The sequence below is a fragment of the Pan troglodytes genome, chromosome 15 (assembly GCF_028858775.2).
Source record: "Pan troglodytes isolate AG18354 chromosome 15, NHGRI_mPanTro3-v2.0_pri, whole genome shotgun sequence".
NCBI classification, from domain to species: Eukaryota; Metazoa; Chordata; class Mammalia; order Primates; family Hominidae; genus Pan; species Pan troglodytes.
Window position 1 is genome coordinate 20,895,795 of NC_072413.2, and position 143,490 is coordinate 21,039,284.

The 143,490-nt window shown below is 44.5% G+C and overlaps 4 protein-coding genes and 1 gene segment (V, D, J or C); 3 read left to right on the forward strand and 2 right to left on the reverse strand.

The window, feature by feature from the left end:
* Window positions 1-7,744: 7,744 nt before the first annotated feature.
* On the forward strand, window positions 7,745-43,837 carry LOC452781 (T cell receptor alpha chain constant-like). The segment is given in 5 exon segments: window positions 7,745-8,368; window positions 39,196-39,468; window positions 41,325-41,369; window positions 42,243-42,350; window positions 43,290-43,837. Coding segments are annotated over 4 exon segments (438 nt in total).
* A 100-nt stretch (window positions 43,838-43,937) lies between these two features.
* Window positions 43,938-51,838, forward strand: LOC134808277 (keratin-associated protein 5-4-like). Its single transcript, XM_063792788.1, has 2 exons — window positions 43,938-50,968; window positions 51,512-51,838. Exon 1 carries the CDS (start codon window positions 45,682-45,684, stop codon window positions 46,657-46,659), a length of 978 nt encoding a protein of 325 aa, XP_063648858.1. The 5' UTR covers window positions 43,938-45,681; the 3' UTR covers window positions 46,660-50,968; window positions 51,512-51,838.
* A 5,112-nt stretch (window positions 51,839-56,950) lies between these two features.
* On the reverse strand, window positions 56,951-88,686 carry DAD1 (defender against cell death 1). The gene is made up of 3 exons (XM_509838.8): window positions 81,058-88,686; window positions 67,178-67,352; window positions 56,951-57,181 (listed from the first exon to the last, which is right to left on the reverse strand). The coding sequence occupies exons 1-2, from the start codon at window positions 81,266-81,268 to the stop codon at window positions 67,222-67,224; spliced, it is 342 nt and encodes a 113-aa protein (XP_509838.2). The 5' UTR covers window positions 81,269-88,686; the 3' UTR covers window positions 56,951-57,181; window positions 67,178-67,221.
* Window positions 88,687-90,176: 1,490 nt separating this feature from the next.
* On the forward strand, window positions 90,177-104,452 carry ABHD4 (abhydrolase domain containing 4, N-acyl phospholipase B). 2 transcript variants are annotated; one of them, XM_016925857.3, is made up of 7 exons: window positions 90,177-90,426; window positions 93,748-93,836; window positions 95,462-95,834; window positions 95,997-96,151; window positions 98,496-98,607; window positions 101,802-101,988; window positions 102,952-104,452. In XM_016925857.3, the coding sequence occupies exons 1-7, from the start codon at window positions 90,404-90,406 to the stop codon at window positions 103,039-103,041; spliced, it is 1,029 nt and encodes a 342-aa protein (XP_016781346.1). In that variant the 5' UTR covers window positions 90,177-90,403; the 3' UTR covers window positions 103,042-104,452. The 2 variants fall into 2 exon arrangements, with proteins under 2 accessions (XP_016781346.1, XP_016781345.1); XM_016925856.3 differs by lacking the exon at window positions 90,177-90,426 and adding an exon at window positions 90,451-90,539.
* An 18,710-nt stretch (window positions 104,453-123,162) lies between these two features.
* OR6J1 (olfactory receptor family 6 subfamily J member 1) lies at window positions 123,163-132,417 on the reverse strand. The gene is made up of 2 exons (XM_001149048.6): window positions 132,162-132,417; window positions 123,163-127,081 (listed from the first exon to the last, which is right to left on the reverse strand). Exon 2 carries the CDS (start codon window positions 127,052-127,054, stop codon window positions 126,011-126,013), a length of 1,044 nt encoding a protein of 347 aa, XP_001149048.5. The 5' UTR covers window positions 127,055-127,081; window positions 132,162-132,417; the 3' UTR covers window positions 123,163-126,010.
* Window positions 132,418-143,490: the final 11,073 nt, after the last annotated feature.

Here is a 143,490-nt window from a genome sequence, read left to right on the forward strand (position 1 = left end):
GTAGAAACAGTGTTTCACCATGTTGGCCAGGCTGGTCTTGAACTCCTGACCTCAAGTGATCTGCCCGCCTCGGCCTGCCAAAGATTACAGGCTACTGCGCCCAGCCTTAAAAGGCGTTTTCTATAAACATGAATGTTCTCACAGCACTGCAGGCCACCCTTACCAACTCTGAGCTCTGTAGGGGCCTTTAGCACCTATAGCTGCAGAACCTTCTATAAACCAATTAATCTATATGTGAACAATTTAACCTATATGTGAACACCATGGTGCTGACTAAAATCTTATCAGCAGTGAAAAGAAGGCACTAGAGCATCAGATGCATTATGACTCTAAACAAATGATCTGCTTCCCTCTTTTGCATTTTTATTTAAAATATCAGGGAAGGTGAAGCAAGTTCAACTTCTCCAATTTGAAAACTGTTTCTGAATTATGCTTCCCTTGTATGCAGAGAGACCTAGATTGACTTTGGATGTTTAGTCATTCGATTTAATCAAATGTAATTAAATGAGCAAATAATCTCCAATAGCCAATATTCCTATGTTGTTTCATTGTTTTATGTGCTTTGCTCTAGACTTTTTATCTGGGCTTTATCTCTAATAGGATCCCCGGAAGGACAGTGAAGGTTTTTGTTAAGGTTTTTGTGTCTGTGTGGATAGCAACTATCAGTTAATCTGGGGCGCTGGGACCAAGCTAATTATAAAGCCAGGTAAGTCTCAGAGATGTGACTGTAAGGGAGAGGAGATACTAGTTGAATAATGCACAAAGTGTAGCATGCAGATTATATTTTTAAGAACAAGTCAGCCTGCTGGAGACAATGCACTCAACCCAAATGGGGTCTCCACTCCCAGTGAGAAGCATGTCAGCCACTAACTCTTTTGTTTGGTCTAGTAGCTTCCGGAATGAGTAATGCTTAAGTAGCCCTCTAAGAGAGCAGAGCCAGGTTGTTAGGGAATATCTAATTCCCTCTGATATGGTTAAAACTCTTTCCCAAGGGCAGAACCAGCCTCATTCCATTGGAAGAGCAAATTCAGAGAAAAAGGAAAGGGTCACAGCCAAAGATGGTAAAATGTTCAAAGGTGAAAAATAGCAAGTCTGCAGCTCTCCTGACATCCTTGCCTCAGGCTGCTGTCCCACGTGGAGAGCAGATGCCTGCAAAGCTCTCGGTCACTTGCTGGAGTCACTCAGGGTTCTGGGCCTTGGGATGTAACTTAAATGACAGTGTCAGGGCACGTCAGGGGAATATGAAGGCTGCAGCGATGCCTGCAAGTCAGCTTTTGCTGCACTGGGACTGAGGTGTTCTAAGCCTGGAAAGACACAAAGCTGTCCTCACCCCAACCTGCCGTGCCCCTCCTTGAGGGTTAGTGTAAGGCTCTGAAGGACTGTGTGAATTATGGCGGTGCTGCAAACAAGCTCATCTTTGGAACTGGCACTCTGCTTGCTGTCCAGCCAAGTACGTAAGTAGTGGCATGTGTCAGGTGGATTCTGTGTCCATGGCAAGTAGGAAGCGACAGCCACCCTTAGGTGGAAAGGATGGCTGAAGGTTGACTTTGTTCACTGCTGTCATCTCTTATCTGCCATGATATAGCAGGCTGTCAAAATTCCCATTCTCCTGGATGGCACACCACAGTCAGGGGAGGGGAAACATGCTAATTTTATGATAAACCCCAGGGGAGAAAAAGACTACTGTGGGAAAATTTAGTTGAGAAAATCAAATTGTTCTCAACTAAATGCTGCAGGCTTTATGCTTCTGTGAACCCAATTTCCCAGTTATTCATTGACCCTGAGCATACCTTTACCTGTGCAAATACAATCTCTCCTAACCTATTTATACAATTCTGTGTCTGCTGGTCCAAATGCCTTCTTCTATAGGCCATGTTTTTATTTCTCTTCCAAAAGAGACTCCAGAGCCATCTTGGGAAGAGTGCTGAGAAGTCAGGCAGGCCTAACTCCCAGGGGTCAGGGAGGGGAAAGAGAAGGCTAAGAGTAGCTTAGCTCAGTACTAGAACTGTGATCCACGTATCTGTCACTCTATTTCCTACGTTTGCTTCCCTTTTGTTTTCTCTAGAATAAGTTCTTTTTGTTTGCTCTGGACACCCACTGCTCCCAGGATGAAAGGAGAGAAATGAGATCAGTTTTGAACACTTCCTCTTGAAATATAAAGAATCCACAAGTTACAGTCATGTTGGGGACTTCTTCTCTCTCCAAGCTTAAATTTCTATTACGTAAGCCTTACTTTTAACCAAGAAAGTTAGTGACATGGTATCACTGTCTGGGATGCTCACCCCTCTCTCTTTTCTCCAGATACTCCGTGTATACTAAAGCTCAGCCAATGCTCAGCTTTGTGATAAAGGAGCTGTTGTGTGTCTTTATCTCTGCCTTTAGGATACAGTCTTTTTTATAACAGAAAATGTTCACTTCTCCCATTTATTTCATGGCTAGACTCCCTACCCCTTCCTGGCTGAAACAGCATATGGGTCCATGGTGGAACTTCTTTGGGAAAAAAAAAAAAATAGAACTGTTTGACTTTTGCCACTCTTCCCTCATGAAATGTTTTTTAGGCTATCAAATAAGCATTATTATACATTGAGAAGGCTTTGAAAAAACTTGATCACTGAGTCTGGAGGTGAGCTGGGATGGCTCTGTAGCTGGAAAATATCCCTGTGGGTGTAGGAATGTACCGTCCCTTCAAACTTGTGTGTTTAGGGCTGAGCTCACACATACGACAGCAAGAGTTGTTAACAAATTAGATTCAGCTTTGGCAGTTTTATGCCTAGAAATGCAAAAGAATTTTAAAAGCTCATAAGTTTGGCATTTTTAAAGGAGACATTGTTTGCTTTATGTTGCAGAGCCAATTTTTCTTCCTATCATAAAAGGCCAGAAACACAGAGAAAGCAAAAAAAAAAAAAAGGAAAAAAAAAAAAAAAACAAGGAGAGTCTAACTGCCCCCTCACCACAGTGCTATGTGTTTGGTAGGGTTTTACTATGGGTTTCAGTAAAGGCAGGAAGTGCTGTGGGAATAACAATGCCAGACTCATGTTTGGAGATGGAACTCAGCTGGTGGTGAAGCCCAGTAAGTGGCCATGTTTTATTGATATTTGACCAAACAAATAAATCCCGTGAAGTTAGTGGAGATTTAATTTAATGTGTAAACAAATGTACTTCTTGAAAAATGACTTTTGTGAATACATGAAACATTCGTGATTATTGAGACTAGAGCAATAATGATAAATAAAGGCAAAATGAGACCACCCCAAATCACCTTTAACATTGTGGCTTAGCCCTCTTTCTTCTAGAGAGATATGGGGCCATGAGCTATTTACAGCCGCAGTATCTCTTAAACTATGTTCTGCAATGATTTGTGTGTTTACTCTGATTTTAGCCACAGAATTTGTTTTCCATTCTATTAAAAATGAGAATCTATCTCATTTTAAATGCTACTAATATTTATAAGGTACCTTCTTTGTCTCTTGTGCCTGCATATATATTCATTTCAAAAAGATCTAATAAGAAACCCAAACATTGTCACATTTTGACAAATGTCCACATCTAGTCCCGTAATGTCAAATTTCACTAAAAACACAGCCTGACTATGCAAATGCAGTGGAAGGAAAAAACAATTCAGAAATGGATTGACACTCCCAGGTGGCTTTATAAACACCTAAAAGGAAATTCAGAGTGAAATAAAATGGCAGGTATGATAACACGATTTTTTTTTAATGATCAATTCCTCCATGGGGAATAAAACTTTTTAAACTTACCTCCTTGAAAAGGAGGGAAATAGGCATTCAGGAGCCTGGCATTCCCGGGTGTGCTCCTGGGGTGCCTGTTTCTCCACATTGCCATTTTGGAGACAATAGGACCCATCCAAATGTCCAACCAAAAAACTAATATTAAGAGGCTGGAGTCACCACATTGACTGTCTGTTATTAAACCCTACAACAGGTTATAATTAAGATTATGGAATGACTAACCCAAGGAGCTTTAAAATAGGATAGCCTAGTTTTAAACGGTTCAGCCTTGGGAAATGCTGGAAGACAAGGAAATGAGATAGATGACTCCATAGGTTTGTTTTACGTCTAGTGAACATATCCATCCCATGTTAATTTTTTTTAACGACTATGATAAAGAGCTTCTTTGGGGTCAGGTAGACCCCAAAGGAGGAAGAGAAAATGGGACTTGGTTCTTTAAGTGTCGAACAAGGATCCAGCCAGGGTTGAGGGCAATGGCATAAGGCTTCCCTCTCTTGGCGGTGAGAGACCACATCCATGGACTGTGGAAGGAGAACATTTTCTAAAAGACGGGGATCCCTCTGGGCTAAAATGAATGATGCTCATGACCCCCAGCTAGGGCAGGGCTATAATGAGTACAGCAAACATAAGGCAAGGTATCCTCAGAATTTGGTGACAGGGCAAATTCTAGAACTTAAGGCTTAGAGCCAGGGTGAAGGGAAGACTGTGTAATGCAGTTCCTTCTCAGGTGGAAATCCAGATATGCGCCCTAAGTGACCCATTCCTGCCCCATTTTTGTTTGGGCTCTGAAAAGTGGATTCCTAGCTCAGTGGCTGTCTGCCAGGTATCTTTTGCCTTCAGTAACAGAATTATGTTTGATATTGGAAAGGAGTTTGTTGTATTGTTGGTTTTATAATTCACTCTCGGTATCAAATGAGGTCATTCAATTTCCTCCCGCACATTTGCAATAAGCAGCATGAAATTCAAGCAGAACAACTAGAAGACACAGAGAAAGATGGCTGAGCCGATAATGAGGCCTGTTTATTACAGGAGAAGAGACAATATAGGAATCTGTTAAGTCCCATGAGGGTGAAATATCCATCAAAAAATATGCAGCTTTCCCCCCAAAAAAAAATCACTAGGAGTTTTTGTTATGGTCCCAATCACAGTGTGAACAGAGGTGACAAAATCATCTTTGGAAAAGGGACACGACTTCATATTCTCCCCAGTAAGTGCTGTTTATGTGATTTTCTGACATTGACTCCCACTGAGTTCAAACTGCTGTGAGTGTTGAGTAGGAAAGTTTCTAAGACGTGTGGGTGGCCTGTGGGTCCTGGGCTCTTCTCTTGCAGAGGCCCAGTCCTCAGCCTTTCCACAGCTGAGCCAAATAACCAAATTCTCCCCTCCAGGGCTGGAAAAGTTGCTACCAGTCCTCTGCTACCCAAATATAAATTATTTTTTTATTGTTTATTAAGAAGAGTAAAAGAATCGTGACACTTTGTCCAGAACCTATTTTCCAGTCTTTCCCCCAGGCTTGTCCCCGGTAACCTCTGTTTGGACTCATTGTTAAGCCCAGCGGGATTTTTGGCTCCAACTAAATTGATTTTGGAAATGACTCCAGCATACCTATGACCCCTCTCCTTCCACCCTCCATAAAAGATTTATTTTTCTTTATTTGGCCTCTGCTGAGATTCCTGGCTTTGATGCCCCAGGATCTCTCATTTCCCTTGTTCCAGGGATAAGTGAGAGATGACTTTTTAAAGAGCTACTTTCATGTTAGAGACAACAAAGAGAGTATGCCAGCAAGAGCAACATCTTGTATTGAGCCTTCTCACTCTATGCCATTTTCCAAATCTTTTTCTTTATTTAGGATAAGTGGCCACTCCTTTTTATTTCTAGTACAGCAAAGAGTACATCATGATGTCAGAAACAGGGATTTCCTTTGGAATGTTTTTCACAGGCTAACAATAAGCTAGAAGTCTGCAAGCAATTCAGAAATGCATCCCTGAGCTACAACTCCGTGTATGGAAGCTCATCAGCAGGGTAGACAGGCAAAGCAGAAACGTTTTAATTATACCATACTTTGTAGAGATTGGGGGAGAAGTGGGCAAATGCGTGCTAAGGAAAAACAAAACCTATGCTTAAGTGGGGAGATTTCTAGATGGTTCTAACAGGCAGGAAGACCAACAAGAGGAAACTTCCAGGAAAACCACCAAGGCCAGGCATTCAGGGTTTTTGTTATGGAAGAAATCACTGTGGGAATTCAGGAAACACACCTCTTGTCTTTGGAAAGGGCACAAGACTTTCTGTGATTGCAAGTAAGTGTTTCTAGCCATCCTTGATTTTGATCAGCAATGGCTTCTTCCCTTGAATTATTTTTCAGTGTACCTAGAATGCTTTTGCCCCCAAGAAAGGTTTGGAAGGAGCTGGGTCATTAGCATTGCGCAGGAAAATTACAGGTTATTCTAATTCGAAAGCCAACTGGACAGTCATGAATGCACACAGAACTGGGCCCTGCATTGCACCCTGGCCTAGTTGCCTCCAGCTTGTTCTGACTGTAATCCTGGCCCAGTTTCCTCCTCTGATCCCAGGAGACAAAAGCCCTGGGCAGAGAACCAGACTACTTAGCCTGGGGGAAGCACAAAAAGGCTTCTCTGAGATCCATAAGCCTTTTTTTTTTTTCTTTTTCTTTTTTTTTTTTTTTTGAGACAGAGTCTCGCTCTGTCGCCCAGGCTGGAGTGCAGTGGTGCGATCTCGGCTCACTGCAAGCTCTGCCTCCGGGGTTCACGCCATTCTCCTGCCTCAGCCTCCCTAGTAGCTGGGACTACAGGTGCTCACCACCACGTCCGGCTAATTTTTTGTATTTTTTTTAAGCAGAGACAGGGTTTCACCGTGTTGGCCAGGATGGTCTCGATCTCCCGACCTCGTGATCCACCCGCCTCAGCCTCCCAAAGTGCTGGGATTACAGGCGTGAGCCACCGTGCCCAGCCCCAAAAGCCATTTTTAAATACATTGCAGGTTTCTATTTAATGTTGTTATTCATTTTGATTTGCCCAAGTAACACATTAAAATTTCTCATTGTAAACCATTCAAATTACAGATAAAGTCCAGGCGCGATGGCTCACACCTGTAATCCCAGCACTTTAGAAGGCTGAGGTGGGCAAATCACCTGAGGTCAGGAGTTTGAGACCAGCCTGGCCAACATGATGAAATCCCATCTCTACTAAAAATACGAAAAGTAGTCAGTCGTGGTGGCAGGCACCTATAATCCCAGCTACTCAGGAGGCTGAGGCAGGAGAATCACTTGAACCCGGGAGGTTGAGGTTGCCATGAGCCGAGATCGTGCCACTGCACTCCAGCCTGGGCGACAGAGTGAGACTCCATCTCAAAAAAAAAAAAAAATTTACAGATAAAGCCAGCATTCACCTTGGCCACTTCCTTCAGTATCAGTTTCCTCCTCCCCAAAAGTGACCACTGAGACCAGCTTGGTGTGTTGTGATGAGTTTCTCTGTGGAATACATTTATGTGAAATCCCATCTTCAACCAGGGAAGCTTGAGAGGGAAAGGGCTCAGACTGCAGTTTGCAGGATTTCAATTAGATATAAGGAACAGTTGATTAGATGTAAGGGCTGTTAGCAAAGGAAAGCCTTATAAAAACTAGGAGCTCTTAATAACTAGACAGGTCTTTGGTCAGACAACACACTGACTGAGGACAGGAGGATGGATTCGATGACCTCTGAAAGTCCAGCCAGGACTCTGGAGGACTCTGAGGAATGGTCTGTTCCATAGCCCGCCTCTGTAATGCCCTTCTTTCTTGCCTATTGTCTGGTTGTTGTTACAGTCTGAGCTTTTGTCAGAGCTGCTCTTATGCTGTGAGTGGTCTGATTTTCTCAGCATCTCTGGGGTTTTTGCAAAGAAAGGAAACTCTGTGCATACTCTGGGGCTGGGAGTTACCAACTCACTTTCGGGAAGGGGACCAAACTCTCGGTCATACCAAGTAAGTTCTTCTTTCTGGCTAATTATTCTTCCCAAGAAGCCTGTCTTCCATCATGCAGAAGCTGTCAAAACACAGGTGGTGTTTTCTTTGCTTGGTTTGTGTTGGGTGGTTAGTAATATCAGTTGGAAAACAAGGTTATTAATGCACATATTCCCTGGGGCATTGTATTTGGACATTTAATATCCATGTAGTCTCTCCCTGTGAAAATATGTGAACCTCCACGAAAAGAAAGGTCCAAGGAAAGTAGCAGGGAAAAGGCAGGAATTGGATGAAAATAGCCAAAGAGCCTGCAGGAATAGAAACAAGGCAGGATCCCAGGAGACAGAGCAGTAGCCACTTTGAGTGAATTTCCCAGGAGGTGCTCCTGCCAAGGCCCATACCTTCAAGGAAAATTAAGGCAAATAGAATTGGGCTGGGGAGTTGCTACTTATTAGTATTCCTCCCACGTTCTAACCTAATTATAAGGAGGTTGTTTTGGCCATGGGCAGTCATCTCAGGTTTTGTTTTCCTGCTTTCCTCCCCAACCTCCACCTGTCTTCCTAGAGGCCTGAGTCAGGGTTATTGCAATAGCACTAAAGACTGTGTAACACCAATGCAGGCAAATCAACCTTTGGGGATGGGACTACGCTCATGGTGAAGCCAAGTAAGTTGTGTTCTTCTTTGCCTAGGCCTTCAGGGGCAATCAATCAAATCATTAGTTTGAAAAGACTTTAATCCTATGCATCTGGTTGGGCTCTTTATTAATGTTCTTTCCCCAGGCCAAAGAGAGTTGGTTCTCTTCCCTGCTTTAAAATGAGATATGAGTGCATGTATGCACACACGCATGCCCACATGCAGACTCTTGCTCTAGCTCATGGTAAGGGCTTCTCAGGAGCATATACAACATTTTGAAAGAAATAGAGAAACAAACAATAATGAGCCAATGGAGCTGTCAGGAAGGTTCTCCACCACCCCTGACCAGGCTTCCCAGCAGGATCTCTGGCCATATAGGATGTGCTTGCACTATATCGGATGGTCTAGGATGGGAAATATCTCTCTGTAATTAATTCCAAAATTTGGCAACCCTTATTGCCAGAAAGTACTTCTCATATCTAAGTTTGATCTCCCTGCTGCGATTCAAATATCTACTTGAAAAGAACCACTAGAACTCTGTACATCTGGATTGAGAATCAAGTAACTGCCATAGAATATGAGGCTCAGCACTAAGCCCACCTCTGCAGCACCTCTGACGTGTCGTGGGTCCCCTCTGGACATTTTGAGCTCAAGTAATAATGGATTAAGCAGGATAGCACGAGCTTTGGAAACAGAAAAACCTGAATTCAAGTCCTTGCTCCACTACTTACCTACCTGTGTGACCTTGAACAAGTTACTTAATCTCTCTGAGCCTCAGTTTCCCCATCCACAAAATGAAGATAAAAATATTCCTACCTCGTTGAGTCATCGTAAAGATGAAATAATACAGCTAAAGTAGTTAGCATAGTGCTCAGAACATAGAAAAAGCTCATTAAACCCTCGCTATTAATAATAATGATAAACATCATCTCTAACCCACTGCAGAGCCTTTGTTTGGCCCCTGGGGCTCTTCTGTCAAGGTTCTGTTGTGCATCGGCAGCATAGCTGGAATTGGGGGGAGGGTGGAGAATGTCAGTCTGTTCTATGAAATTCTTCACCTGGGATTTGAAAGTGGAAATAGAAAGAATCCTGACTAATTTAAATACAAAATCATCCAAGTGTCAGAGGCAGGGGAGAGGTTTCTGCAGAGAGCTGCATAGCTGGGATCCTCAAGGCTACACACACACGCTTGGAGCAGGGATGCGGTTCACAGGATGGCAGGGCAAGGGTTGCAGAACTGAAACCTTGTACTTCCCCATCACCAAAATGACCCCAGCATGATTTCCTTTAAGGTGTCCCGAGCCCCTTCCCAAAAGACAGGCTCCCCATGTGGAGGGGCAATGACAGAGGGAAGATGGAAACTTTATGGGAACGGCGATCTATCCCAAGGTTGTCCTTCTCCTCTTCAGGGTAGTGAAGCTCATGAGAAATATGGCTCCTGAAAATAGCCACTAAATGAAACTCTCCAACCTGGAGGTAGAGGATCAGTAAAGTCTGCAGAGGCAAAATGAGGCAGTTTATTTCAAAGAAAAGAGGTTGAGGGCAAGGTGGGAGTTAAGTCACACATCTAAATCTGGGAAAGGAAGCATTAAACAGAAGACGGAGGGGCTCGGCTCTCCACCTCCACCAGGATTCAGACCACAGGACATGGCTAATACTGCAAGAAGGGAGTTAGGTTAGTGGTAAAACCTTTCTAATAGGTTTTTGAACAGTGAAAATGAGCTGTCAGGAGTAGTTGCCAGGGCACTTTCTCTAGAGGGTTTTTGAAAGGAGGTAGACACCCTGCTATCAGAGGTGATTGGAGTGCAGCCCTGCCTCGAGGCAGGAGGAGAAATGAGAGAACCTCTTTAAGACTCTTTCCAGCCCCCAGAGCCTGTCTCCATGAAAAAGACTCAGGCTCATTAATGCAGAGCTGCATCCTCCAGGACACAGGGGGTTGCTGGGTTGTTAAGTTTGGAACCTTTGCCGGCTTAGTGGTTACCAAACTCCTTTTGTTCTCAAGACTTGACTTGACAAGTGGGCTGGCTTTATCACTTTAAAGCCAAAAACACAGGTTCTGAGTGCTGTGTTGTTTGTGGTGTTGAGATGCCCAGGCTGGAGGGAGGAAGCTCTAGGGGGTTTTTGCTGAGCCCAGAAACACTGTGGGGATAACTATGGTCAGAATTTTGTCTTTGGTCCCGGAACCAGATTGTCCGTGCTGCCCTGTAAGTACAGTTAAGTCGAGATAGAAAATGAGTCCGGTGCTTGATGTGGGGAGAAGCTGCAGGGGCTTGAGGCCAGGAGTCCACTGTGACCTCAGGAGTGGTGATGGAGAAGAAGGTTAAAAAAGGAGTGAGAAACAGAACCATAAGGACAATACAGAGGAAGCGTTCATTTTCGGGAAGGAAAATCACAAGGCCGTGTGATTAACGCTGGAGGAAATGCACTCCTTTGGAGGGTCCCTTCTCAGGAGGGCTTTGTGTCGGGGAAAGCTGAGCTGTTAGGTTTTTGATGCTGAGATAATCACTGTGCAGAAGGACAAGGCTTCTCCTTTATCTTTGGGAAGGGGACAAGGCTGCTTGTCAAGCCAAGTAAGTGACATATAATTTATATGTGCTGAATATGATTATCTCCAAGAGGAAAACTTGCCCTGTTTTCCACGGGTGCCTCCTTGGGTCAGAAGGACATTAAAGGTGTTGAGCAGACCAAGGCCCAGTACCTCGTCACCTTCTTCATCCTTGAAGGAGCTTTCAGAGGTGTGGAGGGGAAGAAGCCCACCAGGACCCCACCAATAAGCCCAGCCTTGAGACCCCTCTACTCTGTCAGCCTTGAATAAGAACCATCTGATAACAAGGTCTTCCTCAGAAGGGGACTCCAGCATAGTCATCCCCATTTGATAGATTTTGAAACTCAGGGCCGGGCAGAGTGGCTCATGCCTGTAATCCCAGCACTTTGGGAGGCTGAGGCAGGTGGATCACCTGAAGGTCAGGAGTTTGAGACCTGCCTGGCCAACATGGTGAAAGCCCGTCTCTACTAAAAATAAAAAAAATTAGCTGGGTGTGGTGGCAAGCACCTGTAATCCCAGCTACTCAGAAGGCTGAGGCAGGAGAATCGCTTGAACCCGGGAGGCGGAGGTTGCAGTGAGCCAAGATCATGCCATTGCACTCCAGCCTGGGCAACAAAAGCGAAACTTCATCTCAAACAAACAAACAAGCTCAGGCAAGTAGAGGCCAGTGAATAACACTCTTCCAATAGGAACAGATCCCAAGCAACCTGAAGTAGTTTTTCCAGTAGGCTCGTGAACTCAAAACATCAAGTTATTTAAATGACAGGGCAACCGTTGTGATCAGCTGTCATTTGAGTAGTGCTGAGGACTGGGTCTGACCTTGGGTAAACTCCTAGGCTGGTGGGTTTCTATCCCTGCAGCATCTAAAGCGGACGCCCAGGCTTCACTGACCCCAGCAGTCTGGCTTTGTGCCCTTGCCGCCCAGGAGGTGCAGCTCTTGGCACACACCATCCTTAGTGTCTTGAAAGAAGAGAAATTAAAAGAGAAAGGGGGAAAAGCTTATATCTCATATCATGCAGTTGCCTCATTTTGTAGCAAGATTGTTTCCCCATGAGCAGTTTGTCTTCATTTAGCAGCTGTCTTCTCTGGGGAAGCCATTTTGTAGAGGTGTTTGTCACAGTGTGACAACTGACGGCTGGGGGAAATTGCAGTTTGGAGCAGGGACCCAGGTTGTGGTCACCCCAGGTAAGCCCCATTCCCTGGAGCCTCACCTGCCCTTAGTATTTGGCATGCCCTGCATGCCAAATATTTCTAGCCGAGACTATGAGGAACACGTCTGAAAGGAAGCCATTTCCCTGAACAGCAGTACCCAAAGCCATTAAGCAAAAATGAGAGATCAGACTGGTGTTAAATAGAAACGTTTTTGGATAAATAGTAATTCTCATTATTCTCTATCAGTCTCCTGTGTGAATACCCTTATTTCCCTTATAAGGAAAAAAGTTACAATAAGCAGGATAGCCATGATTCATGCTGTGGTGTGGGAGCAATCTGCTGTGGATTTGGGGGTGGAGGATTAGAAATGTGTTCAGGCAGATTGGATGTGTTTTTGACAGGATATGTAACACAGTGTGAATTATAACCAGGGAGGAAAGCTTATCTTCGGACAGGGAACCGAGTTATCTGTGAAACCCAGTAAGTATAAAATTGTATCCCTGGATTAAGCAATGTCTGTGGATTAAGGGCTGATTTAGACCCAATTATACACTATATGAAGAATGTTTAGAGAGGGGGATGAGCATCAGATAGGAAGCCAATCGTCGTCCTGGCTGGGATCTAGCATCTCAGTGCAAAATGGGCTATGTAAGTGTGCCTCTGGGAATTGCTCCTGAATACATGGGTTGGGACTAAATGTATGACTGGCTACTTGGTGTATTGGCTGGGATCATATCCCTGGATTTGTGCAGTAATTGGTGACAAGATTTCTAATTCCTTAACAAACCTTCTAAGGCACTATTCTATTTGGCTAAGATTATGTCAATTTATAGAAGGAAAGAACCTTGTAAATAATGATCATTAACCAAAAGTAATGTGATTAGTCTCTCTCAAAGTCTGAAAAACCACTTTTTTTAAAAAAGTTTACTCATGACTACTGAGGGACACTTCCTGTTTCTGAGACTTTCAGCCTAAAATTCATACAGCGTAGCCTCACGGAGCAGAGAGAACCTTGACAACATTCCTTTTTGACTTTCTCCATGGATGAGAAAACTGAGGCTCAGGGAAGAGACAGATCCCGGCCCCACAGCCAGTCTATGGCTGAGCTAGAACTAGATTTTAGGTCTCTAATTTGCCAAACCTGTCAGTTGGCTCAAACTTGAAGTTTGAGGAGTCCGCAAGATTCATCTGACAAATATTTTCGTTTACTTGCCCTCTGCCAGGCTTGTTGCTGAAACCAGGGATCCAACAGGAAGCAAACTCAGTGTGATATTGCCCTCATGCAACTTACATTCTGGAGGTGGATTCCATGTTTCTTCCCAGATATGACAATGCTTACCCTGATTTCTCTTGGGCATGACTCTCTTATACTATCATCACTTCCTTAGGAAATACTAAAACTAATTTTTGCTGCAGTTTAAAGTCCTTGAGCAGATAACTAGCACACATACCACTTTAGTCAGGAGAAGGGAAATGCCCAAAAGTGAAGTAGAAAACTAGGAATTTGTCTGATAATTGATTATTATAAAGTTATTTTATCGATGTGAAATGAGTGGCCAAATTAACTGGACAATGCCAGCTCTGTACCTACCTCACTTTGATTCTATAGACTCAGTCTCAGGAGGATTCAAGAATTCAGACAGTTCTCTGATGACATAATCCAGTGATGCCCACAACAGAGGAGGCGTATTCTCTATTCTGGACTTTGTGAGTCTCCTTGGATGAAAAGATTCAAGTGCTGTTTTGACACCTAAAATCAGAGAGTATTTGCTCTATACATATATCAAAAATACACAGTTGATGTTTAGAACTTTGTAGTGGAAAGTGGAAAGCAAAGGTCCCCTAAAAGAAAATGGGATTGTAAAGACAAAGGAGGGTTAGTTTAGGATTTGTAGACAGTCAGTTTGGCTACTCCAGACCAAACCTAGATTAACAGTGATGCAGGGCTAATTCATAAAGGAACCACTGCCAGCTCTTTATTCAGTGCTTTGCCAACCTGGCCTGTTTGATCTGGTTTTTGTTGTTGAGCAAATCATAGTGTTTCTTCTGGTTCTGCAAGGCAACTGACCTTTGGATCTGGGACACAATTGACTGTTTTACCTGGTAGGCTGCCTCAATTAAATACTATTTGCACTGATTTACTAATCTACAGATGTATTCTGTACATGTAACTTAATGGGCCTGAGGTTGAAGATGGGGAGAGACAGCAACAATGCATACTAGAAAGGGTAATGCGAGCAGAGAATTATTTATCAGAGACCAAGAAGAGAAAGAGAAGCCTTTTTGCTAAGGCTTTTAGTAATAGGAGTTGAAGAAAATGAATAGAAAAAAAATTCATTTTAACTTAGAAGAATTGCTGAATAATGGGAACAGATTCCATAAGGGGAACCTCTGTTTCTGAAAATATTTGCACTAGGAGCAGCCTACGTGCTACAAAAACTGTCTCACACCGAGTCTAGTTGGTCACTTACATTTTTAGCCTATTCTAGTAGCTATTTCTAAATAAGTCTTTAGACATAGAGGTGCCTATATTTAAGATATTTAAATGAGGCTCTATTTCTATAGCTCTCTGGTGCCCTTCCAGCAAAGCATTGCTGTAACACATTGCTTATCATTTCTACAAGTGAGAACAAGTAAGCCCCTTGCCCTCCAAAACTGCATGAGTATTATAATTACTTGGCTTAGATTGAAGTCACTTCTGTGTTACTTCTCATAACTGTGTTCATTTGTTGAGATCCGTTTAACTCCAAACTGTGTGGGCGTCTAACTGTTGGCACTAAGGTTTCTTTTCTCTTGAAATTGCCAGCAAAATATTTTACCCATAAATAATGTTTCATCTAGACTTGCAAATGACAACCAACACTGCAGCCTCTTTTTTTTCTCTTGCTTTGTTTCTTTTTTTCTGAAGGGAATATGCAAGCAGGAAGCAAAAAAAAAAAAAAAAAAAAAAAGCCAAAATGTACAGTTTGACTGTGGGGTCTGGGAGGAGAGTGTCAATGTGGATGCTAAAATATACATGGTTGTATAATGTAGGTACTGTGACAGAGAGGCTATAGTGATCTTATCAGGTCATACATACAGAGCACCACTGGTCAGCTGGCGTTGCTCAGGGTGTCCTTAAGAAAAGCTCAGGTCTAGTTGTCAAGTGCAACCCAGATTCAGATACAGAGTCTCAGAGAGAAGCTTCCAGATCACCCTGGAGCTAAATGCAGAATATGAATTTTCCCCTTAGTTAAGTCTACCTGAGGGGAATTTTCATTTATAATTAGGAAAAGAGAAAGGTAAAGAACATTTACTTGCAGTGTCGTGTTTCAAATATTGTGTGCATTGAGCACAGAGGACACAAGAATGAACCCAAGCAGAAAACTAAAGAAAAGAAAGCCAGTTACCCTTATCTTGCCTGTCTCTGATAATGAATGTGCCTTCCCTGCTCATTCCTCACTTTGGTTCTCAAATTTTCCAGGGAATTAGCAAATAACTGGTAGGGTTGGGTTAGTCTTGGTCTAATTTGGTTAGTCATCTCTGGATAACAAGTCTCCCTTTTAGGAAGTGCCAGGGGATTTTTTGTAATGCCAATAAACATGGTGTACAACTTCAACAAATTTTACTTTGGATCTGGGACCAAACTCAATGTAAAACCAAGTAAGTTATAGTTGCCTAGAAGAAAAAGTTACCAACACATTATGCTAAATTCTTCTTTTCAGTCTGTATTTCAGTTCTTTTATTTTGCATTTTGGGTCCCCACCCATGATATTTTATTAGTCCTTATTCATATGTCACTTGAACAGATATGTAGTAAACAAATCTCATGATCGAGTAGACATGCTGAAACTGCCAATGTTCTCAAGGTGCTATTCTTTATAAGGAAAATGCCCAAATTTTAACTGTTGCTACTGAACAAAACAGCATTTGGATATAATTTAAAGCACCCCTGAATGTCCAGGATTTCAGAGAGGAGACATGACAAATTAAAATCATATGTATTATTTAAAGATGAAAAGAATTAGATCCTCTTGAAAATACTCTAATAACTAACATTTCTTCAACATTCGCAATATGCAAAGCACCTTTCCTACCTTGACTCATCTGACCCTCCTAACAACCCTCTGGGATAGATATTACCTATCTCCGCTTCCACAGATGAGGAAACAGTGTGAAAGTTAAAACTAAAGCAAAGAGGTTGAAATAGTTACCCAAGGGCTCACCGCAGATGAGGGGCAGAGCTAGATTAAGAGCCAGGCCTGCCTGTCCCCTAGCCCACTCTCTTAACCATGGTCTTGGTGAGGTTTGTGTAGGGCGACCTCGCACTGTGGTTCTAATGACTACAAGCTCAGCTTTGGAGCCGGAACCACAGTAACTGTAAGAGCAAGTAAGTAAGAAAGAAAAGTCCAGAATAATTTTAAGCAAAATGGTGGGTAGGTTTTTCAGCAATTTCACCTAGGAAGTTCAATGTCAAGAACTAAATTCTAAGAGCTTTCCCAGTTTGTGTTAGAACCATAATTTTTCTGCCTCACACGTCTCCCTCGCCTTCTCTGTCACCTCAGAACAGCTCCTCCTAAGGCATGCCTTCACAATGGTACATTTGTTGGTGGCGCAGTCTTTGTGGTCAGATAAAAACTGAGCTAATTATCTGAAATTATCTCAGGTCTCTAAGTGAGAGAGTTAACTCCTTTCAAATATTTGAAGAACTACGATGTAGACCAGGTAAGGGGTGAGTGTGGAGGCCAAATCAAAACGAGCACGTGCAAGATGTGCCCCAACCTCCTCTCAAACATTGTTGAACAAGTGGAACTGCCCTGCAGTGGAAAGGCTGCTTTGTGAAGTATGGAACTTTTCTTCCTTAGATATCTTCATGCCAGACCCCTAAGGTTAACCATGAGATGTTGCAGAAGGCACTTCTATGCCATTTTAGCTATTAGACTGAATCACCTCTGGGCTCCCTTTCAACTCTAAATGCTAAGATCCCATGACTCAAGCCTGGAGGATTAATAGGTGAGCTCAGACTTGTTTCTTCTATTTTTACTATTTTGATAGCCAAAGAAATAATTCATCAAATTATTCATAAGCTAAAGCCTACTTGGGATTTTTACACCTAGAAGATGGTGGGGTATGATTTCCCAGTGCAGTAAATGAGAAAACAATAGGAGATATCAAGGAGGAAAAAAAGAAGGAAGAGATAAAGGGAATGTCTTAAGGGAGGCTCCGAGGTTGAATGAAGGAAATGAGGTGATTTTGCAGAGGACAGATGTGGCTATCAAAGATTTTACAATTTCACCTTTGGAAAGGGATCCAAACATAATGTCACTCCAAGTAAGTGAGCAGCCTTTTGTACTCAAAAATAGGGCCAGGGGAGCAAAGTTTCTTCCCATTTAAACACACTCAAAAGGATGTGTAATTGCTTTCTGATGGGAGGGAACTCTGAAGGTAGAAAGACTATTGTTAACCACAGATCACTTGTCCCTGGAGATATAGCATCTGAGGACTGACTGTCTAGCTTAGACTGCTGTCTGCACAAGAAGAAGACTTACAGATGCTTAAGGAGGATGGAGGCAAATTTTCAACGCTGTACTCCAAAGCTGAGGGGAGAGGGGATGGGAAACATTAGGGCTGGGTTCATGTAAAGGGGACCAGCATTGTGCCGACAGAGGCTCAACCCTGGGGAGGCTATACTTTGGAAGAGGAACTCAGTTGACTGTCTGGCCTGGTGAGTGAGTCGCTTTCTATTCCAGGAAAATATTACTGTGGAGAAATTAAAAGGGGAGATGAATTAACTCCTTTAGTCTTGAAACTAAAGAGATATGTGTACTTCCCCTCCTGGAGGACCCCAGTCCCTAGGTAGATTAGGACGAGGAAGCAGAGGGAGGCGAAGGCGATGGAAAGTCCCTTTTAGGAACCCAGGAATCGGAGACAACTTGATGGTCCCCACCAAAGGCAAAGAAGGGAGGTCCCACTAAAACATGTGAGCATCCCAAAACACCTGCTGTGGTCCACCCACAATATTTGGCGAAGGACATGGCCCTCCACCCAGAATGGGCAAGCAAACTAGACCAGCTTTCTAAGGTGTGTTTTTCTTGGGTCCTGTGACTCTTGGCCGTCTCCCTGTCAGAGGATCCATCTGTCGCTGCACTCTTTCTTATTGAGAATGGCCTCTCCGTGGTTCTCTGTAAACTTTCCCCCAAGAAGCCTGTTTCCCTGCTTCCTCAGCACTTAGCCTCACCGATGGATGGGCTCTAGAGTAGCTGGAGGGAGTCTGGGTCTGAAACTTTCACTGAGAAAGTAAAGTTGGTCTGCAGTATCCAGTGGATATGGCAGCTGGGAGGACCTAGGACTGAAGTACTCGTCCTCTCTTTGGGGCCTTTCCTGGGCACTCGATTGAATACAGAAACCCTGTTAGCAAGTGCATGCATGTATATGAGTGTGTTCATTCAGCATTTCCATTCTGAATGTATGAATAGCCTTACCCTGAAGACTCCCTGGAGCTTACAGGGCTTTCTGTTTTCAGAGAAAATTGCCTTTGTGAGACAAAAATGGCCAAGTGGGCCCCTGAATGAGGTTATGGTTGAGAGCTATTAATATTATCCTTATTCACAGAGCAAGATCCGAATTCCCAAAGCAGAGTAGACAATAACTATGTGAAGGGCTTAGACCCAAATATGTGCCCACTTGCAAGCATTCCAGCTCTATGAAGAGGATACAGTGCTAGGAGATAGGATTACCCCGCACATTGCAAACCCTCCACTTTTCCAAGACCATAGAAAATGTCCTTTGTTGAGCACCAACTGAGTGTTATTTTCTTGGTCCCTGTGGTTTTTGCTGGGCCTCGAATCATTGTGTGATCAATGCTGCAGGCAACAAGCTAACTTTTGGAGGAGGAACCAGGGTGCTAGTTAAACCAAGTGAGTACTGGGGCTTGACCCATAATTGAGCCTTGTCATCAATTTGCAATTCAATGTGCCGTATTGGCCCAAATTAATGTCTCAAACTTGTCTTTAAAATGTTTCATGTTGCTCTTATGCATAAACATGCACTTATGTACAAATTCAGCATGGATAAAGGATATTGTCATCTTGACATTTTCTAGAATCTATTTTCTTAAGAGAAGGCACATAGTAAAAGGTACTTTTCTTATTTCTTCACATTTCTTAACTGATTTTCCCAAGAGGCAGAGGAAGTTGGACGTGGCGTTTCTGTCTATTCAGAGTAGTTGATTTGAATATGGTCACAATAGCAGAGCAAGGACTTACAATTTCTAAGGTTCAAAATATTGCTGTCTGTACCAGCCTGCAGCCTCTATAACCATTATTCTGATTTATTTCCTCTGGCCCTCATTTTTCCCAATTAATGTAACTGAAATATTGGTAACCATTATCTTCTGGTTCGCAGAAAGTGTGTGAGGATTAAAAAGTCGCTGCTCTGAAAAGGAATTGAGCTGGAGGGTTTTCTTTTGGGGGGGGGTATTGTTTTGTTGATGGTATTGTATCTTTCACTGAGGGAGAGAATAAGAAAGGAGGCATAGTTGAAAGGCAAGGTAATATGATCAATACATGAACGTGTGCAAAATAAATCATTAAGGCATTCAACTAGAAGCCAAAAAACAGTATGGACCCCGGCTCAGCCACTCACTCGCTAGGCAGCCATGAGAAGATCACCAAGCTCTCCCAGCCTCAGTTAATCTAAAATGTGGAGATTATTATTCCAGCCTTGACTACTTCAAAGGATTCCATGAAATTCAGATGAGATAATATATGTGAAATCTCTTTGAAAAGGATGGGTGGTCAAATGATTCATGATTTTTAATAGTTAGATTTTATGCAAAATTTCATTTGAGGGTAAACTTAAAGGTGAACAAGTTTAATGGACTTTGGCCATGGCAGAGAAATGGTTAGGTTTGGATATAAGGTGGATCTCTCTAATTATAAGAAAAAAAGGAACATGAGAATTGGTGAACAAGACCTTCCCTGGAGATCTTCAGAAACCTGAGGTCACTCAGGAGAGAAATGTGTGAGGTTGAGAGCTTACAGTAAATGGTGTCTGAAGTTTCCCACCATTCCAAAGAATGCGTGAGCTTAAAATTTTTCGTGAGTTTAGCTAAATATGTGCTTAGTGTGAGATTAGGTTTCAACCAAGCAAAAGAACCCTGGGAGAAGTACTGTGCTTGGAAATGAAGCATCCTTTGGTTTTTGTGGTACAATAGATCACTGTGGGTTTTCAGATGGCCAGAAGCTGCTATTTGCAAGGGGGACCATGTTAAAGGTGGATCTTAGTAAGTATTATTACTAATGAATTCTTAATTGATTAGTTATTGAGACAATAATAAGCTTTTTTGGAAATCTAAGTAGACTGCCAAATGTTCTCGATTTATCCATATTTCGTGAGGAGCAGAGCATTCTTCATGCCTTCTCCATCCTCACTTCTGCCAGGTAGCAGTTTGCATTGTTAACAGGGAAGCAGAATGGAAGCTTAACAGATAAGCAGTATGGAAGACGTCTCCTTAGCCCAGTGGTCAGTTGCATCAGAGAAGTCTGCTCTGAAATGCAAACACTTTCTCTTGCAGCTGGCAGCCCCTTGCAACCTTAGCGCCCTCCATGGCCAGGGCCAAAGCTTCCAGGTGCCCGGATAACATCCCAAAGTCACTCTGAGAGAAAATCGGTCTTACTTTACCTTTTCTAACCAGGAATTTACATGGTTAGATTTACATCTAACACTTCAGCAGGGAGAAGACATGATCTAAGTGTCCATGTGGACACTCTGTGTGACTTGGATCCAGGATCTGCTGTTTCAGCCCCTCCATTTATCGCAAAAGGGATGATGATTAACTCCTCCATGCCTAGACTTCACTTTAGACATCACCTCAGAGAGGCCTTTCTTACCCAGCCAATCTAACAAGCCATCAAACACAGCCACTGCCTGGCTGCTCTCTACCCTCTTATTTAGCCTGATTTTAATTCACATACTTTCATCACTTAACATTATACTATCTGTGTATTTATTGTTTGCCTTCTTCTAGACCGTAGACACCATGAGGACAGGGACAGTGTCTAAGTGGCTCTCACTGTATCCCTAGTGCCGGCACAATGTCTTTACACATCGGAGGTGTTCAGTGAACAGTTACTGAGTGAATAAAGGACTTAGCACCAACTGCCCCTCTTTTTCATGAAATTACAGAGCTTTGCTATTTCATACTCAAATACTAAAACCCACTGAGATTTTTGCAAATTTCCATCATTTATAGTTATATCCAAGGTGGATTTGAGTGAGCAGGTACATGAGGTATTTGCAGGGCCTCATTTCACTGTGCCAACCAGGCAGGAACTGCACTGATCTTTGGGAAGGGAACCACCTTATCAGTGAGTTCCAGTAAGTACCTGATAATTATTGATCATAGTGCTTGTACTTATCCTGTAGTCATATATTGCACAGGTGACCAAAGGCCTCCTATTTCTTTGAGTTAAGGAATATTGACATTTGATGAGGAAAGCCATTTAAACGCATGGGAAAATTGGATGTTGTCTCTCACCCCTAATACTCCAACCATAGCCCCTGTCCTATTCCATGCTCTTAAAAAAATTTTAATTGATAGAAGAAAGAAAGATTATCTACAAGGATATGAGCAGTTTGCTAAACAGTGGCAAAATGAGATTATGTACAGGTGTTGATTCTCAGGTAAAAATGGGGGTCAGAGCTGCTATCCTTTGGCTAGTAAAACAAGATTACTTAGTGAAATTATGTAAATCTCCTTGAAAGAAATAAGTTTCAGAGTTGTCTAGAGAATATCACTTGGACTCTTCTCAGGCTTTCCACCACATCTATTGTACCACTATGGTGCCCTGAAAAGAGGCTTTCTCAGGCTTAATTCCATGGCTTAGTCTTTATTCCAGTATCAAAAAGGGGGAATCCCAGCCAGGGCTCCCATGAGGGAGGATAGCTGCATGCTAATCACATTAATCTATTATCAAGGTAACTCGGTCGTTTTTGTCAGGCAGCACAGTGCTGTGATTTATAGCACATTCGTCTTTGGGAGTGGGACAAGATTATCAGTAAAACCTGGTAAGTAGGCAATATGTCACTAAAGTAGGAGGCTTAATGTGGCTACTGAGACCCACTAAACTTACTGCAGTATTTGGAAGGCCCAAGTGTCAAGAAATTAATGGTTTATGCAGACTTAATTGGATTCCAATGAAGGAAGAAATGTTAAAGTAATGGCACAGAGGATAGAAGAGCTAGCTGTGAAAAAAAATAGCCATGTGGATGAACCAAACGCAACAGACTGAAAGAGCCTAGAGAGTTGATCCTAAAGAAAAAGGCAGAAAGTCTGGCTGAGCACTTCCAGTTCTTCTGACCTGGCTTGATTAGTGAATCTGGGCCACAGCATCTTTATCTATAAAATGAAAACATTTAATATCACCTCAGTTTTTTTGTTTTAATTTTGTGGGTACATAATAGGTGTATATATTTATTTTAAAGATAAGCTAATATATGTGAAAGTATTTTGTAAATTCTTAAATGCTATCCACATGTAAAATATTATTTGTTTATAGAATAAAAAAAACTATGTCAGATTGTAGAATTCTTTTAACATGAGAATTTGTAGGTTCTTGGTGAAATAGCCATTTACATGTAATCTGTAGCCCTAGGCATTGGTAAAAAGCACTTTCTCTTCTACTGAAATATAGTGGCTCAAATGCTACCCAAATGAAAAGGGCAGGGGAAGGGAAGTCATTATGTAAAGGCAGGCATTACAGTGTGAATTCTGGGGGTTACCAGAAAGTTACCTTTGGAACTGGAACAAAGCTCCAAGTCATCCCAAGTGAGTCCAATTTCCTATGCTTTCCTCTTCCTTGTGTTGTCTTCTCTCAGACCGTAACATTTGGAGCACATAAAGAGATCTTATGGGCCTGCTCTTTTCTGGCTGTTTCAGGAGACTGAAAAGGATTGTATAAGAACATCCCTTAGCATGTTCTTAGTATTGTTTTGTCCAGTTTGTGTTTCTTCTTAATATCAAAAAAAACTAAGACATTGCCTGTGAAGCCAATGGAAAACAGTAGATTTGCAAAGAAAAGAACTAAAGAGAAGACAAGTGGTACTTTTTACCAAGCTTAAAGCAGAGTGGGTGTCCTTTAATCAGAGGGATGCTTGGTTCTGGGGGCTGCATAGGACTCAGGTAAGTAACAAGGCTACCACTGAGTCACTGAGCTTCTAAAATGAGTTGACTCGGGGGAGCAGGAAGCTGCCACTCATGATGATCTGAATGCTATTCCGTGAAGTTTCAGATTGATTGAAGTTAAAATTAGGGGTGACACTATGTCAGGAATCTAAAAATTGATAACTGTAATGGAAATGAAAGAAGGGCTAGCTACATCTGTTGGCTAAATGGAGTTCAAAATCATGAATTTGATGGCGACAGACCCAGAGAGTTGGGCAGGTAGAAACTTCATTTCAAGTGATATGCAGTAAATACCCCAAATTTGAGTCAAATGGCCTGTGTAAAAAGGAAGTGAAAATGTAACCCGTATCTCCTTGTAGGTGAAAAGGCCATATCTCTAGGTCTTAGGTATGAAAAGGATGTGTGGGCTTCTGGGTGTTTTTGACTGACTAAGAAACACTGTGGGATGGATAGCAGCTATAAATTGATCTTTGGGAGTGGGACCAGACTGCTGGTCAGGCCTGGTAAGTAAGGTGTCAGAGAGGCAACAGAAAGATTGAGGGTAAAATGTCTTCATGTCTCAGGAAATGATTGTATAATGCAAAATGAGCTGGAGTTTTTTAGGAGCACTGTTACTAGAGTTCTGATGTCTGGTTCTAGCAAAAGAATCCTAATATAGCTGTAATCCCTCTCTAGAAGGAACAAGGAAGAGGATTCTTCTCTGAAAGCTCCTCCTAAGATTTATCCATCCTCTGCCAAAGTGTCTTGTGGATCCAGGATACTTACATCTTTGTTAGCAGTGCTGGCCCAACCTGCTCAGCCTCAGATCACCTATCCCTCATTTGTAAAATGAGGATAATATTTAAGCTCATGGCACAGTTGAAGCCCAAATGAGGTAGTGGAATATATGCAGATTATTAATCCAATTGGCTCATAAATGAAGGTTTTCTTTCCTTTTCCCTAAGTAGATCATGGGTTGAAATACCTAACACTGCAAATCATTTTTGTATGGGGATTTGCTATAGTGTGAATTCAGGATACAGCACACTCACCTTTGGGAAGGGGACTATGCTTCTAGTCTCTCCAGGTACATGTTGACCCCATCCCACCCATGTTTTCCCCTTATCTGGTTTAAGGCTTCCATATGTATTGCGTATTATCCTCATGGATTTCATCATCCTTGTTTTATTACCAATGTTCTGCGAATTTAAGATTGAGCCTCCATTGACTCTTCATTTAAAAATGAAAATAGCTAATAGAAGAGTTGGAAATAACAGTAGAACTAATTCACTAGGTCAGGATGGAGAAGGGAGTAATACCCTAGACAATTAGGACAAACGTGGTTTTTCCAGAAACAGACTCACTTCCTGTTTAAAGCCTAGACTGTGGTCTCTCCCCGGGCACCCTTCACATTCCTCTAACCCTCCATATCCCAAATTTAGCTGTGGAATCTTAGACAATCTGTGACCTATGCAGCTACAGAAATCTTTTCTTACTGAGAATATCCGCCTATTTGAACCAAAAGATCCTTGAGAATAGACAGTCTCTAATATTCCATGAAGTGTCTGATATGGTCCTTTTACAAAAGTAAATACTTGATAAATTCTTGCTTAATTGAAGTTAAACACCCAAAGAAATCAGGTTTCCAGGCCAAAGGGAAGAAGAAAATTAAGCAAATGACAGAGTACATTTGAGCGTGTAGTGGGGAGGAAGAAATGCTAGATTGGGTTTCAAATAGAGCCATGTTTTGGTCTCTGCTGCCAACTAGCAATGTAACTTAGACCAGATCTCTTGCCTCTAAGCCTCAGTTTCTTTATCTGTAAATGGGGAAGTGGGTCCAATGGCCTCTCTGGCCTCTTAGTACAAAAAGTCTATGAATGTATCCCATTTGGGGCACTTTTTTCTCCTAGGAGTAACTCAATAGCTATTTTAAAGCTTGAGTGTTTTCTAACTCATTAGAGCACATCAAGAAAAGGGGTGAAGTGGCAAAAGGGAGTTTATTGTGAGGCATCAAACACTGTGATACTCACGGGAGGAGGAAACAAACTCACCTTTGGGACAGGCACTCAGCTAAAAGTGGAACTCAGTAAGTATGAGATTCTATGGTAATTACAAAATGTATTCTGGTGACAATAAGTGGAAGAAAAGGTGATGTTATTTTTGTCATTGTGTCTTATTTTTAATCTATTACTGAAGCATTAAGAATTGTGACATCCAGATAAATTAGTGAAAGTATTCAAAGGCTATATAAGCATGCTTTCTTTAGGGTGGAATTTAGCTAACCACTAAGACTTTTTCCAAGATACGAGATTTTCAGCTCTCTTCAAAGTGAGAGTTTTTAATACGAGTATTAAGCTAAACGATGCTCAATGGAAGAAAAGAGCTAGAAGAGCAGAAAATTGCACTGTCATGATCAAATAGATCCTTTCTACTTCCACTGCCATGGACTCAGTTGTGCATTTAGAAGAGGGTATTTAAGGTCATTTTACCTATGCCCCAAAAAAAACACTCCCAATTCATTCCAGAGATTGTGCCCCTTTATGCTAAACATCATCCAAGAAGAGTCGGTGAAGTACAGAGAAAGGAACCCAGGTCTTCTTGTTTCGGTCCAGAGTTCTAGGTTTGATTTGGTCCCAACTGGATGTGTGATATTGGAACGAGTCATTGCCCCTCTCTGCACCTCAGACTCCTCCAGTGGATGAGGGGGTCAAAGCCCTCAAAATCTGTTGTTCTGGGATTTCGCTATTATACCACCCGAGAGTTTATAGGACTCGAGAGTATGGAATCTTGTGAGTATTTCATAAACAAATTCTATGACCCTCAGGAAATAGCCCTGTTAATCAACAACCTAACTTAACATAGAAATAATAACCACCATCTCAGTCCCTACCAGGTTTAGATACGATGCTAGATGCATGACATGTAGAACTGTTCATCTGAAATAACTCTGTCAGGTAAGGGGAAGTATCCTATTTTACAAAAGAAGAAACTGAGGATCAGAGAAGGAAGTGCCCATGATCCCAAAGCTAGTAAGTAAAGGGCCTAAATTTAAACTTGGGTCTGCCTGCCTGACTAAAAAGCCCTGCTCTTTCTTTCTTTTTTTTTATTTTATTTATTTATTTATTTATTTCTGAGACAGAGTCTTGCTCTGTCACCCAGGCTGGAGTGCAGTGCAGTCTCAGCTCACTGCAGCCTCTGCCTCCCAGGTTCAAGCGATTCGATTCTCCTGCCTCAGCCTCCCAAGTAGCTGGGGTTACAGGCATGCGCCACCACACCTGAAAGCCCTGCTCTTTCTACTGCATGATGTCGTAGAGCTTGTGCTCTAGTTTACTTAGAAATGAGAGGTGATGCCAATCACAGTGACTGGTGAAATGCTTGGAATTTATCTTTTCTACTTTAGATATTGCTGTGAGTTAGACAGGGTGCTTCGGGAAATCTTGACATGGATGCCCCAAGTGTCTAAAGAGTTCTCTTCCCCTTTCAATGACAAAACAGAAAGTACAGAGTTGCTGGGAGCATTTACCCCAATAGGGAGAAGAGAGAGGGGAGCTGGCTGCAGCCACTCCCTTGTTCTGACTGTCCCTTTCCTTCGCTGTTTCTTGTATTTTCCCCAGGCAGACCAGCCACCAATACAACTGATCTACAAGAGCCTGACTCCTTTGTGAGTTATAGAGAAATGCAGGGTGAAGGCCCTTTGCACATAGAAGTTTAGCTCTGAGAGACAGCCTCAAAATATCTAGTTCACCCCTCTTTATTTTCCCAATAAGGAAATTAAGACCCAGAGAGGTTGGCTGAATTGTGTAATGTCAGTGCAAACTAGGGCTGGGACTAGAACCTGGAGATCCTGGTCCTGGGGCCATATTCTGTGACTGCTGTTTGGTGAACTAAACTTCTGATAGGTAGGAAGTGTGAGTTATGCTCATAAACAGGAAAAACAAATAGGTTTTACAAGGGGAGTACAAAAATGTCCTCCTTATTACTAGCACCTTAGTATAGGCTCCCTAGACCTGCTCCCCAGCTGTAGTGTAAAAATGGAAGGAGAAGGAAATGGCCCATTTTGTCGCAGTGCAAATCACTGTGGGAAATACTGGAGGCTTCAAAACTATCTTTGGAGCAGGAACAAGACTATTTGTTAAAGCAAGTAAGTTCCATGAAATAACCTGATTTATATTACAGTTGAAGAACATCTGTTTTCATTGATTTTTTTCTTTTTGGGGGGAAGGGGACATAGTTTTGTCTGCTAGTTAAATTAGAAGACACATTGGCAATAATAATGTTGCACTGTACAGTATCCATGGGCATCACTCTTGCAAGAAACACATATAATAACAAACAGTTAAGTGTGGATGGATAAAACTTCCCTAGGTCCTATCTAGAACTGAAACTCTGTAATTATATTAATAACTTTTTTAACTTGAATATTAGTGACATTTTTATATAACCCACGGTATACAAAGCAGAATCTTCAGTTGGGTTCTATCTGATTTGTTGTCATCTTCCAATGGTCTTAGGAAAATTAAGGTTAAATAGTAAGATTAGATGCCTCCTACCACTTTGGTACACGCATGCAGACGTAGAAACACCCTTAGTAACTAACTTGCATGTGACTTGGCAATCCTAGGCTATGGCCCGGTGACAGGGTCCCATTTTGTACAGAGTTATGTCAGAGTGTGAACACAGGCTTTCAGAAACTCGTATTCGGAACTGGCACCCGACTTCTGGTCAGTCCAAGTAAGTCAAATCTGCAGAAATGTGTAGCCCTATCCTCAATATTGGGCATATATGGATATAATTATTCTGGTCTATAATAGATTATTATTACTACTATTTTGTTCTTATTAATCATAACAATGCTGCTAATTTCAAATATACATTTTCTGCCATATTATTATTTTTACCTTTAAGGAGAATTATTGTCAAGATATCAGGAGAGAAATCTTTGAATTTCCTTTGAGTCAAGTTTCTTATTTGTTCGTCAGTTCCCACCTCTCTGCTGAGGGTCATATGCACCTCACGATGTTTTGGTTTTTATACCGCCTTCTTATTATCTCTCTTAGAAATGCTTCCTTGGTTTTTCCTTGCCTAAGCACTTAGATTTTGCAGCTCACATTTACCCAGAGTATACTTAGCTTTTAACCTCTCCCAAAACTGGCCTCCCTGTCCCAATAATTATGCACAGTAAAAGTCAGTTCAATTCAGTAAATGATTATTGAGTATCATCAACAAATCAGGGAATCATCATTGGTTTTAAAAGAAAGAAACAAAGAAAAGAATTTTTAAAACCCTAAGCTATCTTAGGCTTCTGACCTCAAGAACTTCCAGTCTTATCAGAGAAACTAAGCACTCATAATAAAAAGTCTAACAACAATTTATATGTGTATGTGCCAAGATAGGGGGGTGGGTTTCCTGATGGCTGGAGACAGGACAGGTATGACCATGCACAGCCGCATTCTTTGGCAGAGAACACACATGATTCTCCCAAATATGTTTCTGGAAACGGAATTGAGTCTGTTCTGTGCTGAGATCTTTGACTTTCTTGAGGACAAAAGCCCCCTTGGCAGTTAGCATCCTTGAGCGGGGTGAGGACAGAAACAGGAATGAGTCAGGCGTGAGTCACCCAAGACTCTCACTCAGCCCCGAGAGGATGCAGTGACTCTGAGTCATGCCGAGGCATGTCTTTAGCATGTGCCTCAGCACAGTGTGCATTTATGGCAAGGTGAAAAATACATTTTTGCACATGTCCCTAGGAAAATGGTACCTTCTTCTCAGGCATGGCAGATGAAGTAGGAAAATGCCCGCCTGCTCTCTGGTATCTTTAGAAATATTCACACCCACCCAGCCTATGTAGGATACAATGTTTTTCATGAAGTTTTATGAAGATTCTGTTTTTCCCAAAGGAGAAATAGCCAAAGCTGTGTTTATTGATAGCTGTGATGAGGAAAATGAAGGCCAACAGGTAGCAGTGGGGTCTGGTGCTGTTTATACCCTTTAGGGAGGTTCCTTCAAGTCTTCAAACCACCCATTACAAGGAAAACTTTAGCATCCGCCTTTCAGGGTTTCCAGATCTTAGAGCTACTGTGAAGGGGATGTGTCTTCAGAGAAGGGGTGGGCAAAACCAGGACGTTTTTGTAATACACTTACACAGTGTGACTATGGGAACAACAGACTCGCTTTTGGGAAGGGAACTCAAGTGGTGGTCATACCAAGTAAGTGAGCTGGGATCCTCCTGCACACATGGCCACAGCCACCCCCATCCCTACCCTGTGCTGGAGAGCCTCTTATCATATTTCCATGGGAGCAGGGGAAGGACATGCCATTCATCAGTGCTATATCGAAGAATCTTAGGCAGCCACTGTCCCAAATCTTTGCCTGTCTCTGGTTTCTTTCACTCTCCCCTTCTCTGCATCTCCACTGACCACACTCCCATTCTCATATAAGCTGCCCCTGATCTTCCCTGAGGCTGGATTTCAGATTGAACAAAGGACCACAGAAGTGAGAGCTGGAGGGGACCATGGGGACATCTTGCTCATGTTGCAGAGGGGCCTGATGCCAGGGTCTAGCATCTGTCCAAGACCGTGCTGATGGTCAGTGCACAGCAGTGGAGGGGCCCCAGCCCTTTACTCCCACCCTGAGTTTGGTGGAGCCACACAGCTCTTTGCTAAGTGACCCTCAAACCCAGTGTGAGATAAGCTGAGTGTTGACAGTGCCCACCTGCTAGGGAACCAAGTACTGAGTTCCTGCCCCAGCTCAGGACTGTGGCGCAGGCCATGACCTCCCTGAGCCTCAGTTTTCATATCTCTGAAGTAGACAGCATGGTCTCTGTTTCCTCCCATCTTTCAAAAATTCTATGGAAATTATTGTGACTTTTTTCTCTGTAATTGTAGGGTTTCACAGAGGCAGGGCCTTGTCTGAGTCAAGGTCATTAGAAATAAAGGAATCCAAGGGCTTTGGATGCCTTGGCCTAATTCCAGGTGGTAAAGAGGGAAGGATGAAAGCACAAATCACAGGAAGTGCCTAAATCCTGCTTGGATTTAGTGTTGCCTCAAACAGGGATATGCAGAAATCCAACCCCAGGGTCTCCCATAGGAAGAAGAGTAGGAGTGGGAAGTGCCAAAGAGCTCTGGAAAGGAAAAGAGAACAAGGAGCACTCTGAGAAAAGGAGGGCAGAACAGCTTCAGGAAAAACGTCACATAAAATTTCCTTTGCTCTCTGTCCTCGCAGCACTTTCAGAAACTCCTTGCATCTGACTAAAGAGTAGCAGAGCCAGACCCTCAGAATGTCTGCCCCAAGCAAGCAGAGTGTGGTGTTTGTATTGGGGTGCTGGGAGCAGACATGGGGAGTTGCTGCCCTGCTTCTCTGCTGATGGGAAGGTGGTATTTTCCCCGGGGTACACGGGGGCCAAAGAGCTCTCCAGTCCCCAGCCCCTGGCTCCCGCCCCTAGGCTCCAGCACTCGGGGGCTCTAAGGACAGCAGTAGGAGACTTTCTACAACTCAGAGAGTATTCAGGAGGGTTTCCCAGGATGTTGCCCAATACCATGGGGCAATTGGTAGAGGGAGGTCACATGAAATGGGTTTTATCAAAGGCTGTCCTCACTGTGTGCATCAGGAGGAAGCTACATACCTACATTTGGAAGAGGAACCAGCCTTATTGTTCAACCGTGTAAGTATTATAGAAATGATCAAGGGAAATTTTGCAGACAGATTATATTACGGAAGGATACTGTAGTAGTGAGAGTTTGTGTTGTGATCTGTTCCATCATTAAAGGAGTCCTTTGTTGCCTGGGAGTAACTATCAGTGTCAGGTCTGATGAGATGATTGAGGCTGTGCCGGACAAGGGTTTTGCACAATGATTTCAGAGGACAAATCCCCAAGTTGTGAAAAAAGACTTCACTCTTGGTTAAGTTTCTAAAACAGAATTTTCTTCTTGGCAACCAAGGGGTCTACTCTGCCCCCTCACTCCTATGTCTCTTATGCCTGAGACTCTGTCACCACCTCCCCTAGAATCCGTGAGATACCTTCCCCTAAATTAGAGCATACCAGCCAGGGTGCTGAGGCACTCTGTGGTACTGGAATGGATGGTACAGGGATGCATTTCTGGGCTTCTGGCTGCAAGAAGCCTCATCCTTTCCCCCAGTGTAAAGCATTGCTGGGAATCATCCCATTATGAGCTACTATTTACTGAATGCCTGACATGTGCCAGTGGCCATTCTCTTGTCTTTTATGTAATTCTCATTCAGTGATTACACACATCCTAATAATAGGTAGCCGATATTTTGCCCATTTTACAGGTGAGGAAACAGAGGCTTGGGATAAGTAACTTATCCAAGATTATATAGCCACGAATGACAGAGCTAGAGTTTAACTCAAATCTGTTTGACTCTAGGGCCTTGTTATTAACCATGCCACCACCATGCCTCCTGCATTCTGTGAAGGAAGACTTCACACCTCAAAGGCCATCTGTTTGGCCTTTGGTTTGCCCATCCTGAGCCTTCTTACCATAGTGACCATGGCATGGTGACTCAGCACTTCTGAAGAGATCAGCAGAGTCATTGGGTTGGGTGGCAGAATACAGGTATGGCAGGGAGGGAAGGAGAAACTTAGGGGGACTGTTTATTGGGCATAAAGTTAGAGAGAAAGAAAAATTTATCATCAAACCATAGAATAGGCTGCTTAAAAGTTTTTCTCCCAAGAAACTGTGAGTGTATGAGGGTCATGGGCAGCTGCCCCCAGCTGGCAGAGGGCAGGATTTTGTACTGTGATGTACCAGGGTGTGGACACGGGCAGGAGAGCACTTACTTTTGGGAGTGGAACAAGACTCCAAGTGCAACCAAGTAAGTACCCAAACTTAGGCTCTGGCCAAAGACACAGAAAGCCCCTACTCTGCTTTCTTAGATGATGAATCTGTACTTCCTGAACTAATTTTTCATGTTTCTTTATGAGGCTTGAATATCTTGAAATTTTAATTCCTAGCCACTAGCTTAATAGCCTGTTTTCTAACGGTAGTATTTGCCAACGGGAATTGGCCATTTCATCATTGCAGAGACAGATTCCTTTGAGACAAAAGATCTTTATCAGAAAAGAAACTGTGACTGATTATGCCAAAAGATTTATTTTTGTTCCATTTAGTTTTCATGAAAGGTGATGAATTATGCTTCCCAAAGACTCTGGGCATTGGACACACTTTCTCAAAACTGCACATCCAATTGAGAGATACAGGAAGAACTTAGAGCCTAAATAATGCCATAAAAATAACAAAAAGTTTGTAAAAATGAACCATATAGAAATTAAAGAAGAAATGAAATAGTCTTAATAAAAGAAGATAACAGAACTGCATTAGAAACGAATGGAAATATTTAGAGGGTTTATGTATTCAACAAATATTTATTGGACAATTATTTTATTCCAAGCACTATGTTAAGTGTGAGGAAGGGAATGGGAGGGAAGGGAAGGGAAGGAAAGGAAAGAAAGGAGAGGAAGTAGAGGAAGGACTGGGAGGGAGGGAAGAAGGAAGAAAAGGAGGAAAGGAGGGAAGGAGGGAGGGTCTCTGCCATCCAGGGAAGGAGGGAGGGTCTCTGCCATCCGGGAGCTCAGAGTGCAAACAGACAACTATAGCCCATTGTCACCATGTCATAGTGGAGGTACATGCAAGTTGCAATGGAAGCACAACAGAAGACATGACTAGCCTCCAATTCTCATTGCCTGGTACATACACACATCCTCCACTATACCTTAAGCTCCATGAGGGCAGGACCCTTTTTCATCCTCACAGCTCTACAGCTCAGCACAATGCCTGGCACATAGGTGTCACCAAACAAATGATTGTGGGGAAAAAAATGCCTTCTGGCTAGATGAGTTATGATTTATACATTAACAAATATTCTCTAACAGAGAGAGTTGTTAGACCTCAAAACCAGGAGATTGCAGAATCCATCCAGATGTCTGTGGTGGGAGAAGGCCCATCTCTCAGGGAAGAGCACCTCTGTATTTATCTGTTCATATGTGTGCTTCATCAAAGCCTCTTCTCAGCCATGGTTCAGGCTGAATTTATAAAGCTTGAAACCTATCATATTTCTCAAGAACCAGAGATCAGAGGTGGAAGGTTTACAGTATCTCGATAAGTAAGCAGTACAAATGAGTTCTAGCAGCAAAAAAGAAAGAGGTCTAATGATACATATATGAAGTCTGTCTCCACTTGAGAGACCTCCTAGAAAAGATTTGTTCTAAGGAAACTTTTCTCCATTAGGAGCAGAATCATCTTGGAAATATACAGCTCCAAGTTGTGTTAGAAAGGTGTGTACAAAGAAGACCAAAAATTCACATTTGGAATAAGGCGTTAAAGTTGCCATTGTTTCTAGTAGGGAAACCCTGCAAAGTGTTGGGGCATCGTAGATCCTGCATGTTGACGCCTGCAACTTATCTGCCCCGGAGCTGTTCCGACAGTGGCTGGAGCATTTGCTGCACAGTTGCATAGGTGTTCAACAATTGCCGAAATAAAATGAAGCTATTTCGTGAGGATTAGAAAGAAATAATCAGCATCAATGAGGCCTCTGATGCATCTTCAGGAGTGAATAGGAGGAATGAAGACCTGGTAGGTGAGACTTTTCTCCCTTGTCAGAGAAAGTTTGACTTGGGGGAGCCTGGAAAACAGGGGCAGGAGATGGAGTGCCCCAGCCAGGCTTGCCCTGCCCAGGTCAGAGTTCTTGTAAAGCACCATCTGATTGTGTGTTTTCTGGTGGCTACAATAAGCTGATTTTTGGAGCAGGGACCAGGCTGGCTGTACACCCATGTGAGTATGACCAGTGCAAAAAGAACTGACCACTTGTCTATGAGAAAACAGGTGATGATTTATAGCAAACTTGGGGATATATTGAGAAGCACTCATTTTCCATTCCTACAAGCTCTCTTGGTGACTTAAAATGTTCCCATTTCTCATATGAAACACAGAAGTGCCAAGAGCCAATTGCGTAAATGAAAATCTGAGCAGAATAATTTATAGAAACATAAAAAGAGTTCCAAATAATGAGTGCTTTCAAGCGAAGCTGATAATATCGGCACCAGATAATCTGAACATTCAGGAAATTAGCTAAGTGCCCTTGGGGGAAAGAGATGAGTTAATGGCAAACACAAATTCTCTTTTATTGCAGCATGTAGCTAAATTCCCTGGATTGGCTAATAAACATGGTATGGGGATCCCTACTCATAGAATCTTCCTCTCTGGAGTTAGGAGAGTTTTCAGCTTCCTCCTAAGGGTAAAAGTGGCCCAGACCCCTAACTGAACGGCAAGTATACCACATGCAATTACAAGGTATAGAGGCAGCAATGCAGAGGGAGGCCCACAGACCTGGGGAAAATCTGGGCTCTACTCTCACTGGCTGTTTTCAATAAAGCCTCCACTTTCTCAACAGCAAAATGACTATAACTACATCATAATAATATGAGATAATGGCCAGAATGTAAAAAGTGATCAATAAGTAGTAGCTTTTCTAAAATATTATTATAATTATTATTATTGAGGCTTTGCTTATACTAAGGTTTACACTATCGTAAAGGGAAAGGAGAATCGCTTCTTGGGAAATAAAAAATGTAAGCAACAAAGACCCAAGGAGCCTGTTAGAATCTTGCTCTGGGACCCCAGTGGCTTTCAGCAGATTAGCATCAAGAAGGTTATCTCAAAGACCTTACCCACAGTGGGGGTACAGCAGTGCTTCCAAGATAATCTTTGGATCAGGGACCAGACTGAGCATCCGGCCAGGTAAGTAGAATGAAGCAGGAGAGCAAGGGAGGATGGACAACTATTTCTTCTTTGTCCAAAATGCCAACTTGAACCCAGGTATTTTCCTCTGTGGGCTCCAAAATGGTTTCTTCCACCCATCCCCAGAAAATCCTCCCATCCAGCACTCAGTGCTCTGCAGACATCATCCTTAGGCTGGGACCTTAGGAACCATGAGGCAGGCAATGAGCGAGTACTCCTGAACCTTCCACAAACGTATCCAAGATACTGCTGCCTGGAATTGAGGTTTTTGTTCTACTGAATTATTGGTTTATTGAAATCATATGAAGTCACAACCTCAGCCCAGGGAACCACAGCAGAATGGAACAGGAGGAGAACTTTCGTATCAGAAGCAAAATTTCAGTGCAAAAGAGCAGAAGGTTTAGGCCTGGCGTGGTGGCTCACGTCTGTAATCCTAGCACTTTGGGAGGCCGAGGCGGGGGGATCACAAGGTCAGGAGATCAAGACCATCCTGGCTAACACAGTGAAACCCTATCTTTACTAAAAATACAAAAATTAGCCGGGCATGATGGCACGCGCCTGTAGTCTCAGCTACTCGGGAGACTGAGGCAGGAGAATTGCTTGAACCCGGGAGGCAGAGATTGCAGTGAGCTGAGGTCGCATCATTGCACTCCAGCCTGGGCGACAGAGCAAGACTCCTTCTCAAAAAAACAAAAAAAAAAAAAAGAAGAAGGTCTAACTCTTAGGAGTATGATTCTCCTGCTCTCCTGCCTTGTGGGGGAGATCAGTGTTTCTCTTATTTAAGTAATAGGTAGGTCCTGTGAGTTTCTGCAATGGTGTCACCTATGGTGTGAATACTGGAGGAACAACTGATAAACTCACATTTGGGAAAGGGACTCATGTATTCATTATATCTGGTGAGTCATCCCAGGTGGCACCACGTGCAACCCCATGGGCCAGTGTCACTAATCCTTTCTCTGGAGATATCACTTATTACTATGGTGAGGCTTGCTGTAGATGTTGTAACTAATTTTCTTACAGAGGTCTGGGAAGGGAAAAGCATCACTATCTATCTTGAATATTCATGTTTCTCTAGGTCAAACACATTAAAATTTGACTTTAATCATTCAATGGGTATTGTAAAATGCCTTCTATGTGACTATCACTCTATAAAATGTTAGACTGAGTATGAAATGTGAGATAGATTCCTGTCCTGTCCTCAAGTGGTATAAAAACTAGACAAAGGTACTGAACTATTGTAAATTAAGCAGCCAGAAAACTATTTTAGTATTGACCAGTTGATGATGTCAATGGACACAATAGAGATTCAGAGGGGATAGGGTGCTGGCTGAGAAGTTGGCCTAGACTGAGAAGTTTCCTGTGGTACAAAGGATTCATTGAGCCCTGAAGGATGGATAAGATCTGTATGGGCAGAGAAAGGAGAGAAGGGAAGTTCTGGGCATAGGGAACAACAAGAAAGAAGGCATGATCTTGGGAATAATCAAGGCACATGCAAAGTAGCCTAAGTATACATCTGATAATAAAATTGGTTGAAAAGTAATCAGAGAAGATGTCTTTTTAGGCATGGAAAAAGGAAATATTAGAGCATTCAACAGAATACAGAAATTAGGGCCAGGGCCAGCCGTTGGGAAACTGAGAATCCGATTTAGAGATGCAGACTAGAAGTGAAGGTGAGAGCAGCCAGCTATGGTGCCGCAGACCTCCCCTCTCCTTCCTCAGTGGGCTCTGAGAGGGGTCATCCCACACCTTAGAGGAGGAGAAACCTAAGGGATTCTGTAGTAGAGACACTGGGCATGGTATGAAAGTATTACCTCCCAGTTGCAATTTGGCAAAGCAACCAGAGTTTCCATTTCTCCCCGTACGTCTGCCCGTGCCCACAGTTTCCTGATGCTCACTAAAGCCTCAGTGGGACCCAGAGTGAGTGTCACTAATTCTGATTTCTGGATCCCTAGTGCCCAAATACAGGGGACAGATTTAATGGTAAGGAAGCTTTCAATCACTGCTGTGTCCCTAGGGACCTAAAGCACTAGAGCACATGTGCTTCTGCAGTTCATTTTGAATTTAAAGGACAGCTTAGGATCTAGAATAGCTGAACTTCCACATCAAAAAATTGGTTCCGTCTTGCCAAGCCTACCTTCTGATATCATCAGTGATGGGATGTGTTTTTCTTACTAGGGTAGAATAGGATGTCTCTCCCCAAAGGACTCTGGCAGACAGACCCCTAAACACCTCCAAATTAAAAGTGGCAAAGAGATAAGGTTGAACTAGACGTACATGGGGATAAAAAGTATAAAAGGTACATGGGATGAAAGGATAAAAAGGCTAAAAAAAATTAAGTACCTCTAACTCAGCCCCTGTTGCCATTTCTCAGAGTCTTGTGTTCTGTGGCATTGCGCTTTCTAGACCAACGGTGTCCAATAGAACTTTCTGTGGCAATGGAAATGTTCTGTCAATCTGCACTGTCCCATACAATAGCCACCAGCTACATGTGGCTATTGAGCTCTTGAAATGAAGTTTCTATTTTTAATTGAAAACATTTTATTTCACATTGACTAATTTTTATTTCAACAGCCACAGGTAGCTAGAGACTATTATACTAGTCAGAGCAGCCTAGATCTTCTCCAGTCTGACACCCACCAGCCCCAGGACTTGAGTGAGTGTTTAACCAGGACTCAAAGTTGGGTTTCTGCCCCACAAGTCCACCCCCTTTCCTCTTTAAAGCCAACCTGCATCTGGTGGCCCCTGATCCCCTGCCTTGAGGATCGGCACTTCCAGACTCCTCTCCCCCTCTGCAGTGCTGTCCAGTACCCCCACTGATGACTAACAATCAGGGGGACGTGTTGGTAGAGCTAATGGCTTTCTGTCTGTCCCTTCCCAGCAAAGGAACTATGCCATAGGGCCTTCACCCAGAGTGATGTCAGGCTGCCCAAGTATGAGGAGGGAAGTAGGCAGAATCCTCTGGAGCCAAAGCTCTGGGTGTCTCTCCCCTCTGACCATGGAGCCCACCCCTGCTCCACTGCTCCAGGGACAGCCCTATGCTGCAGGCAGCTCTGCCCCCACTCAGCATCCCAGGGGCTGATTTCTTTGGTTTTGGATCCAGCTGGATGTCTGCATTGCCGAGGCCACCATGGCTGGCTCAGCAACTGTCGGGGAATCACCAGGGTCTGAGAAATCTTGTGCGCATGTGAGGGGCTGTGGGAGCAGAGAACCACTGGGTGGGAAATTCTAATCCCCACCCTGCTGGAAACTCTCTGGGTGGCCCCAACATGCTAATCCTCCAGCAAACCTCTGTTTCCTCCTCAAAAGGCAGGAGGTCGGAAAGAATAAACAATGAGAGTCACATTAAAAACACAAAATCCTACGGAAATACTAAAGAATGAGTCTCAGCACTAAGGAAAAGCCTCCAGCAGCTCCTGCTTTCTGAGGGTGAAGGATAGACGCTGTGGCTCTGCATGACTCACTAGCACTCTATCACGGCCATATTCTGGCAGGGTCAATGGCTCCAACTAACATTTGTTTGGTACTTTACAGTTAGTTAAATAGATGTTTATATGGAGAAGCTCTCATTTCTTTCTCAGAGGAGCCTGGCTAGGAAGGTGGATGAGGCACCATATTCATTTTGCAGGTGAAATTCCTGAGATATAAGGAGCTGCTGTGACTTGCTCAAGGCCTTATATCGAGTAAACGGTAGCGCTGGGGCTTAGACGCAGGTGTTCTGATTTATAGTTCAAAACCTCTATCAATGAGAGAGCAATCTCCTGGTGATGTGATAGATTTCCCAACTTAATGCCAACATACCATAAACCTCCCATTCTGCTAATGCCCAGCCTAAGTTGGGGAGACCACTCCAGATTCCAAGATGTACAGTTTGCTTTGCTGGGCCTTTTTCCCATGCCTGCCTTTGCTCTGCCAGAGTTATATTGCTGGGGTTTTGAAGAAGATCCTATTAAATAGAAGAATAAGCAGTATTATTAAGTAGCCCTGCATTTCAGGTTTCCTTGAGTGGCAGGCCAGGCCTGGCCATGAACGTTCACTGAAATCATGGCCTCTTGGCCAAGATTGATAGCTTGTGCCTGTCCCTGAGTCCCAGTCCATCACGAGCAGCTGGTTTCTAAGATGCTATTTCCCATATAAAGCATGAGACCGTGACTTGCCAGCCCCACAGAGCCCCGCCCTTGTCCATCATTGGCATCTGGACTCCAGCCTGGGTTGGGGCAAAGAGGGAAATGAGATCATGTCCTAACCCTGATCCTCTCGTCCCACAGATATCCAGAACCCTGACCCTGCCGTGTACCAGCTGAGAGACTCTAAATCCAGTGACAAGTCTGTCTGCCTATTCACCGATTTTGATTCTCAAACAAATGTGTCACAAAGTAAGAATTCTGATGTGTATATCACAGACAAAACTGTGCTAGACATGAGGTCTATGGACTTCAAGAGCAACAGTGCTGTGGCCTGGAGCAACAAATCTGATTTTGCATGTGCAAACGCCTTCAACGACAGCATTATTCCAGCAGACACCTTCTTCCCCAGCCCAGGTAAGGGCAGCTTTGGTGCCTTCGCAGGCTGTTTCCTTGCTTCAGGAATGGCCTGGTTCTGCCCAGAGCTCTGGTCAATGATGTCTAAAACTCCTCTGATTGGTGGTCTCGGCCTTATCCATTGCCACCAAAACCCTCTTTTTACTAAGAAACAATGAGCCTTGTTCTGGCAGTCCAGAGAATGACACGGGAAAAAAGCAGATGAAGAGAAGGTGGCAGGAGAGGGCACTTGGCCCAGCCTCAGTCTCTCCAACTGAGTTCCTGCCTGCCTGCCTTTGCTCAGACTGTTTGCCCCTTACTGCTCTTCTAGGCCTCATTCTAAGCCCCTTCTCCAAGTTGCCTCTCCTTATTTCTCCCTGTCTGCCAAAAAATCTTTCCCAGCTCACTAAGTCAGTCTCACGCAGTCACTCATTAACCCACCAACCACTGATTGTGCCGGCACATGAATGCACCAGGTGTTGAAGTGGAGGAATAAAAAGTCAGATGAGGGGTGTGCCCAGAGGAAGCACCATTCTAGTTGGGGGAGCCCATCTGTCAGCTGGGAAAAGTCCAAATAACTTCAGATTGGAATGTGTTTTAACTCAGGGTTGAGAAAACAGCCACCTTCAGGACAAAAGTCAGGGAAGGGCTCTCTGAAGAAATGCTACTTGAAGATACCAGCCCTACCAAGGGCAGGGAGAGGACCCTGTAGAGGCCTGGGACAGGAGCTCAATGAGAAAGGAGAAGAGCAGCAGGCATGAGTTGAATGAAGGGGGCAGGGCCGGGTCACAGGGCCTTCTAGGCCATGAGAGGGCAGACAGTATTCTAAGTACGCCAGAAAGCTGTTGATCGGCTTCAAGCAGGGGAGGGACACCTAATTTGCTTTTCTTTTCTTTTTTTTTTTTTTTTTTTTTTTGAGATGGAGTTTTGCTCTTGTTGCCCAGGCTGGAGTGCAATGGTGCATCTTGGCTCACTACAACCTCCGCCTCCCAGGTTCAAGTGATTCTCCTGCCTCAGCCTCCCGAGTAGCTGGGATTACAGGCACCCGCCACCATGCCCAGCTAATTTTTTGTATTTTTAGTAGAGACAGGGTTTCACTATGTTGGCCAGGCTGGTCTCGAACTCCTGACCTCAGGTGATCCACCCGCTTCAGCCTCCCAAAGTGCTGGGATTACAGGCGTGAGCCACCACACCCGGCCTGCTTTTCTTAAAGATCAATCTGAGTGCTGTACGGAGAGTGGGTTGTAAGCCAAGAGTAGAAGCAGAAAGGGAGCAGTTGCAGCAGAGAGATGATGGAGGCCTGGGCAGGGTGGTGGCAGGGAGGTAACCAACACCATTCAGGTTTCAAAGGTAGAACCATGCAGGGATGAGAAAGCAAAGAGGGGATCAAGGAAGGCAGCTGGATTTTGGCCTGAGCAGCTGAGTCAATGATAGTGCCGTTTACTAAGAAGAAACTAAGGAAAAAATTTGGGGTGCAGGGATCAAAACTTTTTGGAACACATGAAAGTACCTGTTTATACTCTTTATGGCCCTTGTCACTGTGTATGCCTCGCTGCCTCCATTGGACTCCAGAATGAAGCCAGGCAAGAGCAGGGTCTATGTGTGATGGCACATGTGGCCAGGGTCATGCAACATGTACTTTGTACAAACAGTGTATATTGAGTAAATAGAAATGGTGTCCAGGAGCCGAGGTATCAGTCCTGCCAGGGCCAGGGGCTCTCCCTAGCAGGTGCCCATATGCTGTAAGTTCCCTCCAGATCTCTCCACAAGGAGGCATGGAAAGGCTGTAGTTGTTCACCTGCCCAAGAACTAGGAGGTCTGGGGTGGGAGAGTCAGCCTGCTCTGGATGCTGAAAGAATGTCTGTTTTTCCTTTTAGAAAGTCTCTGTGATGTCAAGCTGGTCGAGAAAAGCTTTGAAACAGGTAAGACAGGGGTCTAGCCTGGGTTTGCACAGGATTGCGGAAGTGATGAACCCGCAATAACCCTGCCTGGATGAGGGAGTGAGAAGAAATTAGTAGATGTGGGAATGAATGATGAGGAATGGAAACAGCGGTTCAAGACCTGCCCAGAGCTGGGTGGGGTCTCTCCTGAATCCCTCTCACCATCTCTGACTTTCCATTCTAAGCACTTTGAGGATGAGTTTCTAGCTTCAATAGACCAAGGACTCTCTCCTAGGCCTCTGTATTCCTTTCAACAGCTCCACTGTCAAGAGAGCCAGAGAGAGCTTCTGGGTGGCCCAGCTGTGAAATTTCTGAGTCCCTTAGGGATAGCCCTAAACTAATCAGATCATCCTGAGGACAGTCAAGAGGTTTTGCCTTCTTTCAAGACAAGCAACAGTACTCACATAGGCTGTGGGCAATGGTCCTGTCTCTCAAGAATCCCCTGCCACTCCTCACACCCACCCTGGGCCTATATTCATTTCCATTTGAGTTGTTCTTATTGAGTCATCCTTCCTGTGGTAGCGGAACTCACTAAGGGGCCCATCTGGACCCAAGGGATTGTGATGATAAATTCTGAGCACCTACCCCATCCCCAGAAGGGCTCAGAAATAAAATAAGAGCCAAGTCTAGTCGGTGTTTCTGTCTTGAAACACAATACTGTTGGCCGTGGAAGAATGCACAGAATCTGTTTGTAGGGGGATATGCACAGAAGCTGCAAGGGATAGGAGGTGCAGGAGCCGCAGGCCTCCCCCACCCAGCCTGCTCTGCCTTGGGGAAAACCGTGGGTGTGTCCTGCAGGCCATGCAGGCCTGGGACATGCAAGCTCATAACCGCTGTGGCCTCTTGGTTTTACAGATACGAACCTAAACTTTCAAAACCTGTCAGTGATTGGGTTCCGAATCCTCCTCCTGAAAGTGGCCGGGTTTAATCTGCTCATGACGTTGCGGCTGTGGTCCAGCTGAGGTGAGGGGCCTTGAAGCTGGGAGCGGGGTTTAGGGACGCGGGTCTCTGGGTGCATCCTAAGCTCTGAGAGCAAACCTCCCTGCAGGGTCTTGCTTTTAAGTCCAAAGCCTGAGCCCACCAAACTCTCCTACTTCTTCCTGTTACAAATTCCTCTTGTGCAATCATAATGGCCTGAAACGCTGTAAAATATCCTCATTTCAGCCGCCTCAGTTGAACTTCTCCCCTATGAGGTAGGAAGAACAGTTGTTTAGAAACGAAGAAACTGAGGCCACACAGCTAATGAGGGGAAGAAGAGAGACACTTGTGTACACCACATGCCTTGTGTTGTACTTCTCTCACCGTGTAACCTCCTCATGTCCTCTCTCCCCAGTACGGCTCTCTTAGCTCAGTAGAAAGAAGACATTACACTCATATTACACCCTAATCCTGGCTAGAGTCTCCACACCCTCCTCCCCCAGGGTCCCCAGTCATCTTGCTGACAACTGCATCCTGTTCCATCACCATCAAAAAAAACTCCAGGCTGGGTGCGGGGGCTCACACCTGTAATCCCAGCACTTTGGGAGGCAGAGGCAGGAGGAGCACAGGAGCTGGAGACCAGCCTGGGCAACACAGGGAGACCCCGCCTCAACAAAAAGTGAAAAAATTAGCCAGGTGTGGTGGTGCACACCTGTAGTCCCAGCTACTGAAGAGGCTGAGATGGGAGGATTGCTTGAGCCCTGGAATGTTGAGGCTACAATGAGCTGTGATTGTGCCACTGCACTCCAGCCTGGAAGACAAAGCAAGATCCTGTCTCAAATAATAAAAAAAATAAGAACTCCAGGGTCCATTTGCTCCTAGAACTCTACCACATAGCCCCAAACAGAGCCATCACCATCACACCCCTAACAGTCCTGGGTCTTCCTCAGTGTCCAGCCTGACTTCTGTTCTTCCTCATTCCAGATCTGCAAGATTGTAAGAGCCTGTGCTCCCTCGCTCCTTCCTCTGCATTGCCCCTCTTCTCCCTCTCCAAACAGAGGGAACTCTCCCACCCCCAAGGAGGAGAAAGCTGCTACCAACTCTGTGCCCCCCCGGCAATGCCACCAACTGGATCCTACCCGAATTTATGATTAAGATTGCTGAAGAGCTGCCAAACACTGCTGCCACCCGCTCTGTTCCCTTATTGCTGCTTGTCACTGCCTGACATTCATGGCAGAGGCAAGGCTGCTGCAGCCTCCCCTGGCTGTGCACATTCCCTCCTGCTCCCCAGAGACTGCCTCCGCCATCCCACAGATGATGGATATTCAGTGGGTTCTCTTGGGCTCTAGGTCCTGGAGAATGTTGTGAGGGGTTTATTTTTTTTAAATAGTGTTCATAAAGAAATACATAGTATTCTTCTTCTCAAGACGTGGGGGGAAATTATCTCATTATCGAGGCCCTGCTATGCTGTGTATCTGGGCGTGTTGTATGTCCTGCTGCCGATGCCTTCATTAAAATGATTTGGAAGAGCAGAGACTGTGCCTCTGTTTGACTGGGTTTGGTAGGAGTCATTTTCTGCTTGCTGGTGATCACTAGCTGGGCAGAGAAAAACCAAGGCATTTGTCTATGATGCTGTCCAGGAAGCCTCATTCAACAAGCTGCCTAAGTCAACCTCTTCTTGGAATAACCTCTAAAAGCTTCCGCTTAGCAGGCTATGCTGAGGGCCAGGAAAACCCACCTACCAGCTTGGACCCCTCCTCTCCCACTCTCATGCCACGCCACGGGACCACCCATAACAGGAGCCCACACACGTGGGTGGCAGAGACCTGCGGCAGACAGGGACCACACAGCAAGTGTCCCCAAAATGCCACCCACTGTCTCCTGCCCTCCAGGAGCATTTCCTTTGCCTCTCCTCTCAGACTGGGTTTCCACTGAAACTGTGCATTGTCTCACAAATTCGTGGCTGGGGACCACCCACCACTCTGCTGCCTGATCCAGCCCCACGCCAGCCCTTTGAGGTGCCCAAGCTGACACCAGGAGCAAGGTTGAGAGGAAGCTGTGACCCCAGCAGGACTTTATGTTCCCACCATCCCGGATGTGAGAATGAGGAAAAAAGGAGATGAGCTGTCTCCCCACAAGCCCAGAGATTTGACCGAGGAGAGTAGAGGCCTCGAGCTCTCACCTAAAAGACATGGGGCTCCCTGGGGTTCACAGCTCACTGCGCTCTCCCTCCTGAGACTCCTGCTGCCAGAGCACCTTTCCCCAGGGTCATGGATGCTGAGGGGAACACAACTTAGAGACCACTCCACCATCCACCCAGCAAGCACAGCTACCAAGACCCAAAGCTGAGGCTTACCAATGCTCAGGGTGGGAGGGGATTCCATCCCTGAATAACTCCATGGTTCCCCTATGCGTCTGACCATCCCAGCCAGAAATACATAAATCCTCTCAGCTACAATTCAGGCCTGCTTCTTTTCATAGGGATGAAGCTACAGGTTGAGTATCCCTTATCTGAAATGCTTGGTACTAGATGTGTTCAGGTTTTGGATTTTTTTTTTTTTTTTGAGGCTGGGGGTGGAATATTAGCATTATACTTACCAATTCGGCATCCCTAATCTAAAAATCTGAAATCCAAGATGCCCCAGTGAGCATTTCCTTTGAGCATCATGTTGGCATTTAAAAAGTTTCAGATTTTGGAGCATTTCAAATTTCAGATTTTTGAATTAGGGATGCTTAACCTGTACCAGCTTTAATAGGTGACCTACAGCACGTCCCTCCCCTCTACAGGCTTATGTGTTGACACTTAATGAAATGTCGGGTAGGACTGGAGGCTACCTCCCACTCCCTGCACCTCTGATTCTGTGGCCCCTGTAGAATTAAGAACCAGTGTCCCTTCTCCTGGTCAGCCCTACTGAGGGGAGTCACAGAATCCCCAGTTCTTTCTAAGCTGCCCCATCTCTCACCTAAATACAATCCCCTTAAAGAACACCAAAGGGAAAGGGCTCAGACCTCCATCACAGCAGGGTCACTCTCACACGTGGTAGGACCATACCACCTTCACAAAAGCGGGGTTTGCCACCTTCGGGGAGCTCTGGGGGGCCTCTACCTCCTCACCAGTCTGACACAATGCCAGAGATTCCACCACTGGGAATTTCTTATAATTAAAGCATTCTCTTCCCTGTATTAAATGAAAATGCCCCTGGGAGAGTTAATAGAGCAAGCCTTTATCAACCATTAAAAACTGAGGGCCAGTTAGTTTCTCTTTCTTTTCCCCCTGAAGTGGTACTTCATTTTGTTTTATAGAAAAAAGATTCAGGCAAGGGAAGTGTGGGTGGCTGGGGAGGCAGGTCTGCTCCTTTGAGTTGGCTGCAGTGACATGGAAGTCACAGGGCTGAGGGAAGGAGACAAGAGCCTGGACGGCAGTGAAGGGGTCAAAGATAGACACCTCCAAGAACCTCAGAGGAGACCCGGACTGCAGGAGACCTGCAGGAGGCCTGCGGGAGCCTGTGGAGGCCTGTGGAGGCCTGTGGAGGCCTGCGGGAGCCTGTGGAGGCCTGCGGGAGCCTGTGGAGGCCTGTGGAGGCCTGCGGGAGCCTGTGGAGGCCTGCGGGAGCCTGTGGAGGCCTGTGGAGGCCTGCGGGAGCCTGTGGAGGCCTGTGGAGGCCTGCGGGAGCCTGTGGAGGCCTGTGGAGGCCTGCGGGAGCCTGTGGAGGCCTGTGGAGGCCTGCGGGAGGCTGTGGAGGCCTGCGGGAGCCTGTGGAGGCCTGTGGAGGCCTGCGGGAGCCTGTGGAGGCCTGTGGGAGCCTGTGGAGGCCTGTGGAGGCCTGCGGGAGGCTGTGGAGGCCTGTGGGAGCCTGTGGAGGCCTGTGGAGGCCTGCGGGAGCCTGTGGAGGCCTGTGGAGGCCTGCGGGAGGCTGTGGAGGCCTGTGGGAGCCTGTGGAGTCCTGTGGAGGCCTGTGGAGGCCTGCGAGAGGCTGTGGAGGCCTGTGGAGGCCTGCGGGAGCCTGTGGAGGCCTGTGGAGGCCTGCGGGAGGCTGTGGAGGCCTGTGGAGGCCTGTGGAGGCCTGCGGGAGGCTGTGAAGGCCTGTGGAGGCCTGCGGGAGCCTGTGGAGGCCTGTGGAGGCCTGCGGGAGGCTGTGGAGGCCTGTGGAGGCCTGCGGGAGCCTGTGGAGGCCTGTGGAGGCCTGCGGGATGCTGTGGAGGCCTCTGGAGGCCTGTGGAGGCCTGCCAGCCCAGTGCCCTCAGGCAGCAAAGCCCAGCAGTCACTGGTCCCCCAAGGCCGCCCGCAGATCTATGCAAGGTGATACAGCAGAGGCTATGGACCCACCCACACCCAAGCAGGGAGGCAGGATGACAAGGCCCGGGCAGGTAGGGGGCTATCCGGAGAGCAGCCTCAGCTCCACCCCTGAGAAATTTCCATCTAAATCCAGGAGATCCTCGATTCAGCAAGAACCTTCCCTCATGTTTGAGGCTGTTAAACCTAAAGCCAGTTAGGGCAGAGGTCAGAGGGGTGGACCAGGAGCAAGTGGGTCGAGGGTGAGCAAGTGTTGGGAGTGGGGATAGAAACTCCATCCATCTCCGACTGCTCTGCTCGCATGTCTGGCTCCAGGGCCCACCTGGGATGTCAGAGGGAATTAGAACGGCCTTGTGAGGAGGCTCAGGAGAAGGGCTCCTATGCCCACCGGGCAGGGCAGCACTGGGCCTAGCGCCACCACCGCAAAGCCCCTCAGTGCAGAGGGCCCAGCTATACGGAACTGGGCATTGCTTAGCCTGGAGGGAATAGGCAGCTGAGGAGACCTGGAAAACACAGTCATGAAGAGACTGGCCATGAAGACCCACAGACCCTGCGAGCCAAGGCCTTGGGCTGCAGCTGCAGCTCTACCAGCCTGGACCCAACCTCAGGCCGACATCCCAGCGGGGAACATGTTACTAAGGCCAGTTGTAGAAGGGACTTCTCTGGACACATGCCCTACTCTCCCAAAAGACTTAAGCACAGGCCAGTCCCAAAGGCAGAAGAATGGACTAAATGAGCTCTTGTGGCCCCAGCCCTAAGATTCTAGAGGACTCTCTGAAACTTCACTTGAAGACTTGACCTCTGAGTGCAACTGGAGTCACCGCCACTCAGGAGAAAGGGCAGGCTGTGCAAGCACGTGCTTCAAGAGCATCCTGGTGGGGTCTTCAGCTCTGACAGAGCAACCCCTCTGCTGCTACCCTCACTGGGGGCAGCCATCTGAGTCTTAAGGAGTTGCTTATTTTTTAGGTCCAAACATAAAATTCAACTCCCCTGGGATCACGTATACAGACAGGCCTATAGCACCTTATTATCAGGTACCATCCTGGTGTGGAAGTCCCCTGGCCTGTGTGCTCTGTGGGATGGGAATGTCCCTTGTCATCAATGAGTCCCCAGGAACTAGAACAGTGCCTGGCACACAACAGATGCCGTTAAATGAATAAGTGAATGACTCCTGCAGTTAGGCTCTGGGTAGGGGGAGCTGAGTGTGAGGAGTGGGGAGTACAGGAGAAAGGAAAGTGGGGATTAGTAGAGGAAGTGGTCAGGTGAGTCAATGTTTCACAGTTTTGCCAAGAGCTAAAGTAACTTGTCAAGAACTTCAGAGCAAGGAAAGCCTGAGTGGTGGCCCCTTGCTCAGGGCAGCCCCCAGGCAGGCACACATCTATCCAACAAAGCCTGGAGGACAGGGACTGTGGGAAATCACGCAGGGTACCTGGGAGTCTGACCTCACTGTGTGACCACACTGAGGTCCAGAGCCAACAGTCACTTTATGTGGGTTCGCCTCAGTTTCTCCATGAGTCCTACTCTAAAACCCATCTACCTCCGTGAGCCATGTGTGGGAAGACGAGCTTCTGACTGGGATGAGTCTGGGGAGCAAGCACATGGAGACCCAGTGCTGTCATTCTGGCTGCCGGTAGGCTGCAGGACCACCAGCGCCCTGCGTCTGTGTCAAGGCCACCTGGGCAACGCGGCGAGGGGTGGGGAGTGCAGGCCTCCTTTCACACAGAGACACACAGGCCTGAGGCCTCTCTGGGTAGCACACATAGAGCTATATTTTGCAATTAATAAACAGGTCAGACATTGAGTCAGTAGCCACAAGTAGAACAGGAAGTGGAAAAAGTCTCCCACTTCCCTCCAGGTGTTTGGGGGCTGGGGCGGTCCCCTCCCATTTCCATGACGTCATGGTTACCAAGAGGGGCAAGTAGGGCACCCTTTGAAGCTCTCCCACAGAAGCCACATCCTCTGGAAAGAAGAGTTTAAAATACTGAGTTAGAGATAGCATCGCCCCAGGCCACGTGCCGAGGGGAGCAGGCTGGGCCGTTACACCACCCCCCAACCGCAGGTGCAGCAAGGCCAACATGCCAGGCTGGGAGGGGCTGCCGGCCCCTCGGTGACTTGCACCGGGCCCGCAGCAGGCTGGGGAGGTGCTGCTGGCCCTACCGCTGAGCCGCCTCCCTCACCGCACCTCTGCTGCCCCTCCAAACCAGCCAAGATCAGACCTTGATCTCACCTGATTAAGCGCTTGCTTAGTACAGGGCAGACCCTCAAGACGTATGCTCAGGCCAGTGTCTCTGGGGAGGGAGGGATGTGGGGAGGCCGTATCTGCCCCCACACAGAGCTAGGGCTGATTCTCTGAGGGACCCCCCTCAATAGCACCTCCCCCCTTACCCTGATGCTTATCCATTAGGTGATGGCCCTAATGGACGCCTTGATGGACACGTCCGGGACCCAGGGACCCGGAGACCAGGAATCTGCAGGTCTCGGGGAGCCGCAGAACCTGAAACCCAAAAATACCAGGCTTGATCTCCTGCTCTTCGGTAGTGTCGCCATCCACCCGCATGGGGGCAGCAGCGCTCCACCAAAAAGACCTCTTCTCCCTCTGTCTGTTAATTCTGGAGAGAGAAAGCCCCCAAAGTTTAGGAAAAGCTCTTTTCCGAGGAAAATAAAAGGGCAGGTGACTTTTATCCCACAAGTCCGTGCCCTGTGCCCGTCACTGCGCTGGGGGCAAGGCCTGTGTCATCCTGTCACATCCCCCCCAAAGGAGAGGAGGGGCTGGGGGCTGGGCCGGCAGCAGGGGGCGCTGTTCGTCCGGGATCGTCAGACCCGCTCCACCCGGAGCCCCGGAGGAAGTGCCCAGGGAGGGCTGGGGCCCCGGAGGAGGCCTTGGGTTCGGAATTAGGCTGGCTGGAGTCCGGGATCCACCACATCATACACTCGTGCCTTTGGCAGGTCACTAACCGCCCATCGCCTCAGTTTCCCGGTGGGACGAACTCTGTCTCACAGGTAGTTTAAGAACCAGGCTTTCTTTGGCATTGTATACCTGCCATGTGCCAGGCTGTGTCGTGCTCTGGGGATTCAGTCTCTGTGCAAACTATGACTCCATACAGATGAAGTCCAAGAACAGGCAAAACGCATCACAGGTGATAGAAATTAGGGCACTGTTTGCCTCTGGGGTAGAAGGATGGATTGAAAAGGGGCACAAGGAAACCTTCAGGGGTGGTGGAAATGTTCCATATCTTTATCTTGGGTGATGGCTATATATATATCAAATGCATCATTAGTGTATTTTCATGTAATTATGCCTCAAGAAAGTACTGCTCCCATTAAATACACACACACACACACACACACACACACACAGAGTTTCTGTCTTCAAGGAGTTAACAATCCAGTGAGTAGTGGGTATGAAAGAGATGTGTTAATGGCTGCAATTGCAAGACAGAGGCTTTTGTTACTATATTCTCCTCAGGCAGGAGTCCTCAGGCAGGAGGCAGGAGAACCAGTTGTTTGTCCCTAAGCGTCACTGCCCCTCACTAGCCTTCTGTCCTGGGGCCTTTAATTTTTCTGAGTCCCCATGTGTTATTATTCACATAGAGATAAAAATACCTGCCCACCTATTCTCAGTGTTGTTGAAGGGATTGAAAGCAGTAATGGGTGTGGAATGCTTAGTAAACTGAAATCCCAGTGCAAATATGAAGTGGGAATGCATCAGAATGCCCAGAAAGACGAAGCATGACCCGAACAAGATGGGCTGGGCCAGGTCAGATGGCACTGCCATACTGAGAAAAAAGTGGGCTGGCTGCGGCTTCACACAGCCCGGGAGAGCTCAGAACTCCCCAGGCCCTGCCGGTGCGCTGGTGTTTCTCATAGTGTGTGGCCACCTCTCCAGTCACTTCGGCCCTAGGAGCTTCTTGTTACACCATGATTTTGTCACTACCTCCGCAGCTTCCCACCTCCTGCTTCCGGCTTCCAGAAGGAAGCGCGTGATGGAGGGGAAATGACAGGGCCAGGAGGCAGCGGTCAGGCTGGGCCGAGTTTCTGACAGAAGCCAACACTTCTGGCCCCACAGTGCTCACGGCCTCCCTGACTCTCCTCACCACATCACAGCTGAAAAGGCTCACGTCTTATCTCCCCTCTCAACCTCTGGGGGCTTCTCTGCTTTCAGAAGGACCCCCTGGAGCCCCTGGCCGAACACATCTGAAAGCACGGAGCCAGACCTCTGCAGCGCCCTCCAGCGGGCAGGTTCTGCGGGCAGCCATCTCCTCGCAGGCCAGAACACCCCACATCACTCCAGGACGGTTCGCCACCTTTGAGAAGAGAGGACTCCAGCGTCTGTTCGCTCTGGAAATGTGGGCATGTTCCCATTCCAAAGGTGATAGGATCTGAGGGGAGGATCCTTCCCATTTTCAAAGCCTTCCTAAAATCCCACTGAGTAGTGGGGAGGAGTGCAAGTCTACCCTTTCCCCGAACCACCCACATGAAATTTAGCAACAACAACAACAAAAAAGGAAAATATTAGAGGAAGATCATATAAGTGTAAGAAGACAAGGCTGGCAGGACCTAAGAGAGTCTAGGTAGATGAAGGAATATGGTTTACATAATGGGGAGCACCTGGTCTCCATTTCATGCTTCCAGCCTTGATGGGAGGAAAGTAGGTAAACCTTAAAAGGGACTTCTTTCCAGTGGAGGCTGCAAGATTCTATTTTTACCAACCTCTAAGGTGTCCACCTTATCCTTGCTGACCCAAGTTATTCCAGTGATTTACCAAGGGAAATGGGTGAAACGACATCCTTATCTGGACTCCTTATTAACAATATCCTACATCTGTACAACACCAAAGCAAACATCAACTCTTTCGATCAAAATGATAAACCCAAGTGGTAGACAGAGTATTCTCTCCCCTTTTACAAATCAGAAGGCACATGGAGCGGCTTGCACAGGATCACGGTGAACTAGGCCCTGATCCTCACCAGACTCGGATCCCAGGCTTTCCACCAAGCTCTGTGGACTCAGAAACACCAAGTGGTTCCAGATTCAGCCATCAGAGGAAGGAGCATGAATTGACTGGCATTCCCAGGCCCCCTAAGACTAAGTGTCTTGTTTCCTGCCTCCGTGGCCCTTCCCTCTTCCTGACTCTGCCTGCATGGATTTGATCCCCCTTCAGGATGAGATCAGAATGGCAAGGCAGAGCTCTGTACCTTTAGGAGGCACTCCCTCAATAAATATTTGATGTTGTCGGGCACGGTGGCTCACGCCTGTAATCCCAGCACTTTGGGAAGCCAAGGCGGGCAGATCACTTGAGGTCAGGAGTTCAAGACTAGCCTGGCAAACATGGTGAAACCCCATCTCTACTAAAAATACAAAAAATTAGCCGGGCATGGTGGCGGGCGCCTGTAATCCCAGCTACTAGGGAGGCTGAGGCAGGAGAATTGCTTGAACCCAGGAAGTGGAGATTGCAGTGAGCCGAGATCGCGCCATTGCACTCCAGCCTGGGCAACAGAGCAAGACTCCATCTAAAAAAAAAAAAATTGATGTTTGTGGCCTCAAGGCAATACTTATCCACTACTCAAGCATATGCCAATGGGGATAACTAATATCCAGATACACTCCCCATGGCTGGTCCCTTCGCTGACTCTTTCTTAGCTGTCAGATCTCAGCCTAAAGGTCACCTGGTCAGAGAGGTCCTTCCTAACCACTCTAAGCAGCTCCCTCCCCAGCCCCATTTACTGTCACATTATATTGTTTACTGTTTCTTTCCTTCACTCCACTCACAACAAAATTATTTCATTTATGTAATAATTTGGCTCTCTTCCCTACTGGAATTTAAGGCTCAGAAAGTGAGGCACCTTGTCCGTTCTGATCATTTCTGTAGCACTTAACTCATGGTAAGCAAAAATTTAAAGGAAGGAGTAATAACAGAAAGAATGAGCTCTGCCATCAGATGTCTCTTATTTATACCCTGACACTAGATTGGGGTTAAATTTTGACAATCATTGAAGCTGTTAGACATACGGGAGCTTGCTGGCCTCTTGACGTGCGTGTATACGCACGCATGAGGGAAATTTTCAATTAAAAGTTAAAAACAAAGTTGTTTATCCCTGGGATTTAACAGGCCTGAATAGCAGGTCTCAAAGGGGGCTCCTAGGGAGGTCTCTCCGCTTCTCCCAGGAAGAGCCAGGCCTGCCATTGGCCACCACAGTGCTTTAGCTGAAAGTCAGTGAAATGGATGTGCAGCTGAGGGAGAAAAGCAGTATGTCATGGAATCCTCAGAGCTTCTGGTGAGCACTGAAAGGAATGATACATTTGTAGAGCAATTACATTCAGATATTTTCACTTACGTTTTGTTGGGATAACCACAGTATGAAGTATTATTATCCCCATGCTTATTTTATGATTTATCTCATTCAAAGCCTAACCCAAACGCTTTCAGCTAGACAGAAATAAGATTCAAACCTAACACTTGCTGAGTCTCCATTTCCTCATCAGGAAAATAAGAATGCCACCCACCTCCTTTAAGCGATGATAGGGAAACCTAAGTAACAGGAGGGCGCTTAACAGTTTGCCAGACATGTGGCCCACGCTCACTCACTCCTGGACAGGAAGGGCTGTGTCTTATCTTTTCTAATGCCATGCACTACCTAGCACAGAGCCTAAGTGTGTAATTATTTGCTAAATTTTAGCAACAAAAGGTCAACAGACAGTAAGTGGCAGAACAAGTCCTTGAATCAACACTTTCAGATCAAAGTGTTTTCCGCAACACCAGGCTGCCTCTCTGGTGGTTTGAAAATACTTTTTTAAAATCCCATTGACAGAACTTGGACCTACCTATAAAATCAATGTAAGCAAATAAAATACTTTGTTTAGTCCTTCATAAGCTTCCTCCCACTTTTTTCCTACTCTCTCCTCTAAGATCCTTGTTCTAGAAAGTGTTTTCTCCCACAGGAGAAATCTATTTTTTATATTTGTTAAAAACTTTTAAATTAACCGTAGTTATTAAGTCATTTCACACACAAACTTTTATTACAGATGCCCAGAGCTGAGCTGCAACCCAACAAGATAGGAGAGCAGCAGAGTCTCCCGCTAAGTTTGCAAACAAGCTTCCTGGCCTCTATAACCTCCAACACCAGGGAGCACGCCTCTGTGACCTCCCCAAGTATTTTCTAGCCATCGCAACAAAAGTGTTTTGAAGCCCAAGATGAAAGGATGTGATCACAAGAGGCCGAAGGTATAGGCTGCTAAGAGAAGAAAACAAGAGAGATGGTTTCCATGTGATAGGGGCCAGGAAATGTGTGGGCAGGAGGTGCTCAGGGCTGGGCTTCCCACCACTGCAAAGAATGGCAGGGAATAGACTTTCCACAGTGTTTGTGGTGAATGGCTTCCGGCCCCATAAAAGAGCACAGAAAATAAAAATAAACCACCCCATAGAGGTGTTGAGCAAGGGGGAGCAGGAAATGCTAGGGTCTACCTCACTCTCCATGCAGTAGTACTCAAAATCAACTCCTTCAACATACTTCAGCTGAAAAAACACCTAAGAATCAGAAACGCAATGGGGCTTGGGGGTGTGTCTTTAAGTTCAAGACAGGGTCTTGTTCTGTTGCCCAGACTGAAGCGCAGTGGTGCAATCATGCAGTCTCTACCTCCTGGGATCAAGTGACTCTCCAAACTCAGCCTCCCGAGTAGCTGGGACTACAGAGGTGCACTGCCACGCCCAGCTAATTTTTTTAATTTTTGTAGAGACAGGGACTCACTGTGTTGCCCAGGCTGGTCTTGAACTCCTGGGTTCAAGCCATTCTTCCACCTTGGCCTCCCAAAGTTCTGGGATTACAGGTGTAAGCCACTGAGCACCTGGCGCTTTTTCAGTGTTGTCTTTTTTTTTTTTTTTTTTGTGACGAAGTTTCGCTTCTGTTGCCCAGGGTGGAGTGCAATGGCACAATCTCGGCTCACTGCAACCTCCGCCTACCAGGTTCTAGCAATTCTCCTGTCTCAGACTCCTGGGTAGCTGGGATTACAGGCTCATGCCACCACGCCTGGCTAATTTTTGTATTTTTAGTAGAGACGGGGTTTCATCATATTGGTCAGGCTGGTCTCCTGACCTCAGGTGATCCACCCACCTCGGCCTCCCAAAGTGCTGGGATTACAGGCATGAATCACCATGCCTGGCCTCTTTTAAGAACAGGGTCTTACACTGTTGCCCAGGCTGGAGTGCAGCGGCTACTCACAGGTCCACAGCTAATTCTTCAGTACATGTCAAATTGAGAACCATAAAGCAAATCAACAGAAGCATAAAAACAAGAGTTACCTATAATGAGCCTTTAACTAAATCTAATCCCAACACTCCGAAAGCAGTCTGTAGGTTTTAGCCCCGAAGCAAATATTGAAAAGACACACCAAAGAAGAATGTTTCCTGTTGATGGTAACTGGCTTGGGTAAATCACACCCTCTGAGACAACAGCTGACCTGGTAAATGGGAATTTAATACCTGTCCCATGTATCTCAAGATCATTATGAAAAATTAAACAAAACCTATGTATTAAAGACTGCAATTACAATGTCTTCCTTCATAAAATTACTATTATTCCCAGTTTTCAACCCGTGTCTCAAAGTCCAGATGCTTTTCTTATTCAAAATTCCAATTTCTCTAGACTAAAAATTATCCAGAAGCCTCCTGATAGGGTCTGTGACATCTGTATATAAGTTTTAAAACAGATTAGGCCAGGCACAGTGGCTCACGCCTATAATCCCAGCACTTTGGGAGGCTGAGGCGGGCAGATCACCTGAGGTCAGGAGTTTGAGACCAGCCTGACCAACATGGAGAAACCCTGTCTCTACTAAAAATACAAAAATTAGCCGGGCATGTTGGTGTGCACCCAAAATCCCAGCTACTCGGGAGGCTGGGGTGGGAGAATTGCTTGAACCCAGGAGGCGGAGGTTGCAGTGAGCCGAGATCGCACCATTGCACTCCAGCCTGGGTAACGAGAGCAAAACTCCATCTCACAAAAACAAAAAAGAAAAAAAAAAGTGCAGATTAAACTGCTCAGTCATAATCTCAATGAACTAGTATCACTTAAGAATGGCAAACCATGACCCACATAGCCACAACCAATTTTTATAAATAAAGTGATAGTGGAATATAGCCATGCCCATTTGTTTAAGGAAAAGCTTGCGGACTCCTGACTCAGTGTGTTATCAGTTAGGCAGAGAGCTAATAAGAAACATACAGGCCCAAGCTTTTCACCAAGTTCCTAGGTAATCTTGAGACATGCCAAAATTTGAGAACCACTTTTGTAGATGAGGGATTCTCAGATCTTATTGTGCACATAAATCACCTGAGGACCTTGTTAAAATGAAGATGTTGCTTCTGTAGGTTTGGGGTGAGGCCTGTGCTCCCAGGCGATGCCAATACTGGTAGTCAATGACTACATTTTGAGTAGCAAGAATCCAGAGCAGTGTTTCTCCAATTTGCTGTGCTCTGGAATCACCTGGGTAGCTTTACAAACTACAGAAGCCACCCCAAGAGATTTTTACTTAATTGGTGTGGGTTGTGGCCTGGACGTTGGGATTTTCTTTTTACATTACCCAAGTCATGCTAACGTGCAGCCAAGTTGGAGAAGCTCGAAACTCATCATTCTCGGTAGTTGGCTAAATTTAAGTAGTGGCATTCTCAACATAGCTTCCGCCCCATATATAGCAACCCAACAGCACCCAAGATGAAAACAGGGCTGCGAACATGACACACGTCGATATGCCCAGACTTCAGCCAGCAGACCTACGTTCCACCCAAGCTTTGTCATGAACTCTGATCTTAAGCAAGTCACAAATCTGAGTTTCAATTTCTTCACCTAACTAATGAGGACAGGAACCCCTAAGATAATTGCAAGAATAAAATGAGAGAATATTTGTGAAGGTGCTTTGGAAAATATTGTATCTTATAAGTCAACACATACATAACCCCCATTTTTCACTCTGTCTACATTGCCTAAGAGAAATATATTTCACTTTTATCACTAAAACATGTTGAAACAGATGTAAATGTGGAAGCACATACTTAGTTCAATTTCTAGCAGAGTGCATAATGATGCAGTTCCAGGAATGCACTGTCATAAGAGTGGAAGCACCTGTAACAATTGAAGGATTAGTAAAGGATTACCTGCTCCAGGAAGAAGACAAAGGACTGCCATTTCCCAGGGTTGTCAGCACTGCCTTTTGCCATTAACTTCAAATATACTTAATGAAAACAAGGAGGCAGGTTCACAGCTGTAAGTTACCAACTCATAAAGAGTTCAGCACAGAGGACTGAAGAGAAAAAAAGGATTCTGATACCACTAAAGAATAAAAACAGAGCCAGAGGCATATGGAGGAGTGGCATGGAGTTCTTTAATTTGGAAGGCAAAAGGCTACATTTAATGAAAGGCAGAGGCTGGATTAATAAATGTTTGTTAGAAAGTTGTTCTGACACACAGTGAACTCTGGGCTTTTCTCCTGCATAAAAAGCAGAGCTAGCAGTAAGTGCAAATCTGAAGAAAATCCATGTGTCCAACAAGCTGCCATCTCCAGAACTCTTATCCAGGAAATTCAAAGAGTGAACCTAGAAGAAAAAAGCAGCAAGGTTAAATGTCTTATGATACTAGAGACAGGGCCCCAAATCCTTCCATCTAAATTCTAACCCACAAGACAGTTATGGGGTTCCCACACTCAGGACAATATTTAAACCAAGCGAGAAAAACTAGAAAGAGCAAGTATTTTTCAAAGAACATTTTATGGGAGTAGTATCCAGAAAAATTAATGTCAAAACTGAATTTCAAGCTCATCAAGGCAAAACCAACTAGGAACTGTGAGACACGTGTCCTAACTCCAGCTCTACCATTAATTAGCCGCAAGACTTCACATAAGTCACTCTGACTTCCCTGGCCCACAAATTCTTTGAGGTGAGAGGGTTGTAGTTTAACCTAAAGAGCTTTCTGGAATCTAAAATGCTTATAAAGCACAGATTTCCATTGGTGGGGAGGCAGGGTAGGGAAGTAAGGATTCAAGAAAGAAAGAAAAATTCCCAATCTCAGCTATAACAAAGGACCAAAATATAAGAAATAATTTAGTTTTCATTTAAAGATAAGTTTATTTTTGGCAAGAAAAAGGTGAAGAAAGAGTAACCGCAACAGAAGTGGCCACATTGCTGCTAGAGCCAAATGGAACTGAGATCCGTAACTTGTGAGGTGGAACCCTCACCACAAGTGGCCACATTGCTGCTAGAGCCAAATGGAACTGAGATCTGTAATTTGTGAGGTGGAACCCTCACCACAAGATACAGGCTTCCTTTAGTCCCTCAAAGCACAGCCTCCCAGCTACTGGACTCCAGCACAGCTCTGGTTGAAAAGTGACCTCCAGCCCTAGGGGCTCCAATGTCTCCAGCTATAAGCAACTGATTTTCCCAGTGTGCCATAAAAATACTGCAATCTCCTACGTGTACCATGACTCAAAAGAGGCTGGGAAATACTACCTTTCAGAAGAACCGGGCTGCCCCAGGAGGAAAAAGGGCACTACCTTATTTGGTATATTGGGTCAAGTAAGTAACCTGGAGATTCTGGCATCAGAGCTTAAAGGAGAGATTTTGGACTTTCAGCCAGAATGCTTTTATTTCACTAACAATGGTATTTACAGAAATGCTACATAATTGCAGAACATTCCTGAATCAGTGGTATTATAAGAAATGTATAAAAGAAAGAGCAGTAACAGGAAGCAAAAGCTGTTCATAGTGCCAAACAAAACCAAACAGACCTATTCAAACTCACCTATTCATTCCATCAAATTTCTTAAAGCAAACTCTCTGGCAATAGACTATCAGCCAATATAACATTACAGCTTTTTTTTTTTTTCAAGACAGAGTTTTGTGCTTGTTGTCCAGGCTGGAGTGCAATGGTGTGATCTCGGTTCACCGCAACCTCCGCCTCCCGGGTTCAGGCGATTCTCTGCTTCAACCTGCTGAGTAGCTGGGATTACAGGCGTGTGCCACCACGCCCAGCTAATTTTTGCATTTTTAGTAGAGATGGGGTTTCACCATGTTGGTCAGGCTGGTCTCGAACTCCTGACCTCAGGTGATCCACCCACCCCAGCCTCCCAAAGTGCTGGGATCACAGGCCACCATGCCTGGCTACATTACAGTTCTAATGGCCAAGGTGAGAGAGGACTAGATCATAATGCCATTTTCAGTGAACAAAGCCTCGACACTTTTAGAAATATAAAAGAAATCCTAGTTTAGTACAAAATCAAAGTTTCAAGATTTTATTATATTAAAACATTTAAATCTAAGATGCTGAGGCCAGTCCACGTGAAAGGCAAAAATTGACTCATGAGAGTAAGTCTCTTTGATAGTGGTTTTCAGAAAATTCTGTTTACAAAGATCTGCTTCCCCTCTTTTAAAGCAGATCTATTTACCAGACACTATTCTAAAAGCAGAGGTTCTAGGATTCTTTGAAATATTAGCTCACACAATTGACTACTCAACAGCTAAGAAGAATGGTTTCAACTGTTAACCAGGGCATAAAGGTTTCAGGAAACTGACTAATAAAATCTCCTCCCCTGATATCAAGACATGCAAAATGAAGACACCTACTGAGAAAAGTTAGCGTGACTTCAGTCTATTTCACCTGGGCAGAAGACAGTGCCATTTAATCAGTTTGTTCTAATCATCTTAAAAGAAAGCAAGGCATAACACAAAGAACTGTTAAAAATGACGCTGTAGAGATAGAAAAGATAATGCCAGCCAGGGTCATTTCTATTTGGAATCTGTATTCTTCTCCAGCAATATCTCTATTCAGACACTAGCACTGGGCAGATATGTTCAAATACTGATTTTCCTTCAAATTCATCTCATCCTGGATTCTAGTCACCCAATTAAAACTGAAATTAGAAATAATGTGAATCAAAGACCATTCTGCAGAAATTCTAGGTTTACAGCTCAATTTGAATCACCAGTTTTAGAAGGCACAGACTGTATATTTCTAAAAAATGAAAGGAGCTTTAGAGATCAGCTTCTTTAATCCTTTCATTACAGAGATGAGAAAACTGTAACCTGATAGTGTTGACACATCTGTCCAGAGCTGTGCTGTCCAACACCACAGCCACTAGACACAGGTGACTATTTAAACTTAGTCAAAGTTAAAATAAAAATTCAGTTCTTCAGTCTGTTAGCCACATTTCAAATGTTCAATAACCACATGTGGCTAGTGGTTACCATAATGGGCGGTGCAGACCCTGAATGCTTCCCCACTGCAGAAAGCTCTGTTGGACAGTGCTGGTCCAGGATCACCCTCCCTAGCCAAAGTCAGGTCTCCTGACCTGCATTCTCCTCCATTTCTCCTGGACCATATTAAGTATGGCCAACTATGCAGAAACATTTGAGATAGCCGGCCTTCATCCTTTCCTACCAATCTCTGCCAAATTTTTCCCATTTAAAAAAGAAAAGCATCCAGTCTGATGGCTCTGATGAAAATTTAAAATAAATAAAAATTTCTTAAAAAGAAAAGTAAGTTTAATATTTTTAATGAAAACCCTCTAACATGGCATATATATAAAGCCATCATCTGAGAGTCCTAAACCTAACAGGAAGGAATATAAAGGTTTAGAGTCCAAATGTCTGCTATCCAGTTCCCCCTCAGTCACTTATTAGTTCCAGGGCCTGGATACATCAACTAAAGTTTCACCAAGGTGTAATTACCTCAAGTGTAAAATAGGAATACTACTATTTGTCTGTCTCCACATCACTGGGTAGGAAGGAAGGATCACATGAGCTGATCTATGTAAAAGTATATGTGGAATGTATGTGAATCCTACAAGCCTGTTAACGTGGGAACTAGAAGGCATTTTACCAATGTTTATTTTTTGTAAAAGGCTTCATACAAATATGTGCATCTTGTTATAATCACATTTAACTTTCTACCTCCTATAAATGGATAATGGGAATCTGAAAATATGAATAAAAAGCAACAATTAAGGAGAAAACAGAAAGCAAAGCCCAAATGAGGATCCACAAAAACAGTACAATCCTCCTCAAACATAAAAGAACCATCAAGAATCCTGCTGAGAGGCATTAACAGTGGCAAGAGACTTTGATGAACATCCAGACCAATCCTCTCACAACACAGACAGAGAAACTGAGGCTCAGAGGTTAAGTTTATTTGTCCATTCAACTAGTTAACAGAGCAAAGCCTACAATACAAGTCTTCTGATTTTTTTTTTTTTTTTTTTTTTTTTTGAGACAGGGTCTCACTCTGTCACTCAGGCTGGAGTGCAAGTGGCATGATCACAGTTCACTGCAGCCTTGACCTCCCACGCTCAAGCAATCCTTCCACCTCAGCCTTCTGAGTAGCAGGGACCACAGGCACACGCCACCACGCCCCTCTAATTCTTTTGATTTTTGGTAGAGACAAGGTCTTGCTATATCGCCCATGCTGGTCTCAAACTCCTGGCCTCAAGCGATTCTCCCACCTTGGCCTCCCCAAGTGCTGGGATTACAGGCCTAAGCCACCGCACCAGCCCCTCCTCTGACTTCTTGTCTCATGTTCTTCCCCACCCCACAGCCTCTCCTATGAATCTTTGCCTTGGCTTTTTTTCTTTCGTACCACTTTCCATGTTTTAGCATCCAAGTAACTTAATAACATAACTTTTTCTTGCAGTTAAAAATTGTTTATTTGGCCGGGCACAGTGGCTCATGCCTGTAATTCCAGCACTTTGGGAGGCTAAGGTAGGCAGATCACAAAGTCAAAAGATAGAGACCATACTGGCCAACATGGTGAAACCATGTCTCTCCTAAAAATACAAAAATTAGCCAGGCTTGGGAGCACACACTTGTAGTCCCAGCTACTCGAGAGGCTGAGGCAGGAGAACTGCTTGAACCCGGGAGGCGGAGGTTGTAGTGAGCCAAGATCATGCCACTGCACTACAGCCTGGACAACAAAGCGAGACTCCGTCTCAAAAAAAAAAAAAAAGGTTTATTCATTCATACACTCATTCAACAAACACACACTGTTACTGTTCACAATTGAGTCCAGTGGGAGAGAGAAGAAAGTGAATGAATAGTTTCATAACAATGTGATAAGTGCAGCACTGGAGGAATGCAGTAGACTAAGGGCTCCTATGCAACCTGAGGGGTGGGAATGACTTGGAATAGGAGTCATCCAAGCTGGGGGGATGGAGAAAATAAGGCAGTGAGTTAGGGCAGCAATGAAATTCATAAATATAAATCTATTTCGATATTCTTTTTTCTTTGGTAGCCTTAAATACACCAAATATAAAATAGAGTTCAATAAACAAGTAGAGTCATCAATTAGCACTTTTTAGCAAATAAAATAAGTAGATTCAAAGTTTTAAGAATGAAAGGTAAAGAACTAATCTCAGAGCCAGGCACTGTGACACACCTGTAGGTCCAGCTACACAGAAGCCTCAGCCAGGAGGAGCACTTGACCCCAGGGAGTTCCCAGCTTGGGCAACGTAGCAAGACCCCAGCACATAAAAAAATATATAATTAATCTCACCTTCTAAACAGAGAAAAATGAGTTGAAAAAAGTTATGATGTGACTACCTCAGATTTCCTACAAATGTAGGACAGTTCCCTCTGAGAGAGCTTATTTGGTGGCAGGACCTAATTCAATATGAGGTGGAAATATCAAAGAGAAAATGAAATAAAAACTAAATGGGCCCCTCCACCAACAAAAAATTAAAGATTATTGCCAGTGGGAGGTCACCATTGAGAATAAAAGACGTAGAACAAACCAAAAAAAGAAGCTCTCAAACTAAGGAGGTGAAAAAAAGAAATCAAACGGGAAACCTGAGGGTCTATGTGCACAGTCTTGGTCTTCCCCCACACAACAAAATCTAGGGCCACTTTAGGGTTCTATGCCCTTTTGTTCCTAACTCGACATTGCCCACTTCTGGCCAGAATGTAAAGCAACCCCCAACCCAGCATCTAAACCTACCTGGACCTCTGCTGCCCCCCAATGACTGGAAAGAAACTAGGTTTTTTAACACAGGTATCAGTAGCTTCTTCCCCCAAACTCAACTCCTTATGTTTTGTAGTAGTCTCTCAACACATGAAACATACAATCCACTAGGTGGCAGCAAAGCCCACAGAATAACATCAAGATCCCCTTCCCGAGGAAATTTTCTAGATTACTATACTTTAACTGAATTCGAAAAGCCAACACAATTTCATGTTTGTAAATAGTGCTGCCAGTCAGAGTATAAAATGTTCTGCCCAACCCTGTAGCCCCCTTGTTCCAGCTAGGATCAAACACTGAATTTTTTAAGACTTGTGAGAGAATGGTCTCCATTATAAAAACAAAACAATGCTAACAAGGCACAGGCATTTGGCAACTATCTCCCTGGGAGCTGAGCACATTTTCAAGCAAGGTTTTGTCCCTTTGGGCCCAGTTCACCCTTCCTTCTGATCCAGGGCCCAATTCATCAGGAACTTTAATTCTCAAACTGTGATCCAATACAGTTCTGTCCTTCTTTTCCTCATTACCCTTCAGAACACCTGAGATGGACTGAGATTTTTTTTTTTTTTTAAAAAAAGAGTTTCACAGGCCAGGTGCAGTGGCTCACGCCTGTAATCCTAGCACTTTGGGAGGCCAAGGCGAGTGGATCACGAGGTCAGGAGTTCAACACCAGCCTGGCCAACAGAGTGAAACCCCATCTCTACTAAAAATACAAAAACTAGCCGGGCAAGTGCCTGTAGTCCCAGCTACTCGGGGAGGCTGAGGCAGGAGAATTGCTTGAACCCGGGAGGCAGGGTTGCAGTGAGCCAAGACTGCACCACTGCACTCTAGCCTGGGCAAGAGAGTAAGACTCTGTCTCAAAAAAAAAAAAAAAAAAAGAATTTCACAAAGAAACACAGAAGAACAAACATGGAAAAAACTAAAGTATATACATTTTTAAATACTGAAATCCACTGAGCTTCTTTCTGTCATGGATTCATTCAAAAATATGCCGCCACCTACACATCAAAAACTGATCATTTCAGGTGTGCATGGATTTCTGGGGGTCAGAAGCTCACTGGGAGCATTTTTGCTTTTGTATTTTCATTTGTATAGTCTAAAAAATAAAAAATATTGAGTCTTTCTTGATCACCTGGATAGATACATTAGTTATAAGATTTCTACCAAGGGGCTCTTTTTTTTTTTTTTTTTTTAGAAAACAGAGTCTTACTCTTGCCAGGCTGGAGTGCAATGGTGCAACTTGGGCTCACTGCAACCTCCGCCTCATGGGTTCAAACGATTCTCCTGCCTCAGCCTCCCGAGTAGCTGGGATTACAGGCACCGGCCACCACGTCCAGCTAATTTTTGTCTTTTTAGTAGAGATGAGGTTTCACCATGTTGGCCAGGCTGGTCTCGAACTCCTGACCTCAGGTGATCCACCCGCCTCGGCCTCCCAAAGTGCTGGGATTACAGGCGTGAGCCACCGCGCTCAGCCATCCTAGCCAGGCTCTCTCAACTTCAGTTCCTCATCTGTAAATGAGAACAGCAGGCCTATCCTCATGAAATTATTCTGAAAATAAAATGATATAGAACAAGAAGTACTTAAAGCACAGCACTCATTATCTGTTAACTTCCTTACTTCCCCTTGAATTATTTATTTTTTTAACCCAATGCCATTTTCTTTTGACCTGCTTCTTTCAGAGTAGTTTAGAGTTTGTCACCCCCAAATTCATGTAAGATCAGCTATATTACAGAATTTTTTTTTAATATCAAACTCTCAACTTAGTTGGAAAATATAAAGACATTCAATCTGTTTTGTTCTACCTTCTGAGTTGGTATAAATATTGAGAATTTACTTGGAACTATTTTTAAAGTGCTGTGGCACAGTGCACATATAGCTGAGTTAGAAGCACATAAAAGGAGCAAATAAATGTATATTTTTAAAAACTGAGAGCAGGACAGTATAGTATAATTCAAATGAAGGATCTCTATGAAAAACAATCTGGGCAATCCCCCAGAGAGAAAGATTTTTCTATGAACATACTCTCCATAGAAAGATTTAACACTACAATCTGGGATTGAGGATTTTGCTGTGCTTTGGGCCCATAATTCCCAGCTGAGCAGGTGGTCCTAGGTTGTTAATATGGTCTGCAGTACACAGTTTCTGCTGAGACTGCTTTTTTGTCTCTGCTTTTGTCATAATTTTGAAATACTAAGCTCTCTGCAGTAGAGTCCTCCTCCAATCATGACAGCCCTAAGAAATAATTTTCCATGATTTGGTATCTCCCTGAGCCTAGAAAACATCCTTGAAATGTTTGCTGTTGTCCCCTTCCTAAGTACACACCATGACTCATCCAGAAAAAAAGAACTTCAGAAATCTAGAGTAAGCAATCAGAAGACATGACCTTTCCAGAAGGCTCTATCAGGAAGCCCAAGGGTTACTCATATTTGCAAGCGTGAGAAGATCAATGTTGGTGGGTCAGTTTTCTACCTGCATTCAAGGTTATCCACTGGTAACAGTTCATTGTAACTGGCAATAGCTGTTATCCATTGCTCAGATAACTCATCTGCTGTCCCTGCTCCCAGATGGTACAGCTGCTCTCTTCTCTGGATTTTCGCAGCACTTTGTTCAAACCTATAGCGAGGCCCTAACTGGGCTGTATTTTAACTGTTATGTTTACATATTCTCCCCTACTAGACTGTACATGTCTTGAAGGCAGAAGCCACACTTTTGGGTTGTTTTTTTTTTTTAATTGAGATAGGGTCTTGCTATGTTGCCCATGCTGGTCTCAAATTCTTGAGCTCAAGCAATCCGCCCACCTCGCCTTCCCAAAGTCCTGGGATTACAGGCATGAACCACCACGCCCAGCCAACAATATTGTTTATATTCCCAACAAGAAGACATTGGCTGGCACATAGAAGGGGAGGGAGGAAGAGAGGAAGAGGATAACTCAAGTCTTAATCAGGTCTTTAAGGAGTTAAATCGTATTAAAATAACAGAACAAAGTGGTTCTTAAAAGTTTTTCACTGTTGGGAGGCCAAGGCGGGCGGATCACCAGGTCAGGAGATCGAGATCATCCTAACTCGGTGAAACCCCGTCTCTACTAAAAATACAAAAAATTAGCAGGGCGTGGTGGCGGGCGCCTGTAGTCCCAGCTACTCGGGAGGCTGAGGCAGGAGAATGGCGTGAACTCGGGAGGCAGAGTTGCAGTGAGCCGAGATCGCACCACTGCACTCCAGCCTGGGTAACAGAGCGAGACTCCATCTCAAGAAAAAAAAAAAAAAAAGAGAGAGAAAAAAAAGTTTTTCACTGAAATAAACCTCACTGTCAACTTACCACTACCAAAATGATACCTTACCTGAACTAACAGAACTGTTTTTGAGGCAGTATCAAAGGAAAGGATTTATGTAACATATTATAAGTAAATGACTAATTCATGTCAGAAAAGGAAGTATAGTCACTGTCACATTATTGCATCCACTTTGCACATAGATGCTCTAACTCTTGTACGAGATTTCTGCTGATTAGTATAAAAATGACAGCTTTCCAAGTGGTGACAGAAAGAGGTTGGTCCTAGGATATCCTTCCCCCAAATAGGATGAGCTCTCCTAAGGTTCTCTTTTCTCTACCACCCAGAACATTACGTTTTGCAATGCAAAGGCAAAGATTGCATGCATTCATCAGTAAGCTACATGGGATACCAGAAGGAGTACGGGGCCAAGAACACCGCTAGACTAGGGCACTTCACCGCAAACACTTAACTATGTGGCCAGGGAAGGCCAATGGATTGTTCTAGGCCTCTGTTTTCTCATATATAAAGTAACAGTGTTGACATACGGTATGGAAAACAGCCATATATTTATTAAAGCTTTAGAACTCTGCTTGGGAGGGAGCAATGCAGGGGAGAGCATACCATATGTGATGAAGGCCAAGCAGAGAGGCCTTTTCAACTTCTGTCCATCAAAAAAAACTCCAATTCTACTTCTGCTTTATATACCAAGATTCTTTTTGTAAGAGTTTGTTTGGGAGAAGGGAGACAGAACTCTACTGCTAAAAAAGCGAAAATGGCAAACGAACCAAGCAGCATCCCATCTTATATTTTAAAGTCTTCTCCCAAGTTAACCCAATTTCCCCATTTATTTCTACCTTAAGGCACATATTAGCAAATGCCCACAGTCATTCATTCAACATACACTGGATGCTATCAAATTTAAGTGCTATGAAAACAATGGTCCAGCATTTAAAGTCATCTGAGATCAAAATCAGAAAAAAATTAACTAACAAATCTAAAGGCAAAACCTACCATTTATGTCTCTTCCAAAATCTCCGAGTTATTTTCATGGAGTTATTGGTACAGAAATTATTGTACTAGCTACAAACATTAATTTTCTGTTACCTTAATGATTTGAAGAACAGAAAGACAAGGCAATGACCAAGAGCAGTAGCACTGATGAATTATGATGATATTAATGCATACTTTGCAGACCAATGGAAAATTCTGCAAATGTCAATAGCAGTATGGGAGCCTGGCCAACCATGATCAAAACCAGTCCCATCCAATTTCTCTTCCTAAAATCAACATTATAGGACAAGGACTATGATCATCACTTACATTCTTTTAGTCTCCTACTCCTCAATTAAGTAAATGAGAATGATTCAGCCAACAAAGTTCATGACAACAAGGTGCAGGATGGTGCTGGCAAAGAGAAAATCAGCAAAGGCTCGCTCTGGGGAGATGCCTTGGAAATCCGCTTTGTTCTGTGGGTTGATCTGTATTCTCAGGCAAACTGCACAAGAAGCAAAACACAAAAAAATGATTATATAGAAGTATAAAATAAATATGCTAATGAACACAGACATACCCGAGGACCCAACAATTCTACTGTAACAGAAATGAATGCATACATACATCAAAGGGCATACACAGAAATGATACCCAGATAGCCCCAAACTGGAAACAATCTAATGTCTATCAACAGTAAAATGGATAAATTATGGCATATACAAACAATAGAATATTATACTGCAATGAAAAAGAACTTCTGCTATACACAAAAATGGATGAATTGCACAAGTAAGTTGGGCAACACAATCAAAACTTTATTTTTTGGGGAGTCGGGGACAGAGTCTCGCTCTGTCACCCAGGCTGGAATGCAGTGGCATGATCTCGGCTCACTGCAATCTCCACCTGCCGGGTTCAAGCAATTCTCCTGCCTCAGCCTCCCAAGTAGCCGGGACTACAGGCATGCGCCACCATGCCCGGCTAATTTTTTGTATTTTTAGTAGCGACGGGGTTTCACCATGCTGACCAGGCTGGTCTCGAACTCCTGACCTTGTGATCCACCTGCCTCGGCTTCCCAAAGTGCTGGGATTACAGGCATGAGCCACCGTGCCCGGACAAAACTTAAAAAATACACACTGGCTAGCCAAACCAGCTGGAACCTGGCAGGTACCCAGAGGAAGCCAAAGACAGAAAAGCCCAGCTCCCACACAGAGACCACAGGGCAGAGCCTAAGTGTATATGCTGGGGGAACAAATGTACCCCCTCAATTAGATGAGGAATATTCTGGGATGCAGCCACACAGAGCCACTGAGAACTCGGCAGGAGACAGGGTCTGGTTGTGCTGCCCAGGCTGGACTGGAACCCAAGCGATCCTCCCACCTCAGCCTCCTGAGCAGCTGGGACCACAGGCACGGGTGAACACATCTGCCTAGCTCCATGGTATTTTTAGTGTGACCTTCTATTTATGGATAATGATTCAGGTTTTCCATTATAAGTTTATTTTAAAAATACATTTACTACAGTTAAAAAATGAATCAATTTAATTGCTTTGTTTTCTAAGAAACACACAAAAACCCTCGTATACAAAATCAAATGATTTTCAATCAAAGTGACAAAACCACTCAATGGGGAAACAGTCTTCTCAACCAACGATGCTGGGAAAACTGGATATCCACAGGCAAAAGAATGAAGCTGGACCCTTACCTTATACCATATACTACAAAAATTAACTCGAAACGGATCAAAGACCTAAATCCGAAACGGATAAAGACCAAAAACTAAAAAACTCTTAGAAGAAAACAGAGCAAAAGTTTTATGGCATTGGATTTAGCAATGATTTATTGGATATGACACCAAAAGTACAGTCAACAAAGTAAAAATAGATAAATTGGACTATATCAAAGTTTAAAACTTCTGTGATAAAGGTACAATAAAGGGCACAATAGTGAAAAGGCACCTACGGAATGGGGAAAAATATTTGCAAATCACATATCTGATAAAGGGTTAATATCAGAATATATTAAAGTACCCCTACAATGCAATTAACAACAAAATAATAACCAGATTTTAAAATGGGCAAAGGACTTGAATAGACATTTCCCCAAAGAAGATATAGGAATGGCCAACAAGCATATGAAAAGATGCTCAACGTCACTAATCACTAGGGCAATACAAATCAAAATTACAATGAGATATCACCTCACATCTATTAGGATGTCTAGTATCAAAAAAACAAGAGTTGGCAAGAATGCAGAGAAACTGAAACCCTTGTGCACTAACGAGTGGGAAAATCAAATAGGGTAGCCAGTGTGAAAAACAGTATTGCGTTTCCTCAAAAAAATTAAAAACAGAATTGCCATATCATATAATCCAGCAATTCCACTTCTGGGTACGTATCCAAAAGAAGTGAAAGCAGGATCTCGGCCAGGCACGGTGGTTCACACCTGCAATCCCAACACTTTGGGAGGCTGAACCAGGCGGATCACCCGAGGTCAGGAGTTCGAGACCAGCCTGGCCAACATGGTGAAACTCCGTCTCTACTAAAAATACAAAAATTAGCTGGGCGTGGTGGTAGGCGCCTGTAATCCCAGCTACTCGAGAAGCTGAGGCAGGAGAATCGCTTGAACCCAGGAGGTGGAGGCTGCAGTGAGCCGACATCACTCCGTCGCACTCCAGCCTAGGTGACAAGAGAGAAACTCCATCTGGGTGGTTGGGAGGGTGGGGGATGGAACCAGGCTCTCAAGCAATATTTGCACACCCATGTTCATAGCAGCATTAGTCACAATAGCCAAAAGGTGAGAGCAGCCCAAGTGTCAGCAGAAGAATGGATAAGCAAAGTGTGATGTATACATACAATGGAATACTCAGCCTTAAAAGGAAGGAAATTCTGATACCTGCTACAACATGGCTGAATCTTGAGGGCATTATTTTAAGTGACATAAGCCATGACAAAGGGACAAATACCATGTGGTTTCACTTATATGACATCAAGAGTAGTCAAACTCCTAGAAACAGAAAGTGGAATGGTAGATGCCAGGGACTGACAGAGAGGAGGATGAGGAGTTATTGTTTAATGGGAACTGAATTTCAGTTGCGGAAGACAAAAAAGTTCTGGATATGGATAGTGATGATGATTTTACAGCAATGTACATGTACTCAATGCCACAGAACTATACACTTAAAAATGGTTAAAATGGTAAATTTTGTCATGTTTTATCTTGACTAAAAACAAACAAACAAAAGGCCAGGCACGGTGGCTCACGCCTGTAATCCCAGCACTTTGGGAGGCCGAGGCAGGCAGATCACCTGAGGTCGGGAGTTCAAGACCAGCCTGACCAACATGGAGAAACCCCTTGTCTACTAAAAATACAAAATTAGCCGGGCATGGTGGCGCATGCCTGTGATCCCAGCTGCTTGGGAGGCTGAGGCAATGAGGCAGGAGAATCAGTGGAGGTGGAGGTGGAGGTGAGCCAAGATCGTGCCATTGCACTCCAGCATGGGCAACAAGAGCGATACTCCATCTAAAAAAAAAAAAATTAAAAAATAAAACAAGGGCCAGGCACGGTGGCTCACTCCTGTAATCCCCACACTTTGGGAGGCCAAGGTGAGCGGATCACCTAAGGTCAGGAGTTCAAGACCAGCCTGGCCAACATGGTGAAACCCCATCCCTAATAAAAACTACAGAAATTAGCTGGGCATGGTGGCACGCACCTGTAATCCCAGCTACTCAGGAGGCTGAGGCAGGAGAATTTGCTTAAACTCAGGGGGTGGAGGTTGCAGTGAGCCGAGATTGCGCCACTGCACTCCATCCTGGGCAAGAGAGACTCCGTCTCAAAACAAAAAAGTATATGCTATATGATTCCATGTACAAAAAGCTTAAAACTTGGTAAAACCAATCTATGGCAAGATAGTGGTTTTTATCTTTCACAGGGAGAGGATAACTGGGAAGATGCAAGGAGGCGCCTATGGTGCTGGTAATGTCCTGCATCTTGATCTGGATAGTGGTTAGACAGGTAAATTTAAAAATTCATCAAGTTGTACAATTAAATTTCGCACTCTGTTAAAGGAAAAAAAATATTACTTCTCAGAGTTACACTGAAACCTAGAGGCTTTCTCAGAGAAAAAAAATATATAACAAAAAAACCCACAAAGCTCTCTTATCTGCTGATTTAAAGGTTTCTAATTATACCTAGATGGGGATGCACTTGAGGCAACAACAAAGGGTCCGGGCTGAATGATAAAAAGTTATAAAAATGTGAATTATTTTCTAATAGAATATTCATTTAATGGGTAGCAGAGTTTATAAAGACAGCACGCTCATTCTTGAGAACCTCACAGTTGTCGATAAACTATCTTTGATCTCGAAGTTCTAGCAGCTGCTTATTTGTCTCAAAAAAGGCAGAAGACCTAAGAGAGATAATTCATGAGAACTCTCCACTGCCACACTCTATCCCCTTGAAGATTCTTACAGTCACCATTGACAAAAAAAAAAAAAAAAAAACAGGCAGTTCCAGGAATACACTCTTCCAAAGTATCTTTATGCCTGTGATAAATTATTACACTGCTTAAGAAAACCTAAACTCGCTTCAGGCTAGCATCATCGCATCATTAACTAAGAAAAACCAACAAACAAATCTAATCCAAAGGCCAGAAAACTATCAGACTAGTTCTCCAGAGCCTGTCACCATGGCAACAGTTTTCATTATGCTTAAACATGTAAACACCATGGAAGCACCATTGATCCTTTCAAGTATCCAGACCCTTAAAAATATTAAAGACAATGACTGAAGCAAGGGTAACCAGTAAACCCCTGCTGTAGAAAGTACAGATTCATTCATCCACTTGGGAGAGCAACTAGCAATATCCATTAATATTTAAAATGATTTTACCTTTTGACAAAGGAATTTATCTTACAGAACAAAGACATTCTGAAAGTATGTTTGTAAAGTTGAAAAAAAAATTAAAACAGTCTAAACATCAAGGGGATTAAACTATACAACTGACATGCAATGAAATCCCATGCAATTATTCAAAAGAATAAGGTAAATTCTCTGTACATTGACAGCAAACATATCTAAGACTTATTAAGTGAAAAAAAGCCAATTCTTTTTTTTTTTTGAGACAGGGTCTCACTCCATCGCCCAGGCTGGAGTGCAGTGGTGCAATCATGGCTCCCTGCAGCCTCGACCTCCTGGGCTCAAACAATCCTCCCACCTCAGCCCCCTGAGTAGCTGAGACAACAGTCATGCACCACCATGCCTAGCTAATTTTTTTGTTTGTTTGTTTTTGGTAAAGACAAGGTCTCCCTATGTTGCCCAGCAATCCTCCCGCCTCTGCTTGCCTAAGGGTAGTGATTACAGACATGAGGCCCCACACCCAGCCCATTTCTAATTTCACTTGGCCAGGGGATGGTGGCTCACAACTGTAACCCCAGCATGTTGTGAAACCAAGGTGGGAGGATCGCTTGAGCCCAAGAGCTTGAGACCAGCCTGGGAAAGATAGGGAGACCCTGTCTCTACAAAAAAAAACGTTTTAATTAGCCACGTGTGGTAGCACACACCTATGGCCCCAGCTACTCGGGAGGCTGAGATGGGAAGATTGCTTGAGCCCAGGAGGTACAGGTTGCAGGCTGCAGTGAGCCACAGTCATGCCACCGCACTCTGGCCTGGGAGACAAATCAAGACCGTCTCAAAAAAAAAGTAAAATATTTTATTTACATATAATGATATACATAATTATCTTGTCATTTCAGTTAGAATCTAGAAAAAAATCTGAAGAAATAGAAAACTATTAATAGTGGTCATTGGAGTAAAGAACACGGTGTTGAGTTTTGAGGAAATATGAGGGAAAAAAAGAAAAATTATCCATGAAGGTGGATAAGGTAATAAATTGATGTTATTATTATTGTGATCATGGTAACCAGATTATTTCAATGAAAACATATGAATCAGAGTCCCACAAAGTTGGAAAGGACCTCAGAGGTCATAAACACCAACACCCCATTTGATGTATACAATGCCCAAGAGGTGGTAGCGGGTGGCCATGCTTGGGGAGGCGTACTAATCACGTGGGAAGCTTTCCAAAGTATACTCACCACTTACAGAATCTGGTAAGCCACCTCCAGATGGAGAATTATCAACTTTCCAGAGCCTGTGTTACTGATAAGGATATCACATCTCTCAGATGCATTGGAAACAAAAAAGGCAAAAAAAAAAAGCCTGTTCAAAATGCTCCACTACCAATGATCCTTCAGTCTCTCCCTGGGCACTTCCAAAGATGGAAATTTACTACCTCTTCAAGCACTCTGTTCCATTTTAGCAATTCTGATTTACTCTATCCCCTTAAATGTCCATTTATTCCATAAAATATTTACTAAACATCTACTACATGACAAGCATCATTTCAGGTGCTAGGAATATGGCACAGAACAAAACAGTCTGGCTCTCAAGGAACTTACACTCCTATGGAGAGAAACATATAATCAATAAGTTAACAAATAAACCAGGAACTACTAGATAGAGATATGTACTATGAAGAAAATAAAACAGGATAATAAAGAGTGACTGGGAAGCTTTTCTTAAATTCAATCATAACAGAAGGTCTCTTTAAGAGCTTGCTATTTAAGACCAATATTTGAAAGATAAGGACAACCATGTAAAAATTTGGGGGCAGAGCATTCTAGACAGTAAGAACAATCTTGACATGTTATAAACACAAGGACAGACACCAGGCATGGTGTCTCACACCCGTAATCCCAGCACTTTGGGAGGTCGAAGCGGGTGGATAACCTGAGGTCGGGAGTTCGAGACCAGCCTGACCAACATGGAGAAACCCCGTCTCTACTAAAAATACAAAAAATTAGCCGGGCTTGGTGGTGCATGCCTGTAATCCCAGCTACTCGGGAGGCTGAGGCAGAAGAACCGCTTGAACCCGGGAGGCGGAAGTTGCAGTAAGCCGAGATCGTGCCACTGCACTCCAGCCTGGGCAACAAGAGCGAAACTCCACCTCAAAAAAAAAAAAAAAAATCAAGGACAGACCAACAAGACTATAGTGATCAAGGGGAAGGACACAAGGGCCAAATCCTGAGGGGCATGGTAAGCCTCAGAAAACAGTATGGATTCAGTTATAAGAGCGGTGGAACAGTATAATGGTTCGCAAGGTTAAAAAGATGCAGAAGGCCGGGCGCAGTGGCTCACGCCTGTAATCCCAGCACTTTGGGAGGCCGAGGTGGGTGGATCACGAGGTCAGGAATTCAAGACCAGCCTGGTCAAGAAGGTGAAACCCCATCTCTACTAAAAATAAAATACAAAAAATTAGCCGGGTGCAGTGGCAGGCTCCTGGAATCCCAGCTACTAGGGAGGCTGAGGCAGGAGAATCGCTTGAACTCCGAGGGCGGAGGTTGCAGTGAGCTGAGATCGCGCCACTGCACTCCAGCCTGGCGACAGAGTGAGGCTGCGTCTCAAAAAAATAAAAATAGGCCGGGCGCAGTGGCTCACACCTGTAATCCCAGCACTTTGGGAAGCCACGGCGGGCGGATCACGAGGTCAGGAGATTGAGACCATCCTGGCTAACATGGTGAAACCCATCTCCACTAAAAAATACAAAAAAAAAAAAATTAGCCAGTCATTGTGGCGGGCGCCTGTAGTCCCAGCTACTCGGGAGGCTGAGGCAGGAGAATGGCGTGAACCCGGGAGACGGAGCTTGCAGTGAGCCGAGATCGCACCACTGCACTCCAGCCTGGGCGACAGAGCGAGACTCCGTCTCTAAAATATAAAAAATAAAAAGAAGCAGAAGAATTACTTAGGACCCAAAGAGCTCAGGGGAATGGTAGTAAAAATGGACAGAAATAAAGACATACAGGCTATATTTTGGAGAAGACAGAGCTTGCTGATGAAACAGATGCAGGAGATAAGAGAAATCAAGGGACCCAGGAAACTTAAATTTCTTCATTTAAAAACACAACCGGCCGGGCGTGGTGGCTCACGCCTGTAATCCCAGCACTTTGGGAGGCCGAGGTGGGTGAATCACCTGAGGTCAGGAGTTCGTGACCAGCCTGGCCAACATGGCGAAACCTCGTCTCTACTAAAAATACAAAAATTAGCCGGGCATTGGGGAGCGTGCCTGTAATCCCAGCTACTCAGGAGGCTGAGGCAGGAGAATCGCTTAAACCCGAGAGATGGAGGTTGCAGTGAGCCAAGATTGTGCCACTGCACTCCAGCCTGGGTGACAGAGTGAGACTATGTCTCAAAAAAAAAAAAAAACCACAACCAACGCTGACACCATGTACTAACTGGTGAAGAGGCAGATGGCTGGATGAGCAGGTTTGATCTTGGACGTGTTAAGTTCAAGGTACATATCAGACATCAAGTGAAGACATCAAGTTGGCAACTGGATTTACTAATTTGGAATTCGGGGGACAGTTCAAAACTAAAAATATAAAGCAGTAGTTGTAGGTATACAGGTGTTATTTAAGTTTATCTATTTAAAAAAAATACAAAGTGAAGGTATCTACAACCATGCTCTCAGTCAGAGAAGCGCCCAGCACAAAACAGCAGAAAGGAAAAAGCAGTGAGGTGAGACAGAACAAGCAGGAGAGTGTGGTATTCAAGAAGAAACTTTCCTTTTACACAGAAGCCAATACCTACATTAAATGCTAAACGTTGCAACATGGCAAGAGTAGTTTCAGTGAAGTAGTTCAGTGAAGTAGTGAGGACAGACCAATACCAAGAGTGGGTTAAGGAATGAATAGTTAAGGGAGTAAGTAGGAACTTTAATTATTCTTTCAAGAAATTCTGTAATGATGGAAAGGAAATGGGATGGTAGCTAGAAGATTATCTGTGGTCAAACGGATTTTGTTAAAATAGACAATATTAGAACATGTTTGTATGATGGGAATGATCCAGGAGAGAAACAGAAATTAATGACACAGAACAGAGGAATAATTGCAGAAGCGGAGTCCCTGAGTGAGCAAGGGAAGACTGGATCCTCTGCACAAGCAGAGCTTTCACAGGAAAGAGACACATCATCCACCATGAGAAGTCAGAGAGTATGGGTATAAAAGTAGGTGATCTGTTATGATTCAGTGGTGAAAAGATGAAGGAATTCTTATCTACTTCTTTTTTTTAGTGAAAAAATAAAAGCAAGATCATCTACTAAGAATAAAGGAAAAGAGGAAAAATAGAGTGATTTATGAAGCTTACTTTGGGAAGGTGAATATATAAGAGAAATATTATTGCAGGACCACTAGGCAGGGTTGGATGCACATTGTGTTCCCATTCTCACCAATAATTCTCCATCAGCACCATATCCATATTTACTTGTCTGTATTTCCCACTAATTACAAACTCTCTGAGAGTAGAAGCCACGTCTGCGTGCTTCACAGTTGAATTCCCAGCACCTTGGCAGAGAACCTAGCATATCATTGCTCAGTATTCCTGACATGACTATAGGCCTGCTCACCATTTAACATATACAGTGTTCAGCACTGAGGATGAAGAGATGAGAAGACAGCCCCGGCCCTCAAGGGCTCACCTTCCAGAGAGAAGGCAGACACCCAAATACAGCACAATGCCATATCTCTCTCACACACACACATACAAGGTGAAAAAGGAATACAGAGGAAAGACCTCAATCTGCTGGAGAGTCAGGGAAGGGTTCCAAAGGGCAATAAGCCAGGAATAATGGTGTGTGCCTATAGTCCTAGCTACTCAGGAGGCTGAGGCAGGACTGCTTGAGCCAAGGAGTTTGAGGCCAGCCTGGGCAACATAGCAAGACCTTGTTCTCTTTAAAAACAGTAACAAAATAAAAGGAAATTGCACTTGAGCTGAGAAGTCTAAAAAGTGAAGGAATTTTGAAGGCAGTCAAGCAAAGGCAAATAGTTTGACACATGAGAGTGTTCAGAGAATGACAAGTAGCTCAATACTGTTGGAGCAGAGTATAGAGGAGGCAGAGGCAAGAGATGAAGCTGCAGACAGCGAGGAAGCCAGATCATGAAAGAGCCTGTGTGTCAAAAAGAAAGTTTTAATTTTACTTTGGGAAACACAAACTGTACATGGGAGTGACACAATCAGATTTGCAAGTCAAATCAAGCCTGCAAACACAGTAGAAGATGGACTGGAAACCAGAGGCCGGAAGGCCAGTAAGGAGGATTACAGTAGTCTTCATAAGAGATATTGAGAGGCTAAAACAGAGGATGAAAAAGTAGCAATGATATGAAAGATATTTAGAAACAAGACTATCAGGCACATGGGTGGTAAACTTCTAATCTCTTGGATAACAGTTATGAGAGATAATATTAGGATCCACAGATCTGATGGATAATTCCAAAAGAAATGCTGGACCCCAGTCCACAACAGCCTAATAGCTCCCGTGAGACAGAAAACTCTGGACTAGGCCTCCTTGCCTTACAGATTCAAACCGGTTTTGAATTTGTAAACTAGGAAAAACAAAACTATTTTTTAAGACAAAATTACCTCATATAGATTAGAGAACAGAACAGATGAAAGTTGGGAAATGACTTAAAACTTGTTTCAAGACCAAAGACTTATTTTGAGGACAGTCTTAATGTTTTCTACTTATCCCTCCTAAATAGCACTTTAAATGAGCACAGCTTTCAGTTGGGCAAAAAAGGAAACTAAAGGGTTGCCAACCCTGGAATATAACTCTAAAAAAGGGACAGATGTCCTCTTCTAGAGATATTTAACTACAAGATAAACAGTCAGCTACTGAGGATGTTTGAAATCTGTCTCAAATAAGAAAAATATTCAACCTCTGAGGTCCTTTTAAAGCCAATATATTATGCTCTGATGATCCAAAACACACACAAAAAAAGATCTCTCAATGGCAACTTTCTACCTCTGGTTCCTTCTTGAAACCATGGTTAAGTCTCTCAGCTATGAGGGAATAGAAGAAAACAGACTATTTTCATACCATTAGGCCCAATAACAACAGGTTTTTTAAAGGTTTGGTAGCATTCTGAATTGGTTTAAAATGTACTGGTCAATTTCCAAAGAGCATATGCTAAACTAACACATGCAGAGGGAATAGAAGAGAATAGACTGCCAAAAAAAAAAAAATAGAGAAGATTAAAGAACATTTCCCTCCAATTCATTCTACATGCTAACACCAATTTTAAATCTTTTCCTTTCTTTAAAAAAGCACCGTCAGGGCCGGGTGTGGTGGCTCACGCCTGTAATCCCAGCACTTTAGGAGGCCGAGGTGGGCGAATCACGAGGTCAGGAGATCAAGACCATCCTGGCTAACACGATGAAACCCTGTCTCCACTAAAAATACAAAAACTTAGCTGGACGTGGTGGCAGGCGCCTGCAGTCCCAGCTACTCAGGAGGCTGAGGCAGGAGAATGACGTGAACCCAGGAGGCGGAGCTTGCAGTGAGCTGAGATGGCGCACTCCAGCCTGGGGGACAGAGCGAGACTCCGTCTCAAAAAAAAAAAAAAAAAAAAAAAAAAAAGCATCTTCAGAAGCTTTACTATTACCTACAGGATAAAGTCCAAATTCCTGGCCGGGCACAGTGACTCACACCTGTAATCCCAGCACTTTGGGAGGCAGAGGCAGGCGGATCACCTGAGGTCAGGAGTTTGAGACCAGCCTGACCAACATGGAGAAACTCCGTCTCTACTAAAAATACAAAATTCGCCGGGCGTGGTGGCACACGCCTGTAATCCCAGCTACTTGGGAGGCTGAGGCAGGAGAATTGCTTAAACCTGGGAGACAGAGGTTGCAGTGAACCAAGATCGCCATTGCACTCCAGCCTGAGAAAAAAGAGCAAAACTCCATCTCAAAAAAAGTCCAAATTCCTTGGCCTGGCATTCAAACATCTAGCACCCAGCACTACCTAATCCTTCAACAGTATCTCCTACATTTCCCTCTCCCAGCTCACTGGACTCCTCCGTTCTCTTGCAACAGGAAACTCCACAGGAAAGTTAGAAACCCCAGCACCATAAAAAGGAACAAGGCTACCTTTGCCAACAATCAAAACAAAGGATAAGCGTCCAAATTTCCCATTAAAAGCAGTCTCCAGTTGATGATCTAGGCTAACAAATGGCAGAAGAGGCAGGATTTAGGAAAGTCAATGCTGTCAAAAGAAGGGTAAATCATACCCTTCTGTGGCAACTAAGAATTATCATGAATCCCTTCTTTTCCTGAAGTTGCTTTCATTTCTATAGCTCTATTATCTGTTATCTAACAGATCTGGAAATCCTAATCCCCCTTATTGGCCCCATTACTAATATGCCCTTTTACTAGGTTTTTCTTCAATGACAAGCCACCTAGTTCCCATTGGAGAGGAGAAAGGCAGTCCAGTCTGCCAATTCAATTTCAGCCACAACGGGCTCAAAAACAGATCTTGGCATAAGCGAAAGTCATTTGCTCAAAAAACCTTCTGGCTTTATTACACTGATAATCTATAACTCTAGTCCATGCCCACTCTTCAGCAAACCACATTCTTCAAAGCATCCATGAAAAATCATTCTAAACCCTAGAGGCTTATGAAGGCAGGGTGACTTCTACATGGAGAAGGCATCTTTTTTAAAATCAGCTTTCAGACCCTGCCTTGCTCCTACTCTTCCAGACCTGGAAACAAAAACATCAAACAAAATTAAATCAAAAGTTCTCATCAAGGTTCCTTCTCCGGGCTGGCTAATAAAAACATTTAGTACCGTGGCAGAGGGCGGTGGGTGGGTGGTGGAGAATACTTAGAGCAAAGGGGTAGTGTATCTGGTCGGATGATGGTTAACACATCCTGAAGGCAAGGACGCCACCACTGACAACTAGGTCTTGGTCATCTAGGACAAAAGTCAAAGATGGTAACTAAATATCCAATCAAAAGGCTAATCTGCAACTTCAGTACACAAGTCATTAGATCCTCAGGCCTGTTTTAAATTCTAAGAAATATCTCTGGTGTGTCAGAACAATGTAAATGTATAATAAGCATTCTATAGGTCTGTAACTTTAAGCACAGCACCACTGTCTCCAGACTTTTTTTTTTTTTTTGAGGCTGAGTCTCACTCTCACCCAAGCTGAGGTGCAATGGCACGATCTCAGCTCACTACAACCTCCACCTCCCGGGTTCAAGCGATTCTGCCTCAGCCTCCCGAGTAGCTGGGATTACAGGTGTGCGCCACCATGCCTGGCTAATTTATGTATTTTCAGTAGAGATGGGGTTTCACCACGTTGGCCAGGCTGGTTTTGAACTCCTGACCTCAAGTGATCTGCCTACCTCGGCCTCCCAAAGTACTGGGATTACAGGCATGAGCCACTGTGCCAGGCCTCCAGACAATTCCAATGCTGTATTTTGTCTGTACCCCAACTAGACCATAAACTCTTTACGGATAAAGAACATGTGCCTGATGTATCCCCAAAGCTTTTACCATAATGCCTCATATTGGACTGAAAATACAACTGATGACCTGACTGATGATCACACTGAAAAGAAACCATGAATGCTGGCATGTTTTCAAAGTCAAAGTAGCAGGTAATACCAGTGATAGAGGCCACGCCTGTTTTCAGCATTCACTGAATCCCCGTTGGGCAAGAAAAGTCAGATTTTAACAAAAATTGATGGAGACAGTTCTCGCTAAATATAGCAGTCTACAAGGTTACCAAATCCTGGAATCAAAAGGAAAAATAAGGCTAAAATAGAGTTATGTGAACAAAAATTGGGTTCAGGACAGTGAAATAACAGCTTCCTCAACAAGAAAAAAAGTAGTAGCAGCTAAAAGGCAAAATCAAGTAAAGGATGATTCAACAAGAAAAGCACCAGTATTTATATTCTTTGCACTTTCATTGAAACGTTTCACCGGAGATTGGTAGTGATTAGGCCAAGATGACAGAGATGATTCAAGGTTGGGTTTTTCATTTGAAAAGTCTACTAATTTTAGAGTTGTGTTAAACCTAAGTTAAAGTTGGAATAGGGTTTTCCCCGGACCAATATTAAGTGAAGTGGATCACCAAGTGGAGTAGCAGCACGAAGGTGGTTTCTTTAGACTTTTAAGTCCAACTCCTACGCAGCCGTTTGGTATTAGGCATATAATCTAAGCTTTCTGAGCCTCAATTTCCCCATTCACAACAAAAGGGCAATGCAGGCTCTTCTCATAACTTCAAGGGGCGGTGGTCTGATATAGAGTACTATGAAAACAAAAGCAGCACACCAAAGTAACACATTATTATGATGATCACTTATAGAACCATTACCCGCTAGGATGAAACTCCCCACACAAGAGATGAAGCCCGAGAGAAAAGAGTTGAAGGGGAAGGTCCCCACGAGGAGACAGTAACCGAACTGCAGCGCCCCGGTCAGCAATATATACAGCAGGTACGCGTCCAGCAACTTCAGACGCTGCGGAGTGGAGCTCAAGTACTCTTCTAAGAACCGCGAAATGACAGACACTACCGACGCCGACATATCTGCACGCAAGGTACTCCGGTCCGCGCGGCCCAAACTCTTAGAGGACCCGTCGACCACACCGGATGTGCTGTTTGCGCATGCGCACCCTCGTGACCTAACTCCGCCCTCCCCGGTGTGCCAATTTGCGCAGGCGCTGAGGCCGGCCAGGGCGCGTAACAACTAATGCGCAGACGCGGACTGCATCAACAGACTCAACTACAACTCAGAAAAGTTAATGCGTCTGCGCAATGGTCCTATCAATGAGTTGGGGACGTGTACTCTTTCTGTTCTGTTTCCGCCCGTGAGCTCGGTGACGCCCACAGTTGCTCTGGCAACGAGACACACTGGGAGGAAGAGGGGAATAAAGCTTTACTGGGGACCGCGTAGCTAACCAGAGGTATCCGGCTCTCTCTGGTCCTTCTGAGTCCTGGAAGATTTAACGGTTTGCATCTACTATGAGGCAATGCCTGGCGTTCCTGGGGTTTGATACCAGCCTGACCCTAATTCTGTTAAGGGCGCTGTCTGCAGATGTCTGTCACAGATCATTGGAACAAGTCAAGTTCATCCGCAGTGAGACCCGGCGCGGCCAATCACTGCGCAGGCCCCAGTTTAGACTTAATTACTTGGGGGAGTGAGTGGGTGTGGTGAGGGGCGGGAGGCAGGGAGGAATCCTGACCTCTGCGGGGTTCTGAACTGGAACTCGGGATCTGGTCCTGCAATGCCGACATTTATTGGGCGCCTCCTTGGGGCCTGACGTTGTACTAACTTGTAGGGACTCTCACGTGAATCAGATATATTTGCAGCCTTAAAAGAGCTGGTGAAGGGAGGGACAGCTGTCGAATATCGTGCAAAAAGCATATGGTCAAGTTTAGCAGCTCTTTCCGCAAGCTGGTATCTTGAACCTGGTGTAATATCCCGGGATGTCAGCGTCGAAAGGCCCGAAAGAGCATGGCTGGTTCAACCCTACTCTCTCCAACTCATTTTGCAGAAGAAACTGAAATGGTTTCAGGTTTTGTATTTTAACAAGTGGGATTATTTTGAGGGTTTTAACTTTTTTTTTCTTTTTTGAGACGGAGCCTTGCTCTGTCGGCCAGGCCGGAGTGCAGTGGCGCGATCTCGGCCCACTGCAACCTCCGCCTCCCTAGTAGCTGGGACTACAGGCACGCGCCACCACGCCCGGCTAATTTTTGTATTTTTAGTAGAGACGGAGTTTCACCATGTTAGCCAGGCTGGTCCCGAACTCCTGACCTTGTGATCCGCCAGCCTCGGCCTCCCAAAGTGCTGGGATTACAGGCATGAGCCACTGCGCCCGGCCTGTTTTAACTTTTTTTAAGAAACTAAGTTCTGGCTTTCGTTGCCCTTTTAATTTCACGTGAATCCGACCTTCTAGACCTAGTTCATCTCACCTTTTAGCTGTAAGTTTTTCCACACATGACCAGGTACTTTATTTTCAGCTTCTTAATAATTTGTACGTGAGCAAAATTCCTAAAACAGCAGGTGAACAACAGCGTTCCTACCTTTTCACTTTTTTTTTTTTTTTTTGAGATGAAGTTTTGCTCTTGTCACCCAGGCTGGAGTGCAATGAATGGTGCAATCTCAGCTCACTGCAACCTCCACCTCCTGGGTTCAAGCCATTCTCCTGCCTCAGCCTCCCAAGTAGCTGGGATTAGAGGCACCTGCCATCACGCCCGGCTAATTTTTGTATTTTTAGTAGAAACGGGGTTTCGCCATGTTGGCCAGGCTGGTCTTGAACTCCTGACCTCAGGTGATCTCCCTGCTTCAGCCTCCCAAAGTGCTGGGATTACAGGAGTGAGCCACTGCGCCGGCCCCTTTTCACTTTTTATTTGCCTTTAGACTGGAAACTCTACACGCATTAACTAACGAACGTATTATCAGTGGTGATCAAAGCCTTACTTAAGTTCTAGAAAGAAGAGAAATAACCTAAGAAACCTTTACAGTCTATTTGAATAGATAGATTTATATTCATACCCGTGGAGATTTGTGCAGCTATATGAACATAAGTTCAGCCTAAACCTGTGTTGCTGAGAAAGAAAAAAAAAAAAAAGAGTGGATAACAAGCTGGTTCTTATTTCAATATAATATGGCAGGAAGCATCAATTTCTCTGACAAGTTGAACCTTTCTCTCTGCCTCATCAACAAGTAGGAGGGTAGCTTCCTCACGAATATTAAACTTCAAACTTTACAGGCTAGGCTGATGCTTTTTAATCACTCAGGTGTGGATTCTTCAGGGAGTTTCTGTTCCATCAGCCAGGCTCCTTCCAGTATTTTCTCCCTTATGTTTTGTCTGCCTTTGATCCATGTCAACTATCATCATTAAGATCTCCCCAGGAACTCTCACAGGAGAGAAGAAGAGATGAAAAACACCAAATGGACTTATTGAATGCATTTGTTTCTGAGACCTGCTAGTCACACCAATCAATATACTACACTAGGGCTTTTCTGAACTACTTAAAACAGCAAGAAAAGGCCTACTTCTCTATTCGGTTTATGATTCTATAATCATTGAAACATTTTTAACTGATCTGTCAATAGGAAATTGCTAACACTAGTGTTGATTTCAATTAGTTTAAATCAGAATATTAATATAGTTTAAAATTCTTGTCCACAGTAGTGGATAAGAGTGCAAGCTCTAGAATCAGACAGTCCTAGGTTTGAACCTTGATTCTACTGTTTACTAGTTGTCTAATTTGGAACAAGTTACTCAGTCTGACAGTCTCATTTTCCTTTTCTATAAAACAGAAATAACAATACCTGGCTCATTGAAATTATGTGAGGATTAAATGAGATAATGTTAAGCATTAAGCTGTTAGCATAGTGTTTGGCAGACAGTAAATGTTCAGTAAATGTTTGCTCTTATTAACTATCATTAATCCTAGTAATTAACCATGTCTGCTTCTCCTAGTTCTCTGAATGATTAAAAGTTAGCCAAACTACAGCGCCCCCAATAATTTGGGTATGCAAAAGATAGCACTGGAGGGACTGCAACTCAAATGGCTCTTAAAGGGCAGATCTAATTTATAAGCTGAAACTGAAGTCAGAGTATACTTTAGGGGTTTCATTACATAAAACAATGGAAGAGTGGAGGAGCAAGAGGGTTCCCTTAAGGGCAAAGTCCATGATTTTACACCATACATCCTCTACAAAAAGAAATCACATTATTTACCAAAAGAAACACAAATCCTCCAAAGTTTGAGTAGACAATAACTCTTCTAAAGGAAATCTCCGCATGGAAAAGAATGTCTTTTCCATTTCCTTTCCCTTGCATTGTCACGTTTGCCTTAAGATTCCCCTCTTTGCTTCTGTTAACTGCTATTGCATATATCATCTCTACCTTCTAAACTTTGGCCCCAGTGTGACCAAAACCCCCTCTCCTTGTTTCCTAATAGAACAGATAAAACAGGTTATTATTTTCAGAAATAAAAATTTAAGGAGAATCAAGTTGCAAACAGCACAAAGTCAAATTTTTAAAGTATCAAGTTTCTGATCAAGTCCTAGTAAAGCAGTAAATATCTTCAGTGAACCCATATCCCTTCATCCTTTCAGTTTCTGATGAAGTGGAACAACTTTTCAGCTCCTTTGTCTGGTTTCCCTCCCTCCTAGCTGTTTGGGAGTCTCAAAAAAGCCTCAGTTTTGCCCCCTTGCTGGCACCCAAAAGTGAGTCCACTATATTGTCCTTTCCAAGAGCAGATCACTCACCACAACATGGGGCTGAAATCATCAGTGCCTGAGCAACAGTGTGCAATAGAATTTTCTGTGATAATGTCTCTGCACTGCCCAGTATAGTAACTGCTAGACATATGTGGCTATTGAGCACTTAAACTAGTTAGTGTTGTAACCCAAATGCAGATTCACTCTCTCGCTGCTTGCAGAGTCCACTTAACAAGAGTGAGATCTGGTATAAAGAAAATGATATTTTATTCCAAAGCTACCTTAGGGGAGGAAGTACAGGTTTTCTGCCTTAAGGGTACCATTTCACTTTTGGAGCAGAAAGAGGGTGCTTTTGAAATGGGGCATGGAATGCTGGCATGAATGGCACGAGGGGAGGAAGCGAGTGGTTGGGGGGTCTGCATACTACCTTCAGTGCCTTATCTACTGGACAGTGACTGCTGGTGCCTTTTGTGGGCAGGACTGGGTTGTAAAAGTGGCCAAAGAGAAAGCTTTGTAGCAGGCATACTTTGGGTTGTAGATAGGCTGTTGTCTCTCAACGCAACCTCCCGGTGGGTGAGAGTTCCTCTCTGGAGCTTCTAAGCACATAGTTAGATGAACCTGCCCCATAGGGAGTGTCTGATGAAGAGGAGGTAAAAGGCTACAATTGCATTTCTAAAGAGCTAAGGAGGAAGTGAGGAGAAGGGGAAAAAGAAGAGAGATTTTTAAAAAATCATTAAACTATCTCTTAGAAAAATGGGGATACTTGGTTACAGTGTGACTAAGAAAATTTTATTTGGCTTTTATTTAAATCTAAGTAGCCACTTGTGGCTAGTGGCTGTCATTGGACAGAACAACTTATGAGCTATTCCACTCATTTCTATGTTCAGTCAAAGAGATATACCTTGTTCACAGTTTATTCAAATGGCAGTGATACCCATTTGAAACAAGAATAATCTATAGCTGCCAGGCCTGAGCTATCAGTTTATCAGCTCCACCTACTTTTGGAATACTCAGTGATGACTTACAGTCATAGAAAGAGGGTTTGTAACCTCCCAAGGAGTTCACCTTGCCCGCTGCCTAGACAGAGCTGGTTCATCAAGACTGGGCAATTAGAATGGAGAAAGAGTAATTCATACAGAGCCAGCTGTGCAGGAGAACGGAATTTTATTATTACTCAAATCAGTCTCCCCAAGCATTCGAGGATCAGAGTTTTTAAGGACAACTTGGTTGGGGAAGCCAGTGAGCCACGAGTCCTGATGGTCAGGGATGAAATAATAAGGAGTCAAAGCTGTCTTCTTGCCCTGAGTTCCTGGGTGGGGGGCGCTACAAGATCAGATGAGCCAGTTCATCAATCTGAGTGGTACCAGCTGATCCATCAAGTGCAGGGGTCACCAAATATCTCAAGCACTGATCTTAGGAGCAGTCTAGGGAGGTTCAGAATCTTGTAGCCTCCAGCTGCATGACTCCCAAACCATAATTTCCAATCTTATGGCTAATGTTAGTGTTACAAAGGCAATCTAGTCTCCAGGCAACAAGGAAGTCAGCCCCGGGAAAGGGCTGTTATCTGTCACAAACCACAAACTATAAACTAAGTTTCTCCCAAAGTTAGTTCAGCCTATGCCCAGGAATGAACAAGGACAACCTGGTTAGAAGCAAGATGGAGTCAGTTAAGTTAGATCTCTTTCACTGTCTCAGTCATAATTTTGCAAAGATGGTTTCAGATTTGTCAAATTAATTTCCATCCACACTTGTTGGAGTCTCATACTTGCTCATGGTGTGCTTTGTCCTGATGATAAGGAGAAAAAAAATAACTTACATTTTCTCCCCAGAGGCCTGCCTTAGAGTAGGCTCCGAGAGTCCTCTTTACTCTGTGTAATTCTAGCAGATCCATCCTGATCCTGAGATATATCAGCACTGGGGATACCTTAAAAACTGTGGTAACTTTGGTTATTAAAGGCATTTTCCATCCATTCAAGTTTCCTACTTCCAAGAAACCTCTACTTTAAAGCTGATTTCGCACATGAAAACAAAATACAAACACTTCTCTGCACTCCTGAGAAATGGTCTAGAGAGATCTAATACCAGTTCATGTGTAGTCGTCCTTGCCTAAAAAAATCTCACAACTTACAGGTTTTCAGAAAAGTGGGAGATTTTATTGTCCTGTCTGGGAGTGATACAGTATGGAATTTTCTATTTGGTACAATTTAGAATGTAGCTCCCAAAGCCTTTGACACTTAGTATATTGTTTCATAGGTAATTGTTTATGCTTCTGCCTCTTCACTAGACTTTTCTTCATTTACCCAACAAATATTGAGTGCCTACTCTGCCACACTTTGTTCTAGGTATTGGGAGCACAGCAGATAACAAGACAGAGAGGGTCCCCCAGGAAATTTATTCTCTAGTGGAAGGAAACTGATAATAAATGAGTAAAAACAATGCAAGATAATTTCAGATAATGTTATGTGTTATGAAGAAAATAAAAATAGGGTAATGTGACAGAGTGATGGGGGGCTCTCTTTAGATCCTGTGGTCAAGAAATGCCTCAGATGAGGGGAAGTTTGAGCTGAGCTCTGAATACAAAGTTATCAGCTCTGCAAAGCCAAGAACAGCCTAGGGTAGCAACAGATAGAAAGTCTGTGTTTACCACTAGAGCAGGTTGTTTATTTCCTTTTGATAATTGCTTTTATTTATTTTTTCTTTTTTTAGAGACAGAGTCTGACTCTCACCTAGGCTGGAGTGCAGTGGTGGGATTATAGCTCACTCTAACCTCTGACTCCTAGACTCAGGTGATCCTCCTGCCTCACCCTTCCGAGTAGCTGTTACTTTTGGTGTGCATTGCCGTGCCCAGCTAATTTTTTTCATTTTTGTAGAGACAGAGTCTTGCTATGATGCCCAGGCTGGATAATTGTATTTTTAGTGCTCAACATAATTCTTGGCATTGAATAATAGCAACAACAAAAATAAGTAATATTCGTATCACAAATAAGTGTACCACATGTTTATTTGAATTATCTTGGTTAGTTCTCACAAGATACAAGCCAGAGGAAGAAATTTAGAGATGCTAAATAACTTGGCCAAGGATTTACAGTGGATAAGTGGCAAAGCAAATACTGAACTTAATCAGGCTTCATAACTCCAGAATCTATACTTCTAACTAACCAGTGAGTCTCATGGAGCACCAGTATCTGTGGTGCTTCCTAAAAATGCAGCTTTCTAGCATCAAGCCAAACCAGCTGAATCCGAATCTCAGAGGGTAGGCGCTAGAAATCTGAATTTTTTTTTTCCAAGATGGAGTCTTGCTCTGTCCCCCAGGCTGGAGTGCAATGGCACGATCTCAACTCACTGCAACCTCCTCCTCCCGTGTTCAAGCAATTCTCCTGCCTCAGCCTCCTGAGTAGCTGGGATTACAGGCACGCGCCACCACACCTGGCTAATTTTTGTATTCTTAGTAGAGAGGGGGTTTCACCATGTTGGCCAGGCTGGTCTCAAACTCTTGACCTCGTGATCCATCTGCCTCGGCCTCCCAAAGTGATGGGATTACAGGCGTGAGCCACCATGCCCAGCCCAGAAATCTGAATTTCTAATAAATCCACCAAATGATTCTATGCATACTGAAGTTTAGAACCACTGTGCTTTGTTGAAAGATTGAACGAAGCCAAGTTTGTTGGCTCACCCCTGTAATCCCAGCACTTTGACAGCCCAAGGCAGAAAGATAGCTTGAGCCAAGGAGTTTGAGACCAGCCTGGGCAAAATAACAAGACCCCAACTTTACAAAAACTAAAAAAAAAATTAGCTGGGCACATGTAGTCCTAGCTACTTAGAAGACTGAGGCAAGAGGACCCCTTGAGCCCAGGAGTTCAAGGCTGCAGTGAGCCATGATCATGACACTGCATTCCAGCTTAGGTGACAGTGAGAATCAGTCTCAAAAAAAAAAAGGTTGCATGAAAGAGACAAGTCCTCTGCTAGTTGAACTACTTTGTACCACATCTGGCAAATTCCTAAGCCCCTAAACTCTATAAATGCTGGTTCTCCTAAACGTTAAGTCTTTATAATGATCAGCTTAACACTGTGTTGCTACAAAGAAGAAATCTCAGAATCATCTGGGTCCTGCAGGAAGGCTAAAGAAAAATGCTTTGATAAACCCCTGTGCACCAGCATTCTCTCACCCATCCTCCACCACTCCCCAGTCTGGTTTTTTTTGTTTGTTTGCTTGTTTGTTTTTGTTTTTTGAGATGGACTTTCACTCTGTCTCCCAGGCTGGAGTGCAGTGTCACAATTTTGGCTCACTGCAACCTCCGCCTCCTGGGTTCAAGCAATTCTCCCTGCCGCAGCCTCCCCAGTAGCTAGGATTACAGGTGCCTGCTACCACACCTGGCTAATTTTTTGTATTTTTAGTAAGAGATGGGGTTTCACCATGTTGGCCAGACTGGTCTCGAACTACTGACCGCAAGTGATCCACCCACTTTGGCCTCCCAAGGTGCAGGGATTACAGGCGTGAGCCACCGCGCCCCACCCCTAGTCTGGTTTTAACTAAGGGGATGATCTGAAATCTGACAGTTCCAGGGAGGTCAGGCCCTGTTTACCAATACAAGCAAATTCAGCAGCCAGCCTCAAGATTTAGCTCCTCTGCTGAGCAAACTGAAGTGCACTCAGGACCTCTGGGCCAAGCCAGCCTTATCTCCCTGTCCCCGCATTTACATACCGAAAGGAGACCTAGCCTTATTGGTGAGTCCTTCAACTGTTATCCTCCAAACTGAGGGTGACCTGGAGTTGAGCTATATTTTCCCTGGAAAATAGGTTGGGGTCAGAGTCAACATCAGAGCAGAGATATGCCCATTTTGGCAGATGTCATATAGGTTTAGGTTTGCCAGAGAAAATACAGGATGCCTACTTATGTCCCAAATACTGCATGGCCCATACTTATTCTAAAAAAGTATTTGCTTTATTTAAATCTGGAATTTACATTTAACTAGGTGTCCTGTATTTTAGTTTCGAAATCTGGCATCCAGGCCCTTTGTAGGAGCATTCAACCAATGGTGTTGTCTCCACAAACATTTAAGCCTCTTACTAGAAGGAACATTAACAAGGGTCGATTTCAGGAGGACACAGTTACAATGGGAAGCCCAAAGAGTGGGTGCGAGCGTGCAGGCGTAGTTCTACCACTTTTTACTTATGAGAGAAGGGAGGGCTGTCGGAGCTCCTGCAAGGACTCCCCCAAATGTGTGACCAGGATTACTGTCCTATTCTGAGACCGTCAGAGACATCTCTGCCGGGACACATGCCAGTGATTGAAAACACAGCAAGGGCCCCACTAGCTGAAACCAAGTTGCAGAGTTTTGAGAGTCCCACCGCCGACCGCCGGCCCGCCGCGAGCCCTGCCCCCTGCGCGGCCACGCCCCCTTGTTCCCCGCGGCCTCCCGGGTCAGCTGGTGCTGGCGTCAGGCGCTGGGCGGGCTCGCCAGGACCTGGCAAGGCTTGTTTACTATGGCCGATGATCTGGAGCAGCAGTGAGTTAATCCTGTCCCTTTCTCTCTTTCTCTGTCTCTCTCTGGGCCATGATCCTGGGACTGTCTGTGGCTGAGGAACAGTTGTAGACACCGTCCCGCTCTTCCTTTTCCAGGTCGGCCTCCGGGGAGGGCGGGGGGTGGGTGCGTTGCTTGCTTTGCATTTGCCCAGAAGAGGCAGCGGCTGAGCCTGGGGAGCCATGGGAGACGCGCTCGCCCGCAGCCCGGGGATCCTGGCTTTCTACCTTAGTCCTCGCGAGTGCCCCTCATTCTCCTCTGGCCTCTGGAGAGATTCCATGTTGATGTGTGAGATCCCCGAAAGCAAGCTTGTGGGACGCGGGTGCGGAGGTAGCAGCCAGGCGTGCTCGTCTCGACTTGCCCCAGAACGCAGTCGTGGGGATGGAGAGAGCCTCCTCCCTCCGCCCGGCAAAGAGAAGATGTGGAGAGACTGGAGAGGTCTCCATCGCGCTGAAATTGGTGTGGAACAACGGGCTTGCGAGTTTCTTTAGCTGTCGCCCACCGAGACACGTAGCCGCATGTGATCCTAGTTGATAATGCTTTTAATAATCATAACAACATCTTTAATGCAATGGTTTCAGATTTAGAGCTATTGGGATTTGCTACCACTCTTTCAAGGGCATCAGGTTTGGGATACCACCTGTAGGTGGTGTGACTAGCAGTTCGCAATCTGATAGGAGTAAGAAAAAGTTGCTACGAGAAGAATGACTCAGCTCCCAGCCGAGCCTTGGTTTCACCAGAACTGGGCCTTTCCTGGACCCAGTAATCCTGTTTTTCAGACCTGTAGAACTGGAAGTCCGGGAAACTAATTAACTTTATGACCATAATTAATAGCTTGCTGGGCTTGAAAGAAATGTCCAGGGGAATGTTTTACTTTCTAAGATGACTTTTCCAAGAGGAAATTTGCAATGCTTTAAAGGACTTAGGGAGGCAGAATATTAGAGCTGGAGGACATGCAGGTAGTTCAGCTCCTTTTTAAAAATGAAGAAGCTGGTGTCCATAGAAATTAGGAGACTTGCCCAAGATCACAGAGGTCTAGAACAGGATTTTCTCCCAGCACAGAACCCCTTGTGTTTCTCCCGCATCAAGTTGACAGAGACCGTCCTAGCCAGGTTAAGTTCACGGCTGAATGTCTTTTCTGCTCCTTGCCTCAATTTCCCACCCCAGCCCTTACCTCCCGCATAGTTTTGAGCACATACAGTGTGCCAGGCACCATTTCCAGAGTTTACCTGTAACATTTTTGGTGAAGAAGGAAAGCAAAGTAATTCTCCCACCAAGAACTCTCTGCTGAGCAGTCTATGATGCTGTTCCTTGGGTAGCGTTTCTCCTGAACTCTGCTTTGTACAGTAACAGGACAATGTGGGATCCAGGTGTTATGATCTGACTTGTCACAGTCTGTGATTTAGAGAGAAAATTTGTCTCTTAAGGCTGACAAAATCCTGTGGTCTTGGTCCCCGTGCTTCAAGCCTACAGGGAATTCCAGTAGAATATTAAAAGGATTCTGAGTCTCCCTAGGATTAGATCGATTGATATTGACAACTCTCATCTGGCTAAAACCATTGATGTATCACTCCCAGCTGCAACCCCAGTTTTTCTTTCAAACTTCGAACATCCACTGAGAGTTGCTACTTGCAAAACACTGGGAATGTAGACAACTTATGATTTAGCTGGGGGGAAAGAAAGTTGATTGGGAGTTTGTGCTAGGCAGTATTCTATATGCTTTAGATGCATTAACACTTTTAATCTTTATAGCAACCCTATGAGGTAGATATTATTACCTCCCTTTTAAAGATGAGGAAGCTCTGACACAGAAAAGCTAAATAATGTGCCCATAGTCACATTGCTGGTAAGTGACAGTGCTAAAATTGGAACTCTGGCCTTCAGAGTTTAGATCACACCTCCCTTGAGAAAACAGACATAAATGTAAAAATGTGGTTATGTTCTGTGAATATTTGTATATGACCTTGAAAAGCTGAGGGTGGAAGGTTCAGGGAGAGAAACCTGGATTTGAGATAAGGGGTTCTAGTTCTGGTTCTTTTTTTCTAACTTGTATGACCTCTTTGGGCATCAGTTTGCTCATCTGTAAAATACAGAGGCTAGACTAGTTGATTCCTAAGGAAACATCCTAATCTAAAATTCTGTGCTTCAAATGATGTATCAGGATGCCCAGTGTGGGCCAAGGGGATTTGGTAATGGTTCCCCTCACTCCCCCTTAGAGTGCCCTACCTTGAATACGCCAGTGTTCACAGGCCCTTCCTATAGCTGTAGATATCTGTCCTGTAACTCAGGCAGAGTTCAAGAAAAGAGAAATATCATATGGGGTTAACAAGGAATAATACAAACTGTCATTCATTGAGCATCTCATTTGTACTGGGCATCTTACAAGTGTCCTTACATATACAGATGCTCAAAGACAGGTTATTTAATGGGCCAAAACCATTCTGCTCATCAATGATAACACCATGATTCAGGTCCAGCAGGGGTGTGTGTGTGTGCGTGCGTGTGTGTGTGTAATTCCAAAGCTGGTGCTTTTAACCTCTACCTTGCAATGACTTAAGGTCCCTGGGTGTGAAGGAGAAAACAGGATGAGTTATCTGTGTTACCGCATGTCATTAGAGGTGAGGACATAGGTGAGCTTTCTACTCATTTTACAATCTAGAAAACAAGACCAGAGGGAACCTGTGTCCTGTCAGTGAACCATAACAGAACTTGAATCCAGGTCTCTCACCTCCTCCTCCCTGCCTACCCCATCTCCATGGGTTGGACTGATTGATTACCCGAGAGATCAGTTGGGCACAACACAGTATTCCACACTTCTAGGGGCTTGGAAGAGGGCATACATAAACACCAACCAGTGCCCTGCCAGTAGGGCAGACGGCATGGGAATTTGTCCTACTGTTAAGGAACAGCTAGTACTGGGGACAGCAAAGGATAACTGAAACATTAGTTAAAAGATGCCTCTCCCTTTAATCTCCTTGAACATAAATTATGATAATCAGTAACAAAGAGAAATTAGAAAGCTGAAGTGAGATAATAAATACGACAGAGCTTTGTAAACTCTAAAGTATTATATACAGGATGTTCTGAATATCTATTGAAACAAGGGGCATGTTGTTAATACCCATTTACCAAAAAGAAACAGTCTATCAGGTAGCTAGGGAACTGCTGCCTGCCATGGGGGGCAGGTCTCTCAAGGCTAGGAAACACCCTGCTTCCTGAGAACTCTTTTGTAACTCTCAGCAAGGCTAAGAGCATCAAGGTTTCTTTCCAATGTTGCCAATGAGTGTCTCTGTCTCCTCCTCCCAGGTCTCAAGGCTGGCTGAGTAGCTGGCTGCCCACGTGGCGCCCCACTTCCATGTCTCAGCTGAAGAATGTGGAAGCCAGGATCCTCCAGTGTAAGTAGAATGGACAGCTTGTCCCACCTCCCTCATGGAGCCCAAGAAGGATTCAGGATCTTCCCAGAGCCTGCTACATTGAGCCCACTGATTCCTAATTAACAGTGTGTACGGGGTGGGAGGAAAGGATGTCAGTTGTGTGAGGGAAGAGGTGCATACAGACGGCACCATACCTGATAATAGTGCTTCCTCACCATCTCCCTAGCCATGTGGATAGTTCCTGCCACTTCCTGCAACTTCACCTCAAACCCTATGCCAGTGCCGGCTAACACACACAAACACGTACATTCTCCCCTTCCTCCTTCCTTCTCCCCCATTTCTCTCTTCCTCCCCTCCTCTCTTCTCACCACACAAGTACTTCTTAGATTTACCACCTGCAGACCCTTGGCCAGCAATCTTGCATTCTCTGATGTTACTATTCCTGTGTTCTACCTGGTTTTGGCCCCCCACCTATCTGGTTACCACAGTAGTTTGTGGTTTGCAGACCAGCTGTCATCGGCACTGTTACATTGCAGCAGGGCATCCCACTAGCAGCAGCAGCCACTCGCTCAAACAAGCCCCTTAAGCCACTTCTTCCCATATTTCCCATATGATCTTCACCACACCCCTACTGCCCCAGCCACAGCTACCCTTTCTCTTCTGGGCCTGAGTAAGTGCAGACAAACAGCAGCCAGAGCTCTCAGGCCTCTGTCCAGGATCCAGGCTGCTTCACCCAGGCAGCTCTTCCCGGGAGACTGCTGTCACACCAGCAGAACAAGCACTGCCCCACCTCAGTCTCTCACCCGAGGCTCAGTCCACACCCACCACTCCCTCCAACTGGCTGGACCACAGTTCTGTCCATCCATCAAGCCCCAAGCACACACAGGTTCAAGAGCAATAGATGCAAGAGCTCTGTGGGGTTGGTGGTGTCACTGCCACCTGGGCCTAAAGGGAGCTGGGCACACTGTTTCAAGGGATAAGACGGTCCCGCTTATTATGTACAGACTACATGGTCTATAAATTGGAGTTGAATTCTTTAGAGTGTGTAGTGTTAAAAAGTGATTCTGACAGATTAAATTGGTAAAGATCATTCAAAACTACTGCAATAGGGGAGAGAGATCAGGCTCAACTCTTGAATACAGTAAGGACTAGTGGGGATTTATAACCAAGCAGCATGGTGAGGGGGGTCAGTGGATAGAAAATTGCTGAGGAGATATCAAAGATAAAAGGAGATATCAAAGATAAAGGGAGTTCTTTTCAAACCAGTTTAACAGGATCATTGCTGAAGGAAGGTCAAAGGTGAGGGATGAGGAACTTGATCAAATATGAAGGAATTCGTACTAACTGATGTATGACTTACTCATCCTGACTTTGCAGGATTCTTGCTAAGACTGAGCTAGACATTTGGAAGACAGGCCAGGGGCCAAGGTCAAAGCCTAGTCAACAAGAGGGCTCAGAAAGGCTTGCCTAAAGTTTGATTAAGGAGAGAGTTGTTTTCAGTGGTCAGAGGGTTGTGAGAGGAAGGAGCTAAGGGAAGTTGGGGAGGGTTGGGGAATGGAGAGAATGTGAAGAGTGGTAGTCCAGGCAAAATGATGATGCCGTCAGGAAACACTTATTGACTTACCATGGGATTCTTTCCTCCCCAGGTCTCCAGAATAAGTTCCTGGCCAGATATGTATCCCTCCCAAACCAGAATAAGATCTGGACGGTGACTGTGAGCCCCGAGCAAAACGACCGCACCCCCTTGGTGATGGTGCATGGTTTTGGGGGCGGCGTGGGTCTCTGGATCCTCAACATGGACTCACTGAGTGCCCGCCGCACACTGCACACCTTCGATCTGCTTGGCTTCGGGCGAAGCTCAAGGCCAGCATTCCCAAGGGACCCGGAGGGGGCTGAGGATGAGTTTGTGACATCGATAGAGACATGGCGGGAGACCATGGGGATCCCCAGCATGATCCTCCTGGGGCACAGTTTGGGAGGATTCCTGGCCACTTCTTACTCAATCAAGTACCCTGATAGGTAATAAGGAGATGGCTCTATCCCTCGTGACCTAATTCCTGGCCTTACTGGGAACTTTCCAGTATTCATTTCCAAACTTCTCTCATTCCCAGGCGATTTAAGGGGCTATGGCAACTACCAGAGAATATAATGTGTCTTCTCCTCTTTCCGCCTTTAACATAGAGTTAAACACCTCATCCTGGTGGACCCATGGGGCTTTCCCCTCCGACCAACTAACCCCAGTGAGATCCGTGCACCCCCAGCCTGGGTCAAAGCCGTGGCATCTGTCCTAGGACGTTCCAATCCATTGGCTGTTCTTCGAGTAGCTGGGCCCTGGGGTGAGTAGCCTGTAGTATCTCCTTAAAGGAAGGCTATAATGTTCTAGAAGGCCCACAGTGTCTTTCCCACTTATTCCTAAAAAGTGGAAATTGGCCTAGCCTTGTTATTTAAAGCTGTTAATCTGAACCAGATCACTTTGTTCAAGGTTTGAGAAGGTTTTTCGTTTTTTTGTTTTATTTTGTTTTTTTTGAGACAAAGTCTCGCTCTGTCGCCCAGGCTGGAGTGCAGTGGTGCGACCTCGGCTCACTGCAAGCTCTGCCTCCCAGGTTCATGCCATTCTCCTGCCTCAGCCTCCCAAGTAACTGGGACTACAGGCACCTGCCACCATGCCTGGCTAATTTTTTGTGTTTTTAGTACAGACGGGGTTTCATCGTGTTAACCAGGCTGGTCTCGATCTGACCTCATGATCCGCCTGCCTCGGCCTCCCGAAGTGCTGGGATTACAGGCGTGAGCCACCGCGCCTGGCCTGTTTTTTGTTTTTTGTATTTTTTCTCTTCATCGGCATGGGAAAAGCTTTTCCTATGCCAGGAACAGGTGGAGCAGAATAGCTACCAGAGTCTCACTCTATCTCCCAGGCTGATGTGCAGTGGTGTGATCTCAGCTCACTGCAACCTCCGCCTCCCAGGTTCAAGCCATTCCCCTGCCTGAGCCTCCTGAGTAGCTGGGACTGCAGGTGTACCCCACCACACCTGGCTAATTTTTGTATTTTCAGTAGAGACGGGGGTTTCACCATGTTGGCTAGGCTGGTCTTGAACTCCTAGCCTCTAGTGATCCATCCGCATCAGCCTCCCAAAGTGCTGGGATTACAGGCATGAGCCACCACACCCAATGTGTGTGAAATTTTATGAAAACCTGCTGGTGATTCATGCCCAGTAACCACTGGATCCCATCCCTGTGGTTCACCCAACACCCGCAGCAGGGAGAGGTCAGAACCAAAGCCTCCAACATAACCCACAGTGGCAGGCAAGCCCCTCTGAACCATGCACTTGTCCAGGCAAGCACCACATCTTCACCTGCTCTGTGTCGCCTAGCACTTGGTAGCTGTCAGCAAATTCTGTGGGTAAAAGGGAGAAAAGGAGGTGGAGGACCATGGGGAGCTAGCCATAATGAATAGTATCAATATCTCCAGCCTTCTGACCTCACACTGCCAGCACCCTTCTCCGCTGGGGAGCTTTTTACTCTGATGAAGTGCAAAGCAGAAAAGTGCAATCTTTTCCAATGGAAAAGATTGGTGATGCCTGTCTTGTACTGATGGTTGTGCTTACAGAGTAATATTCAATAGCCAATTATTATGAGTTAATTGCTGATGGCTAAGTAAGAGTTATCTCTCTAGGTCCTTCAAGAAAAACAGAATGATTCCAGATAAAGAAAAAAAGCATTTGATTAGAAGATAGGAGTTTAGGAGTTCTGAGAGAGAGGAAGGATACCAAGACACGGGTGCCAAAGGACAGTAAGTGGGCAGAGGCTCCCAGCACCGTGGTCTCCAACAGAGTCTATAGTCCTTTGCCAAAAAGAAGGTCTGCTCGAGCTACTCTCCCCTATTCTCACCTCTGGCCAGGCTCATGCAGGAGCATCAGAGCTATCATAGTTGGGGAAGTTGGCCAGCAGCCATGAAGGACTATGCAGGAGGGAGGGCCAGGCCCATGCAGATCCTCATGGCACCCCCAACCCAGCCCCTTCTTACCTCCCTCTTGCTTCTCATAAACAGAGAGAAGACCAGAGAGAAAGAGAGAGATCAGGGATCAGAAGTTGATCAGTAGACCTCATTTTTACAGTCTGTTGTTGCATGTATGTATACCATAATGAGGTGAAACGAACAGATTGTTGTAAAACAGTGCCCTGAGTCTGAGACACGATTGTGTTTAGTTCACCTCTCCACATATTCTAATACAGGCCTGAAAATGAGAGCGCTGTCGGGAGGTGGTCTAGTTCCATCCGCTACCATCAGAAGATTAAAAGGCCATAAGGGTGTCTGGGAGAAGGAGAACATAGCTCAGGCTATAAGAGAAGAGCATCTCAGCCATGGATTCTGATGGGGAGGGCTTGTGATTCTTGCAGGGAAAGATCTCGGGGCTTCATTGAGCTGAAAATAACCTGGCTCCTCAGTGTTGTTAGATTGTCTCTAAATTCTTTGGTAATGAGCTGACTTTGTGATTTGAAGTCACCTGGACCTTCCCAGTAGATTCCTGCACTCTTTCTGCCGCTGTAGTGTTAAATGAATAAAGCAAACAAACCCTTAGGAGAAATAAGGTTTAGTTAAAGTTCTCAAAACATACACAGGCAGGCGTCTTCCCTGCCCCACCTCCCAAATTGGCCTCTCTGTGTTTTTCTATCCCCTCCCAGGGCCTGGTCTGGTGCAGCGATTCCGGCCGGACTTCAAACGCAAGTTTGCAGACTTCTTCGAAGATGATACCATATCAGAGTATATCTACCACTGCAACGCACAGAATCCCAGGTGAGGGCCGCTCCCCAGGCCAGCTTGGGGCAGACAGTTGTTAGGAGATAAAACTCTTAGCTGCTGGAGTTCTGGGCTTTATTTCTTCTTCAACAAAGCTCTGACTCAGTTAGGTAAACACAGGCACTAGCAAGCCTGATCATTTCCAGAGAGTTCCCCAGGGACAGACACAAAGGAATACAGAAGATAATAGATTAATTAAACATGCTGCCCATCTCTAGAGGAAGGCCCTCCCTGTTCCCTACAGGTATGCAATTGGCCTGATGAGCAAGAGTCTGGAAAATGTTAATATTTTAGAAGATTTTTTTAACTGAAAAATTGATACAAACATGGTATTTTTTTTCTTTTTTTAGGTCAAAAATAATTAGCAAAAACATGATATTTTTCAAAAGGAAAGGAAGTCTTCTCCTGTCCCGGGCCTGTAGTCCCTACATTTGCTTATTATTTCCAGTCTAAAATAGCACATGTACCATTTCTTCAGAGGGCCTCCATGTACATGTGCCTTTGTACACACATGTGACTGTATCTGTTGAACACATTACTACCAATAGAATTTCTCAATGAAAGAGCATGCATTTTAAAATTTAATTATGTGCATTTGAAATGCCTTATCATTGAGACAGAAATTTATTTGCATCTTTGGGAGATTTGGGGGTGTCTCGAGAACTTTGAAAAGTTCCTATCTGGGGCTGCTTATTTACACAGCAGGCCCCACAAGCCTACCTACCTGCAGTTTGGGCACCGTGGATGGCAGGGCAGTCAGGGAGGTAATCCTCTTATGTGGAAGTGCCCTGCGACTGGCTGATACCACGAGGCCATGTTGGTGACACCCCGAGCTGCTGGGAGGTATCTCAGCAAAGGCAAGCTTACTGCCCTACTCCTTTCTAGGGCTGTCCAAGTCACTTGTTGGGAGCCCAAAGCCATGAGAAAGGCAGAGATTTGCATTCCAGCAATACTGTCTGAACATTAACCTCAAACCCCAACAGCTGTTGGGCAGTGTGTGAGCTGTCTGTCCAGCATTCCACATGAGCTCAGCTAATTGAAGAACCCTGATCAAACAGTAGTATAGAAACTCCCAGCTCAGCAGTCAAATCAGGTTCCCCTGTCTTCCTGCCGTTGGCCCTTCTCTCAGCCCCCATGGGCTCAGTGCCTGTCTCATACCCACCTGAGGCCCCACAGGCCCAGCCCTAGCCCTTTCCCCAGAACTTTCCCCATCCCAGACCTAGTTCTGTACAATGTCCTCCCAACCTAAGCCACAGAGTATATAAGTTTATAATTCATTCACATCCCAGAGGAAGCAAAGGTGTCATCAGTGACAACCAGCTCCCTCACCCCCAAACACCATCACTCAATTTTGTAACTCCCTGAGTTTTTTGACTTTGTAACCCTGACAAGCTCATGGTAACTCTTATCATTTCCTTGGAAAACATGAAATTTGACCAACATGTTTGAGGGTATCTACTTCACCTCGCCTAAACTTAGGGGCTTTGTATATATTTTTATTTTCCTAATGATGTCCTAGTGAAGTAGGTATAATACTCTACATTTATAGATGAGGAAACTAAAGTATATTCTGGTTACATGACTTGCTAAGAAAACACAGCTGAGGATTTGAATTCATTTGACTCCAGATTCCACGCTTTTTCTGCCGTGCTGCAGTATCTTAAGGAAAAATTTATTTCTGATGGCCTGGGCAGAACTCAGGTTCCCTTTCATCTGTACATGTAAAAGAGAATGGAGATCTGATGGTACTAAACAGGCCAAGCCTAGGAGGCAGCAGTGTCCCCAACCTGCCCTATCTCTAGCAGAAGCTGCAGACCAGCCCCAGAAAGCTGGCTCTGCCCCAGCCTTGTGGACACCTCATGTTACGGCCTCAATTCATTCTACCTGAGCAAATGACCGGGGAGTGAAATAGATTACATTGGCATTTGTTGTTTCTTGCTTAACAGAAACTGCTGCTCCCCCAGCCCTTGGAAGACTGATTTTTAATTCCAGAGTCTTCTCAGGAAGCCCTTTTTACTACTATAGTACTCACTTTTAAGCGTTCACCTCAGATGAACTTCTGACCATGTCTCTAGACCCCCAACAGGCTAAATCCTCAGTCTGTGTTTTCATAGCACTCGACCACCTTTTCATCCTTCTTGGGAAATTTTAAGTTGTTTTTTGTTTGTTTGTTTGTTTGTTTGTTTTTGAGATAGAGGTTTGCTCATTGCCCAGGCTGGAGTGCAATGGCACGATCTCGGCTCACTGCAACCTCTGCCTCCCAGGTTCAAGCGATTCTCCTGCCTCAGCCTCCCAAGTAGCTGGGATTGCTGGCATGCACCACCATGCCTGGCTAATTTTGTATTTTTAGTAGAGACGGGTTTCACCATGTTGGCCAGGCTGGTCTCGAACTCCCGACCTCAGGTGATCTGCCCGCATCAGCCTCCCAAAGTGCTGGGATTATAGGCATGAGCCTCCGTGCCCGGCTGTTCGTTTGTTTTTTTGAGACAGAGTCTCTCTCTGTCGCCCAGGCTAGAGTGCAGTGGCGTGATCTTGGCTCACTGCAACCTCTGTCTCCCAGGCTCAAGCAATTCTCCTACCTCAGCCTCCTGAGTAGCTGGGATTACAGAAGCGCGCCACCACGCCCCGCTAATTTTTGTATTTTTAGTAGAGACAGGGTCTCACCATGTTGGCCAGGCTGGTCTTAAACCCCTGACCTCAAATGATCCGCCCGCCTCGGCCTCCCAAAGTGCTGGGATTACAGGTGTGAGCCACCGTGCCCAGCCCAAGAAATGTTAAATTAAATAACAATTAATCATATGATTAGTTACTTAATGCCTACCTCCCTAACACATGAGCTAAAGTGTGTGAGCTCCAGGAGGGACAGCACCCTGCCTTTCTTGTTCATATGTCCCCTTTCCCAGTCCAGGACATGACAGAATATTTGTTGAGTCAATAATAACCCATTTCATTCTCAGATTCTTGGACAGTTCGTACTGCCATGGGGTTTTTCACAAGTGTTCCTCCGAACTCTTCTGTGATGGGAGGCCTCTGGAATTTTGGTCATCCCCTAATCTTACCAATATTTAATGAGCCCAGTGTGGGGCTTTGACAGGAATACAAAGATGACTAAGATTCTGCCTCAGTCTCTGAAGAGACCAACAAGTTGACATATTCTGCTGTGAAGTTTATTGCTGTTTTGCTTTTGACAGTGGTGAGACAGCATTCAAAGCCATGATGGAGTCCTTTGGCTGGGCCCGGCGCCCTATGCTGGAGCGAATTCACTTGATTCGAAAAGATGTGCCTATCACCATGATCTACGGGTCCGACACCTGGATAGATACCAGTACGGGAAAAAAGGTGAAGATGCAGCGGCCAGATTCTTATGTCCGAGACATGGTATGTTGCACCACCCAAGGAGTGGAAATGATGACTGAGAGTCAATCACCTCTCAGCCTTGGGGTAGGGAAGGATGATCAAGGAGAAAGAGGAATGGACAGACTGAGATAGAGCAGTAGATTTGAGAAGTTTGGAAACTCTCTTTGGAATATCTTTTTTTCTTCTTTTTTTTTTTTTTGTGATGGAGTCTCGCTATTGTTGCCCAGGCTGGAGGGCAATGGTACAATCTCGGCTCACTGCAACCTCTGCCTCCCGGGTTCAAGCGATTCTCCTGCCTCAGCCTCCCGAGTAGCTGGGATTATAGGCATGCGCCACCACGCCCAGCTAATTTTGTATTTTTAGTAGAGACGAGGTTTCTCCATGTTGGTCAGGCTGGTCTCGAACTCCTGACCTCAGGTGATCCGCCCGCCTCGGCCTCCCAAAGTGCTGGTATTGTAATGTCTTCATTAGGGGGCTTCCTGCTTTTAGCCCAGTTCAGCTAAAAGGCTGGTTCTTGTCTAGCAGCCAGGCACCTGCTGCTACTCCAGCCCCCATGTAGTTTCTACCCCAAAACCAGAGCCATGGGCAGTAGAGTGAATAGTAGAGGCTGCCATGAAGCCTCCCCACCACACCTCCTCCCCTTTTTTCTTACCCCTCTCCACCATGTGCCAATGAGTGTGCTTAATGAGGCTGGGTGCCAACCATGGGCCCAGGTTTACTGGACCTTTGAATTAAATGAGCAGATCAGTGGTGGGGCTAACACGGAAGGAAAGACAGAGTGACTGTTCATCAAGTAAGTAGAATGGGAAAGCATTGGCTGTCAAAGGAAAATACCAAGATCCAAGCGAGAAAGGTGGAGCATTATCTCTGATAAGAGCTCGTGGGTGGCAGGCAAGCAAGTCTAAGGGGAAAAGAAATAGCGTGAAGGCTTCCCAGCACCAGGAATAAAGGGCCATCCCGCCCCTGCGGGTTCTCTCTCCACAGGAGATTAAGGGTGCCTCTCACCATGTCTATGCTGACCAGCCACACATCTTCAATGCTGTGGTGGAGGAGATCTGTGACTCAGTTGATTGAGCCGCTCTCTGAAGAGGAAGAGGAGAAAGCCAGAGAGTCACTCTTACCTCCCTGTCTGCTTACTCACCCACTCTGTCCTTTCCTCACAAACTAACATGTGCCAGCCAGGCAGAGTCTTGTGCTGTTCCCAGAACAGGACGACAGTGAAAAGAACACTCTTGACCCTACACTGAAGGCTGAAGGCAGAAGCCACAAGAGGCCTTGAGTGCCACCCCCAGGGAAGAACATAAAGGGTTGCACAATGCCACCCATCCACTCCTTGCCAAGTGTTACCCAGATGGTGGAGGATGTGAAGGGATTGCACCAAGCCACATTCACTCTCTCTGCGGCCTTTCTTCCTCTGGGCAAAGAAGGGCTTCCAGTGGCCTTTCCTCGCCCTGTAGTGTTTGTGGGGATAGGTTCCATGCAAGAACACCTTCCTTCTCCATCCCCCACTTCACCCCATCCCATACCAGTTCCATCCAGGGTCTGCTTAACTGCCAAGAGCAGGTCCTGGAGTTCCCTTCACCTGCAGAGTCCTTTTCATGACCTAGAAGGTCTTATTCAAAGCCCTCATTGACAGAGGAGGAAACAGGCCAAGGCAGGACATGGCTGGACCATGGTGATACAGCTCTGTGTGATTCAAGTTCTGGCGGAGCTTGTAAGGCTAGAGCCCAGGTCTGCTGACACCCTGTGCTTGTTGCACACTTGATTTGCTAAGGCTGGAGACAGGCACCATTGCCATGGGGCTGGTCCTAGTCACTGGCCGAGGATAAGCCCGTCCCTGTCCCACATTCTAGCCCCACTATGCGGGGGTGCTGTTGTCCTGCCTGTGTCTCATCCCTGGCTGCCTAAGCTAGGGACACTCAAGTGCTTCCTTCCTTGCCCCATCTTCCTCCCAACTGGAGGCCTCTGAGCCTCCCCTGTGCCTTGGGCCCTGAAGCCCCATATGTAGTATAGAGCAAAGGTGGCTCCTGGTGAAGAGAGGGTGGAAAGGCCCTTCAGCCCCAGGGCCATGTCTGGGTTCTCCATGCCCATCAGTCTCTGCAGTTTCTCTACCTGCCCCCAGAGCCGAGGCCATCTGCAAGCCCCTGCCCATGGCCCAATGGGGAGCCTCCAGCCACAAGTTCCCTGTCCTTATCAGCCACTGGGTGGTTCCCACTGCATGACCCTCTATCCCTGCCATCTGTCCCCATGGTTTCCAGCTCAATCCATCCCTGACCCATCTGTCAGCTTTTTCCCAGGGAGCCGTTTCAGGGGTTCTGGGCAGTAGGCTGGGCCTGGCCTCAGAACCTGGCGGCTCCTGCCTGCTCCTTCACTTTTGTAAAACCATCCCCTTCACCAGAATGGTATTAACTCCTGGTGCTTTGTACTACTGGTCCAGCTGCCCTGGGCTCCTTTTCTATATTAATAAAGAAACAAGTAAAAATTACCGGTGGGGATGATGTTTAAAATTGCTCTGACGAGCGCTGGTGGTGCTGAATTCGCAACAGCCTGTGTGATGCCTGAGAGAAGGGAGTCCTGAGGGTTGCCTGCCTACCCACGATTCCTTGTCCTTTTAGTATGGCGTTTGCCCGCTATACCCAGCCCAGAGTCCAGGTCAGCACAGGCCCTCTCAGCCAACCACTCATGACAAATGAGGAGTCGAGATCCACAGTGTGGATGGGGCAAGCCCCAGTTCACAGTAAGAGGTGGAGCTTAGTACTTCCTGCTGCCCATTAGACACCCTTTCTTCCTAAGTTCAAGGGAAGCCCACACATGTACTGCTCCCTGCATCCTGCTCTAACTTCCTCTCATCCTCTGGATCTCAGCTCAAATATTCCTTATGCAGAGATGCCTTCCCCTGATTCCCTAAACTAGACTCGGACCCCTCTGTTCTGCATCTCTGTGGCATATCATCTGCCCCTTTTGTAAAACTTATAAACTTGTGGTTACTTGTTTAGCGTCTCTTTCCTCCCCAGACCATAAGCAACATAGAGACAAAGGGTACATCTAGCACATAGTTCGTGTTCAATAAATGTTTGTTTTCATCAAGCCACGGGAAGTGAGATATACCAAGTATTCAAAAAAGTGTTCAAATCATTACTAACAGTGCTTTCTCTGTGCTGGCTGAGTCCAGCTGGGCCCAGAATTCCACGGTTCTAAATGGCGCATATTCCATGTGCATAGGCTGATTGAAAATGTATTAAAACTAAATTTTTTAAAAAAAAGCACATGATACTACACGTCATGATGAATGAACAGACAGAAATCCTCCTGAATATAATTACAAAGTTCTGATCCATCTCAGGACCCTGTGTCTTCTCTGAGGATTGTTATAGGGAGGAGAAGGCAGGTATTTAGAGCTTACTACATGCCAACCACTAGGGCTATAATAGTGAAGAAACAGATAGTGTCTGCCTTTGTGAGAAATTCCAGTTCACTCAGAGACATGCACCTAGTCAAAATATTATGTAAATCAATGTAAAATTGCTAAAGTGCTACCCGTGAGAATTGAGAAAACCTCCTGCAGAAGTGATGGCAGCTGTGCCTGAAGGCAGGACCAGGGAAAGGGGAAGGACTGTCTGGAGAGAGGGGCGACTGCACAGGCAGGTGGCTGGGAGAGAAGTCTGGTGAGATCAGTAGGGACCAGCTCAGCAGATCCTCTGGCCACATGAAGAATGTTGTGTTCATTCTAAAAAGCAATGGAAGGAAATGAATGGGGGTCAGGGTGGGGTAGGGAGTGTGACAAAATCAGCCTGAGATTGAAAGAGCCATTCTGGCTGCTCTGTGGAGTTCAGATGAGAGGGGGATGAGAACTTTGAAGCTGCTGCAGTGGTCCAGGCCAGAGCTGATGGTAGTTTGGACTTGGCTAGGGGCTAATGGACACAGAGAGGGGAAAAATGCAAAAGATGCTTAGAAGGTAAAATCTAAAAGACTTAATATCAACACTTCATGACCCTACCACCCTCTTGAAGAACGGGCCAAGTGAGGCAGTGGTTACCAAACGCAGTCACATAACAAAACAACCTGGGGGTATTTTTTTTTAAATATAGATTCCTGAGCTGTATTCCCTAGAGTTTGATCTGGTTAACCTGAATGGAGTCCGACCGTGAAATCTACATTTAAACACATTCCTAGGAGATTCTGGTGCCCTGTGTCTGCAAGAACTGGTCTAAGGGACTGTCTCTGACATTTGACCCAGAAGGCTGGGTAGAGTAGGGCCTGTGCCCCTGAGAGTTCATTCTGCTTGCTCCAGAATCACTTTTTTTTCTGGAGGTAGCACAACATGCTGATCTGCTTTTTCCAACTCAACACGAGGCAAACACATTCTTCAGGAACAGATGCAAGAAGAGTCTGAGAAAGGTCACCCAGAGTCCCCTGTTTATACTACATGGTCTGCACACATGGGCACAAGCCAGCATGCAGACACACACCCCATCTGACAGGAACATTCCTAACATTCCACTAGGTGGGACTAAGAAATTACTATGAACATTCTACCCAATCAGCACAGTTTCTGGGTGGGCACTAAGGATTTATGGTGACAGTTCGAACCATAAATCCAGGCTCCTCAAATGCCTAGCAGTTTAAAAGGAGAGATTCCACAGATAGATATTAAGGACTGTGACTCAACTTAAGACCCAGGAGGTACTGCAGTATTCAGCGACTAGCAGAAAATGTGCTAAATTTAACTTCCTCCTCGGTATAGACACCAAAGTATGTGTGCTAAAAATGTAGTCTGGTTTCATTGCCAAAAGGGTGGTGAAATCTTGATGAGTACCTCTTTCCATTCTGATCCATGACCCTGCAGGTACAGTTCATGGTCAGGGAGAAAAGACTCCTACTTTTTTTTTCACTCTGTTGCCAGGCTGGAATGCAATAGTATAGTCTCGGCTCACTGCAACCTCTGCCTCACAGGTTCAAGCAATTATCCTGCCTCAGCCTTCTGAGTAGCTGGGACCACAGGTGCCTGCCACCATGCCCGGCTAATTTTTGTATTTTTAGTAGAGACGGGGTTTCACCATATTGGTCAGGCTGGTCTCGAACTCCTGACCTCTGGTGGTCCACCCACCTTGGCCTCCCAAAGTGCTAGGATTACAGATGTGAGCCACCGCGCCCAGCCTAAGACTCCTACTCTTAACTGATAACAAACACAATGTCCAGTGAATGGTGCACAACATTTTTTCTCATTTTGTGACTTTTCAATTCATACAGAGTCCTCGGATGAGGTCTGGAGGGTCCTTTCTCTCAGTCTCCCTTCCTTTTCTGTCCTTCCTCAGGGTCCTGGTCCATCTGGCAGAAGCAAGAAAGCCACTTGAGATTCTGAGGGTCTGTCTCAACCCCATCCTGGTGAAATATCTCAAGATAAACATTCTCCTCTCGCTATTATAATATTGACGGTTTTTTGCTGGGCGCGGTGGCTCACGCCTGTAATCCCAACACTTTGGGAGGCCAAGGCGGGCAGGTCACTAAGTCAGGAGTTCAAGACCGGCCTAGCCAACATGGTGAAACTCCATCACTAATAAAAATACAAAAATTAGCTGGGCATGTTGGCAGGCACCTGTAATCCCAGCTACTCGGGAGGCTGAGGCAGGAGAATCACTTGAACCCGGGAGGCCGAGGCTGCAGTGAGCCAAGATCACACCACTGCACTCCAGCCTGGGTGACAGAGCGAGACTCTGTCTCAAAATAATAATAATAATAATATTGACTTTTTTTTTATACTTTAAGTTTTAGGGTACATGTGCACAACGTGCAGGTTTGTTACATATGTATACATGTGCCATGTTGGTGTGCTGCACCCATTAACTTGTCATTTAACATTAGGTATATCTCCTAATGCTATCCCTCCCCCCTACCCCCACCCCACAACAGTCCCTGGTGTGTGATGTTCCCCTTCCTGTGTCCATGTGTTCTCATTGTTCAATGCCCACCTATGAGTGAGAACATGCAGTGTTTGGTTTTTTGTCCTTGTGATAGTTTGCTGAGAATGATGGTTTCCAGCTTCATCCATGTCCCTGCAAACGACATGAACTCATCATTTTTCATGGCTGCATAGTACTCCGTTGTGTATTATGCGCCACATTTTCTTAATCCAGTCTGTCATTGTTGGACATTTGGGTTGGTTCCAAGTCTTTGCTATTGTGAATAGTGCCACAATAAACATACGTGTGCCTGTGTCTTTATAGCAGCATGTTTTATAATCCTTTGGGTATATACCCAGTAATGGGATGGCTGGGTCAAATGGTATTTCTAGTTCTAGATCCCTGAGGAATCGCCACACTAACTTCCACAATGCTTGAACTAGTTTACAGTCCCACCAACAGTGTAAAAGCATTCCTATTTCTCCACATCCTCTCCAGCACCTGTTGTTTCCTGACTTTTTAATGATCGCCATTCTAACTGGTGTGAGATGGTATCTCACTGTGGTTTTGATTTGCATTTCTCTGATGGCCAGTGATGATGAGCATTTTTTCACGTGTCTTTTGGCTGCATGAATTGTCTTCTTTTGAGAAGTTCATATCCTTCACCCACTTTTTGATGGGGTTGTTTGTTTTTTTCTTGTAAATTTGTTTGAGTTCATTGTAGATTCTGGATATTAGCCCTTTGTCAGATGAGTAGATTGCAAAAATTTTCTCCAATTCTGTAGGTTGCCTGTTCACTCTGATGATAGTTTCTTTTGCTGTGCAGAAGCTCTTTAGTTTAATTACATCCCATTTGTCAATTTTGGCTTTTGTTGCCATTGCTTTTGGTGTTTTAGACATGAAGTCCTTGCCCAGGCCTATGTCCTGAATGGTGTTGCCTAGGTTTTCTTCTAGGGTTTGTATGGTTTTAGGTCTTAACATTTAAGTCTTTAATCCATCTTGAATTAATTTTTGTATAAGGTGTAAGGAAGGGATCTGGTTTCAGCTTTCTACATATGGCTAGCCAGTTTTCCCAGCACCATTTATTAAATAGGGAATCCTTTCCCCATTTCTTGTTTTTGTCAGGTTTGTCAAAGATCAGATGGTTGTAGATATGCGGCATTATTTCTGAGGGCTGTATTCTGTTACATTGGTCTATGTCTCTATTTTGGTACCAGTACCGTGCTGTTTTGGTTACTGTAGCCTTGTAGTATAGTTTGAAGTCAGGTAGCATGATGCCTCCAGCTTTGTTCTTTTGGCTTAGGATTGACTTGACAATGAGGGCTCTTTTTTGGTTCCATATGAACTTTAAGGTAGTTTTTTCCAATTCTGTGAAGAAAGTCATTGGTAGCTTGATGGGGATGGCATTGAATCTATAAATTACCTTGGGCAGTATTCTTCCTACCCATGAGCATGGAATGTTCTTACATTTGTTTGTATCCTCTTTTATTTCATTGAGCAATGGTTTATAGTTCTGCTTGAAGAGGTCCTTCATGTCCCTTGTAAGCTGGATTCCTAGGTATTTTATTCTCTTTGAAGCAATTGTGAATGGCAGTTCACTCATGATTTGGCTTTCTGTCTATTATTGGTGTATAGGAATGCTTGTGATTTTTGCACATTGATTTTGTATCCTGAGACTTTGCTGAAGTTGCCTATCAGCTTAAGGAGATTTTGGGCTGAGACGATGGGGTTTTCTAGATATACAATCATGTCATCTGCAAACAGGGACAATTTGACTTCCTCCTTTCCTAACTGAATACCTTTTATTTCCTTCTCCTGCCTGATTGCCCTGGCCAGAACTTCCAACACTCTGTTGAATAGGAGTGGTGAGAGAGGGCATCCCTGTCTTGTGCCAGTTTTCAAAGGGAATGCTTCCAGTTTTTGCCCATTCAGTATGATATTGGCTGTGGGTTTGTCATAGATAGCTCTTATTATTTTGAGATACGTCCCATCAATACCTAATTTATTGAGAGTTTTTAGCATGAAGTATTGTTGAATTTTGTCAAAGGCCTTTTCTGCATCTATTGAGATAATCAAGTGGTTTTTGTCGTTGGTTCTCTTTATATGCTGGATTACATTTATTGATTTGTGTATGTTGAACCAACCTTGCATCCCAGGGATGAAGCCACCTTGATCATGGCTTGATCATGGATAAGCTTTTTGATGTGCTGCTGGATTCGGTTTGCCAGGATTTTATTGAGGATTTTTGCATCGATGTTCATCAGGGATGTTGGTCTAAAATTCTCTTTTTTTGTTGTGTCTCTGCCAGGCTTTGGTATCAGGATGATGCTGGCCTCATAAAATGAGTTAGGGAGGATTCCCTCTTTTTCTATTGATTGGAATAGTTTCAGAAGGAATGGTACCAGCTCCTCCTTGTACCTCTGGTAGAATTCGGCTGTGAATCCATCTGGTCCTGGACTTTTTTGGTTGGTAAGCTATTATTGCCTCAATTTCAGAGCCTGTTATTGGTGTATCAGAGATTCAACTTCTTCCTGGTTTAGTCTTGGGAGGGTGTATGTGTCCAGGAATTTATCCATTTCTTCTAGATTTTCTAGTTTATTTGCGTAGAGGTGTTTCTAGTATTCTCCGATGGTAGTTTGTATTTCTGTGGGATCACTGGTGATATCCCCTTTATCATTTTTTATTGTGTCTATTTAATTCTTCTCTCTTTTCTTCTTTATTAGTCTTGCTAGTGGTCTATCAATTTTATTGATCTTTTCAAAAAACCAGCTCCTGGATTCATTGATTTTTTGAAGGGTTTTTGTGTCTCTATTTCCTTCAGTTCTGCTCTGATCTTAATTATTTCTTACCTTCTGCTAGCTTTTGAATGTGTTTGCTCTGCTTCTCTAGTTCTTTTAATTGTGATGTTAGGGTGTCAATTTTAGATCTTTCCTGCTTTCTCTTGTGGGCATTTAGTGCTATAAATTTCCCTCTACACACTGCTTTGAATGTGTCCCAGAGATTCTGGTATGTTGTGTCTTTGTTCTTGTTGGTTTCAAAGAACATCTTTATTTCTGCCTTCATTTCATTATGTACCCAGTAGTCATTCAGGAGCAGGTTGTTCAGTTTCCATGTAGTTGAGCGGTTTTGAGTGAGTTTCTTAATCCTGAGTTCTAGTTTGTTTGCACTGTGGTATGAGAGACAGTTTGTTATAATTTCTATTCTTTTACATTTGCTGAGGAGTGCTTTACTTCCAACTATGTGGTCAGTTTTGGAATAGGTGTGATGTGGTGCTGAAAAGAATGTATTTTCTGTTGATTTGGGGTGGAGAGTTCTGTAGATATCTATTAGGTCCACTTGGTGCAGAGCTGAGTTCAATTCCTGGATATCCTTGTTAACTTTCTGTCTCATTGATCTGTCTAATGTTGACAGTGGGGTGTTAAAGTCTCCCATTATTATTGTGTGGGAGTCTAGGTCTCTTTGTAGGTCTCTAAGGACTTGCTTTATGAATCTGGGTGCTCTTGTATTGGGTGCATATATATTTAGGATAGTTAGCTCTTCTTGTTGAATTGATCCCTTTACCACTATGTAATGGCTTTCTTTGTCTCTTTTGATCTTTGTTGGTTTAAAGTCTGTTTTATCAGAGACTAGGATTGCAACCCCTGCCTTTTTTTGTTTTTCGTTTGCTTGGTAGATCTTCCTCCATCCCTTTATTTCGAGCCTATGTATGTCTCTGCACATGAGATGGGTTTCCTGAATACAGCACACTGGTGGGTCTTGACTCTTTATCCAATTCACCAGTCTGTGTCTTTTAGTTGTAGCATTTAGCCCATTTACATTTAAGGTTAATATTTTTATGTGTGAATTTCATCTGTCATTATGATGTTAGCTGATTATTTTGCTCATTAGTTGATGCAGTATCTTCCTAGCCTCAATGGTCTTTACAATTTGGCATGTTTTTGCAGTGGCTGGTACCGGTTGTTCCTTTCCATGTTTAGTGCTTCCTTCAGGAGCTCTTTTAAGGCAGGCCTGGTGGTGATAAAATCTCTCAACATTTGCTTGTCTGTAAAGGATTTTATTTCTCCTTCACTTATGAAGCTTAGTTTGGCCGGATATGAAATTCTGGATTGAAAATTCTTTTCTTTAAGAATGTTGAATATTGGCCCCCACTCTCTTCTGGCTTGTAGAGTTTCTGCCAAGAGATCAGCTGTTAGTCTGATGGGCTTCCCTTTGTGGGTAATCCGACCTTTGTCGCTGGCTGCCCTTAACATTTTTTCCTTCACTTCAACTTTGGTGAATCTGACAATTATGTGTCTTGGAGTTGCTCTTCTCAAGGAGTATCTTTGTGGCATTCTCTGTATTTCCTGAATTTGAATGTTGGCCTGCCTTGCTAGATTGGGGAAGTTCTCCTGGATAATATCCTGCAGAGTGTTTTCCAACTTGGTTCCATTCTCCCCATCACTTTCAGGTACACCAATCAGACGTAGATTTGGTCTTTTCACATAGTCCCATATTTCTTGGAGGCTTTGTTCGTTTTTTTTTTTTTTTTTTTTTTTCTTTTTTCTCTAAACTTCTCTTCTTGCATCATTTCATTCGTTTCATCTTCCATCACTGATACCCTTTCTTCCAGTTGATCGAATCGGCTAATGAGGCTTGTGCATTCGTCACGTAGTTCTCGTACTGTGGTTTTCAGCTCCATCAGGTCCTTTAAGGAATTCTCTGCATTGGTCATTCTAGTTAGCAATTCGTCTAATTTTTTTTCATGGTTTTTAACTTCTTTGTGATGGATTCGAACTTCCTCCTTTAGCTTGGAGTAGTTTGATCATCTGAAGCCTTCTTCTCTCAACTTGTCAAAGTCATTCTCCATCCAGCTTTGTTCTGTTGCTGGTGAGGAGCTCCATTCCTTTGGAGGAGGAGAGGCACTCTGATTTTTAGAGTTTCCAGTTTTTCTCCCATCTTTGTGGTTTTATCTACCTTTGGTCTTTGATGATGGTGATGTACAGATGGGGTTTTGGTGTGGATGTCCTTTCTGTTTGTTAGTTTTCCTTCTAACAGTCAGGACCCTCAGCTGCATGTCTGTTGGAGTATGCTGGAGGTCCACTCCAGACCCTGTTTGCCTGGGTATCAGCAGAGGAGGCTGCAGATCATATTGGTGAACAGCAAATGTTGCTGCCTGATCATTCCTCTGGAAGTTTTGTCTCAGAGGAGTAACTGGCCGTGTGAGGTGTCAGTCTGCCCCTACTGGGGGGTGCCTCCCAGTTAGGCTACTCAGGGGTCAAGGACCCACTTGAAGAGGCAGTCTGTCTGTTCTCAGATCTCCAGCTGCGTGCTGGGAGAACCACTACTCTCTTCAAAGCTGTCAGACAGGGACATTTAAGTCTGCAGAGATTTCTGCTGCCTTTTGTTTGGCTATGCCTTGCCCTCAGAGGTGGAGTCTACAGAGGCAGGCAGGCCTCCTTGAGCTGTGGTGGGCTCCACCCAGATCGAGCTTCCCGGCCACTTTGTTTACCTACTCAAGCCTTGGCAATGGCGTGCGCCCCTTCCCCAGCCTCACTGCCACCTTGCAGTTTGATCTCAGACTGCTGTGCTAGCAATGAGCGAGGCTCCATGGGCATAGGACCCTCCGAGCCAGGCACAGGATATAATCTCCTGGGGTGCAGTTTGCTAAGACCATTGGAAAAGCACAGTTTTAGGGTGGGAGTGACCCAATTTCCCAGGTGCCGTCTGTCACCTCTTTCTTTGACTAGGAAAGGGAATTCCCTGACCCCTTGCGCTTCCCGAGTGAAGTGATGGCTTGCCCTGCTTCGGCTCATGCTCGGTGCGCTGCACCCACTCTCCTGCACCCACTATCCGACACTCCCCAGTGAGATGAACCTGGTACCTCAGTTGGAAATGCGGAAATCACCTGTCTTCTGTGTCGCTCACGCTGGGAGCTGTAGACTGGAGCTGTTCGTATTCGGCCATCTTGGCTCCACCCCAAGTGTTTTTCATAGTATAAGTTCAGCATTGTTATGCTAGACAGATCTTTGTCGTCATCCTGCTAAATACCACTCTTCACTAGGGTTAAGGAGGAAAGACAATCCTCATTCCTGGAGAGAATACTAAGGAGGATTAACAGACGTCAGCAGGTGCACAGAGTCTGTTCCCCAACCCACAAGGACCCCATTCTCTTGGTTGGTGACTCTGCTAAAGGCCTAGGAGATCTGTGGACTTCACCTTACTGATGGCTGATGCTCCTTCTTCCTGGAGTATTCTGAGGCCTAATGGAGAGTTTGTGATAATTCAGCAACCACATATTTTAGTTGGTATATATGTGTCTTAGTCTGTTTCTTCTGCTATAAAGGAATACCTGAGGTCGGGTAATTTATAAAGAAAAGAAAACCTGTCAGTTCTGCAGGCTGTACAAGAAGCATGGCATCAGCATCTGCTTCTGGTGAGGGCCTCAGGAAGCTTCCACTCATGCTGGAAGGGTGAGGGGAGCTGGAGTGTGCAGAGATCACATGACAAGACAGCACAGGCCAGAGAGAAACAAGTGAGGTGCCAGGCTTGTTTTAACAATCTCTCCCAGGCACTGCTAGAGCAAGAACTCACTCATAACCACACAGACAGCACCAAGCCATTCATGAGGAATCTGCCCCATGACCCAGACACCTCCCATTAGGCCCCATCTCAACATTGGGGATCAAATTTCAACATGAGATTTGAAGAGTCAGATATCCAAACTATAACAATATGAGATCAAATCATACACAACCAGAAGAAACCTGGGACATGCTAGTGGATGAAAAGGATTCTGAAGGTTATGGCGTTAGAGGTGATATTTTCATCTTCTCAGTTTGACCAGCTGACACCATGTGTTGTGTCTGGGAAAAGAATTTTTGAGAGGGCTCACAACTTATAATAGATTTATGGGCCTCTGATAAATTATGAGGTAACTAACACAAAAACTGGGCATCATGTACTTTCTAAAATGTTCAAGGAAAGTGTCCAAATGTAACTGCAAAACCATATATTATAGCAGTGGCTTCCTACATAGATCCACAGACTGGAGCTGGTCCATGATAAAGTATTTCTGGTTCATAACAAAATAGTGCCTTTTTTTTTTTTTAGTATTTTTAAATTCTGAAATTATATCCTTTCTAACCCTTTCAGGATTAAACTATTGTTATTTTATAAAAAGATGCTGATATTCTACGATTGTTTGGGGGTGAGAGGGAATGTCATTTTTTGCTTCCAAACATATCAATTTTAGAATTTTTTCCTGTATTTGTAATTAATATTATTAAAATCCTAAAGTCTGGGGAGTGCTGGCTGTATTACAGAAGACCAGAGTGGGAGAGGAACTTGAATTTTATGACAAGAAGATAGATAAGTCAATCATGTGGATCCCATGACTGGAGGGGACCGTGGAAAGATAACGCTGTTCAGAGGAAGTGAATCTAATTGAAGGGACTCAACAATAGCATGTATGCCAAAAAGGAAACCACAGAACTGAAGGTGGAAATGTTTGGATGGGGATAAAAGGAGAAAGAAACAGGAATAGATACTAAGATAATTGGAGGACACAGATGCTGCTTTCTTAGTTCAGACTGCCAAACATCAAAAGCAAGTTACAGTAGTGCCAGAGGCCTCCATGAATCAGGACACTAACATGAGTCTCTTTCTGCCAGAAGCAGAGCACCTAGTAAATTCTTGCTCTACTCACAATTGCGTTTACTAGAATGTTGAAAAAAGATTGTCAGATGTAATTTTTATAGATTTCAGGAAGTCAGATTTCAGAATGTTCCAAGGGAAATTATCTATAGTGCTTAAAAGGGACAGGGCATTCTCAAACATGAAGTTTCAATTGTATCTCAAAGGGTCCTGCTGAGGAAGAATGAAGAGGCTTCAGCAATCAGAAAGCGGCTGCACAGGTTGTTTTCTGATATGATCAAACTGTGGGCAGAGATGAATGTCAAGTCTTTCACATGAAAAAAATGAACCTCGGCCAAGTGTGGTGGCTCACACCTGTAATCCCAGCACTTTAGGGGACTGAGGCAGGAGGATCACTTGAGCCCAGGAGTTCAAGACCAGCCTGGGCAATATGGCAAGACTCCATAGCTAAAAATAAAAATAAAAAATTTAATTAGCTGGGCATGGTGGCATGTGACTGTAGTCCTAGCTACTCGGGAGGCTGAGGCAGAAGGATTGCTTGAGCCCAGAAGTTCAAGGCTGCAGTGAGCTATGAAGCTATGGAGTGCCACTGCACTCCAGTCTGAGCAGCAGAGTAAGACCATCTCTACAAAAAAAGAAAGAAAAAGAACCTCGCCCAGCATGGTGGAGTGCACTTTCAGTCCCGGCTACTTGGCAGGCGGAAGCAGGAGGATTCCTTGAGCCCAAGAGTTCAAGGCTGCAGTGCTCTGCGATTGTGCCTGTGCCTGTGAATAGCCACTGCACCACAGCCTGGGCAACACAGTCAGACCATGTCTCCAAAAAAAAAAAAAAAAAAGATAGAAAAAAATGAACCAAACTAGTAAAGCAATGGCAGTTCATGTGAAAAGATTAAACCGATGTGAAGGTTTTAGTGGGCTAGAAGCTCTGTTTATGGCAGTAAAGGAATGAAGCTGCCCCAAAAGCTAATGGAAAGCTAGGTCTCATTCCCTGCATTGATTGGGGGACTCAATGGTTTCACTGTAACCTGATTTGAGTGTTGGGTTCAATTCTGAGAACATTTTTCCTTTTTTTAAATGTAAACAAAAATTTTTAATTGTACAAAAATAAGACAAAATTAAAAACACTTTTTAAAATATCTATAATTATACTACCCACAAATAACCATGTTAAATACATTGGAATATATTCTTTCAGATGATATATATGTTATTATATACATAAATGTATATTTACTAGAATGAGAGCATACTAACAAAGTGCTTTATAAAAATTTTTAACCTTATTGTTATAAATCTCTTTCTATACCAATAAATATAGAATCCATAGAAATATATCATCATTTTCAATTGTTGCATCTTCTTCCACTGTCTGGATTTACTATAATTCATTTATCTGCTTCTCTATTCTTGGATTTTAAATTGCTTCCAAATATTTGTTATAAACAATGTGCGCTAAGTCCCTTGTACGTACATATTTGCATATTTGACCAATTATTTCCTTCCTTGAGGTAAGATTGCAGGATTGAAGGTTTTGCAAAATGAAGCTTTTTTTTTTTTTTTGAGACAGAGTCTCACTCTGTCACCCAGGCTGGAGTGCAGCGGCGCGCTCTCGGCTCAGTGCAATCTCCACCTCCTAGGTTCAAGCAATTATCTTGCCTCAGCCTCTTGAGTAGCTGGGATTACAGGCACACGTGACCCTGCATGGCTAATTTTTTTGTATTTTTAGTAGAGACAGGGTTTTGCCATGTCGGCGCTGGTCTCGAACTCCTGACCTCAGGCAATCCACCCTCCTCGGCCTCCCAAAGTGCTGGGATTACAGGCATGAGCCACCACGCCCGGCAAAATAAAGCTTTTTGATAAGCAATGAGAATAGTTTATAACAAGTGATCAGAAAAGGAAAAGCAACCCAGCAGAAAAATTAATGTTTTATTTTTGTGTACATGGCAAGAAATATGAATAAGTAATTTACAGAAGAAGATATGCAAATGACCAATGAATGATCGCTTCTCAGCGTTTTGGCTCTGATAAAGTGTACAAATGACCAATGAAGCCGGAACCAGTGGCTCATGCCTGTAATCCCAGCACTTTGGGAGGCCCAGGTGGGTGGATCACCTGAGGTCAGGAGTTCGAGACCAGCCTGGCCAACATGGTGAAACCTCGTCTCTACTAAAAATACAAAAATTAGCCGGGTGTGGTAGCAGGTTCCTATAATCCCAGCTACTTGGGAAACTGAGGTAGAAGAATCGCTTGAACCCGGGATGCAGAGGTTGCAGTGAGCCGAGATCATGCCATTGCATTCCAGCCTGAATGACAAGAGCAAAACTCCATCTCAAAAAAAAAAAGAAAAAAAGAGGCCAGGTGTGTTGGCTCATGCTTGTAATCCCAGCACTTTGAGAGGCCAAGGGGTGGATCACCTGAGCTCAGGAGTTCAAGACCAGCCTGGCCAACATGGAGAAACCCCGTCTCTACTAAAAATACAAAAATTAGCCGAGCATGGTGGTTCACACCTGTAATCCCAGCTACTTGGGTGGCTAAGGCAGGAGAATTGCTTGAACCAGGGAGGCAGAGGTTGCAGTGAGCCGAGATCCTGCCATTGTACTCCAGCCTGGGTGACAAGAGCAAACCTCTGTCTCAAAAAAAAAAAAAAAAAAGACCAATGAACATATGAGAAGATACTCAACCTCACTAGCAATAGAAGAAATACATAACAGTAAGATACTATTTTTTACATGCAGGTTGACAAAAATTTTAAAGATTGACAATAGCTAGTAATGGCAAAAAGTGAAGAATTTGGATTTTTTATACAATGTTGGTGGGAGAGGAAATTGTTACCACATTTTTGGAGGCAACTTGGCAGAATTTATCAAAATAATTACTGAAATTTAAAATGGTCATACACTATTAGCCATAAGTCCTAATAGCAGGAATTTATGCCAAAAAAATTTAGCACCAGTAACAAAATAGAAGAAATGTGTGTTCATTGGTTATAAATGTGACATCTAAAAATGAATTATGGAATTTTATGATTACTATAAGCCAAAAATAAAATTCTAAGCACCCCGAACCAACTAAATGGGCCCCTCCTCTCGACCAAGGGCATTCTAAAGTAAACTTGAAACACTAGTTCAGGCCATGATGAGAATGGGTGGTCAGACATGCCTCCTTAAACCTTCCTCCCTTTGGAATTCAGGCACAGCTGACCAGCATTAACATTAAAACAGTCTTATACCTTAAGACAGGCAGCACAGATTCTTGGTAGCAATAAGATAACAATATGCAGACCAAGATAGCAGGCCCTGAAAGAAACCGAGTATTTTGCTCCAAAATATATTGCTTTGACATATTTTGAAATGGCCCTGCAAAGCTGTCTCTTTAAGTCTGATGTTCTCTCTGAAGCCTGCTACCTGAAGACTTCATCTGCATAATGAGAACCTCAGTCTCCACAACCCATCTGAACCCAGACACTCCCTTTTATTAATTCCAGGGCTTTAGATAAACTCTCGGCCAATTGCTAATCAGAAAATCTTTGAATTCATCTTTGACACGGAAGCCCTTCTTCGTCCCCACCCTCCTCAATGCCTCCACCCTCAACCGCCTCCCTGCTTTCAGTTGTCCCACCTTTCCAGATCAAACCAAGGCACATCTTACATGTACTGGTTGATGTCTTATGTCTCCCTAAAATGTATAAAAACAAGCTGTAGCCCGACCACCTTGGGCATATGTCATCAGGATCTCCTGGGGCTGTGTCACAGGCCGTGGTCACTCACATTTGGCTCAGAATAAATCTCTTCAATTATTCTACAGTTTGACTCTTTCTGTTGACAGTATTGACATGGGAAGATTTTAAAAATCAAGTTGCAGACAATTCATATAATGCTTTCTTTTTTGTAAAACAAAAGTTACATGTGTGAATATGAATGAATATATACATATATATTATAAGCATACTAGGCTGGGCAAGGTGGCTCACACCTATAATCCCAGCTACTCAGGAGGCTGAGACAGGAGAATTGCTTGAACCCAGGAGGCGGAGATTGCAGTGAGCCGAGATCATGCCACTGCACTCCAGCCTGGGCGACCGAGCGAGACTCCGTCTCAAAAAAAAAAAAAAAAAATATATATATATATATATATATATATATGTTTAACTAACAATGTTGACTGCTACAGAATGGAATCGGCTGGCAGGACTTTTCATGTTTTACTTTATACACTTCTGTACTGGCTAAAATTTTACAGTGAATGTGGATTTTCATAATTAAAAGTATTTAAAAAGTTTTCCAAAATTGATTCTAACTTTGGTTTACACCTATGATGTCAGTTTCGGGAATGAGGCCCCTCAGACGGGAATCAGGTCTGCTCACCTTGTTTTGTAGGGATCCTGAACAAACATACACCAAAATTGGCAAAGCAGGCGGACGCAAAGAGCATTGGCAGAATGTCTCCCGGCCCTCCTCCAAGCCTCAGGGCTGTGTAATGGCAAGTGCAAATTCAAAATAAGTGGCTTGTTTCTCTCTGCTGAAAATAAAGGAAGAAACTTCTCCCTCTTCCCTTTCCTTACACATTTACCTCAAAAACTATATGAGTTCTTTCTCTGTCTCTTTGAACTGTAAATAAAACTTTTTAAATGTTAACTAATCCCCTGAACAGCATTACAACCCAGGAATGTCTTTCTTAAGGACCTGGGAAATATCTCTTTGAAATCATCAAGGAAGATAGCACCTGTATGTCCCAGTCCTGGTGGGAGGGGAGGAACCTCTTGCTCCTAAACTACCTCCTGTTATAAAGATATGTAAAGTTTATTTTTCCTTGTCATAAAGCCAATTAGATAGAACAGATGATTCACCCCAATTACCAAGTGAACTGAGGACAAACTGTGTGTGACAAGTGGGGTTGTCAAGTCCTTTTACTTGAGGACTAGTTGTTGTTTATCTTGAGAAAATGTATGGAATTAATTTTATTAATATGTCTTTATAAAAGGGTGAGATTTCTTTCCATCTTTGCAATCTTTTTAGAAAATTGCGTGTGATGAGCATTATATTCTGGTTTAATGCTTATTCAATAATAAAACTGTTTTATTTGTTTTCTTTTTTTATTATTATTATACTTTAAGTTTTAGGGTACATGTGCACAACCTTTGTGGGGCAGTTTTCTGGGCTGGGAATAGATTTTGTTTTTAATTCTATTTCCCAACAGCTACAGAGTGTCAGACCCCCTTGTACACCTTCAGAAGGCAAGGCCACCCCCCGCCCCCTAGGTTCTGCCAGCTGCATCCTGGAGAAACTCTCTGGAGCTACTGGGAGAGTAAATGGAGGCCACAGGCAGATGCAGGCTGTGGATGCCACAGATATATTAAAGAATAAAAATCATGTCATAGACTAGAGAGTTCTGTGACACTTTGACATGCTCCCCCAATCCCCAGACTTTCTGGGACTGGACCACTGGCCATCTCTAAGGCTCTGTTTTCTAAGGAGTTTACAGCAGAAGCTACCTCCCACTTGGTCTTGGAACTAGAATGAGTGTAGAAGTGGGAGCAAGTATAGACAGCTAAGGCAAAGTGTGCAAGCCGATGAACTTTTCCTTCATGCCCCTTTCCCTGTATCTGAACCCATTACCATTTCCTGATGCTCACTGCCCCTCAGGGGGTCCTCCTAGTGCCTGCAGGCTTCTTCCTCCTTTCTAAGGGGCTGGACTGCTTTATTTAGTGGGAATACTCCAACCCAAATCCAAGCTAAAATTTACATTTTCAAAAAGGACTTTTGCTAAACTGCACATATTTTCACTTTATTTAGTAAATACTTACTGAGCATATCTGGTGTGTGAAACACTGATGTAGGTTTCTGGGAGAAAGGGTAGGAGACCCCCAAATTAATATCAACCAATCTTCTGCACTGAAGGGGATTTGCTATTTCTTGGGGAAGATGTTACATGTAGTCAGGCATGAGCGGGGCAGGAGAGGGCTATCCTCCACCAACTAGGAATGTCAGGTGATGGTTCGGGATTTGTCATATTGCCTCTCTAAAAGTGATAAATTGGCAGCCAGGGAGAGGCCATTATCCTGAGGGTCCACACCTGTTGCACTGAAGTGTTAATTGAATACAGATGCCAGGAAGAAGCAACTTTTTGGGCATGCACATTAAGAGACAAAATGGCGGAGTATGACCTTCCAGGGGCACTCCACCGGAAAAGGGAAGAAAGCCTCAGTTGGGCATGGGTACAACTTCCTAAACACAACGTGTGTGCTCACTTCCCAAGGGTAAGGGGGGCACTGCACGTGCAGGCAGCACACCCTAAGGGAAGAATCATGGGAAAGGGGCCAGCCTATAGAGTCCTAGGATCAAGGTTAAACACTGCACTTTACCTCGGTGCCCACTTGGATCTCTTCCAAGCGTACTTTCCTTTCTTTGCTGTTCTAAAGCCTTTTTAAATAAACTTCCACCCCTGCTCTGAAACTTCCCATGGTCTCTTTTTCCATCTTATGCCCCTCAGTCAAATTCTTTCTTCTGAGGAGACAAGGATTGAGGTTGCTGCAGACCCGTATGGATTCGCCTCTGGTAGCCTGGATGCCTTCCACTGCTAACATATTTGGTGCTGTGAGACTCAAATATTTGCCACCCCTAACAAAGACAGACAAACAAACACATCAACCCCACAAAGCATGAAAAGGTCTATAAGAAGGAAGTGTTTGCTGTGGGCTGAGAATGGAACTGCTAGGCTAAGGGTTCACCAGTGGAAACTTGGACGTATGTTGCTGGTTTTAAATCCAAGCTTAGAAGCTTTTGGTCAGTGGTTTGAAAGACTTCTGAGACAGTCTATGAGTTCTCAAATGTTTTAAGTGAAACACTTCTGGTAGAAAGAGCATGGGTTCTGAGGCCATCTCAGAGTCTTACACAGGGAATCACAGAGGTCTAGCTTCTTCCTCTCCACTAATCTGATCCTGGAGATTCACAGAAATCTCCATAGAAGACTGAGCCTCGCAGTCTAACTGCTTTGCCAGATGTACAGTAACAGTGGGCTTCCTCTAGAGGCACAAGGTGTCCTCACAAGCCCTACTAGCCAAAGAGTCTACATCTTGGGGCTTCGGGTCCATTCAAAGAAGCAGAGTCTTTGGCACATGCAAGACATCCTCAGTTTCTACAGCTCCCATTCCTGACCTGCAAATCCCCAACAACGCTCCGTTTACCTGAGCTCACCTTTCATCATCTGTTCTCATGGGATCTGGTTTTCCACTTTGGGAGGATTGTCCTTCTGCTTAGACTTAAAAATGTTATATGAAATTTCAAGGTTGAAAGAACTGAGAGACTGAATATAAAAGTGGACAACAGCCAGACCATATATAACAACAGAACACTGACTCAGAAACTCCAAAGGGACCCTCAAGGGAAGCCAAACCACAACCAAACCTCTGAAGCACTTGGCCCAGAACGGCCAAGACTTGTTCGTGACTGCCCACTTTCCTGTTTTCTGAAGCCCCCCTCCCCTTCCACACTTCTTTCAAACTCAAGACCAATCACAGAACGTCAAATATGCTTCCCAAACCAATCCCCTAAGATGTCCTGCTTCTAGTTTATCGGAGAACCTGCCCCATTAGTCACATAGGTTCTTTTCTATTTTCCCTAAGCATCGGCCGGTTTGAGAAATAAAGGGACAGAGTACAAAAGAGAGAAATTTTAAAGCTGGGCAGCCGGGGGAGACATCACATGTCAGTAGGTTCCGTGATGCCCCCCAAGCCACAAAAACCAGCAAGTTTTTATTAGGGACTTTCAAAAGGGGAGGGAGTGTACGAATAGGTGTGGGTCACAGAGGTCACGTACTTTACAAAGTAATAGAATATCACAAGGCAAAGGGAGGCAGGGCGAGATCACAGGACCACAGGACCAGGGCGAAATTAAAATTGCTAGTGAAGTTTCGGGCACCATTGTCATTGATAACATCTTATCAGGAGACAGGGTTTTGAGAGCAACCGGTCTGACCAAAATTTATTAGGTGGAAATTTCCTCTTCCTAATAAGCCTGGGAGCGCTATGGGAGACTGGAGTCTATTTGACCCCTACAGTCTACAGACCATAAAAGATGGGCGCGCCCAGGGGGGCCGTCTATAGGACTACACTCCCAGGCGCGTACTCTCTTTCCCAGGGGTGTTCCTTGCTGAGAAAAAGAATTCAGTGATATTTCTCCCATTTGCTTTTGAAAGAAGAGAAATATGGCTCTGTTCCCCCCGGCTCACCAGCGGTCAGAGTTTAAGGTTATCTCTCTTATTCCCTGAACAATTGCTGTTATCCTGTTCTTTTTCCAAGGTGCCCAGATTTCATATTTGTTCAAACACACATGCTCTACAATTTGTGCAGTTAACGCAATTATCACATGGTCCTGAGGTGACATACATCTTCCTCAGCTGACAGAATTAAGAGATTAAAGACAGGCATAGGAAATCACAAGGGTATGGATTGGGGAAGTGATAAGTGTCCATGAAATCTTCACAATCCACATTCTTCTGCCATGGCTTCAGCCGGTCCCTCCGTTTGGGGTCCCTGACTTCCTGCAACACTAGTTAGCTCACCTCCAGCTTCCCCATGCCAAAATCCTCCAGTCAGGGGATACTCGGGCCTTTCCCTTTTTTTCTACTATGAAGCTTTCCACTCCCCTGCCTGCCTTTGACTCTCTGCCAAATGCAAGTGATGGTGGCTGACTCCCCTGATATAGCTAGCTCTGAATAAGTGGCATCTGTGCTCATTTAAGTGGTCTTCATTTATGTCCACAGAACTCTGCAGCAGTTCCTTAGGTATGCATGTGTCCTTCTGACCAGTTCCACGCAGAGCATAGGGGTTAATTTAGCAAAGTGGATGCTGCAGCACTGGCGGCCAAGCAAGACAAGAAATTAAACCTCAGAGATTCTGATGACGTTGAAAAGCTGGTTTGCACTGAGCTGAACCACAGGCCCAGAGTGGGGCCAAGTAAGCATCCCAGACAGTGTTTGGGCACCAAGAATTCAGACTAGGAGTGCAGTTAAAAACAGATTCTTGGCTGGGCGCAGTGGCTCATGCCTCTAATCCCAGCGTTTTGGGAGGCCGATGTGGGCAGATCACGAGTTCAGGAGATCGAGACCATCCTGGCTAACACAGTGAAACCCCATCTCTACTAAAAATACAAAAATTAGCCAGGCATGGTGGCACACGCCTGTGGTCCCAGCTACTCAGGAGGCTGAGGCAGGAGAATCACTTGAACCCAGGAGGCGGAGGTTGCAGTGAGCTGAGATTGCACCACTGCACTCCATCCTGGGCGACAGAGCGAGACTCTGTCTCAAAACAAAAACAAAACAGATTCTTTCCAGGTGTATGGAGCCAGAAAAGGGGAGAAGCTATGCCTTGTGGAGAGATAATGAACTTTGTAGTCAAGCTGCTTTTTGGTCACAAGAATCTAAGACCTTCTCAAGATAGCTCAATAAAAAGGGATTTGATTTACAGGTACAGGCAAAACACATCAAATCCAGGAATAGGAATCAAAACTCTACCAGCTCCAGGCCTAGGAAGTCATGAGAGAAGAGGGCTCTTTGTGTTGTGCGTTTGTGTTGTGAGTGGGCTATCATCTGTCTCTTCTCTGTTTTTCTCTATACATCAACTGCATTCTCTCTGAGGGGCAGACTTGTTTCCTCTAATTATTCATCAGCTTGCACCTGGCACCCAAAGTGGCCACTCCAGCCACCAAGCCTATTTCTGCTTCCAGGGGAAGCATTGCACTTGTGTGGAATAATCTCTGTGTTTTTCGCTTCGATTTCTCAAAAAAGTGGTATCTGTTTGCACAGCTCCTCCGGTCCAGCCAAGCCACACAGGTCATAGGTCACTGGCGAGTCTCTTAGGTGTGCAAGTGTCCCTGCAGGTGATGGGTTATGCCTTCAGTCAGATTATCCATCCATGGATCAATCATAAGTGGCTAGGGGAACAGGGCCATGTCTTACATAAGGACATGAGCATATTGGATATTATGAACATGTTCTATTACAGAAAGCAATATTATTAAATAACACAGATGACATGCACCCAACACAATCATTGCAAATGCCCGAAAAAAAAAATGGATTACAGGATATGATAGTGGATTAGAGAATAATGAAGGTTATTTCTAAAAAGATCCTGCAGAGGATGGAAAGAAAGAGGGTTCGTGCAGAGAAGTTCAGGAAGGACTTCGTGTCAAGCCGATAGAACAGTTGTGTTCGGGATCCATAAAGAAATGGGGCCAAACATGTTAGGACTTTAGGAGGAAATAGGCTGCATGGCCCTTCCATTCTTACAATATTCAGTGTGGATGGGGCTTAGAGATCATCAAGTCCAGCCCTGTTGCACTTCAGCTGAGAGTACTGAGAGTCAGAATGGCTGGTGACACAGCTGCGGTCACAGATTAAAGTGAAAACCAAGGCCAGAGTTCAAGTCTCTGTCTCCGCAGTCAGTCTTTCCACTATAGACTATTCAGAATTCCTTAGCCAGCTCACTCTTTCACTAAGGCAGCTCCTCTCTTTCTAACACTGGAGCTTTACAGAATAGACACATGGTGGAGAAGAGCAAGCCCTTCCTTGGCGGTCTTTGTTGGAGGATAATCTGCTTCTCAGCACTGCCCTCATCCTCTTTTCGAAAACTCCTCGAACCCTGACCCACACATCCCTGAGGACTCCCTGCACTGTGTCATTCCTCAGAGTATATATAAAGGGGTTGAGGAATGGAGTCACCACACTGCTCAGAACCGAAGGGATCTTGTTGATCTCCAGATATTCTTTCTGGGAGGGAGTCACATAGATAAACACAGTGAGGCCACTAGAAATGATGACTATGGTCAGGTGGGAAGCACAGGTATTAAAGGCCTTCTTCCTTCCACTTGCAGAAGGAATGCGCACTATGGTCAAGATGATGTACGTATAGGAATAGGCCACGAGGACTATGCAGCAGAGGATGACCATGGAAGAAAGCATAAAATCCATCAGCTCGATGGCAGTGGTGTCTGCACAGGCCAGGGCCAGCAAGGGTCCACTGTCACAGAAGAAGTGGTTAATGATATTGGAGCCACAGAAGGGCAGCTGGGAGATGAGGATGGTTGGAAAGAGCACAGACAGGAAGCCTCCCACCCAAGAGAACACAACGGTCCCAATGCAGACAGAAGGTCTCATGATGGTGGTGTACCGCAGGGGGCAGCAGATGGCGGCATAGCGGTCATAGGACATGACCGTCAGCAGGAGGAACTCAACTGTGCCCAAGAAAAAGTAGAAATAGCACTGGGTGATACATCCGGCAAAGGAGATGGTTTTATCCCTAGATCCTAAGTTGGCCAACACTTTTGGAGAGATGACTGAGGTAAAGAGGATGTCCAGGATAGAGAGGTTGCACAAGAAGAAGTACATGGGGGTGTGGAGGCGGGAGCAGGACAGCACAGTGCAGATGATGAGCAGGTTCCCCAGAAGAGTCAGCAGGAACGTGGGCAGCAGGAGCACCAGGAGCAGCAGCTCCACCTCCCTGCTCAGGGAAAACCCCAGCAGAACAAACTCAGTCACCGCTGCAGTCCAGTTACCCATGGGCCTGGTGGGCCTGGCTCAATTCTTCTAACAGAACAAAGGGAGATAACACTTAAGAGAGTGTTCAGTGGATGAAACCCCATGGCTGCTCACTAGAAAAATATGAACATAGAACATGATGACTGCCAGCTAGACGTGTAATGCAAGTTTAGCTTGGCTTTCAATTATTTGCCTATCAAAATGGACAAGGTTTTTGAAAATAATAATGTACACTGTAAGCAAGGGTGTCCTGAGACCTACGCTGTCATACAGTTCATATGAACTTTCTAAAAGATAATTTAGCGATGTGTATCAAAAACCTTAAAATTAAGCAAATTCTTAGATTCGGAAATTGTACTTCCATCCTGAGGAAGTTGTCACGGATATGTTAAAAAGATTTTGCCACAAGAATATTCACCACAGAATTTTTTACAATAATGAAAATTTGGCAACAACTTTAATATCCAGAAATGGGAGATGAAATAAACAAATTATGGTACCTTTAAGAAATAACACATTATGTAGCCATTAAAAATTATATTTTACAGTAACATATAAATGACAAAACATTCAAAATGTATTATTAAGTTTTAAAGCGTTATTTTAAGCATTATTTAAGTATTTATTATTATTAGGTTTTAAAAGTGTTTTTAAAGCAAGTTACAAACTTGTAATGACATTGTGATGCCATTTTGGGGGACAGATGTAAATTAGCAAAGGTCCTAGAGTAGCCAAGAAGACATTGCTGAAGAAGAAAGTCAGGGAAGGGGCTTGCATTGGCAGATATTGAGACTTATAAAATTGGAATGATTAAGGCAAGATGGCATTGGCACAAATATACATAAAAATGACCAATGGAACAAAATACAGAGCCAAGAAACAGACCCACACAGATGTGGAACAGTGATATGTGTCAGAAGTGAAAGAAGCTGGTACTGCTGCTTGTCCATAGGGGAAAAAGTAAAATTGATTCCCAATCTCATATCAGACACTAACATCCACTCCAGATGGACAAAAAACTTTTGTGTAAAGATCAAAACTTTTAGAAGAAAAGATAGAAGAATGTTGTTTTTGGCCTCAGAGTAGGAAAGAACCTACTAAATAAGACCCCAAAAAAGTGCTAAACAGAAAAGAAAATATTAATAAATTAAGCTACATTAAAATGAATAATTTCTATTTATTAAAAGATCCTTCAAATAAAGTTAAAGGCAAATCACAAACAGGAAGAACATATTTATGCCACAGATAATGGACAAACTTTAGTACTCATGTAATTAACATTTTGATTCATACAAAGCAGTAAGAAATAGATAAGCAATCCAATAGAAAGATGGGCCAAACATGCTACCTGAACTCCATTAAAGAGGAAAAATAAATGTACAAAAAGATGCTTGATCTCATTAGTAATTAAGGAAATATAAATTAAGACACTAGCAAGATACCATTTTATACCCACTATATTGTCAAGAAGCAAAAATATGACAATAACAAGTGTTGACGAGGATGTGGAGAGTTAAAAAATTTACACTGCTGGTGGGAGCGTAAATTTATATAATTGCTTTGGAAAATAATTTGTCATGACCTTGTAAAGATGAACATTCACATACTCTGTGACCCAATAATTCTACTCCTAGGTAGAGAAACTTGCACATATGCCCCAGGAGACAAACAAGAATATGTATAGGGAAGGGGGAGAGGGGGAGGGAGGGAAAAGAGAGAGGGAGGGAGGGAAGGAAGCAAGCAAGGAAGGAAGGAAGGAAGGAAAGGGGGAAGGGAGGGGAGGAGAGGGGAGGAGAGGAGAGGAGGGTAGAGGGGGTGGGAGGAAAGGAGGAAGGAAGGGGAAAAAAGAGAAGGAGGGAACAATGTCCAAAGACAGGAGAATAAATCATGATATGCTCACAGAGTTGAATATTATACAATAAAGAAATGAATAAACTGCAGCTCAACCAACAGTGAGAATGAATTTTTTTTTTTTTTTTTTTGGAGACAAAGTCTTACTCTGTCACCCAGGCTGGAGTGCAGTAGTGGTAGCATACAGCCCACTTCAGACTCAGCCTCCCTGGATCAAGTGATCCTCCCACCTCAGCCTCCCAAGAATCTGGGATCACAGGTGCATGCCACCATGCCCAGCTATTAGGTTGTTGCAAAAGTAATTGCGGTTTTGCCATTACTTTTCACAGCTATGGGATCTCACTATGTTGCCCAGGCTGGTCTCAAACTCCTGGGCTCAAGCGATTCTCCTGCCTCTACTTCCCAAAGTGTTGGGATCATAGGCATGAGCCACCACACCCGGCCTCTTCTTGATATTTTCAGTATTTTTTTTTTACAATGAACAAGTATTCCTTTTATATAAAAGAAGTTAAGCTGGGCATGGTGGCTAACACGTGTAATCCCAGCACTATGGAAGGCCGAGATGGGAGGATGACTCAAGGTCAGGAGTTTGAGACTAGCCTGGGCAACATGGTGAAACTCTACCTCTATGAAAAATACAAAAATTAGCCAGGCATGGTGCCATGCAGCTGTTGTCCCAGCTACTTGTGAAGCGAAGGTGGGAGAATCACCTGAGCCCAGGAGCTTCAGTGAGCCATGATCACACAGCACTGCACTCCAGCCTAGGTGACAGAGTGAGACTCTGAAGAAAGAAAGAGAGAGAAAGAGAAAGAGAGACAGAGAGAGAAAGATGAAAGAAAGAAGGAAAGAAAATTATTCTAAAAGGATATATATATATACATAGTTGGATTGAAAATGTATATTAGCAAACACATATTGAGTGCCAACTATGTTGTGGGGCCTGCGATTGATGAAAGTTTGCAGAGATGGTAAAAAAATTGCATGCCCTCGCACAGCTTTCAGTCTAAAAGAGATGCGAAGAAACCTGATTTCAGAAAAATCACAGAAACAGAGGAAAAATTAAGGGACGGCAAAGTTTTTTCATGGATATTTGTCCTGGGCCATTAGTCTGGAAAGCAAACCAACTACCAGGAAAACTGATAGATTCCAGGGACAAGGTCAAATAGGGCTTCTATACCTAGGAGGGACTCTGGATAGCAGAGGCCACGCAATTACCAGTGACGAAGAAGAATACGGATTGGACTAGGAAAAACAAGAATAATCTAGTAAAGGAAGAGGACCGCAGAAATCCCGAGGACTGAGTTGACCTCTGCCCATCTAAGCTGAGTCAGAACATCAGCCACTCCTGCACAGAACCTGTCCTCACGACCTGCCCTACCTTCCTGTAGCCTTGGCACATGGACGGTCTCTCCAGACAACTCACCACATTTGCATTGCCAAGGATCTTTTCTTTCTTAACAGCTTTATTGATATATAACTCAAGTACCATACATTCCACCCATTTAAAGTATACAATTCAATAGCTTTTAGTGTATTCACAAAACTGTGTGTCCATCACCACAATCAACTTAAGAATATATATATTTTTTTGAGATGGAGTCTCGCTCTGTCACCCAGGCTGGAGTGCAGTGGCACGAGCTCAGCTCACTGCAACCTCCACCTCCAGGGTTCAAGCGATTCTCCTGCCTCAGCCTCCTGAGTAAGCTGGGATTACAGGCGTGTGCCACCATGCCCAGCTAATTTTTGTATTTGTAGTAGAGATGAGGTTTCACTGTGTTGGTCAGGCTGGTCTCCAGCTCCTGACCTCGTGATCTTCCCGCCTTGACCTCCCAAAGTGCTGGGATTACAGGGACGAGCCACCATGCCCGGCAGATTTAAGGATATTTTAATGATCCCTCCTCCATTCCCTGGAAACTATTTTTCTACTTTCTGACTATGGATTTGCCTATTCTGGACATTTCATATAAATGAATCATACCATATGTGGTCCTTTGTGTCTAGCTTCTTTCACTTACTATAATATTTTCTATATTTTTATTTTTAAATTTTTTTTAGAGACAGGGTCCTGCTCTGTCAGTGAGGCTGGAGTGCAGTGGCATGAAGATAGCTCACTGCAGCCCCAAACTCCTGGGCTCAAGTGATCCTCCTGCCTCAGCCTCCCAAGTAGCTAGGACTACAGGTGCACACCATCACACCTGGATAATTTTTTTTTTTTTTTTTGAGATGGAGTTTTACTCTTGTCACCCAGGCTGGAGTGCAATGGTGCAATCTCTGGTCACTGCAACCTCTGCCTCCCCGGTTCAAGCAATTCTCCAGCCTCAGCCTCCCAAGTAGCTGGGATTACAGGCGTCTGCCACCACGCTCAGCAGATTTTTGTATTTTTAGTAGAGACAGGGTTTCCCCATGTTGGCCAGGCTGGTCTCGAACTCCTGACTTCAAGTGATCCATCCACCTCGGCCTCCCAAAGTGCTGGGATTACAGGCGTGAGCCACCGTGCCTAGCCTAATTTTTTTTTTAATTAGAAAATAATTTTACTTTTTTTATTTTTTGAGACAGGGTCTCACTCTGTCACCCAGGCTGGAGTGCAGTGGTGCAATCATAACTCACTACATCCTCGACCTCCCAGGCTCAAGTGATTCTCCCACCTCAGACTCCCAAGTAACTGGGACTACAGGCACACACCACCATGCCCGGCCAATTTTTGTATTTTTTGTAGTGATAGGGGTTTTGCCATATTGCCCAGGCTGGTCTCGAACTCCTGGGCTCAAGCGATCTTCCTGTCTTAGCATCCCAAAGTGCTGAGATTACAGGTGTAGGCCACTTACTATAATATTTTTAAAGGTTCATCTATGTTATAGCATGGATCATTGCCAAGGATCTTAAAGAACCAATGTAGCAGGAGGAAAGGCCACAGCCCCAAGAAGAAGCCCTGACCCCTGGCATGGTAGAAACACACACACACACACACACACAGAAAGACAGCAGTTACTAAATGTAGATATATGCACAGTCTGTAAAATCTAGAAGAGAAGTATGGAGGATGAATTTGGACTTGGTCACCAAATCTGGAAATGGTAAGATGAGGGATCAAGACTTAATTCATTTAACTCTCAAAATACATCTTTGCATAAGGTGCCACTGCACCCACTGGAAAATCATTTCCTCACATCAGAAATATTAAGAAGCTTAATGAAGGCAAAGATACACACCTGAGATTATAACAGGAACTGCTGCTCCCAGCCAGCCCCCAAATGCCAAACGATTGGTCTGCACTCACCTCGGCTAGGGTTGCCTTATGCCACCTCCACGGCTCAGTCTGTTCACCTGGGATTTGCTGCCACCTAGGATCTTCCACGGTAATTATCTTGACCAAAAAGCCACAGTGCATTCCACATGAGAGCCGCAGTGTTTGACAGGTGAAATGAGCCCTTCCCAACTCATGTGGATTGTTGCCCTAGCTGTGACCTCTTGTCGGACGAGCATGCACTCGTGTTGTAGACAGCTGGAAGGTACATGTTGGATGTTTTACACTGCTGAGGAAGTTACAAGGTATGACATCCATTCCAGCATAGAGAGGTCTACAAATCCTCCGGCCCTAATCCTGAGTGTGTAAGGAAGTCACCTTCGGTTAAGCATTGACCAGCTGCACCTCCCACACTGTCTACACAATCTGATCCAGTTGGGGAGAGAAAAGGGGCACTATCCACTAAGCTCCTGGATGGTGCTTTATTCTCCTCTCCTGCTACCATCTTTCCTGCACCCTCTCCAGTCTTCTGCTCAGCCCAGTCTTCTGGTTGCTTCTTGATTCCAGAGAAAATGGGAAAAGAAACACTGTGTTACCTGATGGACAACAGCCATCAACCTGCTTCTTCCTCTGTCCCCTCAACCCAGCATGCACTACCACCACCACCATCCCCATCATATTTTTTTCAGAGACTGGCAGGCCAAGCGTCCCAAGGACTAAACTTCCTCTAGGGTTACTGCAGGATAGTCAAATCCTGTTGAGGGGTAGCCGGTGCATGAGAAAACTCTGGACTTGAAGCCAAGAGTCTGGGTTCAAGTCCCACCTGTGCCTTTTACCATTCTTGAGACTGGAAAAATTGCCTCCATTTTCATACTATCTGCAAATGAATCCTCATGTGACAAACAGCGGTAATGCTCTTTTCCTCATCTTCCTCATGAGGTTGAGAAGCACAAAACGGAAAATAAGATAACTCATATGATAGATCATTGCCAAGGATCGTGAAGAACAAATGTATGATAATTCATATGATGTGTGAAATCATAAAACACCATATTGCTTTATTTTCTAGAACCCCTCCTATTCTGCAATACTGGAAAAGAACAAACCTTATCTTCCCTGTCCCTACTGAGATATTGATCATCCCACCCTAGAGGGAAGAATACTGTCCCTTCTGGCTCTGGAATACATCTCATCAGGACCATGCTTCTGCCTTAATCAACTATTCTCTCCTTGGACAGCATATCTGGTTGGCTACAAAGTGTGAAGACAAAGGGAAGATGCTTCTCTACATGGGAATTTCGGTTGCCCAGGATTCCTGGAAATGAAGAAACTACTTCCTGTCCTCCACCATCTGCACTCTATAGAGGAGTCAGTAAGCTGGAAGGGATTCAGCGGGAGGATTCAGAAATACTCACATTTGCCTAAATAAGGTAGAGGGGGCTGGCCCCCAGCATATCCTGCCCACACAGCTGCCCCAGGCTTCCGTGCTGGGCGCTGAGGCTTGCGTTGCTGCAAACAGACTCTGCACTGTCAGGGCTGAAGGGGGCATACTCTAGAAGGGTCCCATGTTTGGACCCCACTTGGGAGGGTTGGGGTGGGATTGGCTCAGGTGAGAGCATGCACTTTCTGAGAAACATCCAAACATGGGGCACTCCTCAGGGGCACATTACGAAGCTGTCCCTGAACACCAAGCCTGAGTCTGATGCCCCTGAGGCCCACTTAGGAAAGGATGCAAACCTAAACATCTACACTAACAAGAACTGGGAACAGAACACTAGCCAAGATCAACACCCCCAGGCCTATCTCAGAGAGCCTCACAGCATACAGTCCTCCATCCACCCCCTCTCCAGCCCCACTGTGACAGTTCCATCCATCCCTACCACTCCATTTACCCAGGACCCTCCTCTTCAACATCCTAATACACTGTGATCAATATGCCAAAGCTTCAGTAACCTTGCACTATGTGAAACAAAAGGTCCCACACTGCATAGCCTGGCACTCAAGACCCCCTAATCCCAGTCTCCCTTGAATTACCGCCCAGACTCAGCTCCTGTCTTACACATCACCTTGTGCATCTTTTACTTCGGTTGAGCCACTCTATTCACTGTGCCCCACGCTGGCCCTCACTTTCTTACTGCACACTCGGGCCCCAAGTGTCCTACCATTGGGACCATCTTCTCCACCGCCTAGTCTCTAGGCCCTACTCTTGTCCCTTTTCCTAGCCTAAGCTAGGTTCTCCCTCTTTAGATATCCTTTTCTTGCACTTGGAATCAGGAATCCACAGTGTAGAACTGGAGTGTTTTTAACCTTTTTTAATTTAAATATAACACATGTACAGAAAAGTATACAAATCATAAGCTCAATGAATTATCAATAAAGTGAACACATTCATGTAACCACCACCCTGGTGAAGAAATAGAATGGTACTAGCACCCCAGAAATCCTTCTCAAGCTCCCTCCCCACATCCCAGCTGTAACCATTATCTTGATTTCTAACACCATGGATTAGTTTTGCCTGTTTTGGAAATTCATATAAATGAAATCATCTAATAGGTCTTTTTTTGTGTCTGACATCTTTTTCTCAACCTTATAGTTTTGAAATTCAATCATGTTGTGGTGTGTGACTCATTTTTATTGCCATATATTTCATCATTTCATTTGTGGTTATTTAGCCTCTGGGCAGATTTTTAAGTTCCTTGGGAACAGGGATTTTTTTCATAAAATTATTTTTGAATCCCCATAATGCCTAACTGGAAAAGCAAAAGTTGCTCAGTATATATGAATTTTAGTCCAAAAAGCTTCTAATTTCAATGTCACATCATATACCCCCATGAACAGGCAATAGTATCTAACAATTTCAGCAATTTCTTTTTCTCACATCTCATACCCAATTCATTAGCAAATCCCACTGGCTCTATCTTTATATATATGTCAAATCCAACCACTTATCACCATCCCCATTACCCTAGTTCAAGTCACAAACATTGCAGAAGAACAGATAATGAAGTAAAAAGAGAGTGTTGCAAAATAGTATAAATGACATCATCCTTTTTTTTTTTTTTTTTGAGACAGAGTTTAATTCTTGTTGCCTAGGCTGGAGTGCAATGGCATGATCACGGCTCACCGCAGGCTCTGCCACCTGGGTTCAAGTGATTCTTCTGCCTCAGCCTCCCGAGTAGTGGAATTACGGGCATGTGCCACCATGCCTGACTAATTTTGTATTTTTAGTAGAGACAGGGTTCTCCATCTCTGGAGAACTGGTCTCGAACTCCCAACCTCAGATAATGCACCCACCTTGGCCTCCCAAAGTGCTGGGATTACAGGTGTGAGCCACCGCGCCCAGCCTCTCTTTTTTTTGAGACCAAGTGTCGTTCTGTCACCCAGGCTGGAGTGCAGTGGTGCCATCTCAGCTCACTGCAACCTCTGCCTCCCAGGGTCAAGTGATTCTCATGCATCAGACTCTTGAGTTGCTGGGAGCACAGGCATGCACCACCATGCCCAGCTAATTTTTGTATTTTTAGTAGAGAGGAGGCTTAGCCATTTGGCCAGGCTGGTCTCAAACTCCTGACCTCAAGTGATCCACCCGCCTCTGCCTCCCAAAGTGCTGGGATTATAGGTGTGAGCCACCACACCCAGCTGATTCCATTTTTTAAAGACATATATTAATGCATAGATAAAAGAATATGAGTATATTAACTAAAATATTAATTGTGGTTATTTCTGCATGCCGGGATCTATTCTTTCTTTCTTTTTTTTTTTTTTTTTTTTTTTTGAGACAGAGTCTTGCTCTTTCGCCCAGGCTGGAGTGCAGTGGCGCGATCTCGGCTCACTGCAAGCTCCGCCTCCCAGGTTCACGCCATTCTCCTGCCTCAGCCTCCCGAGTAGCTGGGACTACAGGCACCCGCCACCACCCCCGGCTAATTTTTTGTATTTTTAGTAGAGACGTGGTTTCACCGTGTTAGCCAGGATGGTCTTGATCTCCTGACCTCGTGATCTGCCCACCTCAGCCTCCCAAAGTGCTGGGATTACAGGCGTGAGCCACCGCGCCCAGCCTATTCTTTCTTATTTTTATATTATTGTGGTAGATAGGTCAATCATTGTGTTCCCCACCAAGAGCCCTAACTGCAGCGTTCCTACATATTAGTTGGCCACTCATCCGATTGGGTCACAGGTAGGCAAACAACCCAGGAGAAACTAAGCCAAAGGTGGGGATAAATGCAGCAGATTTCCTCAAGAAATTGAACCAAGAGGCACAGAAACTATGGTAGACACCTGTTGTTTTAAACATTCTTTCTTATTTTCTTCTATTAACCACTACCTCATTCCCTTTTGGGAAGCAGCTCCTTCCCCATTACACAAACCATGTGATTCTAATGGGACTATATAATATCACAATATAAAGCCAAAGTTCATGAAAGGGAACACGATCTATTATAATATCCATCACCCAACCACAGTGACTGATCCAAAGAGTGACCATCCAACCCAAGGCAGGCCAGGAATCCCTCCTTTAGAATCCATATGCTGGAGCAGAGTTAGGAAGAGCTCTCTCCTCTGGGCTCAAAAGCTGTGATGATGTAACCCTGAGCTGCCAGTAGACACACCCAGCCTCACCCTTCCACTGTTGCACGGAGAGAGCCTTTCTGCTGTCTGGATTCATGAGGACAACACACCAATGGAAATGCAACTAAGAGACAGAGATAGAATTTGGACACTGTTGTGTATGACTGGATCAGTCATGCCTGAGGCCTGCCAACAATATCCTTTCTGATTGTACAAGCCAAAAAATCCTCCGTTTTTCTTAAGTTCATTTGAATTATGGTCTTCTGCAGTCAAAAGAACTCTAACAAACACAGAGACTAATTAGTAAGACGCTGGTGGGTACTTTTCTGAAAAGTTGTGTAGAGTTGGGGCTGGAGTAGGTGCCATAGCAAACCAAAGTGATTCCTAAGCTGAAGTCATAGGGGAGCAAATAAACCACCAGTGATAGTAGAGACCTTGTTTCAAAGAGAAGTGTAACAGTAGCTTAGACTCAGAGACAAGTAATGACTGAGGGAACACGGGCCCACCGGAAAGGATGGTGGCAGCCTGAGCTGCTGACTTTCTTGTTCCAATCCCTGTGTGCCTTGTTCCTACTCTTGGATGCCCATGAGAGACTGCCTGATGTATTCTTTCTACAATCTTACACATACACACACACACTCACATACACACAAGACTTTAGTCAACTAGCTTGAGTAAGCCTCTGTTTTTTAAATTCAAAGTATCAATGAGTAAGAAAATAGTGTTCATACATCACATTTCTAATCAGAAAGTTATTTTTAAGATCCAAACAAACTTTTGCTCTACAGAAATTTATTTAACATAAATGACATTTATAAATTTATAGATTAAGGCAAAAATTCACTTTAAAGGTCAATGACCTTTGGACAATTTCTGTACAAGGACAATACTTCCAGAGAGTTTAAGGCTGTCAACCTTATTCTGCTTTAACTCCAGCCACTCCCATGTCTGCCTTCCCTTACTTGAGCATGGTAATGAGTCTGGCAACTGGCTAATTATAATAGGCGACAAGGATGACTATTTTTTAGGCCCAACCAACAATTTTATGATGTACTAGCAACTCTCATGAGGATGTCATTCATAAGTTGGGTTTTTTTTAAGTACTAGTTCCACTATATAATTGATGTTTTATATTAGCCATCTCCCCCTCCCCACAATTGTATATGATCATAGGAATAGAATTTTGAAGATGGAAGGACCCTAGTTCTATAACCTCCTCATGTCACAGAAGGGTGTTAAGTCTAACACGGGTCAAATGAATCACCCAAGGTAACAAAACTTTGAAGGCAAAAACTCCAGCTTTCTTGACCAGAGCAGTATAGAGAAGAAAATCAATGAAAGCTAGTGGTACAGGCAGAGGATTCATGGAAGATGTGAGATTAAAATCAAGCCTTAGCCTTTCAATAGAGGGCAATGAGTACCACCAGACTATGAGTAGAAAGAGCCAGGTATTGGGTCAGGCTATGCCTTATCCATTTATATGACTCCCTGAAGGTAGAAACTAGGTTTTATTCATTGTGGTATTCCCTACGCCCAATATCATAACAAAGACATGAGAGAAACTCAATAAAAAAGTGAATAAGGAGTGGGTAAGTAAGCAAATAGATAGGAAACCTAATACTCTGGAGAAGTCTATGTAGAAAAGGAAAAAAAGGGCCGGGTGCTGTGGTTCATGCCTGTTATCCCAGCTACTGAGGAGACTGTGCCCGGAGGATCCCTTGAGCCCAGGAGTTTGAGACCAGCCTGGGCAACATAGTGAGCCCTCATCTCAGAAAATGGGAATAGAGCCTCGGTGAAAGCCTTCAGTTAAAAGGCAGGAGAAGGAGTCACCACTGGGAACAAGAGAAAGAGTAGTGAGAAAGCAAACCAACAGAAAGCCAGTGGTACAGGATTAGCAAGCAGGGGAGGAGAAATCCAAGTCGTAGGTATGTCAGCAGTGCCAAAAACTAGGAAAAGGTTATGAAACATGAGAGTGAAGGAAAAGTCATTGGATAAAAAATTTTTAAGGCTAAGTGTCTATTGCTAAGCAAGACTAGCAGCATATTTTGACTAGGCAAGAACTGGGGTTCCAGTGTGGCTGAGAAGAGCAGAAAACATCCATCCCCAGCCTCACACTACTGGCATGCTTCCTGAACCCACCCCTCAGAATATCTGCTTACATTAGTGCCTCTATTTCCACAGCAAATAGAGATAAGAAGAGTCCCTTTATATCTATTTGCATATATCAAATTATGCTAAAAATCAGGATTCTCCCAGGGGTAAAAATGGACTGGAAAAAAAAAGGACTGGAACTTTGATCCTCAGATTTTTATAATAGGTCTGATGTATGCAAGTGCCTGTAGTCTGAGGTTAGGTTACAGGAAAGGATTATGGAGCCCCTAAGAAGGAACTCACCACAAGGGAAAAAGGACTCTGAACTGGTGAGCTGTGTTCAGACACAGTTCCTTAAGTAGATTGTATGTCCGCCATCCTGGCAGTGTAAAGAATCAGTGAGCATGTGGGTATATAATATTGATGGATCTCTTCCATGAATGTCTCTAATACTTTGAAGACACAGTTCATTTTACTCTAAGGTCCCATACCTGTCGGAACTCACAGCACAGTTAACAGCAGGTCTGTGGTTTCTAGAAGTGGCGATGGCAACAATGGCCCCTGGCTCCTTCACTGGTGGTGGCAGAGACCCTTGAGGTGACCGAGACCACCTGTTGTGGTGACTTAGCCCACAACATCCATCAAGCACCCTCCTGGAACACGGTAGACCAAAGATGCTCAGTAAAAGCAGCACAGCTGAATGACTGAATTCAGAGAGGCATTTAGGAGCAATTGGTATCAAAGTCACTGCAAATATTGAGTAGCAATGCAAGAACCTTCCAAGTGTCATTCCTCATCTCTTCCCTGTGAGAAAAGAAAAATAGCTGAAGGCAGCCTGAGCTCTGTGAGGCATGCAAAATTTATCAGGCCCAGGGACACATGAGTGTGGGACCTCGGTCACGCCCACTGTCCCCCACCATCCCCATGACCAGGGGCAAGTGTTTAAAGGTGTTTTGGTCTCGACTAGCTGCCTTGCCTATTATCTTCATGTTCCTGGCATTTGTGATACAAAGCACAATGCATAGCTAATTAATAGCTTATGTTATTTTGATGCAACTTCTTGGCAAACAACTTAGGAACTGCCTCTTTAAAAACTCACATGTAACTGCTGCTAACTAATCTCAGCACATAGTCAGAGCAAACTGAATCTATGCACCCAAATTGTAGTCCTCAAATCTGGCCCAAGTAAACTCCCTACTTTTATTAATTTTGTCTCAGTTTTTGTCCTTTAGGTTGACACCTGTGTCCTGGATCTCAGTTCACTAGATTAGGTCAGGACCAGTGGGTTAGGAGAGTGAAGGTTCACATTCCATCAGCCCTGGTCCTAAATGTCAAGAAGAATAGTGCCGGGCTGGGCGCAGTGGCTCATGCCTGTAATCCCAGCACTTTGGGAGGCCAAGGAGGGTGGATCACTTGAGGTCAGAAGTTCAAGACCAGCCTGGCCAACAAGGTGAAACTCCGTCTCTACTAAAAACACAAAAATTAGCCAGGCATGGTGGTGGGTGCCTGTAATCCCAGCTACTCAGGAGGCTGATGCAGGAGAATCGCTTGAACCCGGGAGGCGGAGGTTGCAGTGAGCCGATATCGTGTCATTGTTCTCCAGCCTGGGCAACAACAGCGAAATGTCATCTCAAAAAAAAATTTTTTTTAATTGAAAAGAAAAAGAAAAATAGTGCCAGGGATGCAAGTACTGCCAGCCTCAAAGCACCTCGAGGCACTGATGCCACTGGCATTTGCACACCTCAGCCTGGATTCTGCAGCGGCTGACAGGCACGTCTGCATCTTATCACTTAATAAACATTCATTGACACCTCCTATATCTTAGGCACTTTTGGTAGATGCTGGAACACATTAGAGAACAAATCCAGTCCTTCCCCTCCAGGTATTTATAGTCTAGAGCAGAAGCTTCAGAGTGTTCTAGCTTCAGAATTGTTCTTCAATTATACAAAAAAGGCTGGGCACGGTGGCTCATGCCTGTAATGGGAGGCCAAGGCGGGCGGATCACCTGAGGTCGGGAGTTTGAGACCAGCCTGACCAACATGGAGAAACCGCATGTCTACTAAAAATACAAAATTAGCCCAGCTTGGTGGCACACGCCTGTAATCCCAGCTACTCGGGAGGCTGAGGCAGGAGAATCGCTTGAACCAGGGAGGTGGAGGTTGCAGTGAGCTGAGGTCACGCCATTGCACTCCAGCCTGGGCAAGAAGAGCAAAACTCCATCTAAATAAATAAGTAAATGAATAAATAAAATTATACAAAAAATTGTGTGTTTATATAGATTGAGAGGGAGGTGAGAACAGTCAAATTCTCAAATGGCTTTTTGACCCAGAAAAGGTTAAGAGCCTCCTAGTTGGGACCATCCATATCCCTCATTTCTAAATTCTTAGCAACTACCCCAGCACTTACTGACAGCACCTCTTGGGCATCTCTAACCTTTTGCAGTGTTCACAGTGCCTTCCTCACCAGCTCGTGGCAGACTCCTGGTGGAAGAGGAGGGAAGCACACCTCATTGTTGACATTGCCTCCTAGTTCCTGGGGAGCTCCATTCCAGGAAGGAATTTAACCAGGGAGTGGCTGTCCCTCTCTTTTGGATAACTTTGGGCTTATCCAGCGGACAAACCACTGCCTATTCCCTGACAGGCAGACTGACTGGGGGACATTTTTTCCCTGCCAAAGTACTGCTTGCTTCCCAAGACTTCTCCAGACTAAACATCCATTGACTGAGATGAAATATTACACTTTTCTTTTCCAAAGGGTCAAAGGGATCTCAGCAAGGTTCAGACTAAGGAAAAGAGGGTTGATTTGTGAATACACTGGGAAGAGCATTTTGGTCTAATGGTCTTATTTCTCATCCAAATTAATAACATGTCACTCTTGAGAACATTTTTGTTAATGACGCCTCAAAACACAACCCACCCAGCCCCAGACTGTGAGCCTTCAAAGACAAAGACAGGTCCCCGGCCTTCCCTTGGATGGCACTACCGTTCTCTTCCCAGATGTTTTACGAGCCCTGCTAATTTTTGTAAGATGTAATAAAATATATTTAAGGGAGAAAAAATGTACTAGACTGTTTTAATGAGCTTGAGCATCTATAGTTTTGAAAATGTAATGTCAAGAAGCCAGGGAAAGTTGTTTTTTAAATTACCAGCAATTTTCTGATTCCACTTTTGGAGGAGACTTTGTTTGTTTGTTTGTTTGTTTTTGAAAAACACTTCAATGGCTTTATGGCAGTAAAGCCAAAATCATATTCTCAGTAGCTTAAGACCGTGCTGAGCTACACAGCTCACCTTCATGACGCTGAGATGGCCTGCACTGTGGGAAGAGATCCCTCTCTACAGGTTAGGATGTGTCTTCAGAAGTGAGTCTGGGGCCACCATGGGGTTTTCCCTTGTCACTGGGCCTCCTGATCAGGGTCCAGCACCTGGCAGGGGAGTCATAGCAAATGGACCAGTGACAGACATGAGCAAAGACACTCCACGGCAGAAGATAAGTCTCATGATAATGTGGCAGCAGGAAGAGAGATGAGCAGTGGGAGAGAAAAAACAAAATACCCTGTCCAGATGAATGGCTGGTGGACTTTAAGAACAATAATCTCCTATATCTCATTCAATGGATTTTTTCCCTCTTTCCTACACAATCCCCTCCTGTTATTCCAAAGCTTTCAATGAAACAGGCGTTACAATGGGCCTGACATACTCGGCAGATAATGTCATGGCATGTAGTAGTCAGGATGATCAGAGGTCATTCTCATCGTCATCTTGGTTTTGGTGGGTCCGCACTTGGTATGAGGAGGGGCGGGGAAAACAGGAGCAGTTGGAGAAACTCATCACAAGGTAGCCAGAAGTGACCAGCAGAACCCCAGAAGCAGCAGGGATCTGCAGGAAACGTAAGCATTCACTGATGGTTACATGTGAGGGGAACCAGAAAACTGCTAAAGTTGCAGTGGCTGATCACGACGAGGGCTTAGACTAGTAATTGTAAGCACTAAAGGAAAGGGTGGCTTTTGTAGACCAAAGAAATCAGACTTTGGAGTTAGTTTCTTAAATTGTATCAAAACAATTCATGGCCAAATGTTGTGAATGTTATGAACAGTAAGATGCAAAGGAGTTTAGAAGAAGGAGGGAGACTTAAAGGAGTTCTTCCCCATGATGGCTGGGAAGGCTTCACAAAAGAAGAATTTGAACTAGATCTTGAAAAGGGGGATCTTAGAAAGGGGGAGGAGGAGAAGAGGACTCCTTGTAGGAGAAATGGAAAGAGCTAAAGCATGAAGATGCCCAAGTGGAAGGTGTGCTTTAAGCAGGGAATGGCCCTGTCTGACTGAAGTCAAATCTATATTCTTGAGCATCCATCCTTCATACTTCATCTTGTCAGAGGCGTTTGAACCAGAGCAACTCCACCTTGAGTAAGGGCTGGATAAAATAAGGCTGAGATCTGCTGGGCTGCATTCCCAGGAGGTTAAGGCCTTCTTAGTCACAGGATGAGAGGAGGTCAGCACAAGATACCAGTCATAAAGACCTTGCTGATAAAATAGGTTGCAGTAAAGACGCCGGTCAAAACCCACCAAAACCAAGATGGCAATGAGAGTGACCTCTGATCATCCTCACTCTGATCATCCTCACTACTACACTCCTACCAGTGCCATGACGGTTTACAAATGAGATGGCAACGTCAGGAAGTTACCCTAAGCGACCTAAAATGGGGAGGCATG

Excerpts from the sequence above, each read along its gene's own strand:
- LOC134808277 (XM_063792788.1), top strand. The coding sequence starts at position 45,682 with ATGGAAGTCACAGGGCTGAGGGAAGGAGACAAGAGCCTGGACGGCAGT.
- DAD1 (XM_509838.8), bottom strand. The coding sequence starts at position 81,268 with ATGTCGGCGTCGGTAGTGTCTGTCATTTCGCGGTTCTTAGAAGAGTAC. Across the intron at positions 67,353-81,057 it reads GGGGAGTTTCATCCTAGCGG|TTTGCCTGAGAATACAGATC; the intron begins GTAATGGTTCTA and ends CTTCTTGTGCAG.
- OR6J1 (XM_001149048.6), bottom strand. The coding sequence starts at position 127,054 with ATGGGTAACTGGACTGCAGCGGTGACTGAGTTTGTTCTGCTGGGGTTT.
- ABHD4 (XM_016925857.3), top strand. The coding sequence starts at position 90,404 with ATGGCCGATGATCTGGAGCAGCA. Across the intron at positions 93,837-95,461 it reads GGAAGCCAGGATCCTCCAGT|GTCTCCAGAATAAGTTCCTG; the intron begins GTAAGTAGAATG and ends TTTCCTCCCCAG. Across the intron at positions 96,152-98,495 it reads TCGAGTAGCTGGGCCCTGGG|GGCCTGGTCTGGTGCAGCGA; the intron begins GTGAGTAGCCTG and ends ATCCCCTCCCAG.